This window comes from Heterodontus francisci, chromosome 5 (genome assembly GCF_036365525.1).
Source record: "Heterodontus francisci isolate sHetFra1 chromosome 5, sHetFra1.hap1, whole genome shotgun sequence".
Taxonomy (NCBI): domain Eukaryota; kingdom Metazoa; phylum Chordata; class Chondrichthyes; order Heterodontiformes; family Heterodontidae; genus Heterodontus; species Heterodontus francisci.
Window position 1 is genome coordinate 146,048,707 of NC_090375.1, and position 136,287 is coordinate 146,184,993.

Sequence of the window (136,287 nt, forward strand, 5' to 3'; positions counted from 1 at the left end):
AGAGGGGAGCGAAAGAGAGAGGGGAGCGAAAGAGAGAGGGGAGCGAAAGAGAGAGGGGAGCGAAAGAGAGAGGGGAGCGAAAGAGAGAGGGGAGCGAAAGAGAGAGGGGAGCGAAAGAGAGAGGGGAGCGAAAGAGAGAGGGGAGCGAAAGAGAGAGGGGAGCGAAAGAGAGAGGGGAGCGAAAGAGAGAGGGGAGCGAAAGAGAGAGGGGAGCGAAAGAGAGAGGGGAGCGAAAGAGAGAGGGGAGCGAAAGAGAGAGGGGAGCGAAAGAGAGAGGGGAGCGAAAGAGAGAGGGGAGCGAAAGAGAGAGGGGAGCGAAAGAGAGAGGGGAGCGAAAGAGAGAGGGGAGCGAAAGAGAGAGGGGAGCGAAAGAGAGAGGGGAGCGAAAGAGAGAGGGGAGCGAAAGAGAGAGGGGAGCGAAAGAGAGAGGGGAGCGAAAGAGAGAGGGGAGCGAAAGAGAGAGGGGAGCGAAAGAGAGAGGGGAGCGAAAGAGAGAGGGGAGCGAAAGAGAGAGGGGAGCGAAAGAGAGAGGGGAGCGAAAGAGAGAGGGGAGCGAAAGAGAGAGGGGAGCGAAAGAGAGGGGGGAGCGAAAGAGAGGGGGGAGCGAAAGAGAGGGGGGAGCGAAAGAGAGGGGGGAGCGAAAGAGAGGGGGGAGCGAAAGAGAGAGAGAGAGAGGGCAGCGAAAGAGAGAGAGAGAGAGGGGAGCGAAAGAGAGAGAGAGAGAGGGGAGCGAAAGAGAGAGAGAGAGAGAGGGGAGCGAAAGAGAGAGAGAGAGAGAGGGGAGCGAAAGAGAGAGAGAGAGAGAGGGGAGCGAAAGAGAGAGAGAGAGAGAGGGGAGCGAAAGAGAGAGAGAGAGAGGGGAGCGAAAGAGAGAGAGAGAGAGGGGAGCGAAAGAGAGAGAGAGAGAGGGGAGCGAAAGAGAGAGAGAGAGAGAGAGAGAGGGGAGCGAAAGAGAGAGAGAGAGGGGAGCGAAAGAGAGAGAGAGAGAGAGGGGAGCGAAAGAGAGAGAGAGAGAGGGGAGCGAAAGAGAGAGAGAGAGAGAGGGGAGCGAAAGAGAGAGAGAGAGAGAGGGGAGCGAAAGAGAGAGAGAGAGAGGGGAGCGAAAGAGAGAGAGAGAGAGAGGGAAGCGAAAGAGAGAGAGAGAGAGAGAGGGGAGCGAAAGAGAGAGAGAGAGAGAGGGGAGCGAAAGAGAGAGAGAGAGAGAGGGGAGCGAAAGAGAGAGAGAGAGGGGAGCGAAAGAGAGAGAGAGAGGGGAGCGAAAGAGAGAGAGAGAGGGGAGCGAAAGAGAGAGAGAGAGGGGAGCGAAAGAGAGAGAGAGAGGGGAGCGAAAGAGAGAGAGAGAGGGGAGCGAAAGAGAGAGAGAGAGAGGGGAGCGAAAGAGAGAGAGAGAGAGGGGAGCGAAAGAGAGAGAGAGAGAGGGGAGCGAAAGAGAGAGAGAGAGAGAGGGGAGCGAAAGAGAGAGAGATAGAGGGGAGCGAAAGAGAGAGAGAGAGAGGGGAGCGAAAGAGAGAGAGAGAGAGGGGAGCGAAAGAGAGAGAGAGAGAGGGGAGCGAAAGAGAGAGAGAGAGAGGGGAGCGAAAGAGAGAGAGAGAGAGGGGAGCGAAAGAGAGAGAGAGGGGAGCGAAAGAGAGAGAGAGGGGAGCGAAAGAGAGAGAGAGGGGAGCGAAAGAGAGAGAGAGGGGAGCGAAAGAGAGAGAGAGGGGAGCGAAAGAGAGAGAGAGGGGAGCGAAAGAGAGAGAGAGGGGAGCGAAAGAGAGAGGGAAAAGAGAGAGAGACAGGAGAGAAAGAAAGAGCCTTCCAGAAGGAATGTGAAGAGAGTGAGCTGAAGCAGCTTGAATGAACAAAGGGGCGACAGAGTAACCCCAATGAAAGCATGGCCAGTAGGGAGGCGCGTAAACCAGGGCTGGGTACAGAATTGTTAAAACTATCTCAACTAATCCCAAAATTCAATGAGGGAGACGTGGAAGCGTTTTTTTGCTTCTTTTGAAAAACTGGCAAGGCAGTTAAAAGTGGCCAGCTGAGGCTTGGACTCTGCTGTTACAGAGCAAATTAACCGGAAAAGCCCATGAGGTTTATTCCATGTTGCCAGAAGAGAATACATCAGATTATGAACTGACAAAAAATGCTATCCTTGGGGCATATGAGTTAGTACCAGAAGCCTATCGCCAAAAGTTCAGAACCCTCAAGAAGCAAGCTGATCAAACTTACCTGGAGATTGAGAGAAATAAGCAGCTGGCTTTTGATCAGTGGCTGAGGACTCAGCTATGAAAATCTCAGAGAAGTAATTTTTCTAGAGGAATTTAAAAACTCTCTCCCACTCTCTATTTCGACCCATGTAGAGGAGCAGAAGGCTCATAAAGCCCGGCAGTCCTGGCCGATGAGTTTGTTCTCATTTATAAGTCGGTTTCCTAGGGGAAAACCTTTCCAAATCACCCCCACAAATCCGAAAAGGACAAAGGGTGGGAAGGTGATAGAAGCCCAAGCAGTCCTGGGAGGGAAAGAAAAGCAGGAGACACAAGGGGCCCTCCTTCAGCCAAAAAGGAAGGTGCTGTAAGCAGGAGTGAGACCCAGAGACCTGTGTGCTTCCACTGCAATAAGGCAGTACATTTAAGAGCTGACTGCTGAAAACTAAAGGGAAAACCTGTAGGGTTAATCAGGGCATTCCCGCGCGGTGAAGACGTGAACTTGATGGATAGCACAGCAGAACAAGTTGTGGCTTTAACTGCAGTAAGAGTGAGACCCTGGAAGCGTAATGATGCAAGTGCAGGAAAATTTAATAGGATTCCTGAAGGCTATCAGGGTTTTGCGTCTGAAGGGAGAGTAACCCCAGACTTCTCGAGTGGGGCAAGCAAGCCCATACTAAATCTCAGGGACACGGGCCACTAGATCCCTTTTACTGGAAAAAGGCCTGCCCTTTCCCCCAGAGAGTGCAGTAAATACCAAAATGGTGCTGAATGGTATTGGAGGGCAGTGCATGCCTATACCTTTACACCGGGTGCACTTGGAGTGCAACCTAGTTTCAGGACTGGTGACCGCAGGGATTATCCCTAGTTTGCCTGTGGACAGGGTTGACCTGCTCCTCAGTAATGATCTGGCGGGGATGGAGGTGGTAGCTTCTCCAGTAGTGAAAGAGAGACCGCAGGAGGTCAGAGAGACAGGGCAGTGGCAGGAGACGGTCCCCTGCAGTTTCCCTGCTTGTGTAATGAGTGAGGCCATGATCAAACCAGTTCCCCCAGAGGAGACTGAATTGGCACTGCAGGCAGATGACCATGAGGTCTGTCTATCTGAGACTTTCTTTGGAAAGCTGGAAGACCCAGGAAATGAATTAAATGGATTTTCCCTAGCTGAGGCTCAGCAAGCTGACCCAGTATTGAAAGAGATAGCCCAGGCTGCCCAATCTGAAATTGAAGCAGAGGGAGTCCCTGATTGCTACTATTTAAAGAATGAGGTACTGGTGAGGAAGTGGAGTTCTCCTCACAGATCTGAGAGCAAGGAGTGGACAGTGGTTCACCAGTTAGTCGTGCCGCAGAGGTACCAGAGAGAAATATTAAGAATGGCCCATGAGATTACCATGGCTGTACATGTTGGTATACAAGAAACCAAAGCCGCCTAAGACAGCGTTTTAACTGGCCAAAATTCCACAAAAGATGTGGTGGAGTACTCATAGAGTCAGAGTTATACAGCACAGAAGCAGGCCCTTTGGCCCATCGTGTCTGTACTGGTCAAGCACCTATCTATTCTAATCGCAATTTCCAGCACTTGGCCTGTAGCCTTGTATGCTATGGCGTTTCAAGTGCACATCTAAATACTTCTTAAATGTTGTGAGGGTTCCTGCCTCTTCCACCCCTTCAGACAGTGTGTTCCAGATTCCAATCACCCTCTAGGTGAAAATCTTTTTCCTCAAATCCCCTCTAAACCTTTGTACGGTACTGTACAAGAGTACTGTAGAAGTTGTCACATGTGTTAGGTTGAAGGACAACCCCAACCTATGATGAAATCTGCACCCCCTAAGTCCTGTATCAGTGTTTGGAGGACCCTCCAGCAGAGGGCTGGTGAACTGTAAGGGACCCCTGCCAAGAACAAAAGGGGAGAGGCAGGCACAAGGCTGGCAACACATTAGAAAGGAACAGGGAAAAGAGACTAGGAGGGCAGGCTAAAGGAAGCCCGGATGAAAACCCCTACTGTCAGGTCGACCAATCCCGAAATATTTGAAAAATCAGACCCCACATCCTCCTACGTAAATGCAAACACTAGAAGCACCCCACCAGAGTTGCTAACAGCATTTACAGGAACCTGCAGAGACAAAGTAAGTCAAGAGGGCAGAGAAACCATGAGGGTGATGCCTCACCTAGTCTAGGTGCCATAGGGAGTGCAGCAGAATCTGGACAAATACCTGCAAGCAGGAGTGTCCTGGAGGACAAAGAGAGTATTAGCAAAGAATCCGCCCCCAGAGTCAGGAAAAAAGGGAACCAGCCATTCCCTGAGGTCAAAAGCCCTTGCATGACTCATCAAAACACAGAAAGAGTGTCCAGAGTGGAACCACCCACTGCCACCGCCCCTGAGCAGAACTCTAACCTAGGGCTAATTAAACCTAACCCTCCCCCTGCAGACCTCAACAAGAACAAAGATACCTTAGGCAGTCATAGAAGTGTGCAAACTGGAAAAAAACTTCCCCAAAAACCACATGTTTATTGGGATGCCAGAAAGGGTCGTTTAAAGCAGCATACTACCAAGAAAAGACAGGATGTTTCAACTGTTAAGGTTCTGAATGAATAGAGAGATGCATGTGTGTTTTCCTGCCCTTATCTTCTCTTGTCCCTTTTAATAAAATGCTCTTTTTAAAAATCGCATTGCATTCCGCTGCATGTGCAGATGTCATGCAGACCCCCATCTGCCAAGAGTGAGGCATATTAATTTTGTCATATGAACACTGATTTTAAACTGTTGCTGGAGTGAAAAAATTACTTGTTTGAAGATCACCAGACACTAAGTTGGAAGGACATTTGCATACTAAGAGACACTGCTTGTGGCAGATGGGGGCTATTCCCTGCTCCAATTAACCCAAAGGGATTTTGATCACCAGACATTGAAGGTGTAAGGAAGCACATTCCAAGCCCTGTTAAGATGATGCAATCCAGAGAGCCAGGACTAGTTAAACCAGCTGGTCATATGACTAACTGGCTGGTCCAGGTTTTTGAACGAGCCACAGGACAGTTTGAATTCAGAAGGCAGTGTGCAACTGAAGCTGAAACAAGCAAGTCTCTCGCCTGGCTGTCGCTCTCTCTCGCTTTCTCCCAAGCCACCAGACTAACAGAAGACACATAAACCTCAAGAGAGAAAAGACTTGTACATCGGAACAAGTTGAAGTGTGAACTGGGCCCTAACGAATTGCAAGACTTACCGGCAACCAAAGACTCCACATTGAACTTAAAGGACTGTAACTACCAGATATTGCCTCAAACCTTTCCCCTTTACTGCTTCTACTTTTTCTGTCTCTATCTGCATGTCTTTATCACGCATGCATGCTAGCATGGTTGCGTCGCACATTTGTAGTCGTTAACCAGATTAGAGTTCAAGATTAATAAACTTCTACCTTTCTTGTTTAAATCTAAGGAAACCTGTTTGATTTCTTTGCCTTACAATTGGAGCAGTGAACAAGGATTCACTAAGGGGAGCTAAAAACAGTGTTTTCAAATTAAACCCTCTTACGGTTAAACCAGGCAAAGGCTGAAAGGGAAACCCCTAGATCCCTTCTCACCTGCTCATAACATAAATAATTGATAGTAGAAAAGATACAAATAGCAAAACTTCTGCAAGTTAGTTTTGAAGGCCAGAGGTGGAACGTTACTGGGGAGGATGGAATTAATTAGGGAGAACAGAGATAAGGAAATGATGATGCAACGGCCTGATTGATCATGGGCAGAGGTACGTCTGAAAGCTCAAGGAGTTGATGGCAAGTCGCTGACATTAATGGCAGGTTTTCAACTTACAGCTTAGGCAAAGAACTTGATGTTTTATAGGACATTATGTAATACAGTAAATCTTTATAGTGTGAAAAGACATCAATAATCCATCCAGCTCCACCATTGAAAAAGGAGAGAGACAGACTTTGGGAGACCTCAATGCAGAAGGCTGTGGAGAGGAAATCCTAATGGTAGATCCATGCTAACACTGTTGGATAGCCTGAGAAGTCATGAAGACGTGAGCCACCAAGTAGAAAAGAGAACAGAAAGAAGGAAGAGCTGTTCGTGCATGCCAGCCATCCTGTCCAATCTGGACTGGTACTCGCTACTTGTCATGGTCATATGTTTATGCTATCTAACAAGTGTATTATATCCCATCTTAAACTCTTAAACATACCCACCATATTGGTTGCAGCTGATCCCAATTGATCGGGTAATTAATATCAACTGTCTTTTAAAGATTAAAATCATTGCGTGGAAGAAGCAACTCTCTTATCCCCAAGCCATTTTCTTTCACTCTTTGCTTCACAAATTCAATACATACATCCCATTTTTCACTTCATTGATTTACAGAGTCATATATCCTTGCTGGTCTCAAAAGTGAGCAATGGGACCATGGTGGGTAAAATCACAATATTCCCCATTCTGCAGTTGCAAAATTTCAAAATTAGCCCTGCGCTAACCATTTTGGGCAACAATTCATGTGCCTACATGCAAAAAAAGTAACATCTTATTCTAAAATAACCTAAAAATATTTGTTCTTCATATGTGGGTAGCCCTGACAAGGCATTATAAATTGCCCATCCCCAGTTGCCCTGAGGGAATTAAGAGTTACTACATAGCTTGGGATTGGAGTCACAAGTAGGCCAGGCTGGGTAAATGACAGATCCCTACTCTGAAGTGTTGGGCTTTTAAGTAACAATTTAGTAGTTTTTAGGGTCATCTTATTTGGTGCTAGTCCACATATTACCAGATTTACTGAATTAATTTTCATAATTTTGCCATACTGGGATTTGAACTCAATCTCAGAATTGCTAATTGCCAGAAACATTAGGCTGCTGTACCCTGAAAGCTTATACTTTGCAGTGTGCATTTATATTTACCATCAACATGTTTCCATAGTTCAGATGGAACCTTGATACACAGTTCTCCATTTCCTGTGTCTGGGTCAACTGCACTGACTGCTGCTGCATAGGCATTGGAAAAATAATTAAGATTTCGCCTAGAATACAAAGGAACAAAAAATTGATATATTTCATATTTCAACAGGCTACAATGCAGTTAATCATGCAAAACAATGCAAAAGGAATGGCTATAATATCTTAGATTGTGCCCTGATGATTTCTTCAAATTTATAGCAAAATTGTTTTATCACACAGAAGTTATACAAGTACAGTCTCCAGTTGAGAACAGCAGCTATGCTGGGTACAAAAATTGCAAAAGTAATCAGATGTGTTTGACTATCCAATGCAAGACACGTTGATTATTACATAAACAGGATCACTTCCATTAGCTGAGAAGCAATAATTTGAGCTCAAAATCAGGAAACTGCAGTAAATATTTACTTTATTCTTTAGGTTTAGAATTCAAATTATGTGGGTATGAATATATTTTATTTATCTACATAATTAAAAGTCTTGCATCTACTGCAAACCCATCATTTCATGTCTTTCAGAAGGGTCACACTGCAGTCTGTCACAGCCATAGAATAGTAATGTAACAGATAATTCAGCCAATCAAATATCTTTTTGACTACATTCTCGGTTGGTGTCCGTTAGTCCACAACTTTAAGCCAGTCAATCCCTGAGACCTTTCCAAGTAGAAATAAAATAGAATATTTCTTCTCATGCACATTGATATCTCTACCCCAGCATCTCTGCCTACTAATATATCATTTTACTCAAAGGCCAATAGAAGGCAGCAAGGGCCAAAGTTGCGACTGTCCCAATAATTATTTTCTTACTGCTTCAGGATGACTTCACGAGGTGATGTATCATTTTTATTTGCAGTAAACACATCTCATTATGAATCACGTTTTGATGATTTTGGGAACGGAAGTACATGGTTCGTATTTATTCCATTTATTTACAGCACGAAGCAAGAACATTACAATTCATTATTCATGGTTTTCTCACTTATGAGTCATTTAGTCAGGTCCACATTTTATATCTAAAATCAGTCTTTAGCATAGGAAGAGTAGGCTATTCAGCCCATTGAGCCTGTGCCATCTTTCTATTAGATTATGGCTGATCTACACCTCAACTCCATATCCCCAAACCTAACAAATATCTAGCAAGCTCACTCCTGAAGCTTTTGATTGAATCCAGCATCCACTGCTTCTTGGAGGAATGAGTTCCAGATTTCCACTACCTTCGTGTGAAATTGCACTTCCTGACTTCACTCCTAAATGACCTGACTCTAATTTTGAGGTTACACCCCTTTAACCTAGAGCCCTCCACCACAGGAAATAGTTTCTCTTTATATATCCTATTGAATTCCTTAATCATCTTGAATATTTTAATTAGATCACTCCTTAACCTTCTAAACTCAAGGGAATATAAGCCAAGTTTTTGGAAACTGACCTCAATTTAACTGTAAGCCTGGTATCATTCTGATGAATCTACGCTGTACCCCTACCAAAGCCAATATATATGTCCTGATGTTTGCTGTCCAAAAATGAACCCAATACTCCAGATGGAGTCTGACCAAGATTCTGCATAAATAAAGCATCACTTCCTCACTTTTGAATTCCAACCCCTTGAGATAAAAACAAATATTCCATTAGCCTTTTGATTACAATAACTTTCAGTAGTTTGTGTACATGGATATCAAAATCCCTTTACTTCTCCACAGCTCTTAAAAAAAATACCGCAATTTGTTTTTCTCGGAACCAAAGTGAATGACCTCATACAACCTCACATCAAACTCCACCTACCACAGTTCTTCCCATTCGCTTTATTTTTAATTTGTTCATGGGATGCGAGCGTCACTGGCAAGGCCAGCATTTGTTGTCCATCCCTAATCGTCTGTGGCAGGTGGTGGCGTGTCACATTCTTTAACTTCTGCAGTCCCTCTGGTGCAGTACATCCAGAGTGCTGTTAGGAAGGGAGATCCAGGTTTTTAACCTAGCGACAGTGAAGGAATGATGATATTGTTGGAAATCAGAATGATGTGTGACTTGGTGGGGAACTTGCAGGCGCTGGAATTCCCATGTGTCTGCTGCCCTTGTCCTTTTAGATGGTAGAGGTCGCAGGTTTGAAAGGTGCTGTCAAAGGAGGCTTAGTGACTTGCTGTAGCGCATGTTGTAGATGTTGCACACTGCTGCCACTATGCGCCGGTGATGGAGGGAATTAATGTTTAAGGTGGTGGATGGGATGACAATCAAGTGGGCTGCTTTGACCTGGATGGTGTCAAGCTTCTTGAATGTTGATGGACTCATGCAGGCAAGTGGAGATTATTCCATCACACTCCTGACTTGTGCCTTATAGATGGTGGATAGGCTTTGAGGAGTCAGGAGGTGAGTTACTTGCTGCAGAATTCACAGCATCTGACCTGCTCTTGTAACCACAGTATTTATATGGGTGCTCCAGTTAAGTTTTTGGTCAATGGTAACCCACCAGGATGTTGATGGGGGATTCAGCAATGGTAATGCTGTTGAATGTCAAGGGAAAATGGTTAGATTCTCTCTTGTTTGAGATGGTCATTGGCTGGCACTTGTGTGGTGCAAATGTTCGCAGAATTGTTACAGTGCAGAAGGAGGCCATTCGGCCCATCGTGTCCACACTGGCTCTCTGAAAGAGCAACTCCCTCAGTTCCATTCCCCTGCCGTCTCCCTGTAACCGTGCACATTCTTCCTTTGCATATAACTGTCTAATTCCCTTTTGAATGTTTCAACTGAACCTGCCTCCACCACGTTCTCAGGCAGCGCATTCCAGACCTTCACCACTCGCTGCGTGAAAAAGATTTTCTTCACTTTTGCTTCTCTTACCAAATACTTTAAATCTGAGAGTTACTTGCCACTTATCAGCCCAAGCTTGAACGTTGTCCAGGTACTGCTGTATGCGGGCACGGGCTGCTTCAGTAACTAAGTCTATTTCCCTTTCTAACTTCCTGCTCCCATCCACACAACTTTCTGTGTCATCTTACTTAATGTCATCTACAAACTTGGATATACAACACTATTCCTTCATCCATGTCATTAATATATACAGTAAAAAGCTGAAGTCCCAGCACAGATCACTAGAGAACACCACTCATCACATTCCAATCAGAACAAGCCTTTTATCCCTACTCTCTCTCTCCTACTTCCTAATCAATGTCACAAGGTTACCTCCAATTCATGAGCTCTCATTTTTCCTAATAATCTCTTGCACAGAACTTTCAAATGCCTTCTGAAAATCCATATGGACCATAGCCATAGATACTCCCCTATCCACCATGTTAGACCTCCTCAAAAAATCCAAGTAGATATGACTTACCTGTCATAATCTATGCTGACCCTCTTTAATCAACTGATAGTTACCCAAGTGCTCAGTCATTGTCTCTGATGAAATTCCAGTAACTTCCTCACAAATATAAAGTTGACAGTTGTTTGGTCACCTGGTTTCTCTCTCCCTCCCTTCTTAAATAAGGGAGCAACATTTACGATTTTCCAATCCAAAAGGCACAATTCCTGAATCTAGAGTGCTTTATAAAATTATAACTAATGCATCTGGAATTTCTTCACCCATTTCTTTTAAGACCCTAGGATCAGCTGCTGGAAGTTTGTCTGTCTTAAATCCCAGCAGCCCATTTAGTTTCTCAAATTTTTCACAAGATCAATATTATCATTTCAGTCTAAGAATATAAAATCCGATATTTAAAACTGAAAATGGAATGATCTACAAAAACGTGTTGTGACATAATGCCATATAATGGCTAATATTTATGAAGCGGTATTGGAAAATTACCACATCCCTATCCAGAAAGACATTAAGTCAGAAATTTAAAATAGCAAATTAAGGTTATTTGCTAGTGCACAGTACTTGCTATGATGTGAAGTTTTACGTCTGATGAAAGAAAAGTTCCTTATTTGATCTCAGTCAAGTTGGCAGTGGGCCACTCAAGTGTTCCTTTCTGCCCCCAAGATGATCAAGTATCCGGATATCATGCAGATGTCCTGTTTTTGATTTTGATCCAGCAACTCCTAGTTTAGTTTAGAGATACAGCACTGAAACAGGCCCTTCGGCCCACCGAGTCTGTGCCGACCATTAACCACCCATTTATACTAATCCTACACTAATTCCATATTCCTACCACATCCCCACCTGTCCCTATATTTTCCCTACCACCTACCTATACTAGGGGCAATTTCTAATGGCCAATTTACCTATCAACCTGCAAGTCTTTGGCATGTGGGAGGAAACGGAGCACCCGGAGGAAACCCACGCAGACACAGGGAGAACTTGCAAACTCCACACAGGCAGTACCCAGAATTGAACCCGGGTCGCTGGAGCTGTGAGGCTGCGGTGCTAACCACTGCGCCACTGTGTCGCCCCGCAAGTACACATCTATGAACTTTGGGTGACAACAGGATAATGGCAGGCTATGATGGCCTGCCATCCACGGCAAAATAGCCCATCAACAAGTTACTATTTAGACGCAAACATGAACAAAACCCACTTAGGCTTCCAGCTCCGAGCAACCATACCCCAATACAAATCATCTTTAAGTAAAGAAATAAAAGCAAAATGTATTTTATATTTAGTAAATGTAGCATAATGTACATGAGCTGTTGCTGGGTAGATTATGTATACAGACCTTAAGCATCATCACAGGAGGTGATGTCACGAGTTTGTACCTCAGGCTGATCAATGTTCATTTATTAGCACATTAGAGAGGATGACCTAAGTTCAGGAAACCAGGATGATAAAGGCAAGAAGTCACTCATGGGTGTGGTGTGAAGGCCCCCTGACAGTCATCACACGGTAGGACTGAGTATAAAGGAAGAAATAACAGGAGCTTGTCAGACAGGAACGGTGATAAACATGGGGAATTTTAATCTACATATATACTGGAAAAACCAGATGGGCAAAGGTAGCCTAGATGAGGGGTTCACAGAAAGATTGAGATAGTTTCTTAGAACAGCACGATCTGAAGCCAACCAGAGAGCAGGCTATCCTAGACCCGGTATTGTGCAACAAGATAGGATTAATTAATGACCTCATAGTAAAGGTGCCCCTAGGCAGCGGCGAACATATGATTGAATTTTACATTCAGTTTGAGGGAGAGAAGAGTGGGTCTAAGACTACTATTTTAATCTTAAATAAGGGCATTTATGAAGGCATGAAAGCAGAGCCAGCTAAAGTGAACTGGCAAATTAGGTTAAGGGATATGTCAATATAAATACAGTGGCGGACATTTAAGGGCATATTTCAGAATATAGAGAGTAGATACATTCCAATGAGAAAGAAAAATTCCAAGGGGAGGACCCACTATCCATGGTTAACTAAAAAAGTTAAAGATAATATCAAGCTTAAAGAAAAAGCATATAATTGCACAAAGATGGGTGGCAGGTCAGACGATTGGACAGCATATAAAAAACAGCAAAGAATGACTGAAAGACTGATAAGGAGGGAAAAATTAAGAGTACGAGAGAAAGATAGCTAGAAATATAAAAACATATAGGATTACGACCAAGGCGGGAGTAATACACTGTTACATCAGTCCCACTGCACCACAGGTCACAGCATATCAAGAAATTGTTTCCACCTACCAAAGAATAGCCAAATTAGACACTATTGGTATCCCAGAATAAAGCCCACTAAACCAGGTTTCTTTAAACAACTACATTAACTATTAGAAAAGAAATAATAGCTCTGAACTACTAACGGGATAAATCTATATATATGAAAAGCTCCTTAATTTCTTAACCCTCATGCGCACACACACACAAACATTTTAAAAAGGTTAACCGGGGAAAAATATTTTTTGGTTTACAACTGTTTCTTAGGAATACAAAGGAAAAAATAAAATGATTGAGTTTATCACGTTCTGATAGGATGTCTTTGGTACGGTGAGGTATGCCAGAGCCGAATAGTCGGATGCCACTCAAACTCTCTCCAGGCGAGGTTGATGAACAGTCTCTTATGGGTAGGTGTTCACGGCAATTTAACTGCAGCAGGCTTCACATAGGTCTTCTATCAAGGGTCTAGCAACAGGTCTGCTTAGGTCAGCAGCAGTCTAGCAGTAGAATTCTTCAGATTTCAGGATTTCTTAGCACACAGGAGGCAACAGAAATCACAACAGATGTAGGGATTCTTGACAGACAGGAGGAAACAGGAATTTGCCACCTTTCAAATATAGGGTTGCTTCTCAAGAGATGTAGGATTCCTTTACACAGAGGCAACATTTTTCTGGGATTTCCTCTCTTGCTCCAGGCAGGTCAAAGCAAAGATTTCAAATGCCTGCTCTTTGTCCAACTCACTGGCTTTTAAAGGGTCCAAAGTGAAAAAAACCTTCCTGAATATGGTCACTTGTCCAGACACAGTGTCGCCTGTCACTCAAAAAAGTTGCTCTGACGACGGTCAAGCCCCTGTGGTTTCCTTGAAATTGTTTGCTTCCCTGTCCTTGTACAAGTTCAACTTCCTTTCAAAGCACCCATAAAATTCAACTTTTGTTATGAACTTCCTTTCAAAACATTGGAAAAAAACTCCAACAGATATCTTAAATGTCACTGAACTCTTTTTTTCAGTTTTTTTTTTAAAAACACACAGAATTCTAAGTTTTTAATACAAAAACTAAACCTTGTAACAAAAGTAAGAGTTTCTACAGAGTAGAACCAGAGAGCAATTCATCACAGAAGGAGGCCATTCGGCCCATCAAGTCTGCACCAGCCCTTTCAAAGAGCAATTCAGTTCGTCCCACTGCCCCACTCTTTCCCCATATCCCTGCAATTTTATCTCCGAGTATTTATCCAATGTCCTTTTGAAAGCTCCTATTGAATCTGCATCCACCACTCTATCAGGCAGTGCATTCCAAAGCCTAACCTCTCGTTGCATAAAAGCATTTTTCCTTATTTCAGCTGATTCTGTTGCCAATCACCTTAAATCTATGCTCTCGTTATTGATCCCTCAGCATTTGGAAACAGAGTAAAAAAAAGAGAAACTATTTATATAAAAGCGGAAGTGGTTGATGGTCGGCACAGACTCAGTGGGCCGAAGGGCCTGTTTCAGTGCTGTATCTCTAAACTAAACTAAACTGGTTACACGGACCACTTCTCCCTTTTGCAAAGCTGATCAGCTATAACATCTGTTTGTTATTCTCTGGACATTTCACATGCATAATCAATCAAGACTGGTCTTTAGAAATCTTGTTTCTTTATCTTTAGATTTGTATTACACTGAAACCTTTCTTTATTCACACTCCCAACATTTCAACCAGACATTTGGGTGCCTATCCAATAGTTAACATTCCTTTCTCAGGCCATCTTACACTGATCATTCCAGGTCTTGTATGTCTGCACACCCAGTGTGAGAGTCAGTCAACCTAATTTAACCCTTATCATTACTATAGCCTATCCTACCTATATGCTGCTGACCATTCAACCTTGTTTGTGATCTTTATATGCTTTGTGGGATCTTGCTTTGTGGAAACTGGCTGTAATATTTCAAAAAGTAATTTATTTATTGTGAAGTTTCTATAGGGTGACCTGAGGGCAGGAAAGATACGACATAAATGGAATTCATTTTCTTTTGTTCTACAAGTAGTCAATTCAGTCAATTAACAAGTTGGCACACTAGAAGTAAGCAAAATTCTTTGAAATATAGTGCAAGCAAGTCACCCTGCTCTCAATAAAGATGTGTAATGTTGCAAAATGACTGTAATGGCAGAATGTACCCACTAAAAGGAGATTATTGATCTTTTTCGCCAGTGCAGAGGAAACAAGGTAAAGTGACACCATCGTTTGAAAATAGTCCCTTAGTTGTGACAATATGAACCGGTGGTGAAGGTATGCAGTTTGTAGCGGGGGCCAAGGATGAAGGCTTTGGTCTTGTTAACGTTTCTAACAGGTGGATATTGCGGTTCGTCCAGGACTGGATGTCAGACAATACAGAGGCAATGGAAGGGTCAAGAGAAGTAGGAGAGAGGTAAGCATGCAGGTGCAACAGGTGGTAAAAAAGGCAAATGGCATGTTGGCCTTCATAGCGAGAAGATTCGAGTACAGAAGCAGGGATGTCTTGCTGCAATTATACAGGGACTTGATGAGGCCACACCTGGAATACTGTGTGCAGTTTTGGTCTCCTTATCTGAGGAAGGATGTTCTTGCTATAGAGGGAGTGCAGCAAAGGTTTACCAGACTGATTCCTGGGATGACGGGACTAACATGTGAGGAGAGATTGAGTCAGTTAGGATTTTATTCGCTGTTCAGAAGAGTGAGGGGGGATCTCATAGAAACCTATAAAATTCTAACAGGACTTGACAGGGTAGATGCAGGAAGGATGTTCCCGATGGTGGGGAAGTCCAGAATCAGGGGTCATAGTCTAAGGATACGGGGTAAACCTTTCAGGACTGAGATGAGGAGAAATTTCTTCAGCCAGAGAGTGGTGAGCCTGTGGAATTCGCTACCACAGAAAGCAGTGGAGGCCAAAACATTGTATGTTTTCAAAAAGGAGTTAGATATAGCTCTTGGGTCTAAAGGGCTACTGAGTTGGATGATCAGCCATGATCATAATGAATGGCGGAGCAGGCTCGAATGGCCAAATGGCCTACCCCTGCTCCTATTTTCTATGTTTATGTTTCTATGTCAACAGAGTACAGGTGAAGCCAACCTTCAGGTCTTTGGATGATGTCGCCAAGGGGTATTATGTAGGAGAGGAAACACACTTCTAAAAGAAACAGTCTGGGATGGAAAGTTATGCCATTTGTTATGGACAGGTGGGAAATGGCATGGTTCATTTCCACTGGTCACCTCCCAATTGACCGCAGATAGTGTTTTGTTTAAGCTAGTGTTTCAATCGCTGTATTGTTGACCAAATAAATGGACAGTGACAGGCTTTCTTGTGAGTTTAAAAGAAAAGATTATATATTTATGAAACAATAATCACCCATAATGTTCACAACACCACCCACATACGCATTCACTCTCTCATGCACACTCAAGTGAAGATAGATATTTTAAAAAGAAAAAAGTTAACAAAGTGAGCTTTGGTCCTATAGAAAGTGAGTCTAGTGAATTAATAAGAGAAAATAAGGAGATGGCAGATGAATTGAACAGGTATTTTGCATTGTTCTTCACTTTGAGGATAAAAGTAACATCCCAGAATTAGCTGCAAGTCAGGAAATGGAAGGGAGGGAGGAACTCAAGAAAATTACAATCACCAGGGAAGTGGTACTGAGCAAATTGTTGGAGCTGCGTGCTGACAACTCCCCGGGTCCTGATGGACTTCATCCCAGGGTGTTAAAAGAAGTGGCTAGTGAGATAGTTGATGCGTTGGTTTTAACTTTCCAATATTCCTTAGATTCGGGGAAGGTTCCATCAGACTGGAAAACAGCAAATGCAACTCCTGTATTCAAAAAGGGAGGGAGACAGAAAGCCAGAAACTACAGACCAGTTAGCTTAACATCCGTCTTAGGGAAAATGTTAGATGCTATTTAAGATGTTATAGCAGGGCACTTAGAAGAGTTCACAGTAATCAGGCAGAGTCAGCATGGTCTTGTGAAAGGGAAATCATGTTTAAACAATTTATTGGAATTTTTTGAAGAAATAACATGTGCGGTAGATAAAAGGGAACTGGTGGATGTACTATACCTCGATTTCCAGAAGGCATTTGATAAGGTGCCACATCAAAGGTTATTGCAGAAAAAAAAACTCATGGTGTAGGGGATACATAACTGGCATGGATACAAGATAGGCTAGCTAACAGAGAGTCGGCATAAATGGGTCATTTTGATAAGGTCCTGCATGGGAGATTGGTTAAGAACAGGGCGGCACAGTGGCGCAGTGGTTAGCACCGCAGCCTCACAGCTCCAGCGACCCGGGTTCAATTCTGGGTACTGCCTGTGTGGAGTTTGCAAGTTCTCCCTGTGTCTGCGTGGGTTTCCTCCGGGTGCTCCACTTTCCTCCCACAGCCAAAAAAAAAGACTTGCAGGTCGATAGGTAAATTGGCCATTACAAATTGCCCCTAGTATAGGTAGGTGGTAGGGGAATATAGGGACAGGTGAGGATGTGGTAGGAATATGGAATTAGTGTAGGATTAGTATAAATGGGTGGTTAATGGTCGGCACAGACTCGGTGGGCCCCAAGGGCCTGTTTCAGTGCTGTATCACTAAATCCAAAATCTAAACAGCCCATGGGATCCAGGGCAATTTGGCAAATTGGATCCAAATTGGCTTAGTGGCAGGAGGCAAAGGGCAATGGTCGAGAGTTGTTTTTGCGAGTGGAAGCCTGTGACCAGTGGTGTACCACAGGGATCGGTGCTGGGACCCTTGCTGTTTATAGTGTACATTAATGATTTAGACATGAAGATAGGAGGTATGATCAGCAAGTTCGCAGATGACACGAAAATTGGTGGTGTCGTAAATAGTGAGGAGGAAAGGCTTAGATTACAGGACGATATAGATGGACTGGTAAGATGGGCGGAGCAGTAGCAAATGGACTTTAATCCTGAGAAGTGTGAGTTGATTCATTTTTGGGGGATTAACAAGACAAGGGAATATACAATGGATGGTAGCACCCTAGGAAGTACAGAGGGTCAGAGGGACCTTGGTGTACTTGTCCATAGATCACTGAAGGCAGCAGCACAGGTAGATAAGGTGGTTAGGAAGGCATATGGGATGCTTGCCTTTATTAGCCAAGGCATAGAATATAAGAGCAAGGAGGTTATGATGGAGCTGTATAAAATGCTTGTTAGGCCACAGCTGGAGTACTGTGTACAGTTCTGGGCACCACACTATAGGAAGGATGTGATTGCACTGGAGAGGGTGCAGAGGAGATTCACCAGGATGTTGCCTGGGGTGGAGCGTTTAAGCTATGAAGAGAGACTGAAAAGGCTAGGGTTGTTTTCCTTAGGGCAGAGAAGGCTGAGGGGAGACATGATTGAGGTATACAAAATTATGAGGGGCATTGATAGATTAGATAGGAAGAAACTTTTTCCCTTAGCGGAGGGGTCAATAACCTGGGGGCATACATTTAAGGTAAGGGGCAGGAGGTTTAGAGGGGATTTGAGGAAAAATGTTTTCACGCAGTGGGTGGTTGGAATCTGGAACGCATTGTCTGAAGAGGTGGTAGAGGCAGGAACCATCACAACATTTAAGTATTTAGATGAGCACTTGAAACGCCATAGCATACAAGGCTTCGGGCCAAGCGCTGGAAAATAGGATTAGAATAGGTAGGTGTTTGATGGCCAGCATAGGCACGATGGGCCTGTTTCTGTGCTGTATGACTTCATACTATGACTCTATGATTTTCTGGTTGGCAAGATGTTACGAGTGGTGTACCACAGGGTTCTGTGCTGGGGCCTCAACTGTTCACAATTTATACAAATGACTTGGATGAAAGGACCGAAGGTATGGTTGCTAAATGTGCTGATGACACGACGATAGATAGAAAAGTAAATTGTGAAGAGGACATAAGGAGGCTACAAAGGGATATAGATGGATTAAGTGAGTGGGCAAAGATCTGGAAAACGGAGTATAATGTGGGAAAATGTGAAATTGTCCATTTTGGCAGGAAGGATAAAATAGAGCATATGATCTAAATGGCAAAAGATTGCAGAGTTCTGAGACACACAGGGATCTTGTTATCCTAGTGCATGAATCACAAAAGGTTAGTATACAGATTCAGCAAGTAATTAGGAAAGCTAATAGAATGTTAGAATTTATTGTGAGGGGAATTGAATACAAAAGTAGGGAGGTTATGCTTCAGCTAGAAGGGCATCGGTGAGACCACATCTGGAGTACTGTGTACAGTATTGGTCTCCTTATTTAAGGAAGGATGTAAATGCATTGGAAGGTTCACTAAACTAATACCTGGAATGGGTGGGTTGTCTTATGAGGAAAGATTGGACAGGCTAGGCTTCTATCCACTGGAGTTTAGCAGAGTAAGAGGCCAACTGATTGAAACATACAAGATTCTGAGGGGTCTTGACAGGGTGAATGTGGAAAGGATGTTTCCCCTTGTGGGAGAATCTATAACTAGGGGTTACTATTTAAAAATAAGGGGTGGCCCATTTAAGACAAAGATGAGAATTTTTTCTCTCAGAGGGTCGTGAGTCTTTGGAACTCTCTTCCTCAAAAGGCAGTAGAACTAGAGTCTTTAAATATTTTTAAGGCAGAGGTAGATAGATTCTTGATAAGCAAGGGGGTGAAAGGTTATTGGGGGTAGGCGGGAATGTGGAGTCGAGGTTACAATCAGATCAGCCATAATCTTATTGAATGGCGGAGACTCGAGGGGCCGAGTGGCCAACTCCTGCTCCTAATTCGCACGTTTGCATGTACATTCGTACATTCATGTAGATACCTAGTAAGAAAACCCCTGTAAAAAAAAACTGCTGTTACTTTGACCTAGTCTACTTTCCTCATTCAATACTAATAGCACACTGACAAGATAGTATATGGTGGAAGTGGTAAAAACATCTTTTCCAGCATAAGAAAACAGAAGTGATCAAAGAATTCTTAGAAACATAGAAAAATCGATACCATTACCAGAAAGCTTCAAGCGAGCGAAGAGGCCCAACCAGGCCAAAGCGTGGCCACAATGGATTCAAACATTTCGACAGGTATCGTTCCGCATCAGGTTTAACAGCACGATCGGACAAAGAACAGGTCAGTATTTTGCTTTACGCCATGGGGACAGTGTGGACGACATTCTGACTACCCTGGAGCTCGACGAGAAACCCCATATGGCGAGGTGATTAAAGCACTCGGATACCTTCAGATCAGGAAAAATGTAATTGTGGAGAGAGCCAAGAGTGACAGGGTCACCCAGAAAGCTGGTGAAGGTATTGATTTGTTTATTAATAATCTGTATAAAATAGTGGAGGATTGTGACTACGAGTGTCTGCGAGAGGAACTGATTCGGGACAGAATAGTAGTTGGGGTTGTAGACGAAGCGCTGTCAGACCAGCTTCAGTCAAAAGAAGATCTGACTTTGAAAAAGGACATTTTATTCAGCAGACAGGCAGAAGTACACAAGAATAATCAACTGCTAGTTTGGGGTGGAAAATCAGGGGAGTCCAGCCTCAAAATTCTGGAACCAGTCGCATCCATTGAGAAAACAGGGAGCAATGGCATCAGAAAGCCCGAGAGGCGGGAAAGCCACCTACAGACAGCTACACTGAACTGCAGTAGGTGTGGCCTGGAGTGGCACCGGCAGGAAAATTGCACAGTCCAGGGAGCTGAATCTTTCCGGTGCAAGAGAAAGGGGCACTTTCAGTAAGTCTGTTACAGCAGAAAACAAAAGCTGCAGATGGGTAAAAAGATACAGGAAATAAAGGAAGGTCAAACAATTAATACTCCCTTCCTAGGAGAAATGCAGGGGAAAAAAACAGATTATTGCTGAAAATAGTGACATGCTGTCAAAGCTTTTCATCTTGCACTCATCAGGACAATCTGCAAGAATACCGTGAGGGAAAACAACAACTTTATACTCTATGAGAAGAGTGCGGATTGGCTGGCAAGTGAATTTTGATTGGTAGAGGTATTGCCATGGATAATGCAAGAGTTTACGGTGACTGACAGTTAACTGCCAAGCTCTGTTTGAAATTTAAACCAGGCAGCTTGACTCTGATTGGTCAAGGCATTGCCCTGAGGAATGAACCAGTGAATGGCTGTCACTTATTTTGTTTAGGTGAAACAGGCACAATGTTTGTACATGTTCGGTCTGCAAAGAACAGGGCCCTGTGTATTCTGAGTTCCGAAGAAGGGTCACTGACCCGAAACGTTAACTCTGCTTCTCTTTTCACAGATGCTGCCAGACCTGCTGAGTGGTTCCAGCATTTCTTGTTTTTATTAGCCCTGTGTATTAATATATGTAGCTTCCAATGCACACAAAAATGCCACAGTGCAAGCCCTACTGACAACCTTAAATTGGATGTTCGCATAGTTCTTAGCACACTGAAGATTACTTAGCAAACGTTGTCCAATCGCAGAATCACAGCTAATTTTGGACAGTGTTTTGAGTTTTGCAAGCACAGGCTGGTTAGGTACGGCCTGTACCTCGAAGAAATGATCTCCAATTGTATTATTTGTGCTACTACCAGACAGGACTCTAGAGAGCCACTGATGTCATCTTTGTTTCTGTCCAGGCCACGGGAGTGCCTCAGAATATAAAGGGAAGATTTTCCTCATTGTCGTTGATTGTTACTCTCGATGGGTTGAAGTCAAACCACTACATGGCCAAAGTTCTGAAATCATAATAAAGTCACTAGAAGAGATTTTCACCACACATCAATCCAGACCTAGTGATCTCTGTTAACAGTCTACAATTCACAAATGAGGCCTTCCAGCAGTTTGCAGACACTTATGGGTTTGCCCATGTTACGAGATCACCGAGGTGCCCCCACAGCAAGGGAGAAGCAGAGGGAGGTGTTCGAACCATGAAAATGTTTGAAAATGCTTTCAATGCTACTGATAAAGAACGAGGATTGTCAGCTGACACTATTAAATTACCGATCAACACCACTCTAAAATAGGCTGGCTCCATGTGAGTTGCTAATGGGTAGGAGGTTGAGGACACAACTACCCAAGCACCCTTCAGCCACATGTCAGTGCTGAGGACTGGGAAAGGGTGAAGGAGAGAGAAGAGAAAGAAAAGTCATTTAAAATGCAGAATCATGATAGGTGCTACAGAGCAAAGAACCAAACAGACCTATGACCTGGAGATTTGGTTTGGATTAAAGACCGTGTTGATATGGGGAGTGATGGAGAAATCTCCATATCCTCAGTCATACGTAGTCCAGACAGACCAAGGATGAATAAGGAGAAATAGAAGATCTTTGGTACTGGCATCTCTGAATAAAGAATTGATGAATGATCAAGAGAATCAGCTACAAGAGAGAGCTGATGAACTGGTGACACAACCAACAACTGATACGCCAGACGACAGTGAAGACAGAGAACGAGCCATTCGATAGTTCCACTCACACAGAAAAGTGAGGAGGACTCAATACCCCAAACAAGTGAAAGAACAGCAGCTATGACAATTCCACAGTGTTACAGACCTGATGAATGAAGTCAGAGACTTGTGGGGAGATGTAGCATAATGTACATAAGCTGTTGCTGGGTACATTATGTATATAGACCTTCAGCATCATCACAGGAGGTGATGTCACGAGTCTGTACCTCATGCTGCTCAGTGTTCATGTAGATACCCTAGTAAGAAGACTCGTGTAAATAAACTCCTGTTACTTTGACCCAAGTCTACCTTCCTCATTCAATACTAATAGCACAAGAAAGTACAGTAAACTCCTAGTGAACTGACATTTTATAGATCTATGCCTTAATAGTGTTCTGAAATTGCGATAGTTAACATTTCTAGTTTTTTTTTTTAAATAAAAGCAAATTCAATATTGTTAATATTCAAAGTTGCAAAGAATTTATGGTCTAAATCTGATGTGAACAGCTCTCAGCCAGAGTCCCTTTGGCCCATTCTACACTAAAAACTTCAGCTTTCTCCCTTCTCTTTCAGGTGTATCCTTGCTTTCAATCATTTTTAGTTTCAGCACTTAGAGCTATTACAATGTCATACTTACTGCTTTGATTCATGGTGGCAGACTTCTAAGGTTGGATCATTATAAATAAAAGCAGCTTCCAAATCATTTACTCTTACTCTGTAAATCCGGCATTGCTTGCTGTTCAGTTTTATTCTATTGAGGTTAGCAAGTGTCGGGAATATGGTCAACTCCACATACCCCTACAAACATAAAACATACAAAAGTCCTGTTTAGTATGTCTGAAATGATTTTATTTAATATAAAAATTTAAAAAAAATAGTGGTTACTTACTATAACAGACTTCCTCTGAAAGTTTATATTATTTATGCAGACCACCTGGTGAGTTGTATAAAGACATAAATCAAAAGTAAATGACAGCTTAGTGTAGAGTAAGCTCATGCCAATTAATTTTAATTCATTTAAACAATCAATCAATTGGCATAGTTCAAACAGTTAGATTTGGGGGTGCACTGAATACAAATTTGAATCTTTCGTTCAGACCCTGTCCTAAACAAGACAGATGGCTCTCTTGCCATTATCAAATAATATGATGTTTTTCAGATTTTTGGCTGTTGGGTGAAAAGATATACCTACTGGTTACATACCACAATCTAAATCTGCGGACAAGACAACAAATCCATATTTAAAATAAAGCTGTACACCATTTTAGGAAATTCCAAGAATCTAAATATATTTAACGAACTGCACTTTTCAAAAGATAAATAAGCTACAAGCCTTTGCTAGTTACATATTTATTACTACCATGGAAAGCATCGAAAATGAAACTTGGGATTTAAGCTAATTTTATACCACAAATATGCAGAATTACTACTACAAATATTTCGAACGGTGTACCATTGTCAACTGCAAATGTTACTTTCTTGCTCTCATTCAATGCCAGTATTTATCCTCCACTCCTCTTACATACAAGGAGAGGGGGGGGGGGGGGGGGGGAGAGAGAGAGAGAGAGAGAGGGGAGGGGGGGTGGGGGAAGAGAGAGGGGGGAGTGAGGGGGAGGGGGGAGTGAGGGGGAGAGAGAGAGAGAGAGAGAGGGGAGGGGGGGTGGGGGAAGAGAGAGGGGGGAGTGAGGGGGAGGGGGGAAGTGAGGGGGAGGGGGGAAGTGAGGGGGAGGGGGGAAGTGAGGGGGAGGGGGGAAGTGAGGGGGAGGGGGGAAGTGAGGGGGAGGGGGGAAGTGAGGGGGAGGGGGGAAGTGAGGGGGGGGGGGGGAAGTGAGGGGGGGGGGGGGAAGTGAGGGGGCGGGGGGGAAGTGAGGGGGCGGGGGGGAAGTGAGGGGGCGGGGGGGAAGTGAGGGGGCGGGGGGGAAGTGAGGGGGCGGGGGGGAAGTGAGGGGGCGGGGGGGAAGTGAGGGGGCGGGGGGGAAGTGAGGGGGCGGGGGGAAGTGAGGGGGCGGGGGGAAGTGAGGGGGCGGGGGGGAAGTGAGGGGGCGGGGGGGAAGTGAGGGGGCGGGGGGGAAGTGAGGGGGCGGGGGGGAAGTGAGGGGGCGGGGGGGAAGTGAGGGGGCGGGGGGGAAGTGAGGGGGCGGGGGGGAAGTGAGGGGGCGGGGGGGAAGTGAGGGGGCGGGGGGGAAGTGAGGGGGCGGGGGGGAAGTGAGGGGGCGGGGGGGAAGTGAGGGGGCGGGGGGGAAGTGAGGGGGCGGGGGGGAAGTGAGGGGGCGGGGGGGAAGTGAGGGGGCGGGGGGGAAGTGAGGGGGCGGGGGGGAAGTGAGGGGGCGGGGGGGAAGTGAGGGGGCGGGGGGGAAGTGAGGGGGCGGGGGGGAAGTGAGGGGGCGGGGGGGAAGTGAGGGGGCGGGGGGGAAGTGAGGGGGCGGGGGGGAAGTGAGGGGGCGGGGGGGAAGTGAGGGGGCGGGGGGGAAGTGAGGGGGCGGGGGGGAAGTGAGGGGGCGGGGGGGAAGTGAGGGGGCGGGGGGGAAGTGAGGGGGCGGGGGGGAAGTGAGGGGGCGGGGGGGAAGTGAGGGGGCGGGGGGGAAGTGAGGGGGCGGGGGGGAAGTGAGGGGGCGGGGGGGAAGTGAGGGGGCGGGGGGGAAGTGAGGGGGCGGGGGGGAAGTGAGGGGGCGGGGGGGAAGTGAGGGGGCGGGGGGGAAGTGAGGGGGCGGGGGGGAAGTGAGGGGGCGGGGGGGAAGTGAGGGGGCGGGGGGGAAGTGAGGGGGCGGGGGGGAAGTGAGGGGGCGGGGGGGAAGTGAGGGGGCGGGGGGGAAGTGAGGGGGCGGGGGGGAAGTGAGGGGGCGGGGGGGAAGTGAGGGGGCGGGGGGGAAGTGAGGGGGCGGGGGGGAAGTGAGGGGGGGGGAAGTGAGGGGGGGGGGGAAGTGAGGGGGGGGGGGGAAGTGAGGGGGGGGGGAAGTGAGGGGGGGGGGGAAGTGAGGGGGGGGGGGAAGTGAGGGGGGGGGGGAAGTGAGGGGGGGGGGGAAGTGAGGGGGGGGGGGAAGTGAGGGGGGGGGGGAAGTGAGGGGGGGGGGGAAGTGAGGGGGGGGGGGAAGTGAGGGGGGGGGGGAAGTGAGGGGGGGGGGGAAGTGAGGGGGGGGGTGAGTGAGGGGGGGGTGAGTGAGGGGGGGGGGAGTGAGGGGGGGGGAGGGGGGGGGAGTGAGGGGGGGGGAGGGGGGGGGAGTGAGGGGGGGGGGGAGTGAGGGGGGGGGGAGTGAGGGGGGGGGGGAGTGAGGGGGGGGGGAGTGAGGGGGGGGGGGAGTGAGGGGGGGGGGAGTGAGGGGGGGGGAGTGAGGGGGGGGGAGTGAGGGGGGGGGAGTGAGGGGGGGGGAGTGAGGGGGGGGGAGTGAGGGGGGGGGGAGTGAGGGGGGGGGGGGGTGAGGGGGGGGGGGGTGAGGGGGGGGGGGTGAGGGGGGGGGGAAGTGAGGGGGGGGGGAAGTGAGGGGGGGGGGAAGTGAGGGGGGGGGGAAGTGAGGGGGGGGGGAAGTGAGGGGGGGGGGGAAGTGAGGGGGGGGGGGAAGTGAGGGGGGGGGGAAGTGAGGGGGGGGGGAAGTGAGGGGGGGGGGAAGTGAGGGGGGGGGGAAGTGAGGGGGGGGGGAAGTGAGGGGGGGGGGAAGTGAGGGGGGGGGGAAGTGAGGGGGGGGGGAAGTGAGGGGGGGGGGAGAGTGAAGGAGTTAGGGAGAGAGGAGGAGTGAGGGAGAGAGGAGGAGTGAGGGGGGAAGAGAGGGAGAGAGAGGGGGGAAGAGAGGGAGAGAGAGAGGGAGGGGGAAGGGAGGGGGGGGGGGGAAAGAGAGGGGGGAAGAGAGGGAGGGAGAGGGAGAGAGAGAGGGAGGGAGGGAGCAGGACCAGCAAGCAATATAAAAGAGCTACCCCTTCCAGTCCAGGCCACCAGAGCAGACCGACCTAGTTCTGAGGAGCGAAAAAAAAATCGAAGTTTGATGTCACATGAAAACAAGTAGTTGATTAGTGAGTTTGTCGTCATTAATCTTTCAAATGCAGGTAATTTTACTAATTGTAAGGCTTTATTTACAAATACTAGTTAAGCTTAATAGATTGGTTGGTGAATATTTCTAATTAATTAAGTAAATAATAAATTAGTTATTGAAAACACAATCAGGATGGCAGGGCAAGTGATGTGTTGGGGCTGCAGGAAGTGGGAGCTGGTAGACGCCAATGTGATCCATGGCAAAGATATCTTCATTAAGTGTCTGTGGCTCGAGGAGCTTCGACTCGAGTCAATGAGCTGCAGGCCAAGCTACAGACACTGCGATGCATCAAGGAGGGGAAAAGTTACCTGGACATTTACTCCAGGAGGCAGTCATACCATAAGATAGGGTCTTCTGATTTCATTTGTGGTCAGGGACTGAAGGGTGTGACTGCGAGTAAGGCAGGTAAGGGGATCAAGAAGGCAGAAGTGGAGGAGGCTCAGCCCTCCAACAGGTTTGAGGTTCTTTCAGCTCATATGGATGAGAGCAAGGGCTCCAGGGTGGATGAGCAAACTGCCCATGGCACCGTGGTACAGGAAGCCATTCAAGCAGGGAAAGTAAATAGGAGTGTAGTGGTAGTAGGGGACAAAATAGTCACGGGGATAAACACTATTCTTTGCAGCCAAGAGCGAGAGTCCAGAAGGCTGTGTTGCCTGCCCGGTGCCACGGTTTGGGACATCTATTTAGGGCTGGACAGGAACGTGCAGCAGGAAGGGGAGGATCCAGTTGTTGTGGTCCACGTGGGAACCAATGACACAGACAGGACGAGGAAAGAGGTTCTGCATAGGGAGTACGAGCAGCTACGGCTAAATTAAAATGCAGAACCTCAAAGGTAATAAGCTCTGGATTATTAGCCGAGCCACCAACAAATTGGCATAAGGTAAATGAGATTTGACAGTTAAATGTGTGGCTGAAAGATTGGTGTGGGAGAAATGGGTTTCGATTCATGGGGCATTGGCACCGGTACTGAGAAAAGTGGAAGCAGTACCATTGGGACAGTCTACACCTGAACCTTGCTAGGACCAATGTTCTGGTGAGTCGTATAACTAGGGAAGTAGAGAGGGCTTTAAACTAAATAGTGGGGGCAAGCGATCAAATGAGGAAAGATGTGATAGTTTAAAGAGAGAGGAGCAGGCAAGATAGCAATAAGGATAATGATAATCAGGATGTGACAGTATGTACAAACTCAAGAGTGAGCCAGCAGATAAGACTAGAGGTTGTGAACTAACAGAGCGGGGGAGGGTTTGGGGGAGGTGAGATTTAGAAATCCAAAGAGAAAGGCCAAGGCATCGGAACAGTATAGCATTGTGGGTAAAGACAAGCAGAATGAGACAAGAAGGGACAGAGAGTTTAACAGAAATTGTACATCAGCAAATGAGATCATTGAAGGGAATAGAAGCAAAAAAAAATGTTCTATATCTGAATGCATGAAGCATCTGCAATAAAATAGATAAACTAGTGGCGCAAATAAAGCTACAAAATTTAGATCTAACCACCATCACAGAGACATGGTGACATGGTGATCAAGGTTGGGAAATAAATATTCTAGGGTACACAATATTTCGGAAAGACAGAATAGCAAAGGAGGAGGGGTAGCACTGATGGTAAAGAATGACATAAGAGCATTCATGAGAAAGGATTTGGCCTCAGAAGATCATGAAGTAGAATCAGTATGAGCGGAAATAAGGAATAGCAAGAATCAGAAAACACTGGTGGGTGTAGTTTATAGGCCCCCTAACAGTAGTTATACTGTTGGACAGAGCATTAAAACAACAAATTATTGGAGACTAACAAAGGCAATGTAATAATTGTGGGGGACTTTAATCTTCATTATAGACTGGGACAATGAAATTGGCAGGAGTGGTCGAGAAGATGAGTTTGTAGCATGTTTTAGGGACAGTTTCTTGGAGCAATACTTGGTGGAGCCAATTAGGGATAAAGCTATCATAGTTCTAATATTGTGCAATGAAGCAGGGTTAATAAGCAATGTCATAGTAAAAGATCCACTAAAAAAAGTGATCATAATACCATTGAATTCCACGTTAAGTGTGATTGGAGCATGTCACTTTCAAACAAGAATCTTTAAACTTAAACAAAGCCAAGTACGCAGGCACGAGGGGAGAGCTGGCTGAGGTAAACTGGATAAATAGACTAAAAGGTATGGCAGTAAATGAACAGTGGAAAACCTTTAAAGAAACAATTCAAAATGTTCAACAAAAATACATTACTTTGAAAAACAAAAACTCAACCAGAAAGACCCATCTGTGGATCACTCAGGAAGTTAAGGATAGTATTCGATTGAGAGAAAAGGCTTACAATGTTGCAAAATAGAGTAGCAAGTCTGAGGATTGGGAGTGTTTTAGAAACCAGCAAAGGGCCACCAAAAAGTTGATAAAGGAAAAAATAGGATTAGAGTAAACAGCCAGTAACATAAAAGCTCTTACAATCCATTTTATATGTATATCAAAAGGACGAGAATAGCTAAAGTAAACGTTGGTCCCTTGGAAGCAGAGACAGGAGAAATTATCATAGGGAATAAGGAAATGGCAGGGGCACTGAACAAGTATTTTGTGTGCCTTCACAGTAGATGACACAAGTTCCATACCAGAAATAGACAGTAACCTAGGGGCTAAAAAGAGTGAGGAAATTAATATCAGCCGAGAAAAAGTACTGGAGAAACCAAAGGGACTAAAATCTGACAAATCTCAATGACCTGATGGCCTACAGCCTAGGGTTCCAAAACGGACAGCTGCAGATATAGTGGATGTGCTAGCTCTGATTTTCCTAAATTCTTAGATTAGGGAACTGTCCAATCAGATTGGAAGTTGGCAAATGATACACGGCTTTTCAAGAAAGGAGGGAGAGGGAAAACAGGGAACTACAGGCCATTTAGCCTATCAGTCATTGGGAAAACACTGGAATCTATTAAGGAAGTGTGAACAATGCACTTTGAAAAGCACAGTATGATTAGAACAAGTCAACATGGTTTTACAAAAAGAAAGTTTTGTTTGACAAATTTAACAGTTTTTTGAGGATGTAACTAGTAGGGTAGATAAAGGAGAACCAGATGTAGTATACCTGGATTTCCAAAAAGCATTTGATAAGGTGCTACACAAGAAGTTAATTGGTAAGATAAGGGCTCATGAAGTTGGGGGTAATATTAGTATGGATAGATGAATGTTAACAGACAGGAAGCAATGAGTGGGCATAAACAGGGTGTTTTCAAGCTGGCAGGCAGTAAATAATGGAGTGCCACAAGGATCAGTGCTGGGACTCAGTTATTTACAATCTATATTAATGACTTAGATGAAAAGACAGAAAGTAATGCAACCAAGTTTGCTGATACAAAGGTAGATGGAAAGGTAAGCTGTGGGGAGGACACAGAGACTGCAAAGAGATATAGAGAGAAGTGAGCAGATGGAGCATAATGTAGGAAAATGTGAAGTTATGCACTTTAGTCATAATAGAAAAGCAGAATTTTTTTTTTTTAAAAAGATGTGCAACTTGCAAGATATTCAAAGAGATTTGTGTGTGCTTGTACAAGGTATGCAGAAAGTTAACATGCAGGTACAACAAGCAATTAGGAAGGCAAATGGCATGTTGACTTTTATTGCAAGAGGATTGGAGTGCAGGAATAAGGAAGTATTGTAGCAAGGTCGTATATGGTTCTAGTGAGACCACATCTGGAATACTGTGTGCAGTTTTGGTCTCCACATTTAAAAAAGGATATACTTGCATCGGAGGCAGTGCAGCGAAGGTTCACTAGATTGGTTCCTGGGATGAGGGGGTTCTCCTATGATGACAGACTTAGTAAATTGGGCCTGTATTCTCTGGTGTTTAAGGAGGTGATCTCATTGAAGCATGTAAAATTCTAAAGGGGCTGGACAGAGTAGACGCAGAGATTATTTCCGCTGGTCTGGGAATCTAACACATGGGGGCACAGTCTCAGGATAAGGGTCAATCATTAAGGACTGAGATGAGGAGAAATTACTGCACTCAAAGGGTTGCAGATCTCCATCATTGAATACATTTAAGGCTGGGAGAGATACATTTTTGGTCTCAGGGAATCAAGGCATATGGCAAGCGGGCAGGAAAGTGGAGTTGAAGCCTAAGATCAGTCATGATCTTTCTGAATAGCAGAACAGGCTCGATGAGCCATATGGTCTACACCTGCTCCTATTTCTGGTGCTCTTGTGTTCTCATGCATTACCTGTGAATTGTTGGTTACTTACAAATTAGTAGACTTACAAACTTTGTGGGGGCAGTGGAGAAGGAGAGGAGATTTAACTCTAAATCCAAACAAGCTGAAATGAATTTAACATCTACTTTACTCCCAGCCAGAAGCCACAAAATAATTTTATAAATCAGTTTAACTTGCATCCTGGTGGTATTCTTTGTGGCACTTGTAAACAATCATTTAATTGCTAATTGTAAAGTAGAAGGCCATTGGAAACATAAATTATCCCATTAATGGGACCATTGTGCCATTAAATAATAGCCCTCGCTTTCTGCAGTGAGTTTAATTCATTTTTACAGTGCAAATGCAACAATTTCTTGACACTGGGAGAAGCTGACCGAGGGTGTTTTTGTTTTTGCATAGGACGGCACAACTTAAATAATACACTTTACTGAACTCACAACTAAGGGGATACTGAAGATGGCACCCAGTCCCATTTTTTTTTTTAAATATAGCCTTGTCATATCCTCATCCCTGCTTTCATTACCTCCAGATACAACTATGCCAAGGTTCTCTTGGCCAGCCTCACACCTTAGAACCTTTGTAAATTTGAATTCACCCAAATCTCTGTTGTCCATATCCACTGTGACCTCTTACATCTCTCCAGTTCTGGCCTTTTGTGTATTCCAAATTTCCATCATACTCACCATTGGTATGCCTGCCTTCAACTGTCTAGATCTGAAGCTTTGGGTTTCCCTCCCTAAACCTCTGCACCTCCTTCCTCCTTAAGGCACGCCGTAAAACCTACTTTACTATTCCTAATATCTCATGTCATTCAGTGTAAAATTTTGTTTGGTACTGTTATGAAGCGCCTTGGGACTTTTTTTTTAAGTTAAAAGGAGTTACACAAATGCAAGTTGCTGTTGTTGTTAAAAGCCCTCTGGGCAATGTTCGCCAGAAGCAGATTAACGCTTCCAAGCACTGACACCCCCCAGTCTCTTCCGTTCAAGAGCTTCTTTGCCCAAACCTTGAGGACCCCATGATCTTTTTTGTGTTGCTGCGTAACCACCTCTGCCTTCATTGCAAAGTGTTAAGAGGTGCCAGCCAGAGTGTGGAGCGTTACCGGGGCGGAGGCGGGTAAAGTTACATTTAGAAACAAGAGAAGGAAGATACTTATAATTTATAGGGCCTCGGGCTCTCGAACCCTTTGTCTCCCTTCTTCCTGTTCATGTCTCAGGGCCGCGCTCTCCGCTCTCACTCTGGGTTAAATTCCACAGCAGCCCGCACTGCCGCCTCTTCTCATCGCTCTGAACCTCAGTGCGCTCCGCTCTAGGAGGGCAGCGGATGTTCCGGTTGTCAGTGACCTAGCTCGCGGTCAAGCCAGCGCTCGCACTCTGTCGTCATCACCCTTCTACCTCCCCGCGCGCACTCAAACCGCCTTCGCTTGTAACGGCCATTTTTATTCTGACCTTTAACCTCCAGTTCAAGTTTACTTATTTTTAACAAACAAAATTGTTTACAACCACACGAAAAGCTCAAGACATCACTTCTGCAAATAAAATTACATTTCCAAAACAGCACATTTGTTTGGAAAAACAAAAAAATGTTTCCTTCCTGCAGATTTCCACAGCCAGAAAAAAAACGGTGAACAACGCGCATGCGTAAGGCGAGCGAAAGTTGCTATGGGTTACAGCGCATCTCCGGTGATTGGAAGAAACGGTTGAGAGCTCGCTAACGGGCGGGTTTAGCTTTTCACGGGGGTGCACGGGCTGCGGATGCTGTACAGTATTAATTGTCATTTAGAAAGGCACGGATTAAACAAGGACAGTTAGCATGGATTTGTTAAGAGAGGGTTGTGTCTGATGATTGACTTCTTTGAGGAGCTAAGAAGGAGGGTTGATGAGGGGTAGCGTGCTTGATACAGTTTACATGGATTTTAGCAAGGCTTTTGATGAAGTCCCACATAGCTGACTGGTGTCAGAAATGTAAAAGCCCATACGATCCTAGGGAAAGTGGCAAGTTGGTTCCAAAATTAACTTAGTAGCAGGAACTATATGGTAATGCTGAATGGGTGTTTGACTGGAAATCTGTTTCCATTGAGGTTCCACAGGGCTCAGGACACAGTCCCTTGCTTTTTGTAGTTTATGTTAATGATTTAGGCTTAAATGTAGGGGAGCATGATTAAGAAGTTTGCAGATGATACGAAAAATTGGCTATGTATAGTCAGAGGGATAGATACTGTTCTCTGTAGCTGTGACCGGGAGCTCTGACGGCTGTGTTGCCTGCCTGGTGCCAGGATTAAGGACATCACCTCGTGGCTGGAGAGGAACCTGGATTGGGAAGGGGAGGATCAGTTGTTGTGGTCCATGTGGGAACCAATGACATAGGTAAACAGAAATGATGTTCTGTTTAGAGAATTTGAGGAGTTAGGGTCCAAACTATAACGCCGAACATCAAAGATAATCATCTCCGGATTGTTACTTGAGATACACGCAAATTGGCGCAGGGTTAAGCAGATTAGAGAACTAAACCTGTGACTCAAAGAGTGGTGTGAGAAGAAGGGGTTTCAATTCTCGGGGCTCTGGCATCAGTACTCAGGGAGGAGGGAGCTATTCCGTTGGGATGGGCTTCAATTGAACCAGACTGGAACTAGTGTCCTGGCCACTTGCATAACTAGGGCTGTGGACAGGGCTTTAAACTAATAGAGTTGGGGGAGGGTTTGGGTAAAGGGAAATTGAGTAATCCAAAGAGAGAGGTCAGGGCATTGGAGCAGGATAATGATGTGGGTAACTCCCAACAGAATGGGACAGGAAGGGACAGAGAGTTTAACAAAAATTGTATATTGGCAAATAAGGTCATTGCATGGAATAGAGGTAAAAAAAATGAAATTGAAATTCCTTTATCTGAATGCATGAAGCACCTGTAGTAAGATAGATGAACTAGTGGCATGAATAGAGGTAAATGATCTAGATCTAATTGCCATTACCGAGACATGGTTACAAGGAGATCAAGTTTGGGAAATAAGTATTCCAGGGTACACAATATTTCAGACAGGCAGACAAAATGGCAAAGGAGGAAGGGTATCCCTGATAGTAAAGGATGGCATAAGGACATGATAAGAAGGGATCTGGCCTCAGAAGATCATGAAGTAGAATCAGTTTAGGTGGAAATCAGGAATAGCAGGAGTCAGAAAACACTGGTGGGAGTAATTTACAGGCCCTCTAACAGTAGTTATATTATTGGACAGAACATTAAATGGGAAATTATTGAAGCATGTGAAATAGGTAATGTATTAATTGTGGAGGGCTTTAATCTGCATAGAGACTGGGACAATCAAGTTGGCAACAGTGGTCTGGAAGATGATTTTGTAGAATGCTTTTGTGACAGTTTCTAGGAGCAATACATTGTGGAACCGACTAGAGTTACAGCTATCTTAGATCTCGTATTATGTAATGAAGCAGGGTTAATAAGCAATGTCATAGTAAAAGATTCACTGGGAAATAGTGATCATAATGCTATTGAATTTCATGTTAAGTTTGAAAGTGACACATTTCAAATACAAACTAGAATCTTAAACTTAAGCAAAGCCAATTACCAAGATATGAGGGGAGAACTGGCTAAGGTTAATTGGGTAAATAGACTGGAAGGTTTGGTGGTAAATGTACAGTGGGAAACATTTAAAGAAACAATTCAAAGGGTTCAACAAAAGTGCATTTCATTCAAAAACAAAAACTCGTCCAGAAAGACCCATGCTGGCTCACTCAGGAAGTTAAGAAGAGTATTAGACTAAAAGAAGAGGCTTACAATATTGCAAAAAAATAGTAGCAAATCTGAGGATGGAGAGTGTTTGCGAAACCAGCAAAGGGCCACCAAAATGTTGATAAAACGGGAAAAAATAAAATTTGAGAGTAAACTGGCCAGCAATATAAAAACAGATTGTAAGAGCTTTTATCAGTACATAAACAAGAAGAGAATAGCTAAATTGGTCCCTTAGAGGAACGGACAGGAGAAATCATCATGGGGAATGAGGAAATAGCAGAGGCACTGAACAAGATTTTGTGTCTGTCTTCACAGTAGAAGACTCAAGTTCCACACCAAAAAAAGGCAGTAATCTACAGTCTAAAAAGAGTGATAACATTAAGGATATTGATATCAGTCGAGAAAAAGTATTGGAGAAATTTGAGGGACTAAAATCTGACAAGTCCCCAGGACCAGATGGCCTACATCGTAGGGTTCTAAAAGAGATAGCTGTAGAGATAGTGGATGTGCTGGCTATGATTTTCCAGAATTCCTTAGATTCAGGAATGGTCTCGTCAGATTGGAAGTTGGCAAATGTTAACGCCAATTTTCAAGAAAGGAGGTCGAGAGAAAACAGAGAACTACAGGCCAGTTAGCCAAACATCAGTGGTTGGGAAGATGCTGGAAACTATTATTAAGGAAGTCTTAACATTGCACTTGGAAAAGCAGAGTATGATTAGAACAAGTCAGCATAGTTTTACAAAAGGGAGATCCTGTTTGACAAATTTATTAGAGATTTTTGAGGATGTAACTAGTCGGGTAGATAAAGGGGAACCAGTAGATGGAGTATATCTGGTTTTTCAAAAGGCATTTGATAAGGTGTCTCATAAAAGATTAATAGGCAAGATAAGGACTCATGGTGTTAGGGGTAATATATTAGCATAGATAGAGGATTGGTTGACAGATAGGAAGCAGAGACTGAGCATAAATGGGACACTTTCAAGTTGGCAGGCAGTGAATAGTGGGGTGCCACAAGGTTCAGTGCTGGGGCCTCAGCTATTTACACTCTATATTAGTGACTTAGATAAAGAGACCGAGAGTAACGTATCTAAGTTTGCTGATGATACAAAGCTTGGTGGAAAGGTGAGCTGTGTGGAGGATGTAGAGAGGCTGCAAAGAGATATGGACAGGTTAAGTGAGTGGGCAATAAGATGGCAAATAGAGTATAACGTAGGGAAGTGTGAAGTTATACACTTTGGTCGTAAAAATAGAAAAGCAGAATATTTTTTAAAAGGTGTGAAACTGGTAATTGTTGATGTTCAGAGAGACTTAGGGGTACTCAAACAAGGAACGCACAAAGTTAACATGCAGGTGCAGCAGGCTATTAGGAAGGCAAGTGCTATGTTGGCCTTTATTGCAAGGGGATTGGAGTACAGGAATAAAGAAATCTTACTAAAATTGTACAGAGCTTTGGTGAGACTGCACCTGGAATACTGTGTGCAGTTTTGATCTCCACATTTAAGAAAGGATATACTTGCACTGGAGGCAGTGCAGCGAAGATTTACTAAATTGGTCTTTGGGATGAGGGGGTTGTCCTATGATGAGAGGCTGAGTAAATTGGGCCTATATTCTCTGGAGTTTAGAAAAATGAGAGGTGATCTAATTGAGACATACAAGATTCTGAAAGGGCTTGATAGGGTAGAAGCTGAGAGATTGTTGCCACTGGTCAGGGAATCTAGAACACGGGAACACAGTCTCAGGATAAGGGGTCAATCATTCAAGACTGAGATGAGGAGAAATTACTTCACTCAAAGGGTTGTGAATCTTTGGAATTCTCTACCCCAGAGGGTTGTGGATGCTCCATCACTGAATACATTTAAGGCAGGGATAGATGGATTTTTGTTCTCACAGGGAATCAAGGGATATGGGGAGCGGACAGGAAAGTGGAGTTGAAGCCCAAGATCAGCCGTGATCGTATTGAATGGCGGAGCAGGCTTAATGGACCAGTTGGTCTAGTTCTGCTCCTAGTTCTTGTGTTCTTATGTGGCTGATATTGAGGAAGAAAGCTGTACACTACAGGAAGATATCAACAGGTTGGTCAGGTAGACAGAAAAATGGCAAATGGAATTCAATCACAAGAAGTGTGAAGTAATGCATTTGGGGAGGGCAAACAAGGCAAGGGAGCAAACAATAAATGGTAGGATACTGAGAAGTGTAGAACAAAAGGAACCTTGGAGAGCATGTCCACAGATCCCTGAAGCTAACAGGACAGATAGATAAATGGTTAAGAAGGCACACGGGATCCTTTGCTTTATTAGCCAAGGCATAGAATATAAGAGCAAGGAGGCAATGCTAGAACTGTATAAAGCACTAGTTAGCCTGCAGCTAGAGTGTTGCGTACAGTTCTGGTCACTGCATTACATGAAGGATGTGATCACACTGGAGAGGGTATAAAGAAGATTTAAGAGGATGTTGCCAGGACTGGGAAATTTTAGCTATGAAGAAAGTTTGTATAGGCTGAGGTTGTCTTCTTTGAAACATAAGAGGCTGAGGGAGATTTAAGTGAGGTATAAAGTTATGAGGGATCTTGATAGTGTGTATAGGAAGGACTTACTTCCCTTAGCAGAAAGGTTAATAACCAGTAGGCATAGATTTAAAATAATTGGTAGAATGATTAGAGGGGAGTTGAGAAATATTTTCACTCAGCAGGTGCTGGGGGTTTGGAACTCACTGCTTGAATGGGTGGCAGAGCCAGAAGCCCTCATGGCATTTAAAAAATACTTGAATATGCACTTGAAGTGCTAAAAATCAAGAGCTGGAAAATGGGATTAGGCTGGATAGCTCTTTTTCATCCAGCATTGGCACAATGAGCCAAATGGCCTCGTTCTGTATCACAAATTTCTATGATTGTGTGCTCTCCTGGGTAGGGGTTCAGTTCTGAATTCATTGGTGACAAAAAAGTAGTCCCATTGAGCAAATGGAGTGCCAGTATTGCTGGGAAGTAAACAAGTGTTCAGTACAGACTGCCCCATCTGCAGGAAGTGAACACTCTTGGGCCTCTCAAAAAGTGATAGTAGGCCTCTAATTAAAGGTTGACTGCAAGGAACTTTGACATTTTTACATAAATGGTAAATACTGTTACTGTGTTAAAAGGGTGTGTGAAAAGCAACTTGCAAAAGTTGACACAACCCCAAAAAAGTTAACAGCACAAAAAAACACATTAAATTGAAAAAGACTCAAATGCTAACTATGGATGAACCATTTGGCCCATCTTTATTAATCCATCCAGACAGATCTGAAAGACTACCCCAGACTACAACATAAGGCTATTTATCTAGAGATACAGCACTGAAACAGGCCCTTCAGCCCACCGAGTCTGTGCCAACCAACAACCACCCATTTATACTAATCCTACATTAATCCCATATTCCCTACCACTTCCCCACCATTCTCCTACCACCTACCTACACTAGGGGCAATTTACCTATCAACCTGCAAGTCTTTATCTGTGGGAGGAAACCAGAGCACCCAGCAGAAACCCACACAGTCACAGGGAGAACTTGCAAAACTCTGCACGGGCAGTACCCAGAACTGAACCCGGGTCGCTAGAGCTGTGAGGCTGCGGTGCTCGCCACTGCCACCTATCTTAAATGATTCCGGAGTTTCCACTGCAACTACTCTATGTGGAAGTTCATTCCATTGTTGATGACTGTTTAAAGAATTTCTTTATATCATCCAAAAATTAGATTTTCTAAATTGAACCTATGTCTCCATGTTCTATTTTCACAATTTAATGTTTTCCATTCCCTGAACTATCATGTACAACAATAACTCTCACAGAGAGCAAGCCTGAGGGAAAACAGTGCCAGAGACCAACAGGTAAAAGCGGCGGTAGGGAGTCAGCAGGATGTTGTCTGGAAAGTTAGAGTCAGAGCATGAGCTGAACAAAAGTGACTTCAGCGCAGGCTTGACCAGGAGGAGCAGGAGTGGAGCCAGAGCACAGGGGGATAGAAAGCGCAGTGGCAGAGCAGGCTTCACCAGAAGGTGTGAGAACAGAATGAAAGCAACTCAACATGGACAGATATTGAAAGAATGAAAGCAGCTCAACACAGAGAGAAATTGAAAGAATGAGGTTAAAGTGAAGCCACAATCAGTGCAGTAAGGAAGGAGCAGAAGAACCCAAGGGAACTAACACAGTGATCAACAGTAAGTATTGAGATAAGGATCTAAGGTATGGAACTAGAATGATTAAATGGGGTTTGAAAGTCTTAAGTTTTATATTTGATGAATTTAGTTAGTACTCCAATAAATAGAGGCATGGCAGGACACATCCCGCTCCATGTGGGAACTCGCGGACACTTTTCGTGAATTAGACAACCATATAGAGTCATTTACAGCACAGAAGGAGGCCATTTGGCCCATCAAGTCCATGCCAGTTTACAACAGAGCTATTCAGTCAGTCCCACTCCCCCGCTCAATCCCTGTAGCCCTCCAAGTCTTTATCCTTCAAGTGGCCATCCAATTTCCTTTTGAAATCATTGATTGTCTCCACTTCCACCACAGCTGTGGGCAGCAAGTTCCAGGTCATCGACACCCGCTGCGTAAAAAGTTTCTTCCTCATATTCCCCCTGCACCTCTTAATGGCACAGTTCTAAAGAATGTGCAGGAACAGAGGGACCTGGGGGTCCGTGCACATCGATCTTTGAAGGTGGCAGCCCAAAACCTTCAATTTGTGTCCCCTAGTCTTTGTACCATTAGTTAATGGGAACAGTTTTTCCGTATCTAACTTATCTAAGCCTGCCTTAATCTTGAACATTTCTATTAAATCTTCCCCTCAATCTCCTTTGCTCGAATGAGACAACCCCAATTTTTCCAACCTAACCTTGAAACTAAAATCTTCCATCTCTGGAACCATTCTGGTAAATCTCCTCTGTACCCTCTTAAGGACCCTCACATCCTTATTAAAGTGTGGTGGCCAGAACTGGACACAATACTCCAGTTGGGACCTAACCAGAGCTTTATAATGGTTCAGCATAACCTCCCTGCTTTTGTACTCAATGCCTCTATTTATGAAGCCCAAGATTCCATATGCTTTACTAACCACTCTCTCAATATGTCCTGCCACCTTCAAAGATCGATGTGCACGGACCCCCAGGTCCCTCTGTTCCTGCACATTCTTTAGAACTGTGCCATTAAGTATATATTGTCTTTCCCTATTCCTTCTGCCAAAATGCATCACCTCATACTTGTCAGTATTAAATTCCATCTGCCACCTCTCTGCCCATTCTGCTATCCTATCTATGCCCTGTTGTAGGCCGTTCATATCATCCTCACTGTTTCTCATACCTCCAAATTTGGTGTCAGCAAATTCTGAGATTCTACTCTCTATTCCAAGATCCAAGTCATTTATATATAGCACAAAAAGCAGTGGTCCCAGCACTGACCCTTAGGGAACACCACTGTCTACCATCCTCCAGTCTGAAAAACAACCATTTTTACAACTCTCTGTTTTCTGTCCTTAAGCCAATTTTTTTTATCCAAATGGACACTGACCCTCCTGTACCACGAGGCTCAATATTTTTAACTGGCCTTTTATATGGTACCTTATCAAAAGCTTTCTTAAAATCTATAGAAACAACATTCACTGCATTCCCTTCATCAGCATTCTCTGTTAACTTCATCAAAAAATTCACTTAGATTAGTCAAGCTTGATCTGCCTTTTAAAATCCTTGCTGGCTATCCTCAATTAACTCGAACCTCTCCAAATGTATGTTGATTTTTTTCCCCTGATTATTGTTTCTAAAATCTTACCCACCAGGAAGTTATGTGCAGGAAGTGGCGTTAGCTGGAGGAGCCCGAGCTCTGGGTACATCCATGAGAGAAAGGGTTTGTGGATCGTGCAGCTTAAGGGTGTGCAGGCAGTGAGGGAATGGATGACCGCCAGACAGACAAGAAGGACCAGGCAGGTAGTGCAGGAGTCCCCTGAATGCATCTCGCTCTCCAACCGGTATTCAGTTCTGAATACTAGTGAGAGCGATGGTTCCTCTGGGGAGTGCAGCCAAAGCCAGCTCCACGGCAGCATGGGTAGCTCCGATATATGGGGGGCATGAGGAAGATTGGGAAAGCAATAGTTATAGGGGGTTCTATGGCTGGGGGTACAGACAGGCATTTCTGCGGCCACAGACGTGAATCCAGGATGGTATGTCGCCTCCCTGCTATCTGGGTCAAGAATGTCACTGAGCGGCTGCAGAGCATTCAGAGGGGGGAGGGTGATCCATGTCAGTACCAATGACAGAGGTAGAAAGTGGGATGAGGTCCTGCAGGCAGATTTTAAGGAACTAGGAAGAGGCTAGCAAGCAGGGACTCAAAGGCAGTAATTTCCGGATTACTCCTAATGCCACATGCTAGTGACTATAGAAATAGGATAGAGCAGATGAATGTGTGGCTGGAGAAATGGTGCAGGAGGGAAGGCTTTAGATTCCTGGGACATTGGGACCAGCTTTAAGGGAGGTGGTACCTCTAAAGGCTAGATGGGCTGCACCTCAGCAGAACCGAGTCCAATGTCCTGCTGAGGCAGTTTGCTAGTGCTGTTGTGGGTTTAAACTAACGGCAGGTGGATGGGAATGAGGATGGAGCATTAGAAAGGAGAAACAAGATGCACAGAGGATTGGGAGAGACAGATAGCATTAGAGTAAGAAATAGTAAGGTATTAGGTGGGGTCAGAGTAAGAGGGAATGCAATAAGGTCTAAATTAGGTTTATAATGCATATATGCATGTAAGCACACTAAGCATGTTCAATAAGTTTGATGCGCTTCAGGTGCAGATGGCCACAAGGGAATATGATGTTGTGGTGATTACAGACGTGGCTCAAAAAGGGCAGGACTGGGTATTAAATATTTTTGTATACAAGGTGTTCAGGAAAGGTAGAGAACGAAAGAAAGGAGGAGGGGTAGCAGTATTGATGAAGGAGAATATTACAGTGCTGGAGAGAGCGGATGTCCTAGAGGGGTCAAGGACAAAGTCTATTTGGTTAGAGTTAAGAAACAATAGAGGTACCATTACACTACTGGGTGTATTCTATAGGCTACCAAATAGTGGTATTGAACTAACTAACTGAGTGGCTTGCTAGGCCATTTCAGAGGGCATTTAAGAGTCAACCGCAAAAGAGGAGGTATTTGATAGGCTGGCTGTACTTAAAGTTGATAAGTCACCCTGACCAGATGGGATGCATCTGAGGATACTGAGGGAAATAAGGGTGGAATTTGTGGAGGCACTGGGCATAATCTTCCAGTCCTCTTTAGATACAGGGGTGGTGCCAGAGAACTGGAGAATTACAAATGTTACACCCTTGTTCAGACAAGGGTGTGAGGATAAACCCACCAATGACAGGCCAGTCAGTTGAACCTTGGAGGTGGTAAAGCTGTTAGAAATGATTAGCTGGGGAAAAAAGTTAACAGACCTTTGGACAAGTGTGGATTAATAAAGGAAACCCAGCACAATTTGTTAAAGGCAAATTGTGTTTAACTAATTTGATTGAGTTTTTGATGAGGTAACACAGAAGGTTGATGAAGGTAATGCAGTTGATGTGATGTACATGGACTTCCAAAAGGTGTTTGATAAAGTGCCACATATTAGGCTTGTCAGCAAAATTGAAGCCCATGAAATAAAAGGAAGCATGGATACAATGTTGGCTGAGTGACCGGAAACACGGAGTAGTGATGAATGGCTGTTTTTTTGATTGGAGGAAGGTATATTGTGCCATTCCCCAGGGGTCGGTAGAAGGACCATTACTTTTCTTGATATATATTAATGATCTAGACTTGGGTGTACAGGGAACAATTTCAAAATCTGCAGGGAGGATAGTGATAGGCTTCAAGAGGACATAAACAGGCTGGTTGAATGGGTGGACAAGTGACAGGTGGAATTTATTGCAGGAAGTATGAAGTGGCCATTTTGGTAGGAAGAATGTGGAGAAGCAATATTAAATAAAGGGTACATTTCTAAAGTGGATGCAGGAACAGAGACATCTGGGGATATATGTGCACAAATTGTTAAAAGTGGCAGGGCAGGTTGAGAAAGTGGTTAAAAAGGCATATGGGATCCTGGGCTTTATTAATAGAGGCATAGAGTACAAAAGCAAGGAAGTTATGATGAACCTTTATAAAGCAATGGTTCAACTGGAATATTGTGTCCAATTCTGGGAACCACACTTTAGGAAGGATGTGAAGGCTTTAGAGAGGGTGCAGAAAAGGCTTATAAGAATGGATCCAGGAATGAGGTACTTCAGTTATGTGGATAGATTGCAGAAACTGGGGACTTCCTCCTTAGTGAAGAGAAGACTGAGAGGAGATTTGACAGAGGTGTTCAAAATTATGAGGGGTCTAGACAGAGTAGACAGGAAGAAAATGTTCCCATGGTCAGAGGGTCGAGAACCAGAGGACATCAATTTAAGGTGAACAGCAAAAGAACCTATGGCGAGATGAGGAAAATTATTTTAAACACAACATGTGGTTAGGATTGGAATGCACTGCCTGAGAGTGTGGTAGAGGCAGTATCAATCATGGCTTTTAAAAGGGAATTGGATAAGCACCTGAAGAGAAAAGAATTTCAGGGCTACGGGGAAAAGACGGGTATGGGACTAGCTGATTTGCTGTTGCAGAGAGCCATCACTGACATGATGGGCCAAATGGCCTCCTTCAGTGCAGTAACCATTCTATGATTCTAAGTTGCACTGATATAGCGCCATTAACATAGAAAAATGACACAAGGTGTTTCACAGAAGCAGAATCAGACAAAAACCAAGGCCAAGCCAAAGAAGAAGATATTGACTGGATTTCACGGTCAGCGGCAAAGCAATGGTGTTCACCACTGACCTCAAAGAAAGTTGTCACAAAGATCTCTTGACTTCTGTGGCATGCATTTACCCTTTCCCAATGTCAGTTTAAATTTGGCACCAAGGCAAGGGATCTCCAGGTATCCAGCAACAGTGATGTCATCAAGCAGGATAAAGATCCAATCACATTGACACATTCTCACAGACAGCAAGCCAGGAAGTTAAAAAAAGGAACTATTTCTTTTAATTAAAATTTTACAGAGAGTGAAATAAATGATTGGGACATACACATGGGATTAAGGTAGAAGCTGTAACATCAAAAACAAACTTGAAAATTTCTTTTTGAATTTTTTGATCATAATGGAGAAATTTGACATTCCACAAATATAAGATTAATTTTCAGGAATAGTGAGGCTGCCCAGCATTAATTATGAACTTAGTGTCCTTTTAAAAACCCTGTTACAACTCATTAACAAATCATAGAAATCATAGAAAATTTACAACACAGAAGGAGGCCATTTGGCACATTGTGTCTGTGCTGGTCAACAAAGAGCTACCCAGCCTAATGCCACCTTCCTGCATTAGGTCAGTAACCCTGCAGGTGACGACTATTCAAGTAGCCATGCAAGTAATTTTTAAATGTCGTGAGAGTTTCTGCCTCTATCACCCTTTCAGGCAGTGAGTTTCAGGTCCCTACTACCCTCTGGGTGAAAAAATGTTTCCTCCTCTCCCCTCTAATCCTTCTATCAATTACTTTAAATCTATGCCCCCTGGTTTAACAAGGTGTAACTTTTTCAAGGATTTTTACGGTGAGGCTAATAGAGTAAAAGAAAAACTTGTTAGTTCAGTGAGTTCTGCTTGATTACAGTCCGGGAGGAATTCAACATTGCACCCTCTGGGAGAGTGTAGACCACTGAAAACCGCTTCTGGATTTCTGTGTTTAACTGTGCATGTGTGGGCTCCAGAAGTTGCAGTCAGTTTCAGAGGAGTAATGATGGTGAATGCTGACAGTTTTACCATCATTATTACCGTAACATCCAGGCCAATAAAAGGAGTAACTAAAAGCTTGATCAAAGAAATAGATTGTAGGGAGGGTCTTAAAGAAAGAGAAGGAGGCAGAGGTCTGGAATTTCCTCCCTAAACTTCTCTGCCTCTCTACCTCTCTTTCCTCCTTTGTGGCCCTTATAACCTACCTCTCAACTGCCCTAATATCTCCTCATGTGGCTTGGTGTTAAATTCTGTTTGATGAAGCTCCTGTGAAGTGCCTTGGGATGTTTCACTACATTAAAGGTATTATATAAATACAAGTTGTTGTTGTCATCTCCCAAGTCCATTCCTTTCTTTCCCGCAACTCCGTATTTGAATCTCTCCAATCAGGTTGCTGCCTTGCCACAACACTGAAACAAACCTAATCAAAGTCACAAATGACATTCTCCATAACTGTGACCACTGTGTCTTGTCTTTCTTTTCCTTTTCGACTTCTCTGTAACTTTGATACACTTGACCATGCCATCCTGCCTCAGCACTTCTGCTCCACTGTTCAGCCTTGTTTGGTTCCACTTGTAGCCAGAGCATCTCCAACAATGATTACTCTTCCTGCTCCCACCCTGTTACCTTTGGAGTTCCCTGAAGATAAATCCCTAGCCCCTTTTATCTTCCTCATCTACATGCTGCATTTAATTTTGAATGATCTGCAATTTTCTCCAGCTAAATATTGGTATTCTGAAGATATTGTACAGGATTTGCACCCCCATATGGGGGTGATTATGGCGGCAGGCAGTGTGGAAATTTGCATTTCTGGCCGGTGTGCCAGATTGCCAGCACCATTCCTCCCCCGGGCCATTTTCCTCGAAGCAGGATTGGCAACAGAAGGACTACCAGCCTGAAAGCAGCGAGTAGCAAATTAAGGTAGGCAAATGGCCACTTAAGGTCAATTAACAGAGGCCGACTGCTAGGAGGTCAAACGCCAACTCTCCAACACTTCCTCCTATCTCCCCTTGGATTATGACCCCACCACCGAACATCAAGCCATTGTCTCCAGGACTGTCACTGACTTCATTTCCTCTGGAGATCTTCCCTCCATGGCTTCCAACCTCATAGTCCCACAACCCCAGACAGCCTGCTTCTACCTCCTTCCCAAGATGCACAAACAAGACTACACTGGCATATCTATCCCTTCAGCCTGTTTCTGCCCCACTGAACTGATTTCTTCCTATCTTGACTCTATTTTTTCTCCCTTTGTCCATTCTTTCCCCACCTACATCTGTGACTCCTCTGATGCCGTCCGTCACGTCAACAGTTTCCAGTTCCCTGGCCCTAACCATCCCTTCTTCACCATGGACGTCCAATCTCTCTGCACCTTCATCCCCCACCAGGACAGTCTGAGGGCTCTCTGCCTCTTTCTTGAATGAAGGACCAATCAGTCTCCGTCCACCACCACCCTCCTCCATCTGGCTGAACTTGTTCTCTCATTGAACAACTTCTCCTTCAACTCCACTCACTTCCTCTAAATAAAAGGTGTTGCTATGGGTACCCGCATGGGTTCTAGCTATGCCTGTCTTTTTGTGGGATATGTGGAACATACATTCCTTGTTCCAGTCCTACTCCCTCAGCTCTTTTCTTGGTACATTGATGACTGTATTGGTGCTGTTTTGAGGCTCTTGCCCTGAACTGGAAAACTTTATCAACTTTGTTTCCAATTTCCACACTTCTCTCACCTTTATATAGTCTATCTCTGACTCTTCTGTTCCTCGACTTCTCTGTCTCCTATCAAACAATATTCATTATAAGCCCACTGACTCCCACAGCTACGCCAAATACACTTCTTCACATCCTGCTTCCTGTAAGGAATCCATTCCATTCTTGTTTCTCTGTTTCCGTTGCAACTGTTCTGATGATGTAACCTTCAACACTGATATGTCTTCCTTTTTCCTCAACCGAGTATTCCCCCACACTGTGGTTGATAGGGCTCTCGACTGTGTCCTACCCATTTCCAGTACTTCTGCTCTCACCCCTTCCCCTCCCTCCCAGAGCCATGATAGGGTTCCCCTTGTCCTCACCTTCCACCCCACCAACCTCCATATTCAACAGATCATTCTTCGCTATTTCCACCACCAAACACATCTTCCCTCCCCCTCACCTTTCAGCTTCAATGGGACCATTCTCTCTGCAACACTCTGTTCCACTCTTCAGTTATCCACAACACCCCATCCCCTTTCCACGGCACCTTTCCATGCAAGCGCAGGAGATGCAACACCTGCCCTTTTACCTCCTCGCTCTTCACTGATCAAGGCCCCAAAGACTCCTTCCAGATGAAACAGTGATTTACATGTACTTCTTTCAATTTTGCATACTGTACTTGGTGCTCACGATATGGTCTGCTCTACACTGGGGAGACCAAAAGCAGATTGGGTGATTGCTTTGCGGAACGCCTTCGTTCAACTCGCCTGTCATTTTAATTCTCCACCTTGCTCTCGTGCTGACATCTCTGTCCTCGGCCTACTGCAGTGTTCCAATGAAGCTCAATGCAGCCTCGATAAACAGCACTTCATCTTTAGATTAGACACTTTACAGCCTTGTGGACTCAACAGTGAGTTCAACAATTTCAGACAGTAATCTCTGCCCCCCATTTGTTTCCTTTTTTTGCATGTTTCAGTCTTAGTCTTGTTTTCTCTTGGTTTGCTTCAGACGGCAGCTGTTCATTATTCTGCCATTCACATCTCCTCTGGACACATCTTTTGTCTCTCTATTTGTCCCATTGTTATTCTCTTTGGCTGTGCCCCACCAACTCTTACATCATTTAATATCTCCCATCTTTCACCCTATCACAGGCCTTCCCTTTTGTTCCTTTTCCACCCTCTCCCATTTGACTTACTTAAAACCTATTACATTTCTAACTTTTCTCAGTTCTGATGCAGGGTCATCGATCTGAAATGTTAACTCTGTTTGTCTCTCCACAGATGCTGCCAGACCTGCTGAGTATTTGCAGCACTTTCTGTTTCTATTTATGGCCCTATCTGTGATTGACATGATGGGAGTAGCGAGGCACATGAGACGGCAAGGTCAAGGTGGGGACATTTCATATGCCAACATGATAATGAGAGACTGGAGATGGGGCAGTAGTTTGAAAGGTCAGAGGGATCAGGGATGGTTTTTTTGAGGAGGGGGGAAGGTGATAGTCATTTTCAAAGGGAGGGGGACAATACCTAAGTGGAGGGGACCAATTACAATATTAGCTAGCATAATGGCCAGGAAACATATTGGATGGTCAGCAGCTTAGTGGGAATGGGTTCAATAGAGAAGCAGTTGGGTCTCATATCTATGTGTAACAAATTACATGTATGTAGTTCCTCACAGATGCATGGAAAATGGAATTTAATTTAAAGAAAAAAGGTTAAGAGGAGTGACCAAAAGTTTAGTTAATGATGTGAATTTTAAGGAGGATCTTAAAGAAGGACAAGGAGGTGAAGAGGCAGAGGGGTTTAGGAAGGGAATTCCAGAGAATTTTTGGCAGCATTCTTGAAGCCTGATGGTGCTGAGACCAATTATAGTGACCTTACCCTAGCTGAGACCAGCCAACATCACAGATTTGCAATCTGTTCGGCTTGTACCACTTAGTAGTGCACAGGCCAGTGTGAACCATTACCCAACAAAGCTATCAAAATAGCCTTGCATTATGTCATTTCCTGATAAGGTCACAATGCAACCACTGATGTAATGGCACAAGACTGATCACAGTGCTCAAAATACAACATAGGAACATAGGAAACAGGAGCAGGAGTAGGCCATTCGGTCCCTTGAGACTGCTCTGCCATTCAACTAGAACACGGCTGATCTTCTACCTCAACGCCATTTTCCCGCACTATACCCGTATCTCTTGATATCTTTAATATCTAGAAATCATTCGATCTCTGTCTTGAATATAGTCAATGACAGAGACTCCACTGCCCTCTGGGTAGAGAATTCCAAGATTCGCCACCCTCTGAGTGAAGAAATTCCTCCTCATCTCAGTCCTAAACGGCCTGCCCCTTATTCTGAGACTGTGTCCCCAGGTTCTAGATCCCCCCCCCCGCACCCCCCACCGCCACCCCCATCCCCACCCCACACTCCCAGCCAGGGAAAACATCCTTCCTGCATCTACCCTGTCAAGCGTGTAAGAATTTTGTATACTTCAATGAGATCACCTCTCATTTTTCTAAACTCCAGAGAATACAGACCCAAACTGAACATTTTTAAAAATTAACTCTGCAATTTGCATGAACACAAACACCACTCAATATTCTCCACCAGAGGGGGCATCTCTCCTACAGTGTTACAATACATTGAATCCTTAATCAAACTTATGGTACTTTTCCACAGCAAGGATTACCCGGCTTCCTTGAAACTCGATTATGAAGAATCTATCAAATTGAAAAATGCATTTTAGTTCTGCTTCAACAAATACATCTGGAATAAAGAGCTGCTATCTGTAAAAGTGACCATAAAGCTGCCAGATTGTCATAAAAAAAAACTGACTCACTAATGGCCTTTTGGGAAGGAACCTGCCCTCCATACCCAGTCTAGCCTGTACATAACTCTAGTCACGCACTGTTACGACCAGGTGAGGCAGGGGTCTAGGGCTCCCCTCTCAGCCTTTTCCTGGTTTGGCTGTATCAGGGTTTAACTTTTAAAACACAGTGTTTTTAGCTTCCCCTCAGTGAGTCCTTGCTCACTGCTCTCTAACTGTAGTTGTAAAGAAATCAACCAGACAGGTTTCCTCAGATTTAAACAAGAAAGGTGTAAGTTTATTAACCTTAAAACTCTAACTCAGTTAAAACTACTAAGAATATGTGATGCGCCAGCATGCATACACAATAAACACATACACAAATCAAGACAGAGGAAGAGAAAGAATTAAGGGGGAAAGGTTTTAAGTAATAGATGGAATTCAGTTACTGGTTCTGGGTTGGATGTAAATTCTTTGATTGAAGTTAAGTCTTGCAGTTCTCGTTGGGACCCGGTGCACACTTTCAAACTTGGTTAGCTGGTACCAGAAGTCTGCAGGAGTCTTCTGTCTTGAGGCTTGAATTACTTCCATGCATCCCTGGAACTTTGCGTGAGAGAGAGACAGAGCGAGGGAGTGCTTGCTTCTTGAAGTTCATTTGCAGTCACCTCTTTTCTGTGTCAGGCACAATTCAAAAAGCCCTAGGTTGGCCAACAAGTTAGTCATGTGACTAGCTCCTTGTTTGGAGCAGCCTCACCTGCAAGGTTTGTGGATTCCTCCATGCTTACCAGACACTCTCAGTGGGGGGGCGGATGCGGGATGGGCGACAGAGGGATGGTATCCTGGCTCTTACACATTCAATTATTCAATGTCTTTTGATCATCACTATTGACAAAACCCATCTGGCTAATTGAATACAGGGGTACTCCCATTGTCTCTCCATGCCACTGTCTTTTAGAATACAAATGTGCAGCCATGTTTTCAGCCACTATTCTGTGGTCTTTTTAAAACACATTATTTTCAATGTCCAGTAACAGTTCAAAAATAATGTTCAATATGACAAAATTAATATGTTTCATTTTGGCAGATGTGGTTTCCTTCACACACAACATTCTTGATTCTTAGCTTCCCTCAGAAGAGGCCTAGAAGCCACTTAGTTGTATCAAACCTCTACAAAAGAGTCATAAAAACAGAAAGACCACTTAACTGCAACCAAGGTATCGAATTCAGACATAACAAAAGCACATCCTGCTCAGTCAACCCAGCAAAGTCCTCCTCACTAACATCTAGGAACTAGTGCCATAATTGGGAGAGCTGTCCCACAGTCTAGTCGAGCAACAGCCTGACATAGTCAGACTCAATCAATCATACCTATCAGCTAACGTCCCAGACTCCTCCAGCACCATCCCTGGGTATGTCCTGCTCCACCGGCAGGACAGACTCACCAGAGGTGGTGGTACAGTGGTATACAGTCAGGAGGGAGTACCCCTGGGAGACATCAACTTTGGCTCTGGACCCTCACAGCTTCTGGTCAAACATGAGCAAAAAACTTCTTGTTGATTACCCCTACCACCCTCAACTGATGAATCAGTACTTCTCTATATTGAACACCACTTGGAAAAGTGACCACCACACTGTCCTTGTGAAGATCAAATTCCATCTTCTCACTGAGGACAGTCTCCATTGCATGGTGTGGCACTAACACCATGCTAAATGGGATATATTAAAAACAGATCCAGCAGCTCAAAAATGGACATCCATGATCATCATCAACAGCAGCAGAATTGTATTCCAGAATAATCTCTAACTTCATGGCCTGGCATATCTCTCACTCCTCCATCACCATCGTGCCAGATGACTAACACTGGTTCAATGAGGAGTGTAGGATAGCATGTCAGAAGCAGCACCAAGCAGACCTAAAAAGTGAGGTGTCAACCTTGTGAAGTTGCAACACAGGAAGACATGCATGATGAACAAAAGAAGCAGCATGCTATTGACGGAGCTAAGCAATCCAATAACCAATGCAACAGTTCAAAGCTCTGCAGTTCTGCTGCATCCAGTCGTGAATGGTGGTAGACAATAAAACAACTAACTCAAGGAGGAGGCTCCATAAACATCCCCATCCTCAAAATGACAAAGCCCAGCATTTCGGTGCAAAAGACAAGGCTAAAGCAATTGCAAACTATGTTCAGCCAGAAGTGCTGAGTAGATGATCCTTCACGTCTTCTCCTGAGGTCCCCATCATCACAGGTGCCAGTTTTCAGTCAATTTGATCCACTTCACATTATATTTTTTTTTATTCATTCATGGGATGTGGGTGTCACTGGCCAGGCCAGCATTTGTTGCCCATCCCTAATTGCCCTTGAGAAGGTGGTGGTGAGCTGCCTTCTTGAACCGCTGCAGTCCATTTGGGGTAGGTATACCCACAGTGCTGTTAGGAAGGGAGTTCCAGGATTTTGACCCAGCGACAGTGAAGGAACGGCGATATAGTTCCAAATCAGGATGGTGTGTGACTTGGAGGGGAACTTGCAGGTGGTGGTGTTCCCATGTATTTGCTGTCCTTGTCCTTCGAGTTGGTAGAGGTCGCGGGTTTGGAAGGTACTGTCTAAGAAGCCTTGGTGCATTGCTGCAGTGCATCTTGTAGATGGTACACACTGCTGCCACTGTGCGTCGGTGGTGGAGGGAGTGAATGTTTGTAGATGGGGTGCCAATCAAGCGGGCTGCTTTGTCCTGGATGGTGTCGAGCTTCTTGAGTGTTGTTGGAGCTGCACCCATCCAGGCAAGTCACACTCCTGACTTGTGCCTTGTAGATGGTGGACAGGCTTTGGGGAGTCAGGAGGTGAGTTACTCACCTCAGGATTCCTAGCCTCTGACCTGCTCTCGTAGCCACGGTATTTATATGGCTACTGCAGTTCAGTTTCTGGTCAATGGTAGCCTCTAGGATGTTGATAGTGGGGGATTCAGCGATGGTAATGCCGTTGAATGTCAAGGGGAGATGGTTAGATTTTCTCTTGTTGGAAATGGTCTTTGCCTGGCACTTGTGTGGCGTGAATGTTACTTGCCACTTCTCAGCCCAAGCCTGGATATTGTCCAGATCTTGCTGTATTTCTACACGGACTGCTTCAGTATCTGAGGAGTCACGAATGGTGCTAAACATTGTGCAATCATCAGCAAACATCCCCACTTCTGACCTTATGATTGAAGGAAGGTCATTGATGAAGCAGCTGAAGATGGTTGGGCCTAGGACTCTACCCTGAGGAACTCCTGCAGTGATGTCCTGGAGCTCAGATGATTGACCTGCAACAACCACAACCATCTTCCTTTGCGCTAGGTATGACTCCAGCCAGCGGAGGGTTTTCCCCCTGATTCCCATTGACCTCAGTTTTGTTAGGGCACCTTGATGCCATACTCGGTCAAGTGCTGCCTGGATGTCAAGGGCAGTCACTCTCACCTCACCTCTTGAGTTCAGCTCTTTTGTCCATGTTTGAACCAAGGCTGTAATGAGGTCAGGAGCTGAGTGGCACTGTCGGAACCCAAACTGAGCGTCACTGAGCAGGTTATTGCTAAGCAAGTGCCGCTTGATGGCACTGTTGATGACACCTTCCATCACTTTACTGATGATTGAGAGTAGGCTGATGGGGCGGTAATTGGCCGGGTTGGACTTGTCCTGCTTTTTGTGTACAGGACATACCTGGGCAATTTTCCACATTGCAGGGTAGATGCCAGTGTTGTAGCTGTACTGGAACAGCTTGGCTAGGGGCGCGGCATGTTCTGGAGCACAGGTCTTCAGTACTATTGCCAGAATATTGTCAGGGCCCATAGCTTTTGCAGTATCCAGTGCCTTCAATTGTTTCTTGATATCACGCGGAGTGAATCGAATTGGCTGAAGTCTGGCATCTGTGATGCTGGGGACTTCAGGAGGAGGCCAAGATGGATCATCAACTTGGCACTTCTGGCTGAAGATTGTTGCAAATGCATCAGCCTTATCTTTCGCACTCATGTGCTGGGCAACCCCATCTTTGAGGATGGGGATATTTGTGGAGCCACCTCCTCCAGTTAGTTGTTCAATTGTCCACCACGATTCATCGATGTGGCAGGACTGCAGAGCTTAGATCTGATCCGTTGGTTATGGGATCGCTTAGCTCTGTCTATTGCATGCTGCTTACACAGTTTGGCATGCAGATAGTCCTATGTTGTAGCTTCACCAGGTTGACGCCTCATTTTGAGGTATGCCTGGTGCTGCTCCTGGCATGCCCTCCTGCACTCTTCATTGAACCAGGGTTGGTCTCCTGGCTTGATGGTAATGGTAGAGTGGGGGATATGCCGGGCCAGGAGGTTACAGATTGTGGTTGAGTACAATTCTGCTGCTGCTGATGGCCCACAGCGCCTCATGGATGCCCAGTTTTGCATTGCTAGATCTGTTCGAAATCTATCCCATTTAGCACGGTCATAGTGCCACACTACACGATGGACGGTATCCTCAATGTGAAGGTGGGACATTGTCTCCACAAGGACTGTGCGGTGGTCACTCCTACCAATACAGTCATGGACAGAAGCATCTGCGGCAGGTAGATTGGTGAGGACAAGGTCAAGTATGTTTTTCCCTCGTGTTGGTTCCCCCACCACCTGCCGCAGACCCAGTCTAGCAGCTATGTCCTTTAGGACTCGCCCAGCTCGGTCAGTAGTGGTGCTACTGAGCCACTCTTGGTGATGGACATTGAAGTCCCCCACAGAGTACATTTTGTGCCCTAGCCACCCTCAGTGCTTCCTCCAATTGGTGTTCAACATGGAGGAGTACTGAGTCATCAGCTGAGGGAGGGCGTGATGCCATGAGACTTCATGGGGTCTGGAGTCGATGTTGAGGACTCCCAGGGCAACTCCCTCCCTACTGTATACCACTGTGCCACCACCTCTGGTGGGTCTGTCCTGCCGGTGGGACAGGACTTACCGAGGGATGATGATGGCAGTGTCTGGGACATTGTCTGTAAGGTATGATTCTGTGAGTATGACTATGTCAGGCTGTTGCTTGACTAGTCTGTGGGACAGCTCTCCCAACTTTGGCACAAGCCCCCAGATGTTAGTAAGGAGGACTTTGCAGGGTCGACAGGGCAGGGTTTGCTGTTGTCGTTTCCGGTGCCTAGGTCGATGCAGGGTGGTCCGTCTGGTTTCATTGCTTTTTATTGACTTCCTGTACTGACCTTCATTCTTCTCTCTCTACCTGTATTGACTCTCATTCTTCTCTCTGCCTGTATTGACTCTCATTCTTCTCTCACTGCCTGTATTGACTCTCATTCTGCTCTCTGCCTATATTCACTCTTCTTTCTTTCTGCCTTTATTGACTCTCATCCTCCTCTCTGCCTGTCCTAGCTCTCCTGCTTCTCTTTCCACTGTCCTAACTCTGGTGCTTCTCTACCTGTATTAACTCTAGTTTTTCTCTTTACCTGGCCTGATTCTTGTGTTTCTTTCCCTGCCTGTCCTGATTTCAGTGCGTTTCTCTCCAAAAATTTTTATTGATTGATTGTGAGCAGTATTTTTAAGTTTCTGGCAGTAAAAAAATTCTTGGCTAAAACAAAATTTATGAAAGCCAACTAAGTTTGAAAAATGTTCATTAATAAACAGAAAATACTGTTACAAATATCAATGCAATTTAACCAAACTATCAAAAAGCAAAAGTACAGGTTAGGCATCATTCCATTGGCTCAGAGTTCAGCACCTCTTTATAACAAATGAATGGTTCAGTCAAGTACATGATACATGAGAAGCCTTAGTAGAAATCACAGGGTCAGGTTTGGTAAATGTCAGCACCTAGTATGATTCAGCAGTTTACATCCTATTTTATTCTACAGGAAATATGCCTTCTTTGAGCTGGAAGTCAAAGAGTGTATGTGTCAGTGACAGAAAAACCAGTGAGTAACACCTCAGTTATTTGATGTTTCGCCAATCTAAAAGTTACTGACCTATTTTCAGCCATCAGAATTCTGCTTGCAGTTAGCCAGCTTCTTTTATTAGGAAAGGTGTCTGGCAGCCTTAAGCTGTGTATGTCTATGTATGAAAAGTAATTATTTACAGATTTTAGAAGGCAGGAGTGACTGTAAAAGATTCACATGCAGCTTTATAGATTAACAGCAACATGAGAGATGATTAGATAATATTGGGGCTTAAGGTTGCTATGTAATAACTAGAATCACGTATAAATTATAAAATACCACCTATTAAACAAAAGCTTCAGTCCTTCCTAAACCAGTGATATATTTATTTTATTGGAGAAAAACAGAGTTAGAAAGCATTAGGCAGTGAACAGTTGAGCAGGAAGGTCTTTGGTACAATTCCTGGGATACAGAGTTAGCTAGGACAGTGGTAATGGCAGTCACAATGAGCCTTAGCATATCTGGTTTAGGGAGGGGAAGATAGTGCCAGGATTCCTGCTCTTGATCACTATCCATTGACCTTGTGAGGTATGTGAATGTGTGGGCATTGAACCAGGATAGGATCAAGTTCAGCTGTGATTCTTCCCCACATCCAAATAACCTGCCAACATGCACCATAAAATCTCACAGATGAACATGTGCCATTTGTGCAAGGCACCATGGAATAGTATTCCAGCAACAGCCTTCAGAGAGAATTTGAAATGGGAGAAAAGGAGGGAGGGAAAAATTGCACTTTGAAGAGATGGGGTGTTAGTGGTTTCTACAATTGTCTTTCACCCCTGGGGCATAGAGTTCAAACAACTGAAACTTATGTCTCCTCTGTCTCTTGCTTTAAGGTACTATATGAAATGAACAGTCTCAATCTACACCCTTTAAACTTGGTTCTATGCTAGAAAACTCCTTTTAATTTGGAAAACTTTCAAAGGACACAGGATGGCTAACATAGGAGGTGGAAAGATTTCATATTGATGTAGTAGGGATGGCCTTCTGAGATGAGGAATGAAGCATATTGTTGAACAGAACAGAGGGATCTTTAGTGTACATGTAGCCAGGCAATAATTGATTAGCAGTTTAAAAAAAAAATTGTTCTCGAGATTAGACAACACTAGCAAGGATACATTTATTGCCCACAACTTGTTGGCATGACATGATGGTAGGCCTTCTGCCCAAACTACTGTGGTCCTGTAGTGATGATGGTGTTAGATAGGGCATTGACCCAGTGCAGAAGGATAGTGTGAGGCTATGAGGGGAACTGGAAGGTGATGTTATTTCCGCAATATTGCTGTTCTTGTCCTTCTTGGTGATAAGCTGTTGTAGAGGAGAGTGGTGTTGTCAAATTAACCTTTGTAAGATACTGCAATGCATCCCACAGATTGTACAAACTCAAGTCAGCATGCTAAGTGGAGGACGGGTGGATATTGAGTCCAACTGCAGGGGTGCCCATCAACCGAATTTCTTTATCTAGGATGCTGTTAAGCTTCTTGAGTGTTAATGTGGTGAATGCTAAATACCCCATCACACTCCTAACTTGAGCCTTGTAGATGAGGAGACTGGCGAGACCCTTATTGCAGAATACCCAGACTCTGCTCTTGTACTCAGAGGATTGATATGGCTGGTTCAATTAAATTGATCAATGGTGAACCAAGAAATGGGAGGGCTTTTTTTTTCAACATTGTCATTATCTTGCAATTATATGCCACACATATTATCTTCCATATTCGTCCGAGACCGTATGTTATCTAGGTCCTGCCACAGTTGGCTTTATTGATGATAACAGGCTCCAAAACCTGAAAAATATTCCATTCCCCAGCACTAAAGCAAAGATTCGGCCATTGCTGAAAACCATAGGCTTAGAACAGAGGTAAGCTTCTGCTTAATAAGGTTAATGAAAGAAATATAAACATTTTTAAAAGTGTAACTTTAGTTTATGGGGCGGCACAGTGGTTAGCACCGCAGCCTCACAGCTCCAGCGACCCGGGTTCAGTTGTGTCCTGCCTGTGCGGAGTTTGCAAGTTCTCCCTGTGACCACGTGGGTTTCCGCCAGGTGCTCCGGTTTCTTCCCACAGCCAAAGACTTATAGGTTGATAGGTAAATTGGCCATTGTAAATTGCCCTAGTGTAGGTAGGTGGTAGTAGAATGGTGGGGATGTGGTAGGGAATATGGGATTAATGTAGGATTAGTATAAATGGGTGGTTGTTGGTCGGCACAGACTCGGTGGGCCGCAGAGCCTGTTTCACTGCTGTATCCCTAAATAAATTAAATACTCAGCAAACATATGCTTTTGTAATCGCAGATACAATAGAAATATCTAAGCAATGAATGTTGTCAAGCAACTCCATTTGCATGACTCATTGACCTGATCAGATAGAAGTAGGTGATTTTGTTACTCTCCCGTTATATAGATAGGTTTGTCTAAAGCCATACTCTGAATTCTCTATACAGTTATGATTTGTTGAAAAACAACTGTACCTGCATAATATGTGTACACTTGTGGACAAGAGAAAAAGGTGTGCATTTACGAAGGAGATCTGCAACTCACCATATATTTTTCTAAGTTTTCCAAAGTCAAAGTCCAACACTAATTTGGCTGACTTTTTAAAAAATTTGGTCACATCAAAGATGGTGAAAAAGAGGGCAAGAGGACCAGAATACACAGAACACTTAACTATTAAGCATTTTTTCCTTTTATTACATAAACACAAGGCCAGGTGTAACTACAGTGGTACACACTCAATTGCCAATCATTGCAATGCAATTAGATGTCTGTGCTCAGCTGGTGTCAAATATAGTACTCACTTAACAATGTGAAATATACACAAAGTAAATAGACATGATTGTGCAAGACAATAATGTGCAATAAAGACTGATATTTTAATCACAAACTGCACAACTACAAATGCATTGAATCTTTAAAAGGAAAAGTATTTTGGTAGAGGTAACAGATGTAGTACAACTATCCAGTACAACAGTTCAAAGTAAGTCAGCTGCTTTCACAGAATTAACAGCAGTGTAACTTCAGATTCTATCGATTTTTTCCCCCAGAAAATATACCTTTCATTTTTATTAACAAACTGAAAACATACCATTTGTATTCTGAAAAATACTTTTATGTAACAATTTTGAAATCCATAAAAATGGAAGATGGAGCAAGAGGAACACATGCACTTGTACTGAACATTTGTTGGATAAACATTCTTCTGATTGGTTTCAAGTATTCAAATTCATCATCAGACTGGCCTTCTGGAGTTAAACACTTTCACACCATTCTGCATAGATGAACGAGCATATTTTGTCAGTAGAGTTCCAATGGTCTGCTTTTCTCCACATAAACTCCTGTTAAAATGAGAGGATAATCTGAACTGGTTCCAATGCATCCAGGCCTGACCATTTATCCACTTTCAAAGTTGCCAAACACCTTAATATTTCCCTCTCACTCTGTTTATCCCATCCAATAAAAGAGTTTGTAAGTTGATTGAAATACAAGGCCCAGATATATTAAATTATATTAACAGAATTTTCAATAACAAGCTTTGTTTTTTTTTTAAATATTAAAAGTGCTCCAGTTATTCCTCTGGGGAAGGGAATGAATATGGTAAAAAAAACTTAAATAATCAAAACGTAGAGGAGTAAATTGTGGTGAAAAACTCACTGACATATATGGGCTGAATTTTATTGGCGTGCCGCACATTGCGGCGGCAAGCTTTGAACTTGGCGGTCTTCAGACATGGCAATGCTGCCGCTGAGTCTCCACAATATTTCATGTGGGGACTCATTTAAATGGTTAAATGGAGGGGGTGGAGTGCACCCCCCGATGACGTAGAGGGGGCGGGTGCTCTATCCCTGGCAACAGCATCTGGTGCCAACGTGCAGGCGCCATTTCCAAAGGGCTTCAGGCCCTTCGGACTTATTAAAATTTCTAAAGTGACAATGCTGAAAAATAAAGATAGACATTTATTCACATTTGCAATTCCCTCTCCCACTCCTGTAAATTGCCCTCATCCTCCAGAAATTTTTTTTTTTCAGGTATTGAACTTTCCCCTCCAAACTTCATTACCGATGACCCTTAACCCCACAGCTAATAAGAACTGTTTTTCCTGCTTCCCCCCACCTCCTGCCCTGATAATTTTAGTCTTCCCCCCTCTCCACCGGTGTCTCGCCTCCAAACTCCAAACAGAGTTCCAAAGGCATGCGAGGTGCGGCTGGCGGCCGTAAAATCGGTGTGGGATGGCCACCGGGACCAGGTAAGTTTATTTGCATTTTGTTTTAAATAATTTTAATATGTAAATTAAGGCCCCGTGGGGTTGCATCGAGGCCTTGCTGCCACTGGTAAAATGCAGCGGGGGTCGTGGCGGGGGCCCATAAAATACTTGCCATAACCCCTGATGTTGAGAGGCTGGTAAAATTCAGCCCACATACTCTGAACAAGAAACAGTTTACAAATCTACCTCCTAAGAGATATCGCTAATTTTTGGTAAAGACAGGTGCAAAGTAATCATTTAGTACCACAACCATGCCCCCTACCTCCATGTTTAAATCCCCTTTCCAGTCCTAATTGGCACCACTCCTCCTTTTGCTACCTTTTTACTATTTATATGGCTGTAGACAATTTTTGGATTCCCTTTTGTTAGCATGACAGTATCTTCTCATACTCTCTCTTTGCTGCACTAATTTCTTTTTTCACTTCCCTCTGAACGTTCTTTATTCAGCCTGGTTCTCAATTATATTTTCCACCTGACATCTGTCATATGCACCCCTTTTCTGCTTCATTTAACTCTCCATATCTTTGATCATCCTGAGAGCTCTGGATTTGTTTGTTCTACCTTTTCCCCTCGTGGGAATGTACCTTGATTGTACCCAAACTATCTCCTCTTTAGAAACATCCCATTGTTCAATTACAGTTTTGCTTTCCAATCTTTGATCCCAATTTATCTGGGCAGATCCATTCTCACCCCATTGAAGTTGGCCCTCCCCCAATTAGTTTTACTCTGGATTACTTCTTGTCCTGTTCCATTGCCAAGCTAAACCTTATGATATAATGATCATTGTCCCTTAAATATTCACCTGCTGACAGACTTGATTCACTTGACCCATGTCATTCCCCAGAACCAGATACAGCAATGCCTCCTTTCTTGTTGGACTGCAAACATACTATTGTAGAAAATTCTCCTCTCTGTCCTTTACACTATTATTATCCCAGTCTATAATAGGATAATTGAAGTCTCCCATTATAAATACTACATAGAAACATAGACATAGAAAATAGGAGCAGGAGGCGGCCATTTGGCTTTGCTCCGCCATTCAAAAAAGATCATGGCTGATCATCTAATTCAGTACCCTGTTCCCGCTTTCTCCCCATATCCCCTGATCCCTTTGGCATTAAGAAATATATCTATCTCCTTCTTGAATATATTTAATGACATGGCCTCCACTGCCTTCTGTAGAGAATTCCACCAACCCTCTGAGTGAAGAAATTTCTCCTCATCTCTGTTCTAAATGGCATACCCCTTATCCTGAGACTGTGACCCCTGCTTCTGGACTCCCCAGCCATCGGGAACATCCTCCCTGCATCTAGCCTGTCTAACCTTGTTAGAATTTTATAGGTTTCTATGAGATCCCCTCTCATTCTTCTAAACTCGAGTGAACATAGGCTTAGTCGACCCAATCTCTCCTCATAAATCAATCCTGCCATCCCAGGAATCAGCCTAGTAAATCTTCTTTGCACTCCCTCCATGGCAAGAACATCCTTCCTCAGATAAGGAGAGCAAAACTGCACACAATACTCCAGATGTGGTCTCACCAAGGCCCTGTATAACTGCAGTAAAACATCCTTGCTCCTGTACTCAAATCCTCTTGCAATGAAGGCCAACATACCATTTGCCTTCCTAACTGCTTGCTGCACCTGAATACTTGCTTTCAGCGACTGGTGTACAAGGACACCCAGGTCTCGTTGCACCTCCCCCTTTCCCAATCTATCACCATTCAGATAATAATCTGCCTTTCTGTTTTTACAACCAAAGTGGATAACCTCACATTTATCTTGTCCAAATCACATTGGAGCCTCTTTGCATCCTCTTCACAGCTCACATTCCCTGCCCCCCCCAGCTTTCAGTTGTCTGCAAACTTGGAAATGTTACATTTTTTTCCCTCACCCAAGTCATTTATATATATTGTGAATAGCTGTGACCCAAGCACTGATCCGTGCGGTACCCCACTAGTCACTGCCTGCCACCCGGAAAAAGACCCGTTTATTCCTAATCCCGGTTTCTTGTCTGTCAACCAATCCTCAATCCATACCCCCAATCCCATGTGCTTTAATTTTGCACACTAACCTCTTATGTGGGACCTTATCAAAAGCCTTCTGAAAATCCAAATACACCACATCCACTAGTTCTCCCTTATCTATTCTACTAGTTACATCCTCAAAAAACTCCAGTAGATTTGTTGAGCATGATTTCCTTTTCGTAAACCCATGCTGATTTTATCCAATCCCGTTTATGCTTTCCAGGTGTTCTGCTATCACATCCTTTATAATAGACTCTAGCATTTTCCTCACTACAGATGTAAGGCTAACTAGTCTGTAATTCCCTGTTTTTTCTCTCCCTCCTTTTTTAAATAGTGGGGTTACATTTGCCACCCTCCAATCTGTAGGAACTGCTCCAGAGTCTATAGAATTTTGGAAGATGACCACCAATGCATCCACTATTTCCAGGGCCACTTCCTTTGGTACTCTGGGATGTAGATTGTCAGGCCCCGGGGATTTGTCAGCCTTTAACCCCATTAATTTCCCTAGCACTTTTTTTTACTAATACTGATTTTCCTTCAATTTTCCCTTTCATTAGACACTTGGTTCCCGACTCTATAATTCTTGGACATCTCTATAATGTCCTTGCAAATTTGCTCTTCTATACCTGTCCCACTAGTTGGGTCCCTATAGAATACACCTATTACTGTAATAGTATCTCTATTGTTTCTTAGCTCTAACTAAATAGGTTCTGTCCTTGACCCCACTAGGACATCCTCTCTCTCCAGCACTGTAAACTTTTCCTTAATCAATACTGCTGCCCCTCCTCCTTTCTTTCCTTCCCTATTTTTCCTGAACACCTTGCATCCAGGAATATTTAGTACTCAGTTCTCCCTTATTTTGAGCCAGGTCTCCGTTATCGCCATAGCATCATATTCCCATGTGGCTATCTGCATCTGCAGCTCACCAACCTTATTTACCACACTCCGCACATTCACATACATGCACAGTAAACCTAACTTAGACCTGATTACATTCCCTCTTACTCAAACCCACCTAATACCTTACTATTTCCTACTTTAGTGCTATCTGTCCCTCTCAATTCTGTGCACCTTGTTTTTCCACTCTAATATTACCTCCTGGTTCCCACACCCCTACCAAGTAAGTTTAAACCCTCCCCGATAGCACTAGCAAATCATTCCGCAAAGACATTGGTCCGGCTCTGTTCAGATGCAACCTGTCCGGCTACCTGGTCCTGGGCAATTTTCTGCATTGTTGGGTAGATGCCAGTGTTGTATAGTTGTACTGGAACAGCTTGCTAGAGGCGCAGCTAGTTCTGCAGCACCAACCTTCAGCACTATAGCCAGGATGTTGGCAGGGTCCGTAGCCTTTGCTGTTTTCAGTGTGCTCAGATGTTTCTTGATACCATGCTGTAAATTGAATTCATGGAGCCTGCTCCTCCTGCTAGATGTTTAATTGTTCACCAACATTCATGGCTAAATGTAACAGGACTACACAACTTTGATCTGATCCCTTGGTTGTGGGATAGCTTAGCTCTGTCTAGGGGGAATGGGACTTTGGATCTGAAGTCACTGCTGGGATGGAGAGAGATAAAATGAGAAGTCAGGCTGGGAAGGAAGTGTTGGGAAACAAACAGTATGTGGGCCAAGTTCCTGTTCCATTGGACCTCCTGTCAGAGGGTTAGAGCAATGGATTGTATTCATATTCTTGTTAATTTTTAAAAAATGTTACAGAGGAGTGGGAACGAAAGAGCCTTAGAACTGGCAGCCCGAGATTCCCATGGAAATACCTGCAGCCCCAGACACATGCAGCCAGAATGAGGCAAAATGAAGAGCAGTTGCAATTATTGGAGAAGAAAAAAATTTGTGAACTTCCTGTCCCTACTGGTCCATGGAAGTCATGCCACCCATCAGATTCTTACAATAGTTGTAAGAGATAGGCTTGTTGGGGCGAATGGATTTTTACCGTTTTTTATGTTTTTAATATGCAGTACCTCCAGAATCAGCAATTAACAGTGAACAGCAACAGACAATACAAACCCAGTTATAAAAGTACCCACTGGATATACGGAGCAATATCTTCCTCAGTCCACTTTGCCCTGATGTGAAAGAGGCTGTTGAAACGTTCCTGCGTATTCTCCGGCAGATCCTCTACATTTAGTTGAAAAATCACTTGTGGCCTTGAATTTCTATCCACAAGAGCTACGCCCTGTACAGTAGGAAAAATAAACAAGCATTAAAGCACAAAATAAAGGAAATTTGAAAAACAACAGTTTCATTATCACATGAATGGTAAATGTCCAGTGACAGAACACTTACTTCAGCTGAGGTTCTCTGGTTAGAGTGAAACTAAATTTACACTGCACTGCCTTACTAGGCTGCGGGGGGGGGGGGGGGGGGGGGTGGTTGGTGAAATCAATCAAGGTTCCCACTCCTGATCACCACCTTTCTGGAAACGGGTGAGCTCAATTGTGATACTACCCAAACTTGAATATCCTGCTAATGTTCACGGTCTCTGATCACATGAAGAATGACCACTTGAACGAGTTACCACAGAGTGTGCTGTCCCATGGGACAATATTCCAGTATGGAGTCAATGACTTCAGTGTAGAAGGAGGAAGAGAAAGATTTTAGCATGGCAAAGGGGTGACAAAACCACTTTGCTTTTATTGGTTTGTTTCTCTTTTTTTGACTCAAAGTTGGCTCACGAGTGCTCCAAATTCCTGACTTTTACCAAAATCTTGCTGTGGTTTGAACTTTTTATGCACTGCTTCAAAGAGCAGTGATATAAAGTATGTCCTGTTTTCTATTTATCGTTCACTAATTGAAAAAAATGCCAGCATTAGAATACACGTAGCTATTTCTGACAAATAGATGTTCACATCTATTCAGAGGACTCAACCCAGAACAGCAACAGGAGCTGTCCCTCTGCAGAGCAGCATGCAGGTTTTGCTGTGCCCATGGTAATCTCTATGATGTCTGGGAGCCTAGCTAGTGTACTGCTTGATAATAGTTCAAACAATGCACACATTCTCAGTTTGTCTGACTCTTTCTTGCTTTGTCTGGGAGCCATACATATCCAAAGGCCTGTTCTTCAAACTAATGCTCCTGGTCTTCAAACTAATGCTCCTGGTCATAGAAGGGATTGTTTAATAGTCTATTGATTGCTGAACATGTCATAAGCAACCTGCCCTATATGAGCTGACAGTATTATCAAAGAATGAGGGTAATGAAGGAGAGAGGGGTTAAAGAAGGGCAGACAAGTTATTATAACTGAAGTAAATCATCTACTGGATCCAGAAATTCTTAAATATTTATGTCAAATTATCAAGAAATACTAGGAGATAGTGATATCTGTTACTTTCAGAATCAGCTATGTACCACTGAAATATATGGACACAAAGACTAGGAATTCCAATATAGAGAACTACGGAAGGTGATAATAACAGCTCAGATTAGGGTTAATGTATAGGCCAGGGGATTGGAATTACATTGCCAAAAAGTTGGTGAATTTTTGTCATTAAGGGATTTGATTGTGATTTTTGTTAACTGAATCCCTACCCCCATTTCCTTCTGGTCTACGAAATACAGAACGAGCAGGGTGATTGCCATTTGCCAATGAGTTTTCTAGAGAGTGACACAAATCTACAGACCAATGAGACTGTTTCCAAAAAGGTACAAAGTTGTATTTTAAATCCAGCTGTTGGCTGATATTGATGTGGGGAGGAGACACAGAGCAGGGATTAACCATAGCCTCAGAGAAAGCAACCATGGATGAAGAATTAACTACTTGATTCCTCTAGCACTGTAACTGAGTGGCACTGGCAATATTATGACAGTAGATTGCTTTCTCATTCTCTACCAGAATGGAGGTGTGTAACGTAGTTGGGGGGTGGGGGAAGAGTGGTGAGGGAATAAAATATATTAAAAGAATAATAAAGAGAAGAGGTTGGCTTGTCCAGTATTGGTAGAGGGCAGCACAGAAAAATAGTGTCTGTACATAAAGCATTAAACAGAATGCCAGCTATTCAAGGAAATTTTACCTTGAGTTGATCCAGCCTTGTTGACATGCCCTCAGGTACACTCTGCTGCCAAACCTCCTCAAACTCAGACAGATTGAATTTTACAGCATTCCGTAACAGCATCAGTGCATTGGATTTACAGACTTCATCCTCATTTAGGGCATAAAAGACTTCTCCTGCTGAAAACAGAGTACAGCATTTTGCTAAGTTATGAACATAAGTTCCGACAGAGTCCACAACCACAAACAGAACAGACGCACTGGATCACAATTATGACTTTCCTCAGGATGATATGGTTTAACTGATAGAACAGAATGCGATCTAAAAACAAATACAATACTCATATGTAAAATGAAAAATTTTCAACTTCATACCTTGGCACAGACCATGTGCAGAAGTGGGCACCCAGACTCTCAAAGAACAGGAGGGGGGGGGGGGGGGGGGCGGTGCCATTTTGCCCATCTAGCTTGTCCTTCCATAGAAATATACAATTCCCAACACGGCATCTAATTGCTTTTGGAATGACTCGAGGGTTTAAATTATGATTTTTGTCTTGCCTAAAAAATGGTAACCATTTCTTCAGTCGCTTCTGCCCACCTCCTCCCTCAAAGCCAGTTTAGCCTCCCATGAAATGTTCCCCTCCCTCACCTGAGCCACAGAGGGAAACAGACTGAAAAAATATCAACTAAAATTTGAGTAACTAACAAAATGCCCAGCACACTACTTAAATGGGTAAATGCACCCTGTGGCAATAATATATACAGACCAAGGAAAGGCCCTCATCAGTCCTCCGCTGGCTGATGTCAACCTGGATAGCAGTAAACAGCTACAGTTGCTAGAAATGCATATTGGGAGGAGAGAATTGGACTCGGCTTTGATGCTTCTACAGTTTCCTGATACATTTAAGAAGTATTTAGAGGAGCACTTGAAACGCCATAGCATACAAGGCAACGGGCCAAGTGCTGGAAAATCGGATTAGAATAGATAGGCTTGATGGCTGGCGCGAACATGGTGGGCCAAAGGGCCTGTTTCTGTGCTGTATAACTATGATTCTAAAAACATACGAAATAGGAGGAATAGGCCATTTGGCCCCTCAAGCCTGCTAGATCTGATTTGACAAGGCTGATCTGATTGTGGCCTTGACTTCATTTTCCTGCCTGCCCTTCATAACCCTCAGCTCTCGTCAATCAAAACACTAATGACCCTCTGAGAAAAGAAATTCCTCATCTCCGTCTTAAATGGGAAACACCTTAATTTCAAACTGTGCCCCCGAGTTCTAGATTTCCTGCGGGGTAACAACTGGTTCACTAATGTCCATTGGGGAAGGAAATCTGCTGTCTTTACCCAGTCAGGCATTTAAGTGACTCCAGTCCCACATTAACGTTGTTGACTCTCAACCTCCCTCTGAAGTGGCCTAGCAAACCACTTTATCAAAGCATCAGAAAGAAAATCAACAACAAAAACTGGATGCCCCACTAAGCTGCAACTTAGGACACAACAAAGGCACATCCCGCCCAGCTGACTCTGCAAAGTCCTCCTCACCAACATCTGGGGACTGGTATCTAAGCTGGGAGAGTTGTCCCACAGATTAGTCAAATGACAGCTTGACATAGTCATACTCACTGAATCATTAATATCAGCCAATGACTCAGATTCTTCCATCACAATTCCTGAATATTTCTGACCCACCAGCAGGACAGACCCACCAGAGGTGGTGGCACAGTGATATACAATTGGGAGGGAGAGACCCTGAGAGACATCACATTGAGTCCAAACCCCATGAATTCTCATGGCTCCAGATCAAACTTGGGCAAGGAAACCTGCTTCTGATTACCACCTATCACCCTCCCTCAGCTGATGAATCAGTGTTTCAACATGCCAAACAACAAATGGAGAAAGCACTGAGGGTAGCAAGAACATAGAATGTACTCTAGGTAACTCACTTCAATGGCCATCACCAAGAATTACTTGGTAACAACACATTAACTGAGCCCTAAAGTGCATCACTACCAGACTGGGCTTGGGGCAGGTGGCGAGAGTACCAACACAAGGGAACCTACTTGACCTCGTCCTCAGCAATCTACCTGTCGCAGATGCATGTGCCCAACATAGCATTAGTAGGAGTGGTCACCCCACAGTCATTCTGGAGACCAAGTCCCATCTTAACACTCATGACGCCTTCCAGCATGTTATGTTACACTGCCACCATGCTAAATAGAATGGATCAAGAACAGATCTAGCAGCTCAAAACTAAGTATCCATAAGGCAGTGTGGACCATCAGCAGTAACTGAATTGTATTCAACCACAATTTGTAACCTCCTGGCCTGGCATATTTCTCACTGCTCCATCAACATCAAGCTAAGTGACCAGTCATGGTTCAATGTGAAGCATAGAAGAGCATGCTAGTAATAGTATCAGGTGCACCGGAAAATGAGGTGCCAACCTGGTGAAACTACAATACTGAAAATGACCCCACGGTCAATGGATCAGGTCAATGCTCTGCAACCCTGCCACATCCAGTCATGAATGGTGGTGGACAATGAAGCAACTAAGGAGAGGAGGATGTTGCGTTGCAATTATCTTCAGTCAGAAGTGCCGAGTGGATGATTGTTCTCGGCCTCACTTAGAGATCCCCACTATTCCTCAGCTGATGAATTAGTGCTCTTCCATGCCAATCTTCAACCAATTTGATTCGCTCCATGTGGCATCAACAAACACCTGTGCACAGGACACAGCAAAGGCTATGGGCTCTGACAACAATCTGACTGTAGTATTGAAGACCTGTGCTTCAGAACTAGCTGCGCTCCTAGCTGAGCTGTTCCAGTACTTCTACAACATTGACATCTACTCGACAATATGAAAAATTGTCCAGGTTTGTCCTGTGCCTTAAAATGGTGAATTCCAACCTAGCCAATTACCATTCTGTCAAAATCATCAGCATAAGGAGTCGCCCACAGTGCTGCCAAGAGGCATTTTCTGACTAATAACCTGTACACTGACGCTCAGTTTGGGTTCCACCAAAACCACCTGGCTCCAGATCTCATTGCAGCTTTGATCCAAACATGAACAGAAGAGCTGACTTCCAAAGGTGAGGCGAGAGCAACTGCCCTTGACATCAAGGCAGCATTTCATCAAGTGTGGCATTAAGGAACAACAGTAAAATCAACGGGGGATCATATAGAAATCTCTCCAGTGGCTGGAGTCACACCTGACACAAAGAAATTGGTTGTGGTCACCGGCAGCAATTCACCTCAGCGTCAGGATATCATCCTAGACCTAACCATTTTCAGTGGCATCATCAATGACCTTCCCTCCCTCATAAGGTCAGAAGCAGGGACACTTGGCTGATGATTGTAGTGTTTAGCTCCATTCACAATTCCTCTGATAATGAAGCAGCCCATGCCCACAAGTGCGAGGTAATGTTTATCTATACTGAGAGAGCCTAACCTCATCACGTTGACTTTCAATGGCATTAACAATGTCAAGTCCCCTACTATCAAGATCCTGAGGCCATCAACTGGAACATGCTGTGGCTACTGAAGCAGTCCAGGAATTCGGTATTCTACAATGAGTGACTCATCTCCTGACTCCCGAAAACCTCTGCACCACACAAGGCACAAGTTAAGAGTGTGATCGAATATTCTCCACTTACCTGGATGGGTGCAGCTTCAACAACACTCAAGAAGCACAACACCATCTAGGTTTTACCTCATATCCAGGGCATGTTATACGTGACTTAGGAGTGTCTAATGATGTAGAGGTGCTCCATTCCTCCGCAACAGTAGCATTCTTGATCAAGAAATAAATACTGAATTTTTTTAAAAAAATATGTTCTAGGCAGATTGGCAAATTCCTCGGAGTTAGAGTGAATTAACATAGGTAATGTTTTGATTCCCTAAATATTGGGTTCCAACACTCCTGATTGTCAGGTAAAGGAAACATCCTTTGTTGCAAAGAAAGTCAGTGAATGAAACATGAGAAGACCAATACTTCCGCATGGACAGTTGTACAGCAGTATTGATGGTGCCCTGAACCTAACTTTCTAAGATCAATATAAATTTTAGCCTGAACAGAGTAGTAGACAAATACATCAAGGGATATTGTCGTGAGGCATGCCAATCAGGAAAGTGCTAAGTTTAATTCTTGGCCTTTACTGAGGTAGCAAATTTCAACCAGGACAGCATTGAGGGCAAGACATTTCCCTCAGCAGTTCCAGGAAGTGGGAAGGGACCCACCATTTCTCATTAATTGGTCATCCAAAAACTGTGTGGATGTTGGGTTAAGGCAGAGTTATAGTCAAGCATGATGTCCTCTATGGTCTAATAGGCTGTTGACATTTACCACATTGGCTCAAAAGTGCCTGTTTGTTAAACCGCACCTAAAAGAGTCAATGTTTCTTAGAAGAGGCATGTTATGGAAGAAAAACAGAAGAAAATTAAAAGATATATATCAATTCATCTTATTTAAGAAAACAGATGGAAATAATAAAATCTGGTTGGACAAACCAACCTATACAGAACAGTAAATTTCCAATTTTAATAACTGAAATATTATCAAGCAAGCCCTATATCTGCCTTACCTTCATTTGTATATCTTTTTCCATAACAATTAAGGCAATGTTCTATCATCTCCCTATAGAGAAAAAGCACAAGCATATAGTTTAATATAGTAAACAAATTGGGTACAGAACATATACATCAGAAATTGGGAAATATTTGAAAGAAAATGGAAATAGTATAAATCACATTTATTCTCGTAAAATGAGAAAGGGAGTATCTCGAAAGCTCGGTTTCCATGGTTGAAGAGGGAGATAAGATAAAATTTGAGACAAAACAGCATTTAGCAGTTGCAGCATAAAAATAAAACCAGCACAAATAAAAGAACACATGAAAGCTGCAAAAAGGAAGACTGGATTAGTTAAGTGGGATTATGCAATTTAATTTTTAGAAAGCATAATAACAAAGGATTTCGACAGGCATATTAACAGTAAGAGGATGGGCAAGGTAGGGGTAGCCTTGAAAAGATAAAGCAGCCAAGCTTGAATGGGAAAGCAAGGGAATGACAGTGATTTAAATAAATAAATAATTTACCTCAGCTTTCAGACAGGAAGTAGGTTGTAGACCACAATAAGTGGTGTATATGGAGGTTACGCAGAGAAATGGGAGTAAAAAAGTTACTCAAACTTAAAGGTAGATAAATTAAGATGCTTTCTATCTGAGGGTCCTAAGGGATGCTAGGGAAGAAATAACAGATAGTATAGCTGCAATATTCAAAAATTCTTTGAAAACGAAAATTGTACCAGAAGACAGGTGGGTGGAAATTGTGATACCACTCTTCAAAAGAAACAAAGATAATCTAAGAATTTATTGGTTAGCTATTGTTCAATTGATTTGATAACACGTAAAGAATTTACTGAGCATTTGGGAGAAATACGTGTTATTCCAGGCCAGTAACCATGCCTCTCTAAAAGGGAGGCCATGTTACTGAGCTTAAAGAATTCTTTCAGGAATTAACAAAAAGGATAGATAAAGAAAATGCACTGAATACAGTACATATAAATGTATTGAAAACATTTGATAAGGTATCAGATAAGAGACATATGGCAAAAATTACAATATGGGAATGGTGCTGCAGTGGTAATGTTACTGGACTATTAATCCAGAGGCCCCGAGTAATGCCCCACAGACATGAGGGTCAAATCCCACCACAGCAGCAAATTAATTAATAAATGTGGAATAAAAAGTTAGTCTCAGCAATGGTGACCATAAACTACTATATTGTTGTAAAAACCCATCTGGTTCACTGATGCCCATTAGAGAAGGAAATCCGCCGTCCCTGCTTTAGGGTTTGGCCTACATGCGACTCCAGACCCACAGAAACATGGTTGACTCTCAACTGCCCTCTGAAATGATCTAGAAAGCCACCAAGTTGTATCAAATTGCTACAGAAAAGTCAAAAAGTATAAAACCGGACAGACCACAAGGCATCGACCTCTGCACCAGAAATGACAAAGGTACACTCTGCCCAGTGGCCCTGTACATTCCTCCCTAACATCTGGGGACTTGTGACAAAATTGGGAGAGCTGTCCCACAGATGAGTCAAGCAACAGCCTGACATAATCATACTCACGGAATCATACCTTTAAGACAATGTCCCAGACTCCTTCATCACCATCACCAGAGGTGGCAGCACAGTTGTAAACAGTTGAGAGGGAGTGTCTTCAACGTTGACTCCAGACCCCATTAAGACTCATGTCATCACATCAAACATGGGCAAGAAACTTTCTGCTGATTGCCACCTACCGCCCTCTCTCAGCTGATGAATCAGTACTCCTCCATGTTGAGCACCACTTGGAGGAAGCACTGAGGGTTGCAAGGGCACAGAATATACTCTGGCTGGGGGGCGTCAATGTCCATCATCAAGAGTGGCTCGGTAGCACCACTACTGACCGAGCCCTGAAGGACATAGCCGCCAGACTATGCCTGCAGCAGGTGAGAGAAACAAGAGGGAAAAACCTATTTGACCTTGACCTCACCAATCCACTTGTCGCAGATGCATCTATCCATGACAGTATTGGTAACAGTGACCACTGCAGAGTCCTTGTGGAGCCAACATCCCGTCTTCGCACCGAGGACACCCTCCAACCCATTGTATGGCACTTCCACCGTGCTAAATGGGATAGATTCAGAACAGATCTAGCAGCTCAGATTCCAGGCTTTCTCTTCTGGTTCAGGGCAAGTTTAAAATAGTTAGCTAGACTCTTGACTAAGCTAGGGTTTTTAAATCTTCAATACGCAATTTATTTATCTTATCAAGGGAATATGTCTCCCTACTCTATAAACACCTTAGTATTAAAAAGGTGGCCGTTTTTTGTTTCTAGCACCATAGAGAAGAAAAAGACTTGATGAGAAAACCTGTTTGTTCCATTTTCCACAGTTTTAGAGGTCAATTTTCCTCCCTTTTCCAAACCTCTAGTTTAGTCTGATTGTTCAAAAATCCTGGCTTCGAGCCCCAATTTGTTATGGCCAGGCGGGTGATAGCCTGGGGCTTGTTCCCACTGTTCACCTCCCAACTGACCACAGTAAGTGTTTTTGTTACTAGTGTTTTAACCCTTTGTGTTATATTTTCTAAATAAACAGAGTGATGGGTTTTCTTGTAGGTTTAAAACAGCAGATTAAATATTTAATAAACAATACTCAATTCCCCAAAAATGTTCACAACACCACTCATGCACACTCTCAAGATAGACGATAGATAGAAAAGTATACGGTAAGAGGTGCTCAAAGTTCAGGTTGCAAAAGTCTGTTGTTTCAGGAATAACCTGTGGGATCCCCGCTGGAGCTGAATTTTAAAGTTGCAGACCCTATTTGCTGGTTGTCTGGTAACTGTTGGGCTGGTGCCATCTCCTGGCGGTTCACTTCAGAATGAAGATGCTGCTGATGTCTTAGGTCAATTCTCACCAGTAGAAAAGTCATTTTTACAAAGGCACTGTCTTGTCTCTGCTGTAGCTAGTTTCCAACTTGTCTCAGCAGGGTTCAACTATATTGGCTGGAACCGATCTTTCTCTTAGCCTTGCTGGAATTCAAAAAGGGCTTTTTTGTTGTACGGTGTGGCTGAGGACAGACCAAACTGATGATGTTGTCTCTAGTCCTGTCCAGAAAGAACTCCCCCTATGTTCCTCAAAGCAATTATCTTTTCATGTGAATTTTACCCGGATAGTTTCACCCATGTGACTTCAGGGTTCAGTCCTAGCTGGGCTGTATAATGGCCTTGATGATGGCTGGTTCACACTCCATTGTAATGGAGGTTAATTGGAGACGAGAAGTCTGAAAAAGGTCTTGTCTCACTGTTTTTGAGTATAGCTCACATCTAGGTGTGATTATCTGTCGCATTTCCATGCTGCTGGGGCTTAATTGGTTTTCAGTCTTAATAGGCATGAATGTGGATTTGAGTGCGAGATGCTGAGGGTCCTGTGTCTTATCCTAAATTTTGTTGACAGCACATGCATCAGTCTTTTAAAAATTGTTCCAATTTTTATAACTCAAGATTTTCATTGCTGCACTTCTCATGACTGTGACAGTAAGAACATAAGAAATAAGAGCAAGAGTAGGCCATTCGGCCCTTTGAGCCTGCTCTGCCATTCAATAAGACCCCTTATTTTGAAACTGTGTCCTCTAGTTGTAGATTCCCCCTCAAGGGGAAACATCCTCTCAGCATCTACCCTGTCAATCCCCCTCAGAATCTTACATGTTTCAATAATTCCTCTAAACTCCAATGAGTATAGGCCTAACCTGCTCAAACTCTCCTCATAAAGACAACCCCTTCATTCCAGGAATCAATTTAATGAACCTTCTTTGAACTGTCTCCAATGCAAGTATCTCCCTCCTTAAATAAGGAGACCAAAACTGTACAGAGTACTGTAGCTGTGGTCTCTACATCCTGGCTGTAGTGCTGAAGATCTTTGCTCCATAGCTAGCCACACTCCTAGCTAAGCTGTTCCAGTACAGCTACAAGACTGGACAATATAGAAAACTGCCCAGGTATGCTCTATCCACAAAAAGCAGGGAAAAATCCAATCCAGCCAATTACTGTCCCATCAGTCTACTCTCAATCATCAGCAATGTGATGGAAGGTGTCATTGGCAGTGCAATCAGGCAGCACGTACACAGCAATAATCTGCTCACCGATGCTCAGTTTGGGTTCCACTGACGGGCACTCAACTCCAGACTTCCTAACAGCCTTGGTCCGAACATGGACAAAAGAGCTGAATTCAAGAGGTGAGGCAAGAGCGACTGCCCTTTACATCAAGGCAGCACTTGACAGAGTATGGCATCAAGGAGCCCTAGTAAATTTGAAGTCAATGGGGATCAAGGGGAAACCTCTCTACTGGTTGGAGTCATACTTAGCACAGAGGAAGATGGTTGTGGTGGTTTGAGACTAACCATCTCAGCCCCAGGATGTCACTGCAGGAGTTCCTCAGGGCAGTGCCCTAGGCCCAACCATCTACAACTGCCTCATCAATGACATTCCCTCCATCACAAGGTCAGAGTGGGGATGTTCGCTGATGATTGCACCATGTTTAGTACTATTCGCACTCCTCAGATACAGATACATGCCCAGATGCAGCAAGGTCTGCACAACATTCAGGCTTGGGCTGATAAGTAATAAGTAACATCTGTGCCACACAAGTGCCAGGCAATGACCATGTCCAACAAGAGAAAATCTAACCATCTCCCCTTGATATTCAACAACATTGCCATCGTTGAATCCTCCACCATTAACATTCTGGGGGGAGTGGGGGGGTGGGGGGGGTGGGGTTGCTGACCACTGACCAGAAACTTAACTGAACCAGCCATATAAATACACAAGAGCAGGTCAGAGGCTGGAAATTCTGCAGTAAGTAACTCACCTCCTGACTCCCCAAAGCTTGTCCACCATCTACAAGGCACATGTCAGGAGTGTGATGTATACTCTCCACTTGCCTGGAAGCTCGACACCATCCAGGACAACATAGCCCGGTTAATTGGCACCCCATTCATCACCTTCAACATTCACTCCCTCCACCACCGATGCACAGTAGCAGTAGTGTGCACCATCTATAAGATGCACTGCAGCAACTCAACAAGCCTCCTTCGATAGCACCTTCCAAACCCATGGCATCTACCACCTAGAAAGATGAGGGCACCCGATGCATGGGAACACCACCACCTGCAAGTTCCCCTCCAAGCCACACACCATCCTGATTTGGAACTATATCGCCGTTCCTAGTACTCCCTTCCTAACAGCACTCTGGGTGTACCTACACCAGATGGACTGCAGTGGTTCAAGAAGGCAGCTCACCACCACCTTCTCAAGGGCAATTAGGGATGGGCAATAAATGCTGGCCTTGCCAGTGACGCCCACATCCCATGAACGCATTATTAAAAAACATCAAATTAATGGGAATGTAACTGCATGGATGAAGATGGTTGGAGGATTAAAAGCTAAGGGTTGGGAAAGAGAATGATTCTGAAGCTAGAGAAGGAAAAGTTGAGCAGTATTCCACAAGAGTCTGATGAGGCCACTCTTCTTTACAATATACATAAATGACTAGGACTTAGCAATTGGATTCGGTGTTAATGGCCACTCCCACAAGTGAACTTCGCAACCGCTATACATGACAGTTAGTTCCTTTACCTGCCAAATATTAGGTCAGAGGACTCTGCCACTGATTGGCATACATGATTCTTTGTCTTTGATGGGCAGATAAACAGATACTATCAGCTCTAACCTAACAGACAAATGGATTTGAAATTAATTGGGTAAAATGTACAGCATTCATTACGAAGAATTTATTTACAGTAATTAGAAGCTGCACTATTCTCCTTAAACATCCAAACAATCAATATATCTTTTTTACAATAACTTAACACTTCCTACATGGTGAAATACTACCACAGAACAAACAATTTGGTCCAGTCCCTCTATTGGCTTAAAACTGATTGATCAGTGCTACATATGTTGCCTACCAATGACAGGGCCTGGCTAGAACTGTCTGTCAAAGGGACTACAAGGAATCATTGGCTCTGTCACGTTTTCATTCAAGACACCGCTGTCAATCAAAACTACTACCCCAAGATATCCAGCACTAGGATGTTTGGAACTTAATTGGATCACTTGTTTGCTGATCTGTGCTAGATACTTTGAACGTTCAGTCCCTATACAGGTGGGTGAACAATTGATAAGAAGGACTTCCTGAACTATGCTTTATTCTGCCTTACAAATATTAGCCAAAGCTAACAATAACTGACCTTAACCCTGTGTGTATACTTTTTTAGATTATTTATTGTTTTTTTTTTGCTCATCATAAAATCAAATGTAAAAAAATTACGTTAGTACTTTTTGGAGCTGCTGCTTTAAATCAAGAAAAACTGACCACCACATTATACCCACAATCAAAAGCAACTGGATAAATATTTAACCTTCTTTTCGCAAAGTTCTCCCTTACTCTCCTGATGGCTGCAATAGAGGGGCCTCAAACTGGGGTTCAGATCTGCTGTTACTAGCAACCTATTCTAAAACCTCATTCAAGTAGCTGTTCTTCTGTAAACCTAACCAGTGTCTGGGCTATGCAGCTTTCAGGGTATAAGATGTGAGCCCAATATAGCCCTTATCCAAAGTCCACACACAAACATTAAATAAACAAAATTAATTTTCATCTTTTATGATGAATTTTACTCTCATCTGTGTGGTGATGGGAAAATCAAATGATTGGTTGACACTATGGGATACCTGGAAGTTGATACTTATTTTTAATCTCATGGTGATTGTGTTGAACATCCTCCAAAAAACTTGAGAATTATTTTTTAAGGTTGGGAGTGCCAGAACTTAGTTCCAGTGATGAAGAAGGAATCAGCACGACAGTGGGCATCATTTTTGGGTGTAACTTCCAGGTTGCACTCATGGAGGAAACTCCAGGACACTATGGGCTGAATTTTTCCACAGCTTCAAAAATGGCAGGTTGTGTGTGAGATTTGCTCCTCAGAGCCGCCATGATATTTAGTGTGGCGGCTCACTTAAATGAATGAGACAGATTGCCCCCCACTACCGATTACATGGAGGGGGCGGGCACTCCATTCCTGGCAACGGCATCCAGAGCCACTGCGCAGGCGCTGCCGTCATTTTTAAAGGGCTTCCAGCCTTTCAGTTTAATTTACATTCTTAAAGTTGTAGGAGTTATAAAATTCAAATGAAAAATTTATTAGAAATATCAATCCTCTCTCCTCCCTTGACTAAACACTTTATTAATTGCTCTCTCCCCCCAAAAAAATTTACCTCGTGATCCCGAGCGTCCCCCCTCCCCCCGACCATTTAAAACCTTTTACCTTCAACCCCTTCCCACCATCCCCTCCACCAATCGCATGGGTTTTCCCTGCTCCCCGCCCCCGCCCCCCCCCCCCCCCGACAACCAGTGTTCTGCCTCGGTTCTCCGAACAGAGATCCAAAGGCGTGGGAGTTCTGGCAACCGACCGGAATATCGCAGCGGGATGGCCATCAGCAGCAGGTAAGTGATTAATTATTAATTTGAATGGATTAACATACTTAAATTGTGATGGCGCCACTGAGCGGTTGGCGGGAGGAGGGGCGCCATGTGGCCTCGCCACGCCGATATGGGGTGGACCCTTTCCAGCGTCGAGGCCCATGGCGGGCCTCTCCCATTGGCATTTTTTGGGCCCCCCGCCACGACCCCCCAACGTTGGGGGCCCAGTAAAATTCAGCCCTATATTCTGGAACAATCTATTGGAGTGAAAGACTCTTTCTTCCCCCTGCCCGCCCTCTACTCTTTTTGCCATACTGGAGTGTCTAGATTATAATGTTTGATTATTTAAAAACCCTGTCTCTCGGAGGCCTTCAAAGTAATTTCTGTCTCTTATCAATAAGTACTGCTTTAAATGTAAACAAAAATTTGAAAAATGAAATATATTAAGCAAAACTGCATTCCATTTCACACACTTTTGATGTGGTTTTCAAATTTTTCATCTGGTGCTGTGATAAACAAAAGGCCAAAAATGAATCTTTCTTTGCCTAGGCTACTGATATTTTTTTTTAAAAAAACAATCGGAGGAAGGAAAAAAATGGGACTGATTACTCATGGCAAGATGTCATTGTGCAAAGCTACATATTAATGGGAAAAAGGTGTTGTTCCTCTGTGGTTTAAAAAGCAGCTGAACTTCTAAGCAACAAAAGAAAACATGCCAAGACAGTTTTGCAAGATCCCATTATTCTGTGCATACAGCATTCAGTCCCATCATGTGGAATGTTTTTCCCCCAATGTAGCAAAAACATTATTTATATTCATCATCATATTGTAATATAGAAGCAAAACTAACATTTAGCTGGAGAAATATTAGCATATCATCGACACAAACATTAGATCTTTAAATGCAGTCTAGTGGCTTGCAAGTCATCAGAAAACTTGGCCATAACAGCAATGATTTTTTCAGTTGGGTGGTATAGCTGTAAAGGTTTTTTTTTAAATTGGCTTCGACAAGTGAGGAACAGCCTACAGCAACCCGTACAAATTTTTCAGATTACTATCACACAAATTATTTCAACTTCCCACATTCAACTCCACTTTAGGTGTACTAGGACAGATTATTCAAGTTCAGTGGATTAAAAAATGCTATTCGTCACATAGGCTAGAGGGGCTGAATGGCCTACTGCTGTTCCTATCCATGTACTCCGACACTTATAATGTAGACCTGCTTTTATTTACCGGGGATGGGCAGAATCTTCACTGTTACTGAAATGAACATCAAAGTATTAGAGCATTGTTTTGTGACAGCAATTCTCAGAGACCTCTAGATCTCAGTCATGCTGTCTAAGGGAGGGGCTGTGCAGGCACTTGCCATTCCCCAGAGGTGGGGAATTGGGAAAGGATGAAATATTCACACACATACACAGTCATTCTAGAGAGGTCTGTCTCAAGGTGAAAATTAGTGCAAGCTGCTGGGAGGAGAGAAAGAAGAGAAACAAATGGAGACATTTTAATCATTTTTAGTTAAACTTTTGAGATAATCATTGAGCTCTGTCACTTGGATCAAGCACAATATTTCAGGCCACATTTCTCAGTGACTTGCAGCAACTGCTCCTCATGGTGGCTAAACCACTAGTGAATTGTTAAAGAACATTTTTTTCTAACAAGGTGTTAAAATTATTGAACTAGACAAACATATAATGTTAAAACCAAGTGCCGTACCAAATCAAGAGCCTCTTCCACAAAGCCCCCCACCTTTTTTTTTTGAAAAACTTACCATTCACATCAGCTTTGGTTGGCACAGTGAAATCCACCACAGGGAGTGGTGAAGGGAGGAAGGACGAGGAAGAAACACTGTACTAAAGTTGATAATATAAAAATATATAATATTAATGCTGTAAGTGTCTTACCAAACTAACAGCCCTTTTTAAAATTTTACACATATGTTAAACAAGCTTTAATTTACCTACCTTACCCTTCCCGTCAGTACAGACACCACAATAAGACAAGCCAGTGAGTGACCATTTACACTGTCGTGGTCGCAGCCAATTCTCTGACTCAGCATGAGCAATGTCACACAAGATCTGATAGTTTGGAAAATACCACTTTATTAACTTGACTGCTTTCTAACATGGAACTAGACACCAGCTAAACCATTGGAATATGCATTTACTCCAGCATTATAGATATTGCTCTATTATTTAAAAAAATAAGATTTGTAAAGCTATTGGAAAAAAACTTACTGCTGTAAAAATATTCACTACAACAATATTGATTTCTTTTAAAAAGGCTTCAGTCAGGACAAAATAAAAAAAGTTATATTTGGCTTATTATCTTCCCTCTATTTCTACAGTATAGGGTGATCTTTGGCTGTAAACAATACAGAATAATTCATGACACTTTTTTAATCTTTTATAACTTTGGGCCTTCATTATATTCATTAATCCTTTTCCTCCCCATCTTGTGAAACCAATGACTAATACTGGACTGCAGTTCGACAGGCACCAGTGGCCCTCAGATACCCAATCCTGTCCTTGCTGATGTCTGCACACATGCACTTCCATCAGAAAACATTATATAAGGGTCGTTACATAAATCAGGGGCAGGAAACCCATTTGATTTTCCTCCTCCCTTGACAAGGCCACTGGAGACATCTGTAGAGCTCTGACTGATATCCCATCCTAGATCTTTCTAGTTTGCACCACTAAATCATCAGTACAACAACAACAACAACAACTTGTATTTAAATAGCGCCTTTAATGTAATAAAACATCCCAAGGCACTTCACAGAAGCATTATAAAACAAAATATTACACTGAGCCACATAAGGAGATATCAGGGCAGGTGACCAGAAACTTGGTCAAAGAGGTAGGTTTTAATAAGTGTCTTAAAAGGAAGAAAGTGAGGTGGAGAGGCAAAGAGGTTTAGGGAGGAAATTTCAGGGCGTAGGCAACTGAAGGCACTGCCACTAATGGTGGAGTGATTAAAATTGGGGATGTTTAAGAGGCCAGAATTAGAGGAGCGCAGATTATCTTGGAGGGTTGTGGGGCTGGAGGAGTTTATAGAGATAGGGAGGGGTGAGGCCTTGGAGTGATTTGAAAATGAGGACGAGAATTTTAAAATAGACGCGTTGCTTAACAGGGAGTCAATGTAGGCCAGTGAGCACAAGGGTTACAAGCGATCGGGACTTAGTGCAAGTTAGGACACGGGCAGTACAGCTTTGGATGACATCAAGTTTACAAAGGGAGGCCGGCCAGGGGTGTGTTGGAATAGTCAATGCTAGTGGCAGCAAAGGCATAGATGAGGGTTTCAGTGGCATATAAACTGAGGCAGTGGTGGAGTCAGGTGTTAAAGAGGTGGAAATATGCGGTCTTAGTGATGGTGCGGATGTGTGGTCGGAAGATCATCTCAGGGTCAAATATGACACCAAGGTTGCAAACAGTCTAGTTCAGCCTCAGACAGTTGCAAGGGAGAGGTATAGAGTCAGTGGCTAGGGAACAGAGTTTGCGATCGGGACCAAAGACAATGGCTTTGGTGTTCCTAATATTTATATGGAGGAAATTTCTGCTCATCCAGTACCGGATGTCGACAAGGAGTCTGAAAACTTAGAGACAGTGGAGCAGTCAAGAAAGATAATGGTGAAGTAGAGCTAGGTGTTGTCAGTGTACATATGGAAGCAAACATTGTTCTTTCAGATGATGTTGCCGAAGGCCAGCATGTAGATGAGAAATAGGAAGGGGCCAAGGATAGATCCTTGGGAGACACCAGAGGTGACAGTATGGAGCGAGAAGAGAAGCCACTGTAGGTGATTCTCTGCCTACGGTTAGACAGATAAGTATGGAACCAGGCCAGTACAGTTCCACCCAGCTGAACGACAATGGAGAGGCATTGGGGGAAGGATGGTATGGAGGAAAGATCAAATGGCTGAAGATTATCTGAGCCCTAAGAGCATCATACATCCTGATAATACATTCCCAAAAACATAAAAATATTTAGATTCCAGATTTACAATTATACTTTCCCATTTCAGTCTTAGTGTCAAAGTTCATATTGCCAATGTGATAAGAACACTGAACAATGAATGTACTCCTACAAAATCAGAATATTTAACCCAATAAGAGAATTTAAACAAGTTTAATTGAATATTGTGTTTGCTGCCCAGGAAAAACCTTCGTTGATACAAGCCAATTAAAAAGTGCATAGATTTTCTGCAAATTATATCTTTGACTGGACAATGTAAAAAATGCACTGGCGAGTACTTTTTTTTTTAATTCAGTCATGTGGCATGAGCATTGCTGGCAAGGCCAGCATTTATTGCCCATCCCTAACTCCCCTTGAGATTTGTAAAACTGAAGCTTTAAGTATTGAGCTTGAAGATCTGAATCAGCAATCTATTTTCCAGTTACTCCCACATTACTAGCAACTTCCCCAACTGCCACCAAGAGTAAAATCGCATTCTAAGCATTGTCAGAATAATGGATGCAAACAAAACAAAGATAAAACTATGCATTAAGGTCCAGTCTGTATGTTTGTGGCACACATGTTTAGCTGTAGTGCCCTATAGTTTGAAATTATACTTTATAATTTCCACCTCAAAAAAAAGCCTTTAGCACAGATAAAAGCAGGTAGATAAACTTCATTTACTTTAAATAATTAACACATCTCAATGTTAACTCTACTTAAAAAAACCACACTGAAACTGAAGGTATTTCAAAAGATAGATCAGAGTATTTTCCAAATGGTGAGAAGCTAGAACTGTGAAGGAGCAGAGAGATTTAGAAGTCATGTGCAGAAATCACTAAAAGCTAGTGACCAAGTACAAAAAATTAGAAAGGCTACTGGGACGTTGGCCTTTATTTTAAGGGGGCTGCAATACAAAAGGGGTAGAAGTTATGTGACAGTTATATAAAGCTCTGGTTCGATCCCATCTGGAGTAGTGCATTCAGCTCTGGGCACCAACCTCAGGAAGGATCTAAGGCCTTGGAGGGGGTGCAGCAAAGATTCACCAGAAATGATTCTAGTGCTAAAAGGGTTAAATTATGAAGGCAGATTGCATAGACTATGCTTAAGGTCCATTGAGTCTAGAAAATTAAGGGGTGATCTGTTGGATGTTTCGTTAGTCTAGCTAGGAGAGATTCCAGAATCTTTGGTAAGTTTTAACAATAACTAGTTTATTACATATTACTGAACTATATACAACTTCACTTAAGTATGTCCAACTCCACTGATGCCATGCTGCTTCTTCCCCTTCAAGTCTCTCTCATGTGATCTCTTACATAGTCATCGTGGGAGGTATTATTCACACTGGCCCAGACATTAAACCTTTCAAACCCTTATACTACATCTCCCTCCAAGTCTTGTCCATTTTTTTTGTACACTCATTTTTACTTTTGCATACTACCCCATCTCCCCACAAGTCTCTCACATCACAGATTCAATCTGTCAGGAGGCTTCACAACTCTCCCTGATCATGTTGTTGTCAGATTCGGAAGATCAGTCGTCTTTCTCTGAACTCGTTTCTTGACTTGGAGGCTTTCATTGAGGTTTGTAGTATCCGGTGCTTTCTGAATTTCAGGTTCAACATCTGGTTCATTCAAATGTATAACTAATTGACGTCTGTGATGAATAGAAATAAGATTTCTCCAGTTTCTTCTTGTAGCATCATCTGAACTATGTTCTAAATAAGATCTCTGTTGATTATCATCTCTCTGGACAATTACTCCTTCTCTGCCTCAGTCTCATACCCATACCATTTCTCTTTCCATCAATTTGAGTAGATTCCTGGTACGATATCTCCTGTTATAGTCATAAGCTTGTTGTTTTCGACAAGACTTCTCTCTGACTTGAACTCTCTGATAATCCTGGACTTCTAGCCCTGGAAGTAATTTTTTGGGTGGGATGGGAAGTTGTGTTTTGAGATTCCTTCCCATTAACAGTTCTGATGGTGCTCATCCATATCGCAAAGGAGTAGATCTGGAGTTTAGGAATAGAACAGTACAGCACAGTACAGGCCCTTCGGCCCACGATGTTGTGCCAAACCTTTAACCTACTCTAAGATCAAACTAACTATCTACCCTTCATTCTACTATCATCCATGTACCTATCCAAGAGTCGCTTGAAAATCTTCATTCTTCTTTAACAGTGCTTTGATAATTCCGACTCCTTTTTCAGCTTCACCATTCGATTGAGCAGATCTAGATGTACAAATCCGCAGTTTTCCGCAAAGTGCATGAAGTAGTCATTTGCAAATTGAGGACCATTATCTGCCAGAATCTGATCAGGAATGCCATGTGTTACAAAGATCTCCATTAAAGCTTGAAAGACTGTCTCAGTAGTCATTGTGCACAAACGTTTGACTTTGATCCCCCTGGGAAAATAATCAATGACAATCAGGTAGGATCTCCCATTAAATATGAACAGATCTATCCCCAGATGTTCCCACGGTCTGATTGGAAATTGGGTCAAGTTAAGGGGTTCCCTCTGGTCTGGTCTGTGCACTGTGCATATCTGGCTATTAGAAATCATTTCTTCCATCTCTGTCGATATTCCTGGCCACCACACGGATGACCGAGTCTGTGCTCTGCACTTCGTGATACCTATGTGGCCCTGGTGTATTTTCTCCAAGAAGTCTGCACAGATTGAGACCGGAATCACCAGCCTCTCGTCATATACCAGCAAATCATCCACAATTGTAAAGTGCTTTCTGCGCTCCAAGAAGATTTTCGTCACCGTACCACTGGGAGGTTGCTATGGCCAACGCTGCACGCAATATTGGTGGATATGGATGCATTCCTGACCTTGCATCTGGGTATGACGAATTGCTTGGAGTTTTTTTGAGCTTGCCGGCCATTGTGATGCAGTGCATTAATGAAGTTAACATCCTGTTTTGTAGGATGGTCAACAGTAGCTCTGGACAATGCATCTGCTTCCACTTTCCTGATAAGATGGAGCTCTATACAAGCTTTCTATTTAAAAGAGAAAATTCTTGATTCGGTTTCCAATATCTGCTTGCCCTTGTACTGGAGTGTCGCCTAGAACTTTCCCTTGACTTTCAGTTCAAACCCTCCTGGACCGTGTAATTGAGTTTCTGTTGATTGCCGGCAACGTGTTGCTAACCACAGTTTGTTGTCTGATAAAACTGTTACACTTGCTCCAGTGTCTAGTTTAAAGTTGGTGATATGTTCGTTGACAGAGGTATCTGCAGTCCAGAATCTATGATTAGGGTCATTGATCTCACCAAGGAAGTTTTCTGATTTCTCTTCTGATGGAGATTGTTCAACTTCATTCATAGCTCTCTGCGTGAACACTTTTCCTTTAGAACCTGTGAAAGAAAGTAGAGGTTTTACTTTGCCAAATCTTCCAAAAATGGCCATCTTTCTTGCAGAGAAAGCATTCTGTTTTGTTTGTAGTACACTGTTCATGTCTCTGGGTCTTTCTGGCACCACAGCGCTGGCAGGGTTTCATGGCGTCTTGAACTTTCCCTCCCAAGTGTATCTTCTTTTCTGGTACTTCTTTTACACTACTGTGCTTAAGGAACTGTATGGTCATTGGAGGTTTCCTGAACCAAGGTTTTCGACGCCTCTCAGGATTGCTCTGTTCTGCTTATGGACCTCTGCTTGTCTCACCAGCTGTATTGCTTTTTCTAGGCTGAGGTCTTCCTTAGACTGCAATAAATCTGTTAGGGATTCATCAGCAATACCTACTACAATGTGGTCTCGTAACAATTCTGATATTGGATCTCCATATTCGCATCCTTCAACTAGCCTGTAAAGGTCATTAATCAAAGCATCTACCGGTTCAACTGGTTTCTGAATCCTTCTGTTGAATTTGGACCTTTATAGAACCTTGTTGCTCCTCAGGTTGAAATACCTATCAAAGGCTTTTAAGACTTCTTAAAATGTATCTGATATCTCATTAATGCCTTGTCTTGCAATATCGTCTGCTATTGCTCCTATGGAATAAAGTAATTTTTTTTTAGATTAGAGATACAGCACTGAAACAGGCCCTTCGGCCCACCGAGACTGTGCCGACCATCAACCACCCATTTATACTAATCCTACACTAATCCCATATTCCTACCAAACATCCCCATCTGTCCCTATATTTCCCTACCACCTACCTATACTGGTGACAATTTATAATGGCCAATTTACCTACCAACCTGCAAGTCTTTTGGCTTGTGGGAGGAAACCGGAGCACCCGGAGAAAACCCACACAGACACAGGGAGAACTTGCAAACTCCACACAGGCAGTGCCCAGAATCGAACCCGGGTCCCTGGAGCTGTGAGGCTGCAGTGCTAACCACTGCGCCACTGTGCCGCCCAAATGTGTTGACTTGTTCTGCTCAAGACTTACTGTGTAATTTTGAAGCAATTCTGTACCTCAAAAAATCTTTTTCTCCAAAGTGACCAGTTTTGAGTTTGATTTAGTCTTTCCATGTGTCCAAACCTCTCTTGGTTGTGTAAATTTAAGATCCGTGTCTTTTCCAAGCTTTCTAGACAGCTTACTTGCTGTTTTAAATTTGCCTTCCAGTATTAGAAGTTTTCCTTCCCTTCTCAGCCTTGCACTGACTCCCTCTGCGTTCACTGTCTTTCCCTGGGAAATCTCTCTGCTAGACTAGGTATTTATTTCCTGAACTCAGCTCTGCAGCGTTATTTCAATAAGCTCTTCACCCCCTTCCCTGGAGTATCGAGCATTTGCAGCCGCTTTTTTTCCTTTGCTGCCTCGAGGTTGCCAGGTGTAACGGCGCCAACCTGGGACCACCCTTGCTAAGGATTTGGTTTTCCAGGTGCTGCCTGCCTAGTGCGCTGTTAAAAACAATTTTCTACCCTTTTTAAGGATAGCTCACCAGATCCCCAACTGTTGCTTGGTTCTCCGACTTGAAGTGTGCCATTGCTAGACCGGGATTTTTTTTTCCCCACAGACCATCACGCCTCTGTGGTGCAGCCTGAATGCCACTGCAAGCCAACTCCCTGGCTCTCCATGCCTCACTCATCCACGGAGCAGCTTTGGAGCTCCTCACAGCCTCTTCAAGTTCTGCAGTTTTGGTGCCACTTTTTTCAGGTCTGACTTTCCAACCTTCTTTTTTTCCAAAGTTTTCTGGGTGATCCATGGCAAGAACCACTGCTGTTCACCATGTTGTATGTTTGGTTAGTCTAACTAGGAGAGATTACTGAGTCTTCAGTAAGTTTTAACAATAAAAGGGGGTATAAGTCTTAAAATTAGAGCTAGGCAGTTCACGGGTGATATCCGGAAGCACTTCACATGGAGGGTAGTGGAAATCTGGAACATCTCCCTCACTCCCCACTCTGCCCCCACAAATGAAAACAGGTCAACTGAAAATTTCAAAACTGTGATCAATAAGTTTTTGTTAGGTAAGGGTATTAAAGGCTACAGAAACAAGGGGGTATAGATGGAATTAAGGTACAAAGCAACCATGATCTCAACTGAATGGCAGAACAGGCTTGAGAGACCAAATAGCCTACTCCTGTTCCTATATTTCTATGTTCCTAGCAGTGTCACAGAATGTTCCGGATATCAAACATACTGTTGGGGTTAGGGTGAAGATGATATAGTGGGGAGGAACAGGAAAAAGGGAGAATTCACTCTGGGTTGCTCTTACATATAGAGCAAGAATCTGGACTCTTTTTGTAATGTGACTATTAAATCAAGTTGCATCATTTGTTGCAATTTCATGACTACTCTCCTAAGATAAATAAAATTTTGAAGACTTAGGTTAATCAATGTTGTAGGTGTTGTAATTTTAACCAAACAATCTAAGCAAAACAAATCATTACCATTTAACTTTAGCTAGCAGAAAGCCACATGTACTGAAAGAAAGGTTAATGACAGCTCAGCAATGATCATTGAGATCAACAACAACAACTACTTGTAGTTCTGTAGCACTTTTAATGTAATAAAATGTCCCAAAGTGCTGCACAGGAGCATTATAAAACAAAATTACACTGAGTCACATAAGGAGATATGAGGGCAGGTCGCCAAAGGCTTGGTCTAAGATCTAGGATTCAAGGAGCATCTTAAAAGGAGAAAAGAGAGGTGTGGGGAGAGGTTGGCGGATGGAGTTGCAGAGCTTGGGGCCTTGGCAGATCAACAGATCATCATTTCCACAATTATATGTGCCAGAAATATTCTTTGCTGTCCTTTGTACATTTAACCCTTTAATGGTAAGTTTTAGATTAGTTATGGAAAAAGATAAGGAGCAATCTGGAGTAAAAAAAATACTTAACTGAAGGAGGACCAATTTCAGTGTGGTGAGATCGGATCTGTCCCAGGTAAATTGGAATCGAAGAATGGAAGGCAGAACTGTAATGGAACAATGGGTTGCTTTTAAAGAGGAGATGGTTCGGGTTATAATTGAGACACATTCCCCCAAAGGGGAAAAGGTAGGGCAACCAAAGCCAGACCTCCCTGGATGACAAAAGAGATAGAGAGTAAGATGAAGCAGAAAAGGGGTGCAAATGACAGATATCAGGTGGATAATACAATTGAGAATCAGGCTAAATATAGCAAGTTCAGAGGGAAAGTGAAAAAGGAAATTAAAGGCAAACAGGGAGTATGGGAAGAGACTGGCAGCTAACATAAAAGGGCCAATTAGGGATCAAAAAGGGGATCTATGCATGGAGGCAGAGGCTGAGAAAATAAATGAGTTTTTTGCATCTGTCTTTACCAAGGAAGATGATGCTGCCAAAGTTACAGTGAAAGAGGAAGTAGTTGAGATACTGGATGGGCTAAAATTTGATAAAGATGTGTTAGAAAGTCTGGCTGTACTTCAAGTTGATAAGTCACCAGGATTGGATGAGATGCATCCAAGGATACGGAGAGAAATAAGGGTGGAAATTATGGAGGTACTGGCCACAATCTTCCAATCCTCCTTAGTACAGGGCTAGTGCCAGAGGACTTGAGAATTGCAAATGTTACACTCGTGTTCAAAAAGGGTGCAAGGATAAACCCAGCAACTACAGGCCAGTCAGTTTAACCTCGGTGGTGGGAAAGCTTTTAGAAACCATAATCTGGGACAAAATTAACAGTCACTTGGTCAAGTGTGGATTAATTGAGAAAAACCAACAAGGAATTTTTAAAGAGAAATTGTATTTAATTAACTTGATTGAGTTTTTTTGATGAGGTAACAGAGGTTGATAAGGGTAATGCGGTTGATGTGGACATGGACTTCCAAACAGCATTTGATAAGTGCCACGTAACAGGCTTGTCAGCAAAGTTAGAGCCCATGGAATAAAAGGGACAGTAGCAGCATGGATACGAAGTTGGCTGATCGACAGGAAACGGACAGTAGTGATGAACAGTTGTTTTTCGGACTGAAGGAATGTGTACAGTGGGGTTGGTACCAGGACCAGTGTTTTTTTGATATATATTAAATGAACTAGACTTGGGTGCACAGGGCACAATTTCAAAATTTGCAGATGACACAAAACCTGGAAGTGTGAACTGTGAGGAAGATAGTCATAGATTTCAAGAGAACATTGACAAGCTGGTGGAATGAGTGGACACATGGCAGATGAAACTTAAAGCAGAGAAGTGTGAAGTGATACATTTTGGTAGGAAGAATGAGGACAGGCAATATAAACTAAAGGGTACAATTCTAAAGGGGGTGCAGGATCAGAGAGAACTAGGGATATATGTACACAATTTGTTGAAGATGGTATGGCTGGTTGAAAAAATGCTTATAAAGGGCATATGGGACCCTGGGCTTTATAAATAAAGACAGAAAGTACAAAAGCAAGGAAGTTATAATGAACTTTTATAAAATACTGGTTCAGCTTCAACTGGAACATTGTTTTCAATTCTGAGCAACAAATTCGAGGAAGGATGTGAAGGTTTTAGAGAGAGAGGGTGTAGAGAAGATTTATGAGAATGGTTCCAGGAATAAGGGTTTCACTTACATGGATAGGATAGAGAAGCTGGGATTGTTCTTCTTAGAGAAGGTTTAGAGGAGATTTGGTAGAGATGCTCAAGATTACAAGGGATCTAGACAAAGTCAATAGAGAGAGACTGTTCCCATTGGAGGAAGGATCAAGAACCAGAGGACAGATTTAAGGTGATTGAGAAAAGAACCATCTGTGACATGAGAAAAACCTCAGGAACTGGAATACACTGCCTGAGCATGCAGTGGAGGCAGATTTAACTGTGGCTTTCAAAGGACAAGCACCTGAAGAAAAAAGAATTGCAGGGCTATGGGAAAAGGGTGGGGGAGTAGGACTAGCTGAGTTGCTCTTGCAGAGAGCTGGCCTGGGCTCAATGGGGTGAATGGCCTCCTTCGGTGCTGCAACTATTCTATGATTCTATGGCGTCTTCCAAGACCAGAGGAGACTTTATTGACCAATTAAAATAGAAAGTTGAATCACTGGCACTGGAAGTGTTTAAACTATGACATGTGGGAGAAAGGAGGATTATGTGTTCTTAACTATCAAGGCTCCCCCTATGATTTTTTTTTTTAAAAAGGAGTGCATCATCAAATACATATACAAAATACACATACTTCTCAACCATCAATTAGAGATCAACAAATTCCCCACTGCTCAATTAAAATCAAGGACCAACGGATGCAGGACAAGGCATTTTTCAGATGCTTTATGAAACACAAACCAATTTACAATATGAACTGAAGCACAGCTTTAACATTTTGTGCCAAACTTCATGGATATGTTATGATCCCCATGGAGACCACCGACAAACCAAAAGCATCAAATCCACAGACTGACCCCAATTTAGGAAACCAAAAACCAACCAAACAAGATTCACTTTTATAAAGTGTACCTTAACACTCAAACCAAAACCAATATAAATTAAATATGAACTAACAGTTAACTCATGGTCTATTATATATAGTATAGTAATTAGCAGAAGCATCAAAGGGAGTCCTTATGGACCTTCAGAATAATTTTATCAGCAAGGTGGCACTGAATAGTCCCACAGTACAACAACATCAGGATTGTCCTAAAGTAGTTTTTCAAGGTCTTCCTCCAGGATGCAGATACGGAAATAATGGGATCCTGTTGATAGTAAACAATGCAATCTTCCCTTTAGCGGTTCGGTCTTGTCGCTTCTCGAACAACCTTGGCCTTGCCCACTACCATCCTGATGGCGTGGTATCAAGGATAACTTTCAATCACTGAAGATGACTGCCATAGGTTATTGATCAATAGTCAGCCCTCAGTCCAGGCTCCTTTGCCTGCAATCAAACTATTCAACCAGCTGATTTGTAGTCTGATTCTATTCCAAGCAGCCCCTCCAGAAGCCCAGAAACTTGCAGCTTTCAGCCTGTCTCTTTAAAACAATCTTGTTGATTTTGCATCCACTGCAGAGTCCTTCACAACTCCACAAAAGTCTTCTTTTTACAAAGCACACACACAACCTTTTAGTTGGCTTCCACCTTTTCCAAAAGCCTTCTGGTCAAAACTGAAACTCGAGTCCCCAGTCACACGTCCTTGGTTAAAAAAAAAAGACTGTTTTTCCTCAGTCACAGAACTGTTTGTTCGTCTAACCTGGGTTTGACTCCCCAAAATCCTGGAAGCCTCCAGTTTCAATTTCAAATCAGAAACAGTCTCAAAAACACACACAAGCTATAGAACCCAGTCTACACACAAAGACTACATCATAGATCTTCCAGGACCATAAAAAAAAATCAGCTTTTATCAACAATAAAACTGGTTTCAACCATCATCACTAATGGTTTATTTACACAGTGTCACTCACCTTGGTTCAAGAAGTTCCAGTTCTTGTAGACAAATAGTTAGAGGAATCTTACTGAAAGACCAAGACTCTGAATCAACCAACTGGGTGATGTGGCTCAGGAGCTTCATTTCATAATCAAATTCCAAAATTCTCCAGTACCCTAATTTGGGGAAGGAAAGAAAGGGCAGTGTAAAAACTGATGATTCCTGAATGAAGGCAAAAATGTGCAGCTTGCTATTTTAATCAAAAACTTGTGATTAATATTCTGGTTTGATGGCAGTAACAGACACCATTCCAGTCAGTGCAAGCTGCTTGTTTTCAAGGAAATGAGGCAGATCAGTAGGTGTTCAGTCTTTGAAGCTAAAATTAATTCATCGATGAAACACATGCCCGGAGCTGCTACAAAAAAAGCATGCCAGGAGATCGGAGACCAGATATTAAAAAGCAGGAACAAAGCAGAGCAGGGATTCAAAAATCACACACGAGATCGGAGGTTTAGAAATAAAGGACCGGGAGCCAAATCATACACAGGAGAAATCAAAGGTGACATCAGTATCAATAGAGAGAGGGAAGAAAATCAGAAGCTGATATTATTTTTAGGTAAGTATAGCTTCCCTGGTGATCTAGTATTTAGGATTCACCACTTTCACCGTTCTGGCCTGGGTTTGATTCAGTCAGGGAATGATAATTTCCTTGAAGCAGTGCAGTCCAAACCATGGCACTAATAGCCAAGGGACTGCATAGATGGGAACAGAAATGAGTAGCAATGCAGTCATTATAGGAGATTCCATAGCTAGGGGGACAGACAGGCATTTCTGTAACTATCATCACGAGTCCCACCTGGTGTATTGCCCCCCGGTGCCAGGGTAAAGACATCACAGAGAGGGTGCATAATATTCTGCAGGGGGAAGGAAGTGAGCCAGAAGTTGTAGTACACATCGATACCAATGACAGAGAGGGCAGCTATGGCAATTTTATAGACAGATTTGCAGGAGCTAGGGAGGAAGTTGAAAAAGGCCTTGGCAGTTGTAATCTCTGGATTACTCCCAGTGCCACATGCTAGCAAGAGTACTAATAGAAAGATAGGGAGGATCAATGCATGACTTGAAGCCTGGTGCAGGAGAGAGAGCTTCACATTTTTGGGTTATTAAGACCAGTTCTGGGGCAGAATGTACCTATTCAAAACGGACAGGTTGTACCTCAATAGGAATGGGACCAATGACCTTGCAGGGAGGTTCACTAGTGTGGTTAGGGAGGATTTAAACTAAATTGGCAGGGGGATGGGCACCAGCATATAGAAGTAGAAAAGAGGAATAAGGTGCATAAAGGAGTGCGAGTATTAGATAGTACTGGAGAAGGAAGTACCATATTAGATAGGAGCATACTAAGGACTATGAGCAATACAAAGACAGATTACAATGCATGCACATAAACACAGTAAGTGTGGTGAATAAGGTTGGTAAACTACAAGCACAAATAACCGCGTGGGAATATGATGTAGTGGCAATGACGGAAACGTGGCTTACAAATGGTGAGGACTGGCCCCTTAATATTCAAGGATACAAAGTGTTCAGAAAAGATAAGGAAGGAAAAAAGGGAGGTGGGGTGGCCGTACTGATTAGGAAACTAGATAGTGTTGGAAAGCAATGATGTCCTTGAGAGGGCAAAGACAGAATCCCTTTGGTTAGCACTGAGAAGCAAAAAGTGGGGTATTCTATTGACCTCCAAATAGTGAGAGAGAGTTGGAGGAGCAAATGTACAGGGAAATCACAGATGTGCAAGAATCATAGAACGGTGATATTGGGGGACTTTAATTACATAAATATCAATTGGGATAATGTCAGAGTGAAGGGAAAGGTGGGGGAGGAATTTCTGAAATGTGGTCAGGAGAACTGCCTTGACTAGTATGTTCTCAGCCCAACAAGGAAGGAAGGATTGCTGAATCTGGTGCTGGGAAATGAGGTGGGCTGAGTGCCTGTGTGGGGAACACTTGAGTAAGATTGATCATTACATCATAAGGTTTAGATTAGCAATGGAGAAGAGTAAGGAACAATCGAAAGCAAAACTTCTAAATTGGAAGAGGGCAAACTTCAATGGGATGAGGAGGATCTAGCCAGACTAAAATGGAACCAAAGATTGGCAGAAAAACTGTAACCGAGCAAAGGGTGATCTTTAAGGAGGAGATGTTTCAAGTACAGGCGAGGTACATTCCAACAAGGGCGAAAGGTAAGGGAACCAAAGCCAGGATTTCTTGGATGACGAAGGAAATAGAGAATATTATGAAACAAAAAAAAAGGTGGTGTATGACGCATGTCAGGTGAATTATTCAAGTGAGAACCAGGCCAAATATAAGTTGTTGAGAGGGGAAGTGAAGACGAAAATATGACTGGCAAAGAGAGAATATGAGATTAGAATGGCAGTTAATAGAAATGGGAACCCAAAAATCTTCTACTGGCATGTAAACAGTAAGTGGATAGTAAAAGTTGGGGTGGGTCCTATTAGGGGACAAAGAGGGTGATATATGCTTAGAGGTGCAGGGCAAGGTTAGAATACTTAATGAGTACTCTGTATCCACTTAACTGGACATCAGCAGGCCTTCCACGGGTTCAAGGACCCCAGCAACAGAAGCCCCGCTCTCTGAGAGCTGCCAGTCAATTGAAGGCCAGCAGCTCTTTAACTGAGCAGCACCGCCGCGGAGATGGTGGCTGCTGTCCATACAGCACCCACCCGAGGCCTGGGAGCAGCGCGGGACCCAGGCCACAGGTAGGTCAGGGCAGAAGGAGTCTTGCGGGGTGGGGGTGGGCAGCAGGTGGCTCTCAACGGGCCCCCACCTTCCCGATGCCAGGCCTCGTTTAGGCACTAAGTGCCTTTTAATGAGGGACTCCCCACCCACACTCTCACCTGTCCCTCCACCCCTCCTCCGGCCCGGAGTCAGCAAGCAACCCACACGGTTTTTCCTGCCGTGCTTCCTGTGCAGCGAAAGGTCCGCCCACCGCTGGGCTAATTTCCCACTTAACAGCCTCAATTAGCAGCAGGGCAGAAAGGCTATTCACAGGCCTTCCTGCCCCAGACTCAATTTCGCCAGAGGTGGAAAGTTGACAGGTTTCCTCCCCTCCCCCCACCGGCCATCATCCCATCCGATTATATTCTCTTGCCCCTTCCGAACCCACCACGGGGGAGAGCATAAAATTCCCCAAAGCTGTTCAGGAAAGATTGGGAAGGAAAGAGAAGAGGGGTAGCAGTATTGATTAAGAACAACATTACAGTGCTGGAGGGAGAGGTTGCCCTAGAGGGACCAAGGACAGAACCTACTTGGTTAGAGTTAAGAAACAATAAAGATACCATTATATTGCTGGGTGTATTCTATAGCCACTATCTATCGGGAAAGATACAGAGGAACAAATTTGCAAGGAAATTACAGAGAGGTGCAAGAACTATAGAGTAGATATAATGGGGGATTTAAATTACCCTAACATAGACTGTAAAGTAATATAATAGGGCAGAGAGGGGCAAGAGTTTCTAGCATGTGTTCAGGAGAATTTTCTATATCAGTGTGTTTCCACTCCAATGAGGAAGGAGCCATTTTTAGATCTGGTTCTATGGAATGAGGTAGATCAAGTGTCAGTTGAGGAACGTTTAGGGGACAGTGATCATAATATCATAAGATTTAGGCTGGCTATGGAAAAGGGCAAAGAGCAATCCAGGGTAAAAATAATTGAGGTTGGCCAACATCAATGGGATGAGAATGAGTCAGGCCCAGATAAATTGGAATCATTGATTGGCAGGCAAAACTATAACAGAACAATGGTCTGCCTTTAAAGAGGAGATAGTTCACAAACAGTCAAGGTACATTCCCACAAGGAAGAAATTTAGGGAAACAAATCCAGAGATCATGGCAAAAGAGATAGAGAGTAAGATGAGGCAGATAAAGAGTGCATATGACAGATGTATGATAGATGTCAGGTGAATAAGCAATTGAGAACCAGGCTGAATATAGAAGGTTCAGAGGGGAAGTGGAAAAAACAAATGAGAAGCAAAGAGAGAGAGTATGAGAAGAGACTCAAAGCTAAAATAAAGGCAATCCAAAAGTCTTCTATAGGCATATAAATCGTAAAAGGTGGTAAAGGAGGATTGGAGCCAATTAGGGACCTAAAAGGGGAGACAGGGGGCATGGCTGAGGTACTAAATGAGTACTTTCCATCTTTCTTTACCAAGCAAGAAGATGCTGCCCAAGTCATAGTGAAAAAGGAGGTAGTTGAGATGGACTAAAAATTGATGAAGAGGAGGTATTAGAAAGGCTGACTGTATCCAGGATCAGATGAGATGCATCCAAGGATACTGAGAGAAGCAAGGGTGGTAATTGCAGAGGCACTGGCCATACTCTTCTAATCCTCCTGAGGTACGGGGGTGGTGCCAGAGGCCTGGCGAATTGCAACTGTTACACCCTTGTTCAAAACGGACGTAAGGATAAGCCCAGCAACTACAGACCAGTCAGTTCAACCTCAGTGGTGGAAAAGCTTTTAGAAATGATAATTTGGGACAAAATTAAGTCACTTGGACAAATGCGGATTAATTAAAGAAAGCCAACATGGATTTTTTCAGGGCAAATTGTGTTTACCTAACTTGATTGAGTTTTTGGATAAGGTAACAGAGAGGGTTGATGAGGGTAATGCAATTGATGTGGTGTACATGGATTGCCAAAAGGCATTTGATAAAGTGCAACATAACAGGTTTGTCAGCAAAAGTTAGAGCTCATGAAATAAAAGGGACAGTAGCAGCATGGATAGGAAATTGGCTAAATTACAGGAAATAGAGAGTAGTGGTAAAGGGTTGTTTTTCAGACTGCAGGAAGGTATATAGTGGGATTCCCCAGGGGTCAGTGCTTTTCTTCATCTATATTAAAAGGAGCTAGACTTGGGTATACAGGGAACAATTTCAAAATCTGTGGATGACTCAAAACTTGGAAGTAGTGTGAACTGAGAGGAGGATAGTGATAAATCTCAAGAGGGCATGGACAGGCTGGAAGAAAGCGCTGACAAGTGGCAGATGAAATTTAATGCAGAGAAGTGTGAATGATTCATTTTGGTAGAAATAACAAGGAGAGGCAATATAAAATAAAGGATACAATTCTAAAAAGGGTGAAGAAGCAGAGGGACCTGTGGGTATATGTGACAAATCATTAAAGGTGGCAGGGCAGGTTGAGAAAGCAATTCATAAAGCAAAGGGGATCCTGGCTTTATAAATATGGGCATGGGATACAAAAGCAAGGAAATTATGATAAACCTGTATAAAATACTGGTTTGGCCTCAACTGGAGTGTTGTGTCCAATTCTGGGCACCACACTTGAGGAAAGATGTAAAGACATTAGAGAGTGCAGAAAAGATTCACTGTTTCAGGGATGAGGACCTTCAGTTACATGGATAGATTGGAGAAGCTGGGTCGGTTCTCCTTGGAGAAGAGAAGATTAAGAGGAGATTTGATAGAGGTGTTCAAAATCGTAAGGGGTCGAGTCAGAACAGGTAGGGAGAAACTGTTCCCATTGGCAGAAGGGTCGAGCACCAGAAGACGCCAATTTAAGGTGATTGGCAAAAGAGGCAACAGGGACATGACGAAAAACCTTTTTACACAGCAAGTAGTTTGGATCTGGACAGAATGCACTGCCTGAGATCGCTGTAGCGGTAGATTCAATCGAGGTCTTCAAAAGAGAATTGGATAATTATCTGAAGAGAAAAGATTTGCAGGGCTACGGGAAAAAGGCAGGGGAGTGGGACTAGGCGAGTTGTTCTTGCAGAGAGCAAGCACGGACATGACAGACCGAACGGCCTCCTCCTGTGCTGTAACCATTTTCTAATTCTAGGATAACAGTGACGAGCATCTACATACAGAATCACATAAACCAGACAGCTCGGTGTCATAAACAAAAACAGCAAAGTTCAAACAGTCAATAAAGGTAATCTCACTATCCTGATCTTGTGGTCCCTGAAAATAATATATTTAGGAGTGATACATAAAATTATATTGTTTCAAGAAGAAATCAGTCATCACCTTACAGAAGGTATTATGGTCAACAAGCAGATAGTGGGTCCATGAGGTGCCAAGATGTTATAACAATCTTTGACAATGTAATGAACGTTTATACCATCACTTGACTGACAGAAGCGTCATATGGGGATTTGCTTTTGCATTGGACATATTTATTGCCTGTGTAGAATTATAAATTGAATGTGACACATTGTTATCAAACAACTTCAGGTTGTTTCTGTTAGGTAGGATTAAAGGCTTCATCACTGAAATACACAGTGCCAGAGGGAGAGCCCGATGACAAAGAACAAAGAGAACAAAGAACAAAGAAAATTACAGCACAGGAACAGGCCCTTCGGCCCTCCAAGCCTACGCCGCTCCAAATCCTCTATCAAAACCTGTCGCCTATTTTCTAAGGGTCTGTATCTCTTTACTTCCTGCCCATTCATGTATCTGTCTAGATACATCTTAAAAGATGCTATCGTGCCCGCGTCTACCACCTCCGCTGACAATGCGTTCCATGCACCCACCACCCTCTGCGTAAAGAACTTTCCACGCATATCCCCCCTGAACTTTTCCCCTTTCACTTTGAACTCGTGTCCCCTTGTAATTGAATCCCCCACTCTGGGAAAAAGCTTCTTGCTATCCACCCTGTCCATACCTCTCATGATTTTGTACACCTCAATCAGGTCCCCCTCAACCTCCGTCTTTCTAATGAAAATAATCCTAATCTACTCAACCTCTCTTCATAGCTAGCACCCTCCATACCAGGCAACATCCTGGTGAACCTCCTCTGCACCCTCTCCAAAGCATCCACATCCTTTTGGTAATGTGGCGACCAGAACTGCACGCAGTATTCCAAATGTGGCCGAACCAAAGTCCTATACAACTGCAACATGACCTGCCAACTCTTGTACTCAATACCCCATCCGATGAAGGAAAGCATGCCGTATGCCTTCTTGACCACTCTATTGACCTGCGTTGCCACCTTCAGGGAACAATGGACCTGAACACCCAAATCTCTCTGTACATCAATTTTCCCCAGGACCTTTCCATTTACTGTATAGTTCACTCTTGAATTGGATCTTCCAAAATGCATCACCTCGCATTTGCCCTGATTGAACTCCATCTGCCATTTCTCTGCCCAAATCTCCAGTCTATCTATATTCTGCTGTATTCTCTGACTGTCCCCTTCACTATCTGCTACTCCACCAATCTTAGTGTCGTCTGCAAACTTGCTAATCAGACCACCTATACTTTCCTCCAAATCATTTATGTATATCACAAACAACAGTGGTCCCAGCACGGATCCCTGTGGAACACCACTGGTCACACGTCTCCATTTTGAGAAACTCCCTTCCACTGCTACTCTCTGTCTCCTGTTGCCCAGCCAGTTCTTTATCCATCTAGCTAGTACACCCTGGATCCCATGCGCCTTCACTTTCTCCATCAGCCTACCATGGGGAACCTTATCAAACGCCTTACTGAAGTCCATGTATATGACATCTACAGCCCTTCCCTCATCAATCAACTTTGTCACTTCCTCAAATAATTCTATTAAGTTGGTAAGACATGACCTTCCCTGCACAAAACCATGTTGCCTATCATTGATGAGCCCATTTTCTTCCAGATGGGAATAGATCCTATCCCTCAGTATCTTGTCCAGCAGCTTCCCTACCACTGACGTCAGGCTCACCGGTCTATAATTACCTGGATTATCCCTGCTACCCTTCTTAAACAAGGGGACAACATTAGCAATTCTCCAGTCCTCCGGGACCTCACCCGTGTTTAAGGATGTTGCAAAGATATCTGTTAAGGCCCCAACTATTTCCTCTCTCGCTTCCCACAGTAACCTGGGATAGATCCCATCCGGACCTGGGGACTTGTCCACCTTAATGCCTTTTAGAATACCCAACACTTCCTCCCTCCTTATGCCGACTTGACCGAGAGTAATCAAACATCTGTCCCTAACCTCAACATTCGTCATGTCCCTCTCCTCGGTGAATACCGATGCAAAGTACTCGTTTAGAATCTCACCCATTTTCTCTGACTCCACGCATAACTTTCCTCCTTTGTCCTCGAGCGGGCCAATCCTTTCTCTAGTTACCCTCTTGCTCCTTATATATGAATAAAAGGCTTTGGGATTTTCCTTAACCCTGTTTGCTAAAGATAGTTCATGACCCCTTTTAGCCCTCTTAATTCCTCGTTTCAGATTGCGCCTACAATCCCGATATTCTTTCAAAGCTTCGTCTTTCTTCAGCCGCCTAGACCTTATGTATGCTTCCTTTTTCCTCTTAGCTAGTCTCACAATTTCACCTGTCATCCATGGTTCCCGAATCTTGCCATTTCTACCCCTCATTTTCACAGGAACAGGTCTCTCCTGCACGCTAATCAACCTCTCTTTAAAAGCCTCCCACATATCAAATGTGGATTTACCTTCAAACAGCTGCTCCCAATCTACATTCCCCAGCTCCTGCCGAATTTTGGTATAGTTGGCCTTCCCCCAATTTAGCACTCTTCCTTTCGGATCACTCTCGTCTTTGTCCATGAGTATTCTAAAACTTACGGAATTGTGATCACTATTCCCTAAGTAGTCCCCTACTGAAACGTCAGCCACCTGGCCAGGCTCATTCCCCAACACCAGGTCCAGTATGGCCCCTTCCCGAGTTGGACTATTTACATACTGCTCTAGAAAACCCTCCTGGATGCTCCTGACAAATTCTGCTCCATCTAGACCTCTAACACTAAGTGAATCCCAGTCAATGTTGGGAAAATTAAAATTTCCTATCACCACCACCCTGTTGCTCCTACATCTTTCCATAATCTGTTTACATATTTGTACCTCTATCTCACGCTCGCTGTTGGGAGGCCTGTAGTACAGCCCCAACATTGTTACCGCACCCTTCCTATTTCTGAGTTCTGCCCATATTGCCTCACAGCTCGAGTCCTCCATAGTGCCTTCCTTCAGCACAGCTGTGATATCCTCTTTGACCAGTAATGCAACTCCTCCACCCCTTTTTCCTCCCTCTCTATCCCGCCTGAAGCATCGGTATCCTGGGATATTTAGTTGCCAATCATGCCCTTCCCTTAACCAAGTCTCAGTAATAGCACTAACATCATACTCCCAGGTACTAATCCAAGCCCTAAGTTCATCTGCCTTACCTATTACACTTCTTGCATTAAAACAAATACACCTCAGACCACCAGTCCCTTTGCTTTCATCATCTGCTCCCAGCCTACTTAGCCACGCTGACTTCATTATCTAGTTCCTTACAGGCTCTAGTTACTACATCCTTACTCTCCACTGACCTCATTTGGTTCCCATCCCCCTGCCACATTAGTTTAAACCCTCCCCAACAGCGTTAGCAAAAGCACCCCCAAGGACATTGGTTCCAGTCCGGCCCAGGTGTCGACCGTCCAATTTGTAATAGTCCCACCTCCCCCAGAACCGGTCCCAATGTCCAAAAAATCTGAACCCCTCCCTCCTGCACCATCTCTCAAGCCACGCATTCATCCTGACTATTCTTTCATTTCTACTCTGACTATCACGTGGCACTGGTAGCAATCCTGAGATTACTACCTCTGAGGTCCTACTTTTTAACTTGGCTCCTAACTCCCTAAATTCTGCTTGTAGGACCTCATCCCGTTTTTTACCTATATCATTGGTGCCTATGTGCACAACGACAACTGGCTGTTCACCCTCCCCCTTTAGAATGTTCTGCAGCCGATCTGAGACATCCCTGACCCGTGCACCTGGGAGGCAACATACCATTCAGGAGTCTCGTTTTCGACCACAGAACCGCCTATCTACTCCCCTTACAATCGAATCCCCAATGACTAAAGCCCTTCCACTCTTTTTCCCGCCCTTCTGAACAGCAGAGCCAGCCATGGTGCCATGAACCTGGCTACTGCTGCCTTCCCCTGGTGAGCCATCTCCCTCAACAGTATCCAAAACGGTATACCTGTTGTGGAGGGAGATGACCGCAGGGGACTCCTGCGCTGCCTTCCTGCTCTTTCTCTGCCTTTTGGTCACCCATTCCCTTTCTCCCTCAGCAATCCTAATCTGCGGTGTGACCAATTCGCTAAACGTGCTATCCACGACCTCCTCAGCAACGCGGATGCTCCAAAGTGAGTCCATCCGCAGCTCCAGAGCAGTCATGCGGTCTAACAAGAGCTGCAGCTGGACACACTTCCTGCATGTGAAGGAGTCAGGGACATCAGCCATGTCCCTGAGCTCCCACATTGAGCAAGAGGAGCATGTCACGGGTCTGAGATCTCCTGCCATTTTTAATCTTAAGCTTAAACTTAGTTAAATGAAAAAGGAACGTAAAGTTTTTAACCAATCACACGATAAAACAAAAAAAGAGTAATAGAAAAAGCCTTACCTTATCTACACACCACTGAGTCCTTTTTTTTTTGGTTAGAGGAGGAGGGCGGGTGGGAGACACTACAGGTGTAGTGTCAGAGGAGGAGGGCGGGTGGGAGACCTCAAACCATAATTACAAAGCACAGTTTAAGATCATCTCTGCTGGGCTTTTCTTTCCCAGTTTGATGCCTTGATCAGACCCATCTAAAAGTTAACAACTCATACTTGGGTACAGTTCCAAAATCAATAGCAGCTTCCCAGCCACTCACCCAACTGGGTATTTTCTGGTGAACATTGGCTGGTTATTCTACTGTGTAGAGTAGGGACAACACAGTCAATTACATTCCGGTTCTCATCCACACACATGCATTTTCCAGCAGGAATCACTGAACAGTAAGCAGAGGAGGTGTATCTGGCTAACTTATCCTCTGGTACCCCTACTGTTGGCTCACCTGAGGTTACCTAACCTAGACAAGTGATTGAACATAGGACTTTTGCAGTCTGGATGGCTCAGTAATACACTATGCAGTGCTGCTCTTGATTCACAGGCCATATAAATAGGATGTTGTCAAGGCCCATAGCCTTTGCTGTGTCCAGCCCACTCAGCTGCTGCTTAATGTTATGTGGACTGAAATGAATTGGCTGGACAATAGAAGCTACAATGGTAGGAACCTGGGACCTTCTGGTGTCGACATCTTCGCATTATACGGTGTTTACCGACGAGGCTAGCAGAGGGCTTGGCACCTCATCTTTAAAGTAGTGATTTAGAGATACCAAGGTTGAATTTCTGCCATAATCTTGACCCAAGAGCACGCAAGTGCAGGAAAAACAGCATAAATGGCATTTACACTATTTCTCGCAGCTCTACCTCAAAGATACAGCAGATGAGCAGGAGACCCCCTGCCCCTTCACCCCTGTAGAAATTTACCCCCACGTGCCATGCTCCACTCTTCCAATTTACCTTCAATCCTGCATGCACGTATCAGCTGTAACTGCTGCATTATTTCCTGTTCACTGGCTTGAATGCTTTCCATTAAATCCTCCTTTGTATACTGCAACACAAAGAAAAGAGCAATACCAATCAAACGACTAGCATATCAGATATTAAATTTACTATATTACAGCCAAGCAAAACATTGAGGGGAGGGCATAAATAACAATGAATGGCTCCACAGGGTGGCAGAAAGCAATTTTAACTGTCTCAGGAGTTGGGAGCGGTGTTGTGAAGAGGCACTGAGTGTAGATCAACAATCAAACAAAGAATCCTATAATTCGCTTTCACTCTCCACCCAGTTGCCACCAAAAGTTTCACTAACAAATTCTGAGAACTAATTACATGCCCACCCAGCAAACCAATGGTGGTGTTGGTCCCAAACAGATTTAGTTGGGGGGGGGGGGGTGGTGGAAAAGAGGGGCTTGGAATGAGGATTGACACTTCAATAAGATTCTCTCTAACAAGGGCCCACTCTCATATTTACATTTTCATGCTTACAGTAAAGGTATTATTTTCCATGTTACTTATAATCTTTGTCTTGTGGGAGCTCTTCAAATTATACAGCTTTTGGGAAGAAAGAGTTGCATTTGTATAGCACCTTTCAGGAGCTCAGGACATTCCAAAAGACTCTCCAGCCAATTAAGTGCTTTTGCAGTTTTGTCACTGTTGTAATGTAGGAAATGCAGCAGTCAATTTGTACACAGCAAGCTCCCACAAACAGCAATATGATAATGGCCAGATTATCTGTTTTAGTGATTTTGATCGAGGAATAAATATTGCCAGGATACTAAGGATAATTCCCCTCCTTTTCTTCAAAATCAAGTCTTGGAATCTTTTACATCCACCTGAGGGAGTAGCTGGGGCCTTGGTCTAATGTCTCATCCAAAAGATGACACCTCTGACAGTGCAGACTCTCTCAATACTGCACTGGGAGTGTCAGCCTAGAATTTTATGCTCAAGTCTCTGGAGTGGAACATGAACCCAAGACCTTCTGATTCAGAATCAAATGAGCCATAAGTTACCCTCATTGGCTCAGCAGGTATGTTCTTGTCAGTAGCTGGGCCATATAGACCAGGAGGATCCCACGTTTAACCCATGGTCTGTATTGTGTCAGCTGATCTCAAACTGGACACCAGTAGGGCTGCTACAATTGACCTCAGCATCGCTGGGTTGAAGGATGCAGAAAATCAACAAGAAATTCTAGTTAGAAATCCAGAGTTAAAATGTATTCTATATTGTTAAATGTATTAGTCCAAAAAGTAGTGGCAACACATGAACAATACCTTAGGATAAGTTGAACTTCTTTCTTTCTCACTAGAAGGCCCCTCATATTGGTTTTCCATTAGAAGTTTCTTTAACTTCTTCAATTTGGGCCGAGTTCTTTTCAACTCCCAGTAGTTTTTAGCAAAACCGTAAATCTGTACAAATCAAAACATGTTTAATTAAACACGACTATAGCATTTGAAAATCTTTTATTAAACAATAGCCAGTTGGGGTTGAATTATGAAGATATGCAATCTCAGGCTGGTTTGAAGGCAATTTGTGTCATTTCTGCAATATGTTCATATTCAAACCAATAACAAGGAATCCAATGACACTTGCAATTTAACCCCAAACAATTTCTATTCTACTTTTTGTACACAATATGCATGTTTTTAACCCTTTTTTTAAACACAAAAATGCCTCTTTAAATCTGCTGGTTAGGTAAATAGCCATGTTAAACAAGAAGCAGCCAGCAGTGGCAATTATCTGTCAATCAGTGGAAGTAGTTAGGTTCAATAGGTGTTAACTATTGTCGCAGAAAGCTCAGCTAGCTAGTGAGTGAGTCATCAAATCCTTACAGACCAGTTTCTTAGCTGCCTGAGAGAGACATTTGCCAGAGTGCATTTGGAAATTCGGTGCAGAGGGGGAAAGAGGGGCTTTTTTCGCATCTTTTTCAGCCTCCAGGAGTTATTGAGTCTTCTTCCTCTGACTCCAAGGTAGGTGAGTGCAACTTTCCATTACTTCAGCTTGAACTTTTAACTAATTGATTTTAAAAAATTGTACAGAAATGGCAGGATGGTGTGCCGCAACTGCAGTATGGGGGAAATCTGTGGAATGCACTGCAATCCCGGACAACCATGACTGCAGCAAGTATCTGCAGCTTGCACGACTTCAGCTCAGAATTGCTGAGCTGGAGACTGAGTTGCGGACATTCTGGAGCATCAGAAAGGGGGAGAGTTATCTGGACACTTACCTGGGCGGCACAGTGGCGCAGTGGTTAGCACCGCAGCCTCACAGCTCCAGCGACCCAGGTTCAATTCTGGGTACTGCCTGTGTGGAGTTTGCAAGTTCTCCCTGTGTCTGCGTGGGTTTCCTCCGGGTGCTCCGGTTTCCTCCCACATGCCAAAGACTTGCAGGTTGATAGGTTAATTGGCCATTATAAATAGCCCCTAGTATAGGTAGGTGGTAGGGAAATATAGGGACAGGTTGGGATGTGGTAGGAATATGGGATTAGTGTAGGATTAGTATAAATGGGTGGTTGATGGTTGGCACAGACTCGGTGGGCCGAAGGACCTGTTTCAGTGCTGTATCTCTAAGCTAAACTAAACCTTGTTCCTCCAGGAGGCAGTCACACCCCTTAGAATAGGGAGAACATTAGAGATGGCCAATGGTCAGGGACAGGAAGGTGTGACTGCAAGTGAGGCAGGTAGGGGGAAATCAGCATGTAGTGATAGAGGAGTCTCAGCCGCTGACCTTGTCCAACAGGTACGAGGTCCTTGCTACCTGTGTGGATGAAGAGAAGGACTGCAAGGTGGATGAGCGGACTGACCATGGCACCATGATGAAAGATGCCATTCCCGGTGGGGGGGGGGGGGTGAAGAGGAATCTGGTCCTGATAGGAGACAGTATAGTCAGGGGGAGAGATACTGTTCTCTGTAGCCGCGACTGGGAGTTCCGCCGGCTGTGTTGCCTGCCCGGTGCCAGGGTTAAGGACATCTCCTCGTGGCTGGAGAGGAACCTGGGGTGGGAGGGGGAGGATTCAGTTGTTGTGTTTTATGTGGGAGTTAATGACATAGGTAGAACCAGAAATGATCTTAGAATTTGAGGAGTTAGGATCCAAACTAAAACGCAGAACATCAAAGGTAATCATCTCTGAATTGTTACCTGAGCCATGTGCAAATGGGCACAGGGTCAAGCAGATTAGAGAACTAAATGCATGGCTCAAAGTGTGGTGTGGGAAGAAGGGGTTTTGATTCTTGGGACACGGTCATCAGTACTCAGGGAGCTATTCCGATGGGGTGGGCTTCACTTGAACCGGGCTGGAACCAGTGTCCTGGCCAATTGCATAACTAGGGCTGTGGACAGGGCTTTAAACAAAGAGAGGGGGGAGGGTGAGGGTAAAGGAAAATTTAGAAATCCAAAGGGAGAGGTCAGGGCATCGGAGCAGGATAGTGATGTGGGTATCTCCCAACAGAATGGGACAGGAAGGGACAGAGAGTTTAACAAAAATTGTACATTGGCAAATAAGGTCACTGCAGGGAACAGAGGTTAAGAAAATGAAATTAAAGTTCCTTTATCTGAATGCATGAAGCATCTGCAATAAGATAGATGAACTAGTGGCATGAATAGAGGTAAATGATCTAGATCTAATTGCCATAACTGAGACATGGTTACAAGGAGATCAAGGTTGGGAAATAAGTATTCCAGGGTACACCATATTTCAGACAGACAGAATGGGAAAGGAGGAGGGGTATCCCTGATAGTAAAGGATGGCATAAGGACATTAATAAGAGGGAATCTGGCCTCAGAAGATCATGAAGTAGAATCAGATTGGGTGGAAATTAGGAATAGCAGGAGTCAGAAAACACTGGTGGAAGTAATTTACAGGCCCTCTAACAGTGGTTATATTATTCGACAGAACATTAAACGGGAAGTTATTGGAGCATGTGAAATAGGTAATGTATTAATTGTGGGGGAATTTAATCTGCATAGAGACTGGGACAATCAAATTGACAACAGTGGTCTAGAAGATGATTTTGTAGAATGCTTTTGTGACAGTTTCTTGGAGAAATACGTTGTAGAACCGACTAAGGATAAAGCAATCTTAGATCTCGTATTATGTAATGAAGCAGGGTTCATAAGCAATGTCATAGTAAAAGATCCACTGGGAAATATTGATAATAAGGCCATTCAATTTCATGTTAAGTTTGAAAGTGACACATTTCAATCACAAACAAGAATCTTAAACTTAAACAAAGCCAATTACGAAGGAATGAGGGGAGAACTGGGTAATGGGTAATGAACCAGGCCAGGTGTTCGATTTAGATGTAGGTGAGCACTTTGGCGATAGTGATCACAATTTGGTTAGGTTTACCTTAGCGATGGGCAGGGACAGGTATATACCGCAGGGCAAGAATTATAGCTGGGGGAAAGGAAATTATGACGCGATTAGGCAAGATTTAGGATGTGTAGGATGGGGAAGGAAACTGCAGGGGATGGGCACAAACGAAATGTGGAGCTTATTCAAGGAGCAGCTAATGCGTGTCCTTGATAAGTATGTACCTGTCAGGCAGGGAGGAAGTTGTTGAGCGAGGGAGCCGTGGTTTACTCAAGAAGTTGAAGCGCTTGTCAAGAGGAAGAGGGCGGCTTATGTTAGGATGAGACGTGAAGGCTCAGTTAGGGCGCTTGAGAGTTACAAGCTAGCCAGGAAGGATCTAAAGGGAGGGCTAAGAAGAGCAAGGAGAGGACACGAGAAGTCATTGGCGGATAGGATCAAAGAAAACCCTAAGGCTTTCTATAGGTATATCAGGAATAAACGAATGATAAGAGTTAGAACAGGGCCAATCAAGGATAGTAGTGGGAAGTTGTGTGCGGAATCAGAGGAGATAGGGGAAGCGTTAAATGAATATTTTTCGTCAGTATTTACAGTAGAGAAAGAAAATGTTGTCGAGGAGATTACTGAGATACAGCCTACTAGGCTAGATGGGATTGAGATTCACAAGGAGGAGGTGTTAGCAATTTTGGAAAGAGTGAAAATAGATAAGTCCCCCGGGCCAGATGGGATTTATCCTAGGATTCTCTGGGAAGCCAGGGAGGAGATTGCAGAGCCGTTGTTGTTGATCTTTAAGTCGTCATTGTCGACAGGAGTAGTGCCGGAGGACTGGAGGATAGCAAATGTTGTCCCCTTGTTCAAGAAGGGGAGTAGAGACAGCCCTGGTAATTATAGACCTGTGAGCCTTACTTCGGTTGTGGGTAAAATGTTGGAAAAGGTTAGAAGAGACAGGATTTATAATCATCTTGAAAAGAATAAGTTCATTTGCGATAGTCAGCACGGTTTTGTGAAAGGTAGGTCGTGCCTCACAAACCTTATTGAGTTTTTCGAGAAGGTGACCAAACAGGTGGATGAGGGTAAAGCCGTGGATGTGGTGTATATGGATTTCAGTAAGGCGTTTGATAAGGTTCCCCACGGTAGGCTATTGCAGAAAATACGGAAGTATGGGGTTGAAGGTGATTTAGAGCTTTGGATCAGAAATTGGCTAGCTGAAAGAAGACAGAGGGTGGTGGTTGATGGCAAATGTTCATCCTGGAGTTTAGTTACTAGTGGTGTACCGCAAGGTTCTGTTTTGGGGCCACTGCTGTTTGTCATTTTTATAAACGACCTGGATGAGGGTGTAGAAGGGTGGGTTAGTAAATTTGTGGATGACACGAAGGTCGGTGGAGTTGTGGATAGTGTCGAAGGGTGTTGTAGGGTACAGAGGGACATAGATAGGCTGCAGAGCTGGGCTGAGAGATGGCAAATGGAGTTTAATGCGGAGAAGTGTGAGGTGATTCACTTTGGAAGGAGTAACAGCAATGCAGAGTACTGGGCTAATGGGAAGATTCTTGGTAGTGTAGATGAGCAGAGAGATCTTGGTATCCAGGTACATAAATCCCTGAAAGTTGCTACCCAGGTTAATAGGGCTGTTAAGAAGGCATATGGTGTGTTAGCCTTTATTAGTAGGGGGATCGAGTTTCGGAGCCACGGGGTCATGATGCAGCTGTACAAAACTCTGGTGAGGCCGCACCTGGAGTATTGCGTGCAGTTCTGGTCACCGCATTATAGGAAGGATGTCGAAGCTTTGGAAAGGGTGCAGAGGAGATTTACTAGGATGTTGCCTGGTATGGAAGGAAGGTCTTACGAGGAAAGGCTGAGGGACTTGGGGTTGTTTTCGTTAGAGAGAAGGAGGAGGAGAGGTGACTTAATAGAGACATAAAAGATAATCAGAGGGTTAGATAGGGTGGATAGTGAGAGTCTTTTTCCTCGGATGAGGATGGCAAACACGAGGGGACATAGCTTTAAGTTGAGGGGTGAAAGATATAGGACAGATGTCAGAGGTAGTTTCTTTACGCAGAGAGTAGTAGGGGCGTGGAACGCCCTGCCTGCAACAGTAGTAGACTCGCCAACTTTAAGGGCATTTAAGTGGTCATTGGATAGACATATGGATGTAAATGGAATCGTGTAGGTCAGATGATCGGCGCAACATCGAGGGCCGAAGGGCCTGTACTGCGCTGTAATATTCTAATTCTAATTTTTAAAAAAACTGGCTAAGGTTAATTGGGTAAATAGACTGAAAGTTATGGCGGTAAATGAACAGTGTGAAACCTTTCAAGAAATAATTCAAAGGGTTCAACAAAACTGCATTCCATTCAAAAAGAAAAACTTGTACCGAAAGACCCATTCGTGGCTCACTCAAGAAGTTCAGGAGAGCATTAAACTAAAAGAAGAGGCTGACAATGTTGCAAAAAATAGTAGCAAGTCTGAGGGTTGGGAGTGTTTTAGAAACCAGCAAAGGGCCACCAAAAAGTTGATAAAAAGGGAAAAAATAGAATGAGAGTAAACTAGCCAGCAATATAAAAACAGATTGTAAGAGCTTTTATAAGTACATAAAAAGGAAGAGAGTAACTAAAGTTGATATTGGTCCCTTAGAGGCAGAGACAGGAGAAATCATCATGGGGAATGAGGAAATAGCAGAGGCATTGAACAAACATTGTCTGTCTTCACAGTAGAAGACACAAGTTCCATACCAGAAATAGGCAGTAACCTAGGGGCTAAAAAGTGAGGAAATTAAGGAAATTGATATCAGTCGAGAAAAAGTATTGGAGAAACTTGAGGGACTAAAATCTGACATGTCCCTGGGACCAGATGGCCTACATCCTAGGGTTCTAAAAGAGAAAGCTGCAGAGATAGTGGATGCACTGGCTATGATTTTCCAGAATTCCTCAGATTCAGGAATGGTCCCATCAGATTGGAAGTTGGCAAATGTTACAGCACTTTTCAAGAAAGAAGGTAGAGAGAAAACAGGGAACAACAGGCCAGTTAGCCTAACATCAGTCATTGGGAAGATGTTGGAAACTATTATTACAGAAGTCTTAACATTGCACTTGGAAAAGCACAGAATGATTAGAACAAGTCAGCATGGTTTTACTAAAGGGTGATCCTGTTTGACAAATTTATTACAGTTTTTTTTGAGGATGTAACTAGTTGGGTAGATAAAGGGGAACCAGTAGATGTAGTAGACCTGGATTTTCAAAAGACAACTCTAAGGAGCCACATAAAAGATTAATAGGCAAGAAAAGGGCTCATGGTGTTGGGGGTAATATATTAGAATGGATCGAGGAATAGTTAACAGACAGGAAGTAGAGAGTCGGCATAAATGGGGCATTTTCAAGTTGGAAGGCAGTGGATAGTGGGGTGCTGCAAGGATCTGTGCTGGGGCCTCAGCTATTTACACCCTATATTAGTGACTTGGATGAAGAGACAGAGAGTAATGTATATAAGTTTGCTGATGATACAATGCTTGGTGGAAAGGTAAGCTGCAGGGAGGATGTAGAGAAGCTGCAAAGAGATATAGACAGGTTAAGTGAGTGGGTAACAAGATGGCAAATGGAGTATAATGTAGGGAAGTGTGAAGTTATACACTTTGGTCGTAAAAATAGAAAAGCAGATTTTTTTTAAAGTTGTGAAACTGATAAGTGTTAATGTTCAGAGAGACTTGGGGGTACCCGTACAAGGAACGCACAAAGTTAACATGCAGTTGCAGCAGGCTATTAGGAAGGCAAATGCTATGTTGGCCTTTATTGCAAGGGGATTGGAGTACAGGAATAAAGAAATATTACTAAAATTGTACAGGGCTTTGGTGAGACTGCATCTGGAATACTGTGTGCAGTTTTGATCTCCACATTTAAGAAAGGATATACTTGCACTGGAGGCAGTGCAGCGAAGATTTACTAAATTGGTCTTTGGGATGAGGGGGTTGTCCTATGATGAGAGGTTGAGTAAATTGGGCCTATATTCTCTGGAGTTTAGAAGAATGAGAGGCGATCTAATTGAGACATACAAGATTCTGAAAGGGCTTGATAGGGTAGAAGCTGAGAGATTGTTCCCACTGGTCAGGGAATCTAGAGCACGGGGATACAGTCTCAGGATAAGGGGTCAATCATTCAGGACTGAGATGAGGAGAAATTACTTCACTCAAAGGGTCGTGAATCTTTGGAATTCTCTACCCCAGAGGGTTGTGGATGCTCCATCATTGAATACATGTAAAGCTGGGAAAGATAGATTTTTGGTCTCGTAGGGAATCGAGGGATATGGAGAGCGGACAGGAAAGTGGAATTGAAGCCTAAGATCAGCCATGATGGTATTGAATGGTGGAGCAGGCTCAATGGGCCATATGGTCTACCTCTGCTCCGGTTTCTTGCGCCTCCATAGCTGAGTATTTTGGCAGGATGGTCTACAATCCTGGGGTCTGCCTTTCTTCCTGCATATTCCCGGGCCACATGAACCTTCTCCTCTCAGATTTTCCATGCTTCCTTTCCCTCCGCTATTCTGCTGCAACCATTTACACCTCCTCTAGACTGATCTTTTGTTTCGATACTTCTCTCATTTAAATCTTACAATGTCATCACTTTTGTTACTTAATTATTCCCTGCCCTCCACCGTCTCTCAAACTTCTCCCTTTGTTCTTTTCCTGCCCCTTTACTCACTTAAAAGCTGTTCATATTTAACATTTTCCAGTTCTGATGAAAGGCCATTGACCTAAAAATTAACTTTTTTTTCTCTCATACTACCTGACCTGTTGAGTGTTCCGGCATTCTTTGTTTTTACTTCAGATTTCCAGCAAGTATTTTGCTTGTTTCTATTTAATCGGTCTGTCTCTTCATAACTTAAAACATCTTTTAGTTTAGTTTCGTTTAGTTTAGAGATACAGCACTGAAACAGGCCCTTCGGCCCACCGAGTCTGTGCCGACCATCAACCACCCATTTATACTAATCCTACACTAATCCCATATTCCTACCACATCCCCACCTGTCCCTATATTTCCCTACCACCTACCTATACTAGGGGCAATTTATAATGGCCAATTAACCTATCAACCTGCAAGTCTTTGGCATGTGGGAGGAAACCGGAGCACCCGGAGGAAACCCACGCAGGCACAGGGAGAACTTGCAAACTCCACACAGGCAGTACCCAGAATTGAACCCGGGTCGCTGGAGCTGTGAGGCTGCGGTGCTAACCACTGCGCCGCCCCTTATTAGAACACAGGTGATATGGTAAGTAATATTACTTATCAATAGGAGCCTTGCAATCCGGGAAGAAGCTCCAGAATTTGGCAGTACTGGAACAAGGCCTCAGGGTCTGAGAGCACTGGGTTTTCAGAAATGCTCAAAAAGGAGTTTCTGGGAATGCTGGGTTAGGTTCCTGGTATGAATAATTATGGCTACAGGGGTGTTAGGATCTGGGTGTATTGGTCAAGGATGGTCTCGGGGTTTGAAAGCAACAGGGCATTCTGGGATCAGGAAACACTGGGAATGCAATCTTGTGGTTTGTGGATATTGAGCGGATCCCAAATTCTCAAAAGATTGGGGACATATCTGAGAAGTATTAATGGGATTAGCATCCTTGAAAGTTGATAAATCACGTGGGCCAGATGATATGTGTCCTAAGCTGTTAAAAGAAGCAAGAGACAAAATAGCAGAGGGTCTGATCATCATTTTCCAGTACTCACTGGATACAAGTGTGGTGCCAGAGGATTGGAGAACTGCTAACGTTGTAACTCTGTTTAAAAAAAGAGCGAAGGATAGACCGAATAATTACAGGCCAGTCAGTCTAACCTCAGTAGTGGGCAAATTATTGGAATCTATTCCGAGAGACAGGATAAACTGTCACTTAGCCAGGCACAGGTTAATCAAGAATAGTCAGCACGGACTTGTTCAGGGAAGATCTTGTTTGACCAACTTGATCGAATTTTTTGAAGTAGTAACAAGAAAGATAGATGAGGGTAGTGCAGTTGATGTGGTCTACATGGATTTTAGCAAGGATTTTGACAAAGTCCCACATGGCAGACTGGTTTAAAAAAAAAATCCTATGGGATCCAGGGAAATGCAGCAAGGTGGATACAGAATTGGCTCAGTGGCAGGAAACAAAGGGTAATTGTTGACGGCTGTTTTCGCGACTGGAAGGCTGTTTCCAGTGGCATTCCGCAGGGCTCAATACTGGGTCCCCTGCTTTTTGTGGTGTATATTAACAATTTGGACGTAAATGTAGGGGACATGATCAAGACGTTTGTGGACCACACAAAGATTGGCTGTGTGCTAGATAGCGAGGAAGATAGCTGTAGGCTGCAGGAAGATATTGATGGTCTGGTCAGATGGGCAGAAAAATGGCAAATGGAATTCAACCTGGAGAAGTGTGAGGTGATGCATTTGGGCAGGTCAAAAAAGGCAAAGGAATACAGGATTAATGGGAAAATACTGAGAAGATCCCCAAAGACACATTGTACAGCGAGCTCGCCACTGGTATCAGACCCACCGGCCGTCCATGTCTCCGTTATAAAGACGTCTGCAAACGCGACATGAAATCGTGTGACATTGATCACAAGTCGTGGGAGTCAGTTGCCAGCATTCGCCAGAGCTGGCGGGCAGCCATAAAGACAGGGCTAAATTGTGGCGAGTCGAAGAGACTTAGTAGTTGGCAGGAAAAAAGACAGAGGCGCAAGGGGAGAGCCAACTGTGCAACAGCCCCAACAAACAAATTTCTCTGCAGCACCTGTGGAAGAGCCTGTCACTCCAGAATTGGCCTTTATAGCCACTCCAGGCGCTGCTTCACAAACCACTGACCACCTCCAGGCGCATATCCATTGTCTCTCGAGATAAGGAGGCCCAAAAGAAAAGAAAAGAACTGAGAAGTGTACAGGAAGTAAGGGACCTTGGAATGAATGTCCACAGATCCCTGAAGGTAGCAGGACAGGTTGTAGGCATATGGAATCCTTTCCTTTATTAGTCGAGGTATAGAATACAAGAGCAGGGAGGTTATGCTGGAACTGTATAGCTCATCGGTTAGGCCACAACTTGAGTACTGTGTTCAGTTCTGGTCATCTCATTACAGAAAGGATGTAATTGCACTAGAGAGGGTACAGAGGAGATTTACGAGGATGTTGCCAGCACTAGAAAAAATGCAGCTATGAGGAAAGATTGGATAGGCTGGGATTGTTCTCCTTGGAACAGAGAAGGCTGAGGGGAGATCTGATTGAAATGTACAAAGTTTTGAGGGGCCTGGATAGAGTGGAGGTGAAGGGTCTATTCACCTTAGCAGAGAGGTCAGTGACGACGAGGCATAGATTTAAAATGATTGGTAGAAAAATTAGAGGGGAGATGAGGAAAAACTTCTTTCACCCAAAGGGTGGTGATGGTCTGAAACCCACTGCCTGAAAGGGTAGTAAAGGCAGAGACCCTCAACTTATTCAAAAGCAGTATGGATGTGCACCTCAAGTGCCGTAAGCTGCAGGGCTACGGACCAAATGCTGGAAGGTGGGATTAGACTAAGTGGATCATTTTTTTTGGCCGGCACAGACACGATGGGCCAAGTGGCCTCTTTCTGTGCCTTAAACTTCCTACGATTCTATGAATACACTTGAGGGAAGGAAAACTGTTGTCCTAACCCGGCCTGGCCTATGCGTGATTCCAATCCTATACCAATGTGGCTGGCTCTGAACAGTCCTCTGAAAGGCCCAGCAAGCCCATCAAATTATTTGGACCGGTTCAAGAAGATGACTCACCACCAACTTCTCATGACAATTAGGGATGGGGAATAAATGACAGCCATGCCAGCAACACTCCCATTTGGAGAATTAAATTTTTAAAACCCATCTGTATCTCAATACACACGTGCACATGCACAGAGAGTTAACTATCCCTTCAAGACGTCCTTGTTCATATAAAAGCTTCACCTGACAGTGTATCAAATGTTCTGTGCTTGAGTCGGATGGAAGCTGATCAGGGGTTCTGCAATCAGGTATGATGAGCAACGTATTTGATGTATCAGCCATCTTCAGGTCGTAAGTTTTATCCTCACTACACACCACAGCATGTTCATCCACATCACCTCGGATAATCAAGCTAAAAGCAAAAAAAATCAACATACTGAAAACTGTTTAAACATTGCTTCAGAATCAAACTAGACATTTCTCTATTGTGGAAATAGCAAACATAAAACTCATGCATACCATACAACTTTCCAAGACAACAGACGCCTAGGAATTCCAAACCCATTGCATTTTATAGTTGCTCAGCAACAGGACTGTTATATAGAATTAGACAGATAGAAGGCAGTGGCATAGTAGTAATATCACTGGACTAGTAAACCAGAACCCAGGCTAATGCTCTTGGGACATGGGTTTGAATCCCATCATAGCAGATGGTGAAATTTGAATTCAATTAATAAATCTGGAATTAAAAGCTAGTCTAATGGTGACCATTGTTGTTAAAAACCCATCTGGTTCACTAATGCCCTTTAGAGAAGGAAATCTTCTGTCCTTACCTGGTCTGATCTACATGTGACTCCAGACCCACTGCAGTGTGGTTGACTGAAATGGCCTAGCAAGCCAATCAGTCCAAGGGCAATTAAGGATGGGCAGCCAGCGATGCCCACATCACACAAAATGAATTTTTTAAAATACAGAACTAAAACAGACCATTCAGCTCATGCTGACATTTGTGTTCCTCTTCCTCCTCTATCAGCCTAACCCTCTAATCTCTTCTTCCTCATGTGGTTAGCTAGCTTTCCCTTAAATGCATCTGTACTATTTGTCATAACTCCTCCCTGTTAGAACGAGTTCCACTATCTCACCACTCTCCAGGTAAAGAAGTTTCTTCTGAATTCCCCATTTAATATCTTGGAGACTATCTTATATTGTTGGCTATTAGTTTTGCCCTTCTCCACAAGTGGAAACACTCCCTCTGTGTCTATTCTATCAAAACATTTCATAATTTTAAAGATCTCTATGAGGTCACTCCTCAGTCTTTTCAAGAGAAGAGAACTAGGCTGTTCACCCATTCCTGATAGGTATAACCTTGCAGTTCTGGTTATCATCCTTGTAAATCTTTTTTGCACCCTCTCCAGTGGCTCTATATCCTTTTTATAATATGGCACAGTACTCCAAGTATGGTCTAACCAAGGTTTGATACGTTTAGCAATAACTTCTCTACTTTTCAATTCAATCCCTTTAGAAATAAACCCTAGTCCTTGGCTTGTTTAAAAAAAATGGCCTTATTGACCTGTGTTGTTACTTTGTGATTTGTGTATTTGTACTCCCGGATCTCTTCGCTCCTCTAACAATTTAGGTTCTTAGATTCCAAGTAATATGTGACCTTCTTATTTTTCTTACCAAAATGTAGTATCTCACACTTGCATATGTTGAAATTCATTTACCAACGATATACCCATTCTGCAAGTTTATTAATGCTTTGTAATTTGTTGCAGTCTCCTCAGAATTGATTATAACCCCCACCCCCCAACCAATTTAGTGTCCTCTGCAAATTTAGAAATTGTGTTTTGGATTCCAAAGTCTAAATCATTAAATCAAGAACAACAGTAGTCCCAGCACTGATCATTGTGGGACACCAGTTTCTACTTTCTGCCACACTGAATAGCTATCCTTTACCACTACTCTCTTTCTGTCTTGCAGCCAGCTAGCTATCCATTCTGCTACTTGACTCATGACTCTGCATGCTCCAACCTTATTCATTAGTCTATTATATGGTGCCTTTATTGAAGGTCTTTTGGAAATAGATGTATTACATCAACTGCATCACACTTGTCAACTCTCTGTTACTCTTCAAAAAATTCAATGAGGTTGGTCAAGCAGGACTTTCCCTTTTGAAACCCATATTGACTATCCATTATTATATTTTTGGTTTCTAGATATTTTTCTATTTCTCCTGTGGTAGGGATTCTATTTTTCCTACCAGCGATGTTAAACCAACAGATCTATATTTTCTTGGAAATATCCTATCTCCCTTTTTTAAATATAGGCATAACATTGGCTATCCACCAGTCCTCTGGCATTACATCTTTCTAACAAATTATTAAATATGTGTAATAGTGCCTCTGCCAACTCTTCCTTGCTTCTTTTAAAATACAGGGTTGCAATTCATCCAGACCAGGGATCTTATCCTTCTTGAATTTGATCAAAACTATTTATTATTTCTCCACTTTTAAATGTGGTTATATCATTTCTAATTTCATCTTCCAATGCCATGTCCTTCTGATCTAGCTCCCTGGTAAATACTGAAGCAAAGTAATTACTTAATATTTCTGCCATTTTGCTATCACTGCCTGTGATTTTATCCTGTCAGTCCCTTCGTGACCCTATTCGCATCCCGACTTTATTTTTATTTATGTCCCTGTAGAATATTTCACTATTTTGTTTTACGTTCCTTGATAATCTAATTTCATAGTTTCTCTTTGCCTTCCTAATTTAAAAAAAAAACTTTTCTCTTAATTTCTTCATATTTTCCTTTGTCAGGCTCTCCTCTGTTGTCCAGGTACTTACTGAAAACCACTTTTCTAACCTCAATTTTCCCTCATGTATTTATTCATCCATGACATCGCATTAATGTTTAGTTTGTTCCTGTTCTTCAGCAGAATATATTTTCCTGGACTATGCTGAACTGTTGTTTCACATGTTGAATGGAAAATGCTATAATTTTTCTCAGCCTTTTCCTGATTTTGCATCCTGAAATTGTAACTCAACGATTAATGGGGATATGTATTTAAACTTCACACATGTGGTCCTGGGAGGTGGCATTGCATGTTTCTGTATGCCAATTGATGACAAAAAGCTTGGACATCTCTGCTTTACAGACACAAAAACAAGAAATGCTGGATTCGCTCAGCAGGTCTGGCAGCATCTGTGGAAAGAGAAGCAGAGTTAACGTTTCGGGTCAGTGACCCTTCTTCGGAACTGACAAATATTAGAAAAGTCACAGATTATAAACAAGTGAGGTGGGGGTTGGGCAAGAGATAACAAAGGAGAAGGTGCAGATTGGACCAGGCCACATAGCTGACCAAAAGGTCACGGAGCAAAGGCAAACAATATGTTAATGGTGTGTTGAAAGACAAAGCATTCGTACAGATTAGGTGTGAATATACTGAATATTGAACATCAGCAAGTGCAAACCTGAAGAAAAACAACCTGAAAAAAACAGTGGGTAAGCAAACTGAACAAACTGAGATGAAATGAAATAAATGAAAAAAAAGATTGTAAAAAATGTAAAAAGGAATGCAAAAAAAAAAGGAAGAAAAAATAACTAAAAATGACTGAAAATGAAAGTAAAGTGGGGGGCTGTCATGCTCTGAAATTATTGAACTCAATGTTCAGTCCGGCAGGCTGTAGTGTGCCTAATCGGTAGATGAGATGCTGTTCCTCGAGCTTGCGTTGATGTTCACTGGAACACTGCAGCAATCCCAGGACAGAGATGTGAGCATGAGAGCAGGGGGTAGTGTTGAAATGGCAAGCAACCGGAAGCTCAGGGTCCTGCTTGCGGACTGAGCGGAGATGTTCCGCAAAGCGGTCACCCAGTCTGCGCTTGGTCTCCCCAATGTAGAGGAGACCACACTGTGAGCAGCGAATACAGTATACTACATTGAAAGAAGTACAAGTAAATCGCTGCTTCACCTGAAAGGAGTGTTTGGGGCCTGGGATAGTGAGGAGAGAGGAGGTAAATGGGCAGGTATTACACCTCCTGCGATTGCAAGGGGAGGTGCCCTGGGACGGGGACGAGGTGGTGGGGGTAATGGAGGAGTGGACCAGGGTGTCGCGGAGGGAACGATCCCTTCGGAATGCTGACAGGGGAAGGGAGGGGAAGATGCGACTGGTAGTGGCATCACGCTGGAGGTGGCGAAAATGGCGGAGGATGATCCTTTGGATATGGAGGCTGGTGGGATGAAAAGTGAGGACAAGGGGAACCCTGTCACGGTTCTGGGAGGGAGGGGAAGGGGTGAGGGTAGAGGTGCGGGGAATGGGTCGGACACGGTTGAGGGCCCTGTCAACCACAGTGGGGGGAAATCCTCGGTTGAGGAAAAAGGAGGTCATATCAGAAGCACCGTCATGGAAGGTAGCATCATCAGAGCAGATGCGTCAGAGACGGAGAAACTGGGAGAATGGAATGGAGTCCTTACAGGAGGTAGGATGTGAAGAAGTGTAGTCGAGGTAGCTGTGGGGGTCAGTGGGCTTATAATGGATATTAGTAGACAACCTATCCCCAGAGATGGAGACAGAGAAGTCGAGGAAGGGAAGGGAAGTGTCAGAGATGGACCATGTAAAGGTGAGAGAAGGGTGGAAATTGGAAGCAAAGTTGATAAAGTTTTCTAGTTCGGGGCGGGAGCAGGAAACGGCACCGATACAGTCATCAATGTACCGGAAAAAGAGTTGGGGGAGGGGGCCTAAGTAGGACTGGAACAAAGAATGCTCGACATATCCCACAAAAAGACAGGCATAACTAGGACCCATGCAGGTACCATAGCAACACCTGTTACTTGAAGGAAATGCATGGAGTTGAAGGAGAAGTTGTTCAATGTGAGAACAAGTTCAGCCAGGCGGAGGAGGGTGTTGGTGGATGGGGACTGGTTGGGCCTCTGTTCCAGGAAGAAGCGGAGAGCCCTCAAACCATCCTGGTGGGGGATGGAGGTGTAGAGCGATTGGACGTCCATAGTGAAGAGGAGGCGGTTGGGACCAGGAAACTGGAAATTGTCAAAATGACGTAGGGCGTCAGAAGAGTCACGGATGTAGGTGGGAAGAGACTGGACCAGGGGAGAAAAGATAGAGTCTAGATAGGAAGAAATAAGTTCAGTGGGGCAGGAGCAGGCTGACACAATGGGTCTGCCGGGATAGTCCCGTTTGTGGATTTTGGGAAGGAGGTAGAAGCGGGCTGTCCGGGGTTGCGGGACTATGAGGTTGGAAGCTGTAGAGGGAAGATCTCCAGAGGAGATGAGGTCAGTGACAGTCCTTTGGATGGTGGCTTGATGTTCGGTGGTGGGGTCATGGTCCAGAGGGAGGTAGGAAGAGGTGTCTGTGAGTTGGCGTTGAGCTTCTGCAAGGTAGAGGTCGGTACGCCATACAACAACAGCACCACCCTTGTCTGCAGGTTTGATGACCATGTCGGGGTTAGACCTGAGAGAACGGAGTGCCTCAAGTTCAGAGGGGGACAGGTTAGAGTGAGTGAGGGGGGCAGAGAAATTGAGACGACCAATGTCTCGCCGACAGTTTTCAATCTGCTTTACAGACTCTACCTAGTGAAGGGGGCAGGAGACAAACTTCGTACTACAATCGTTTACTATGTCACAGCAGAAACCCTACCTCTGCCCAGATTCGATGTATTTGCAAAGCGTTTCGTCCACTTCCATTAGGCAGTAATCCCCCGAGCTGAAACTATCACTGAACGACAGGCATTGAACTGACGGTTGTAACTCGGCTGGGTCCAGTTTCGCGACCTGTAAAGTGGCCTGAATCTCCGGCAAAGTCCTCATGCTGCGGGGAAAATTGCACTGACCCAAAGTGACGGAAGCTCCATCCATCACTGATTGACGGAGCAAAGAACCAAGAAAAAGAAACCCGGGCCCGGAAACAGTCTAGAATTGGAAGCTGTATCCAATCAGAGCAGAAGGCGGGAGAAGTGAATATTTCCTCAAAAATTGCGCCACTTCTTTCGCTAGTTGTGTTGAGAGGGAGAATAGTAGGAATGTTTTAGCAGTTAGTCTGCTGTGCACTTTATCACTCACTACAATTTTAAGTAGAATATATGCATACAATGAATGGGATTGGATTGCAAAAATGCACGAGAGTGTGCGGAGGAGATTTCTTAGAATGGTTCCAGGTATGAGGGACTTCAGTTATCTGGATAGTTTGGAGAAGCTGGGGTTGTTCTCCCTAGAGAAAATTGAGAGGAGATTTGATAGAGATGTTCAAAATCATGAGTCAACACCGCGTCGTTGAGCGAAACTGTTCCCTCTGTCCAAAGGGTCGAGAACCAGAGGATACCAATTTAAAGTGTATGGCAAAAGAACAAAAGGTGACACGAGGAAAAACTTTTATGTAGTAAGTCATTATGATCTGGAATGCACTGCCTGAGAGGGTGGTGGAGGCAGATTCAATTGTGGCTTTCAAAAGTACTTGAAGGGAAAACATTTGCAGAGGAGTGCAAATGTCCTTCCAGTCAGAGATTGCAATGTTTTACATTTTAATGTTCATGTGGCAAAATAATGTGTGCTTCAGTCTTGGCAGGTAGGGTTTGCCTGACGCTGTTTACATTCCAACTTTATTGTCTGCAATATTAAGTCCATTAGGTGAACACTCCCTAAATCTCCCACCAGTTATAGAATAGAATACAATCAGTCATGGGATGTGGGCTTTGCTGACTCGGCCAGCATTTATTGCCCATGCCTAAATGCCCTTGAGAAGGTGAGCTGCCTTCTTGAACCGCTGCAGTCCATGTGGGGTAGGTACACCCACAGTGCTGTTCGGAAGGGAGTTCCAGGATTTTGACCCAGCGACAGTGAAGAAACGGCGATTTAGTTCCAAGTCAGGATGTTGTGTGACTTGGGGGGAAACTTGCAGATGGTGGTGTTCCCATGTGTCTGCTGCCCTTGTCCTTCTATCTGCTAGAGGTCGCAGGTTTGGAAGGGTCAATCAGTGAGCCTGAAGTGAAGGATAGCTGGTTGACCAACCGTGAATGCTTTGTGCTAATGAGGTGAATGGCGAATGAGAGGGTGGTACAAAGTGGAGATGCCATACTGCTGATGGGACCGGCAGCCACTTCCTCATGTCTGTCTGCAGGTGACAAGCAAACAATTGCAAGCGTTTGCCTGCGGATGTCCTAAGGATTGCCGATTTTGCCCTTTAAAGTGGCCACTTCATATGAATCCCATGGCTCTCCGATCTGCTCTCGCCTCTTGTGTGCAGATGAGCTGCAGACACATTGGGGGTCCTGTGTGCCACCAGCAAAATTCCACAGTTTTCCAAAACGTATGCTAATTGTTTCCATAATTACTTTAATTGGCTTTCCACCGCTAACGAGCAGGTTGCTGTCACCACTGTGAACCCGCCTCTGGGAAAACCTGTCGGCGAGCCTCTTGATGCATTTTTATTTTCGATTTTCTCACCCGCTTCCAAAACCACTTCCAAGGGGCTGGGAAAATTCTGTCCTTAGTTTTTCAAAAGCAAAATACTGCGGATGCTGGAAATCAAAAAAAAAACGAAAATACTGGAATACTCAACAGGTCAGGCAGTGGAGAGAGAAACAGAGTTAAGGTTTCAGCAGACCTGAAACTCTTAGTTTTTTTGTTTACTGCCCTTATAGCTTTGTTACTGAGACTTTTACAACATTTGTCAGCAAACTATGCAAACAAGGGAGCCATCATGGCTAGTCATGCTCGTTTCCTCACCTGCTACGCAGAAATGCATACTTTCCAGCAAGTTACTGTATAGCGTTCAGACAATAGAACCCCAGACTTTTCCCTCTCTAACACAAGGGCATTGAAGCCAATTGTAGCACATTTGCTGCTCTGACTGAAATTAGGTAATGCAGCACAGTTGGTATATCAACCTTCTTGTCTGTATTTTTGTAGTACACAGGGTGATACACTTACCCACGAAACCATTATGAGAGCTCCCTGTCAGCTTCTTGAGGCTCAAACCTTCACTGGGAAGAAAATTTCCTTTATGTGCTATATATGTAACAAAGTCAGAAACTGTTCTTTATAGGCAGGTTTATATTTTCATCACTTCCCCAAGAGTAAGAAGGACAGAGTTGCATTTACCACATCTTGCAGAAATATTCCAAAGTCCTTCATGTGCAATGAATTACTTTGGAACACAGGAACAAAGGAAGGGCATTCAGGCCCCTCGAGTCTCTTCTAGCATTCAATTAGATCATGCCTGATCTGTACCTGAACTCCAGCTACCCCCCTTGGTTCTGTAACCCTTAATATCCTGTCCTCACAAAAATCTATCAATTTCAGTTTTGACATTTTCAATTGACCTAGCCTTAATAGTATTTTGGGGGAGAGAGTTCTGGATTCTCACTTCCCTTTGTGTTAAAAGTGCTTCCTGACATCACTTCTGAATGGCCTGGCTTTAATTTTAAGATTTTTCTACCTGGTTCTGGACTACTCCCATCAAAGGAAATAGTTTCTCTCGACCCTATCAATTCTTTTTAATTAACTCAAACAGCTTAATTAGATCACCCGCTAATCTTCCTACTCAAGGAAATACATGTCTAGTCTCTGCAACTTGTCCTCATAATTTAACCTTTTTAGCCTTGGTATCTATATGATGTCACTGCAATGTGCAACACCCACAATGCCAGATCCTCAATGGAGCATGGGAGGACTTTCGCGTGGAGAACCCTCCACTGTGGCCCCTTGCATCCACCAGAAGAGCAAGGTGAAATGCCAGGGCGTGTCCACAGAGAAGATGAGGGTGATGGAGTGGAGAGCATGCAGGAACAACCTGTACAGGAGACTCCTCTGTGCAGAGTGTGGGCACAGAATGGATTTCCGAAAGACGGCTCAAGTTGTGAGGCGGAGACTACCAAGGGAGGATTCAGGACTTCGCACTAATGAGGAATTCTGCCCAATGGGGCAGCTCACATGAGGTCACTCCAACGCTTGAGCCTCTTTGACACACCTAATGGAGTCAGAGCTGAGAGTGTCTTTTAGTGCCCAGAGTGCTTCAGCCACAGAGCAGATTTCAGGAGACCCACTGTGCCAATGTCTCTGGCAACATCCAGCCTATTCCTCCACCATTCGGTCTGTCCCTGACTCGGGTTGCCTTGACACTGGGGCCCTCCTCTCCGCCAACCTCATGAAATCAACCGTGTGGAGGTGTGAATTCCTGAGAAGCAACTGTAGGATGGCTGCTGCCCCTGGCTCGAGGAAAAATTCCAGCTGGAAGCAACTATTCCAGACTGTGATCAGGATTTAAAATCTGAAGGAATGAGACTCCACATTTGTAAAAGTTAATTTTTAGGGCTAGCGTGGTTGCTTGGCAGTAATTAACACTTACCACACCATTAAAAATTCACTTACATTTAAATAAACAAGGCATAACATTTCCAAGAAAGGCAAGCAGTCAGAGAACTTGTGACCGCAAGACTTCCATGCACCCTCCACCAGTACAGATAGGCACACCTTGGTGGGTCCTGCGTTACAGATAGCTAGGTTGTCACATGGGGAGGAGCACATCACATGTAAGCAGGAGCAGATGCTGGAAACAGAGACAGGAGTGGAGGGTCTCCGTCAGAGGGTACAGGACACTTCAAGCTCCACTCAGCTGGACGTAGATGCTGAGCCTCCAGAGTCATCCACGGAAAGGGAACTCGTGGAGCAGCAATGGAAAAATCTCTGTGCTGCTGTCAGCATTTCCAGAGGCAGTGCGGACACGTGCAGAGAGATTGGTGGTGTCCATCTCTCGCATGATTGCCATAATGTCTCAGGCATTTGTGCTGCTGTTCACCGCCATGGAAAGAGTTGTCACCCTCATGAAGAATCAGATACAGCAGGCCATTGAATGCATGCTGGCCCAGACCAGTGGTGTGCACACTCTGGCTGCCATTTTAGAGGATGCAGCAAAGAACAAAAGAACAAAGAAAATTACAGCACAGGAACAGGCCCTTCGGCCCTCCAAGCCTGCGCCGATCCAGATCCTCTATCTAAACATGACGCCTATTTTCTAAGGGTCTGTATCTCTTTACTTCCTTGGTGGCTCAACGCCTCATTGACTTGCAACCAAGTGCTCTCACGCTCTTGGCTACCATGGAAGTGTATGTGAGCTATGAGAGAAGATGGAAAAAGGGCATAAGGAAGTGGGATGTCTTCTCAAGGCACTGCTACTTATCTTTTCCTCCCCCACTCCCAGACAGAACTGCACATGTTGCCTCCTGTCCTGATGACCATGTCTGCCTCAGACGGATGCAGGTGGGACAGTCTTTGGCTTCTAAAACCCAGAGGATGTCTGCCACAGGCATGTCATGTCACAGAACAGGGGAATGAGCAGCCAGCCTTCAACTCAGCTTAAGCCACAGGGGTTGCACTGCATAGCAGTAAGAGGAAGAGAGGAAGGCTTCTTAGTTGCACAAGGGAATACACCTGGGTGCTTATAACAATGTTAAAGTATTAATAATCTTTATCTCAATGAATACATGACTTTATGTGAACTCCTCATTCTCATGGCCTCTATGTTGTTACATCTCCCATTCACCCTGGCAGTAGCCTTCCGGTGAAATGATTGATCAGCCTTTGTGAGGAGGAAATGGTGTGAGTGTGATGGTTGGCTAGTTGACTGTTGGAATGAGGTGTGTTTGGGCCAGGGCACAGCATGTCTGAAAGAACTCTCAGATGGCTTCACTTGCACAACATGGGCTGAATTTTACAGGACCTCTCGAGGCAGGATTGTAGGCGGGGTGGGGGGGGGGGTGGCATTGAGAATTGCGACGGGTGATGGCGGGTCAGAGGACCCGTCGCCTCCCCGTTGCCTAGCGATCTGCCCGGGGGCGGGATAGGCCGATGACGGCCTTTCCATCCAGAGGCAAATTGAGGCCCAATGCGGGCCTCTTCCTGTCGCCACTGGGATCTTACCAGTGGCAGGGGGGCCTCCGCTCCACGGGAAGGACACCTTGTAAAACAAGCTGCCCTCCCTACGGGCTTGGGGGTAATTTGTGGCCCATGGAGGACCCCCACTGGGAACAACTTTACCTCCCAGAACCCCTTAGCCCCCGGACTAAATGGCCAGCCCCCCACCTCCCCCTTGCCGGGGCCTTATAGACTGCCCTGGAGACCTTGCCTCACCTACCTCTGTTCCGGGGTTTCAGCACTAGGCATGGGTCCAAGGCCTCTGCAGTACCGGCAATGGTCACCGCTCCCAGTGGCGCTGCTGATACCGCTGAGCTGCTGGCCCTGTGATTGGCTGTCAGCTCTTGGAGGTGGGATCCCCGTCCCTTTAAAGTCTTTCAAGAGACGGGGTTCCTGCCTCCTAAAACTTTGACAGAAAAAGACCAGAGGATCACTCTGGTTGCAAGGGAGGGGTGGCGGGGGGTGCGGAAGGCAGATGCAGGGTCCCACTGCCTTTTCAGCCCAACACTGGGGGCCCCACCTCAAGCAAAACTCCAGCCCTATAAGTGAAATGTGCCTGGATGGGTCCATCATGGGCCTCTCTGACAACTAGGTTTGCAGCTAAAGGCACTGTGGCCACATCTGTCTCCTTCTTCTCTCCCTCCTCCTTCTCGGATGCTGGCCACTCTCCACCTTCCTTTTGCTGCAGCTCCACTCCTTTCTGCAGCATGATGTTGGGCTCAATTGAAGTGCGCTTCCAGATCTGTGGAGGCACCTTAAGTGCATCTTGAGCAACTTGCTCTGTTATTGGCCTGATGATATGGCTCCTGTTTATCTCCTCTGGCTCAGCGGTAGGGTTCCTTATTGGGGTCAGCAGCCAGTTCTTCAGTGGGTATCCCTTGTCTCCCAGGAGCCAGTTGCTGAGGCTGTGTGGAGCAGAGAACACCTGCAGCAGATGTGATTGCTGCAGAGTAAATGAATCATGGCAGATCCCTGGATACCTGGCGCAGACATGAATGATTACCTTCCAGTGGTCATAAACTAGCTGGACATTAAGGGAGTGGAAGCCCTTCCAATACATGAAGACGCCTGGCTGATCTGAGGGTGCCTTGATTCATTGTATGCATGTGGCAATCACCCTCTGGACCTGTGGAAATCCAGCCAATGCTGGGTTTGAATGGCCTCATCCGTGACAAAGTTGATATAATTGGCGGCCTTTTTTTCTATTCTTTCAAGGGATGTGGGCGTCGCTTGCAAGGCCAGCATCTGTTGACCATCCCTAATTGCCCTTGAGAAGGTGGTGGTGAGCCTCCATCTTGAACCACTGCAGTCCATATGGTGCAGGTACACCCACAGTGCTGATGGGAAGTAAGTTCCACTTTTTGACCCAGAGACAGTGAAGGAATGGTGATACAGATCCAAGTCAGGATGATGTGTGACTTGGAGGGGAGCTTGCAGGTGATGGTGTTTCCATGTGTCTGCTGACCTTGTACTTCTAGGTGGTAGAAGTGCGGGTTTGGAGGGTGCTGTCGAAAGAGTCTTGGTGAGTTGCTGCAGTGCATCTTGTACATGGAAAATCAAGGGGCTGAATTTTATGGGCCCCTGAGCATGGGAACAGAGGTGGGGGGCCCTATAAAATTGTCAGAGGGCAGAGTGCCTGTCGCATTCCCGATGCCATCCAATTTAGTCCAGGTTGGGGAAGGCCAAGGACGACTTTGCTGCCCCAGGCCAATTGAGGCCCATAAGTGGCCAATTAATGGCCACTTACGGGTCTCTAGCTGCCTCCGCCTCAATTTAACAGAAAGCTGAGGGGCCTGCTGCTGCATGGAGACGCTGCCAGTAAAACCTGGTGGCCTCCTAGTTGGGTCAAGGGGGCATTGCCCCCAGAGGCCCTCCCCAACCACCCACCCATCCCCTCGGTCTTTAGGCCAGTCTGAATGGTCCCGGTGACCTGACCCCACTCACCTCTCCGAGGGTCTTCTCTCACCTCGATGCTGCAGGGCCTCCTGCAATATCAGCAGTGGCCACTGCTCCCAGTGGCACTGCCGATACTGCAGTACCGCCACCCTCCGATTGGCTGGGAGCTCTTGGAGGCGGGAACTCATCCCTTAAAGGGACGACACCCCAATGGCGGGCAGTTAGTTGGCTGCCCACCATGGAAGAATTGCATCAGGGTCCGACGGAGGGCCGAGGCGGGTTCTCCTCGCCCACCCCACCTTCCATCCTTCCACGGGACCCCTATTGTCCGAACAAAATTCAGCCCAAGGTGTTGATGACCTGAGTGATGCACTTGTGGGCAGCTGATTGTGATATCCTGCATGGGCCTCATGGGAGAAGGTCTGCTTCCAGAAGGCTGCAGATGTCTGCCACAACCTGCCGCAAGAGCCTGAGCCTCCTGAGGCAGTGTTGCTCCGCCAGGAAGGTCACCCTCAGCCTATATACCCTATGCTGGGGCTATCGCCTACTTTGAACTGGGCCTTTCAGTCCATTATCTTTGTTTCATGGAGTGTCATGTTGCAGAAAAGGCAGCTGCTGCTGGTGATGTTGCTGCTCCGAATGCTGTTGTTGCTGCTGCTTGTGTGGCTCATTCTGTTGCTCCAACTCAGAGGTCCAAGCTACTACTGCATAAGTTGCTCCCGTGCTGAAGTGACAGCAAGGAAGTGGAAATGCAGGTAATTATACTCCATGGGACTTGAAAGTAACTCCAGAAAGTTGCAATTGCTTCTGAAACGAGCAATTTCAGGCTGTTGAAAGTAATCCCCTAAGCACACTATTTTTATTGTGCCTAACCACAAGCTTGCCGATTTTGTTCTTCAAAGCCTGTTCCGCAGGCCGATTTCAGTCAACAATCACTCCGTGATGTGCTCTGACCTTGCACCCAGGCAAGGTGAAGAGAAGTCACAGAACCCGTCAGCTGGCTGTTAAAGACAGAATGCAGGGTTAGACACATTTAATTGGGTCTTTAAATTAGTTTTCTGACAGCTGGAAGGCGGGGGTGAGGGGAGGGGGGGGTGGGGCGGAGGGGTGGGCGGGTTCCGGGTGAAAGTTGGAAGTAGGCTGGGTGATGTTGGGTTCCTGACCTGACCCCACTTTTCAGGGATTTCACCCCTGGGCCCACCTCCCCTTGTCCATTAAAATCCCCCTGGGTCTCAGTAAGGATTCTTCAATCTGATTGGTTGAGGAGACACACCATTGCTTGCCCTGTTCATTCAGGTCCCAAATCCCCTGCAGAGTGCAGCATGCTGTTTTGTGTCTCTAATTACTATAAGTCACATTGTATAAGCCCATAGAATGTTTTTGGTTAAGTGTAAGTGCAATGAAAGGTGAGTGCTGTTCGTTTGCCAGACTGCAAAGGCTGTATTATGGAGATTAAAATAAGGCAGATAAAGGAGACTGACAACTAATGTCAGGTTCATAATATAGTAGAGAACCAAGCTGAATATAGAAAATACAGAGGAGATGTAAGAAAGGGCATAAGAAAGAGTTTGAGAATAGATTAGCTGCTAACGTAAAAGGGAACCAAAAAGTTTTCTAATCCTATAAATAGTAAAAGCATAGTCAAAAGAAGACAAAGACAGGGGTGATCATCACTGAACCTAGCAAGCAGATGGAAAGGTGGGTGGAGCATTACCTCGAACTCTATGCAACAGAGAACGTTGTCACTAAAAAAGCTCTCATCACCATTCAAAACTTTCCGCTGGACAGCGAGCCAACCACAGTAGAGCTCAACAAGGCCATTGACCATCTTGCCAGCGGTAAAGACCTGGGAAATGATGCTATCCCACCTGAAATCGTCAAAAGTGGAAAACTGGCACTGCTGCAGCACCTCCATGACCTTTGTGTCTCTGTTGGAAGGAAAGAATAGCACCTCAAGACATGCATGATACAAACATAGTCACCTTGTACAAAAACAAGGGGCATCACAATAACTAAGTGTTTTGGGGAAGGTCTTTGCTCGCGTTACTCTGACCAGATTGCAGACCCTGGTGTCAGGCATCTATCCTGACTCAATACAGCTTTAGAGCTGGTAGATCGACAGTCGACATGATCTTCTCACTTCGGTAGTTACAGGGGAAGTGTCATGAACAGCTCAGAGCACTCTACATTGCCTTCATAGACCTCACCAAGGGCTTTGATCTCGTCAGCAAAGATAGACTCTTCAAACTGCTGTGGTAAATCGGCTGCCCTCCTGGACAAGAACACAAGAACATGCACAACTCCGTTGGTTACAATGGAGCAACATCAGACGCTTTCAAGATCAACAGCGGGCTAAAGCAGGGCCGCGCCTGGTGCCAACTCTCTTTGGCATATTTTACTCCATGCTGCTATTGTACGCTTTTGGTGACTCATATGTATGCCAAAGCTGACGGCAAGTTGTTCTACTTGGCAACACAGCGCCAAGACCAATGTGTGTAAATTCCTAGTCTGTGAGTTGCTGTTTGCTGAAGATGCTGTGCTGACATTCCATACTGAAGCTCACTTGCAACAACTTGTAGATTGGTTCTCCTGGGCCTGCAAGGAGTTTGGACTGACGATCAGCGTCAGGAAGACCAAAGTTATGGGCCAGGACGTAAAGACTCCACCTTCCACCAACATCGACAAACCCACTCCGAAGGTCGTCGACAGCTTCACATACCTTTTTAAATCAACAATCACCAGCAGCCTGTCCCTTGATGCCGAAATCAGCACCAGGATTGCCAAGGCCACAGCTGTCATGTCAAAGTTAAGAAGGTGAGTGTGGACCAACAGCAAACTAACCGAAAATACAAAGTGCCGTGTGTACCAGGCTTGTGTTCTCAGCACCCTCCTTTATAGTAGTGAAGCAGGGACAACTGATGCAAGCCAAGAAAAGTGACTGAACAGCTTCCACCTCTGCTGCCTCAGATGAATATTGAGTAGCCCCTGGCAGGGCGGAGTGCCGAATAGAGAAGTACACCAGCGTACCGGGATCCCCAGCATGCTTGCACTCTTGAGCCACCGGTGACTCCGTTGGCTGGGTTATGTGAGCCAAATGGATGATGGCCTCATACCCAAAGACATGCTCTATGGCAATCTTGCTAGCAGCACAAGACCAACAGGTCCCACATGTCTGCAATACAAGGATGTCTGCAAACGAGACCTCAAGTTGACCAGTATCGGAGATAGTGCATGGGAAAGTCCTTGCTGCTGACCGCAGTGTTTGTAGACAAGCAGTTAGGAAAGGCGTGGACAAAGCGGAGGACAAAAGAAACTACCAGATGGCGGATAAGAGAGCCTGACAGAAAGAGAAAACATCAGTCAATCTTGGGCCATCGCTATTCATCTATGTCAGCTGCAGAAGAAATTGCCACTCTTGAGTCGGCCTTGAAAGCCACAACAGACGATGTTCAATCTAGCAGCGACATACACCCTGGGTGCAGTCCATCGTATCCCAAGACACACAGATGCCAACAGTCAAAGGAATAGTGAGACTAATTAGAGAGCAAAAAGGAGATCTTTGTGTGGAGGCAGAGGGCATCGCTGAGGAACTAAATGAGAACTTTGCATCTGTTTTCACTATAGGAGTTTGCCAATGTAGCAGTAAAGGAGGAAGTAGTGGCAATATTGGATAGGATAAAAATTAAGGGGATGCACTTAAAAGATTGGCAGTCGTCAAAGTCATCCAGTCTAGCTGGGATCCATCCTAGGTTACTGAGGTAAGTAACGATGGAAATGGCAGATTTTCTGGCCACATTTTCCAATCCTCCTTCAATTTAGGGGTGGTGCCAGAGGACTGGAGAATTGCAAATGCTACAACCCTATTTAAAAAGGGGAGAGGGATAAACACGGCAACTAAAGAACAGTCAGCCAAACATTGGTGCTAGGGAGGCTTTTAAAGATGATAATTGTTCTCAAAATTAATGGGTATCTGGAAAATTATGGGCTATAAATGAAACTCAGCACAGATTTGCTAAAGGCAAATCCTGTTTGATGAACTTGATTGGGTTCTTTGATGAAGTAAAGGAGAGGACTGATGAGGGTAGTTGTGTATATCGAGTTTCAAAATGCAGTTGACAAAGTACCACATAATAGACTTGGTATCAAAATTAAACCCATGGGATTAAAGTGGCAGTGACTGCATGGATATGAAATTGGCTAAGAGACAGAAAGCAGAGAGTAGTGTGAACAGTTGTTTTTCAGACTGGAGGGAAATATAAAGTGGCGTTCCCCAGGAATCCATGTTTATACTTCTGCTCAGTTTTATATAAATTAATGGCCTGGGTATATAGGGCATAATTTCAAAGTTTGCAGATGACATAAAATTCTGAAATGTGATAAACAATGAGGTGGATAGTAACGGACTTCAGGAAGACAAAGACTAGTGAAATGAGAAGACATATGGCAGATGCAATTTAATGCAGAGAAGTGTGAAGTGATAAACTTTGGTAGGAAGAATGAGGAGGCATTATAAATTAAATGATACAATTTTAATGTGGGTGCAGGAACAGAGACCTTGGGTGTATGTACACAAATTTTTGAAGGTAGCAAGACCAGTTAAGAGCCTGTTTAAAAAAGCATATGGGATCCTTGGCTTCATCAGTAGAGACACGGAATACAAAAGCAAGGAAGTTAAGCTAAACCTTACTGGTTAGGCTTCAGATGGAGTATGGTGTTCAATTCTGAGCACCACATTTTGGGATGTCAAGACCTGAGAGGGAATGGTACTAGGGATGAGGTACTTCAGTTATGTGGAGAGACTAGGATAACAAGTTGTTCTCCTTAGAGCTGGCAAGGTTAAGAGGAGATTTGATAGAGATGTTCAAAATCATGGCCCAGATTTTGTGGTCAACGGCAAAGCAGAGGTGTTTGCCAATGACTGCATAAAGAAAACTGAACTTACCAGGTTCGTATGGGTCCAGCGACAAAACCATCGAGGCCTATCAGTGAGGCGCATTGTCAGCAAAATCATTGTCACTAGATGAAGACACTTCCCTTGGGGTCAAGCAGTCAGTTAGTATTCAGGTGAGTGTCATAGAGTCGTACAGCATAGAAACAGGCCCTTCGGCCCACCGCGTCCATGCCGACCATAATGCCTATCTATACTAATCCCGCCTGCCTGCATTAATTCCATATCCCTCTATGCCTTGCTCATTCAAGTACCAGTCCAGATGCCTCTTAAATATCGCTACTGTTGCTGCCTCCACCACCACCTCTGGCAGCTCATTCCAGTTACCCACTATTCTTTGTGTGAAAAATTCACCCCTTTGATCCCCTTTAAACCTCCTCCCTCTCACTTTAAATCTATGCCCTCTAGTTTTAGTCACCCCCTAAGTGCTTTCAATTTTTTTTGTGTGTGATTTTAATTGATTGTGATTGAATGATTTTAAGCAGTTTTGAACTTGTTACAACTTTTAAATACTTCTCTAAACTTTGAAAAAATGCTACCACTTTTAAATACTTTTTAACACTCTAACAAACTTTGAACATCCAGTGACTGCCCCTAGGGATCATAGGAAATAGGAGCAGGAGTAGGCCATTCAGCCCGTCGAGCCTGCTCTGCCATTCCAAAAGATCATGGCTGATCATCTATCTCTATGCCATTTTTCCCCACTATGTCCCTATCCCTTGATGTCGTTAGTATTCCGAAATCTATTGATTTCTGTCTTGAACATGCTCAATGATTGAGCTTCCACAACCCTCTGGGGTGGAGAATTCCAAAGATTCACCACCTCCTCATCTCAATCTTAAATGGCTTGCCCCTTATTCTGAGACTATGTCCCCTTGTTCTAGACTCTCCAGCCAGAGGAAACATCTTATCCACATCAACCCTGTCACACCCTGTAAGAATTTTGTAAGTTTCAATGAGATCACCTCTCATTTTTCGAAACTCTACAGAATACAGGCCCAGTTTCCTCAATCTCTCCTCATAAGACAATCCTGCCATCCCAGGGATTTGTTTAGTTTAGTTTAGTTTAGTTTAGAGATACAGCACTGAAACAGGCCCTTCGGCCCACCGAGTCTGTGCCGACCATCAACCACCCATATATACTAATCCTACACTAATCCATATTCCTACCACATCCCCACCTGTTTGTCTGGTGAATCTCCGTTGCACTCCCTCTATGGCAAGTATATCCTTCCTTTAGATAAGGAGACCAAACCTGTACACAATACTCCAGGTGCGGTCTCACCAATGCTTTATACAATTGAAGCAATACGTCTTTACTGCTATACTCAAATCCCCTTGCAATGAAGGCCAACATACCATTTGCCTTCATAATTGCTTGCTGTACCTGCATACTAGCTTTTAGTGACTCATGAACAAGGACACCCAGGTCTCTTTGGACGTCAGCACTTGCCAGCCTCTCACCATTTAAGAAATGCTCTGCCTTTCTGTTTTTTCTACCAAAGTGGATAACTTCACTCTTATTCACATTATAGTCCATCTGCCATGTTCTTGCCCAAACAGTTAGCCTGTCCAAATTCCCTTGAAGTCTCCTTGCATCCTCCTCACAACTTACATTTCCTTCTAGTTTTGGGTCATCAGCAAATTTGGAAATATTACAATTGGTCCCCATATCTAAACTATTTATATAGATTGTAAACAGCTGTGGCCCAAGCACTGATCCTTGGGTACCCCACTTGTAACAGCCTGCCATCTTGAGAATGATCCATTTATTCCTACTCTCTACTTTCTGTCTGTTAACCAATTCTCAATCCATGCCAGTATATTGCCTCCAATCTCATGTGCTCTAATTTTGTTTACTAACCTTCTGTGTGGGACTTTATCAAAAGTCTTCTGAAAATCCAAATGCACCACATCCACTTTATCTATGCTACAAGTAACTTCCTCAAAAAACTCCAACAGGTTTGTCAAACATGATTCCCTTTCACAAATCCATGTTAACTCTGCTCAATCATATCATTATTTTCCAAGTGTCCAGTTATCTCATCCTTTATAATGGATTGTAAAATTTTTCCTACTACTGACATCAAACTAACAGGTCTGTAGTTCTCCGTTTTTTTCTCTCTTGCTCCTACTTCTTAAATAGTGGGGTTACATTTGCTGCTTTCCAGTCTGCAGGAACCTTCCAGAATCTATAGAATTTTGAAAGATAACCACCAATGCATCTACTATCTCTATGGCCACCTCCTTCAATACTCAGGGATGTAGCTCATCTGATCCAGGGGATTTATCAATTTTGAATACAATTAATTGTTTGAGTACTACCTCTTTGTTGATACTAATTACTTTCAGTTCCTCATTATTACAAGTCCCTTGATTCCCTAGTATGTCTGGGAGATTTTCTGTGAATTCCCCCATGAAGACAGACACAAAGTAATTGTTTAGTCTCTCTGCCATTTCTTCATTCTCCACCTGCAATGGACCCACATTCATCCTTGCTAATTATTTCCTTTTCACATACCTAAAGAGGTTTTTACAGTCCGCCTTTATGTTTCTAGCTATCTTACATTCATAATCTCTTTTTTTCGCTTTCTTTATCAGTTTCTTGGTCCTCCTTTGTTGGACTCTAAATTGCCCCCAGTCCTCAGGCTTACCACTTTTTCTGATGACCTTATAAGCCACTTCCTTTGACCTAATGCAATCCTTAACTTCCTTTGTTAGCCACTGTTGGTTCACCTATCCTGTTGGGTTTTTGTGTCTTAGAGGAATGTATATTTGTTGTAAACCGCGCAATAATTCTTTAAATATGAGCCATTGCCTGCCTACCGTCAAATCTTTTAAGGTATTTTTCCCAATCCACCATAGCCAATTTGCCCCTCATACCTTCATAGTTTCCTTTTGTTCAGATTTAAGACCCTAGTTTTATAATGAACTCTATCTCATTCAAACTTAATGTAGAATTCTATCACATTGTGGTCCCTATTTCCTAATGGCTCCTTTTACATCAAGGTTATTAATTAGCCCTTTCTCATTGCATAATACAACATCTAAAATAGCCCGATCCCTGGTTGGTTCTCCACATACTGCTCCAGAAACCCATCTTGTACACACTCCAGGAATTCATCCTCCACAGCACATGTTGGACAAACTGGCTTGGTTTTCAACAGGAGCTGCGAATCCATAGTGGACCTTAATTTTAAGTATTTCAAGTTCTATCAGAGAAAAGAGCAAATGGTGTTTCCATAAAATAAATTCAAACCTGATCTCACACTAGTAGCTCACGAATCACCCTCCCTCTCTTCTAGTCTGGAACTGCACTGAAACTGTCCACAGTGATTCGGAAGAAGCTTCTTCCTCCCACCCCCACTCTTCAAATATAAGTAGAGAAAGGATGTGCAAACACCAGGAGTTATAATCCTTATTACACCACTAACGCAAAGTCCTTTCAGAAAAGAAGTGGAAAAACACAAGTGCTTTGGTTATTTTTAATATCCTTTTATTAAGTCCACAGTAAACAGTCATTGCCGTTTGTCATTCCTTCCAATGACAGTCTTGAATATATCATGGTGTTAACAGATGACGATTGGTGAGTGTATTCTGCCTCAAACTCAAATACTCCTAACTAGCCACATCATAAGCCCATGTATTTCAAAGATTTCCTTCTGCACACTCTATGCCATCAAGTAAAAAGATCTTTCATCAAAGAATGCAATTTTAACCCATAATTCTTTGTCTTTTTTTTGCCTTGTTTAGGATTGTGTGTCTCAAAAAGCCAGATTTTACTACATGATGCAGAAGTTAATACACCCTCAACTATAATGAGCCCTGAGGCAATCGTTTTCAAACAGGACAGGAAACATCTCTAAAGTTAACTTGTATGGAGGCTGCTGAATTGTCACGTGACATTCAATATCAATGTGCTTGATTAACTTCAAACGTTTTAAGGTGAACATTTTCAGCTTTCTAACGATAATTTTGGGTTCACTACTTTGGAAAGTAAAATTGGTTTCGACTGAATTTGATCTTTTTAAATCTAGTTTGCAACACTTTTGCAATACAGAATCTCAAGATTCTAACTAGTGATTTCTTTTTGCAAATTGCAATGAAATTTTATTGTTCAGTTCATGCACAAAAAAAACTACAGAATGGTTACAACACAGAAGGAGGCCATTTGGCCTGTCGTGTCCATGCTGGCCCTTTCCCCGTAGCCCTGCAAATGTTTTCCCTTCAGGTGCTTATCCAGTTCCCTTTTGAAAGCCACGACTGCATTCCAGATCGTAATCACGCTGAAAATTTGGAATTGTAATACTTTTTAAAAACTTATAAACTTAGCAAGCTTGCTTCAGGAGTTAACCTACTGAGTGATAACCAAACTTGAACCAAGTGTCAAGGAGATTAATCTTGGTCTATGGTGACCAACATAAAGCCCTGCCCACAGCTAATTCTATTTGTTTTTATGTCACTGACTGACAGTTCATTTATGACGAAGATGATGACTAGTTACACAAACCCTTGATTGAGCCTGAATATAGATTTAGACTCTTCCAAAAGCTGGCACAAATTTCAGATGTCCTGACAGTTCAGTGAATTATCTGCATGGCCTTCTAATAGGTTTACTGGCGGAAATGCCTCCCCTATCAACTTCTGCTGCAGGTCCCCTTCATTGTATGCTTACCACATCACTTGAAGATTGAACACAACTGATGTGTGCCATTATGCCTTCTCCTTCATTCATCATGCTCAATTTAAAAGGGAGTGTATAGTGACATGTCGCCATTATCTATATACCATTTGCCAAATGCTTTGATATCTGTCATTCTCAGTCAACTACATTCTATTATTTACTGAATGTTCTTAAACTTATGTAGCAATTCAAATATTTTTATGA

General features: G+C 43.9%; 2 protein-coding genes across 7 annotated transcripts in view; both read right to left on the reverse strand.

The window, feature by feature from the left end:
* The window catches only part of taf2 (TAF2 RNA polymerase II, TATA box binding protein (TBP)-associated factor), a 152,615-nt gene extending 120,894 nt beyond the window's left edge, over positions 1-31,721 (reverse strand). The window contains exons 1-4 of one of the 4 annotated variants that reach the window (XM_068032198.1): positions 31,432-31,721; positions 22,946-22,999; positions 22,694-22,854; positions 7,067-7,185 (exon numbers count right to left, since the gene is read on the reverse strand). In XM_068032198.1, coding sequence (XP_067888299.1) covers positions 7,067-7,185; positions 22,694-22,854; positions 22,946-22,999; positions 31,432-31,485 — 388 coding nt within the window. In that variant the 5' untranslated portion in view covers positions 31,486-31,721. Of the gene's footprint in view, positions 1-7,066; positions 7,186-11,762; positions 12,098-22,162; positions 22,308-22,693; positions 22,855-22,945; positions 23,000-31,428 lie in introns of those variants that run through there. The other 3 variants (XM_068032200.1, XM_068032199.1, XM_068032201.1) reach the window with 3 other exon arrangements.
* A 25,193-nt stretch (positions 31,722-56,914) lies between these two features.
* Positions 56,915-119,531, reverse strand: dscc1 (DNA replication and sister chromatid cohesion 1). 3 transcript variants are annotated; one of them, XM_068032202.1, is made up of 9 exons: positions 119,286-119,531; positions 113,877-114,045; positions 102,911-103,045; positions 101,595-101,685; positions 90,268-90,406; positions 69,100-69,152; positions 64,541-64,698; positions 62,558-62,706; positions 56,915-57,569 (listed from the first exon to the last, which is right to left on the reverse strand). In XM_068032202.1, exons 1-9 carry the CDS (start codon positions 119,501-119,503, stop codon positions 57,464-57,466), a joined length of 1,218 nt encoding a protein of 405 aa, XP_067888303.1. In that variant the 5' UTR covers positions 119,504-119,531; the 3' UTR covers positions 56,915-57,463. The 3 variants fall into 3 exon arrangements, with proteins under 3 accessions (XP_067888303.1, XP_067888305.1, XP_067888306.1); XM_068032204.1 differs by having other exon boundaries at positions 64,541-64,695; positions 119,286-119,523; XM_068032205.1 differs by having other exon boundaries at positions 57,493-57,569; positions 62,538-62,706; positions 119,286-119,523.
* Between the last annotated feature and the right edge of the window lie 16,756 nt (positions 119,532-136,287).

What these genes read in the sequence shown, in the direction of transcription:
- dscc1 (XM_068032202.1), bottom strand. Translation starts at nt 119,503, where the DNA reads ATGGATGGAGCTTCCGTCACTTTGGGTCAGTGCAATTTTCCCCGCAGC. An exon ending in AAAAAGATATACAAATGAAG is followed by an intron (nt 64,699 to 69,099) that starts GTAAGGCAGATA and finishes CTCTGTTTTCAG; the next exon opens with CAGGAGAAGTCTTTTATGCC. An exon ending in GATATTGCTCCGTATATCCA is followed by an intron (nt 57,570 to 62,557) that starts GTGGGTACTTTT and finishes TCATTTTAACAG; the next exon opens with GAGTTTATGTGGAGAAAAGC.